Source organism: Mus caroli, unplaced genomic scaffold (genome assembly GCF_978045245.1).
Source record: "Mus caroli unplaced genomic scaffold, Mus_caroli_1 scaffold_4, whole genome shotgun sequence".
NCBI lineage: Eukaryota > Metazoa > Chordata > Mammalia > Rodentia > Muridae > Mus > Mus caroli.
In genome coordinates this window covers 32,990,217-33,120,555 of record NW_028227259.1, presented here as the reverse complement: position 1 = coordinate 33,120,555, position 130,339 = coordinate 32,990,217, and the positions used below count along the sequence as shown (strand labels likewise).

Sequence of the window (130,339 nt, the reverse complement as noted above, 5' to 3'; positions counted from 1 at the left end):
TTGTCTGTGCCTAAGCTTTCCATAGCCACTATGCTTCAAGGACTTCATGTCAAGATCCACCATGGACCAGGCCCAGTTGGCCCCCATCAATCTGTGGGAATCAGGGTCTTGGACAGATGGACATAAAGTTGGCGAGAATGGGGTGACAAACAGACTCTACACAAGGGAGTGTGGATCTGAATGTAATTTGTCTCAAAGTGAGCACACATCTTATATGTGACTTTTACACAAAACAGAGGAATGCCTACAAAGGACTGGCAGGAACCAACTGGGATAAAATTCAATGTTAACAACTGGAATCAAAAGCAGCCCCACCCAAGGTCAGTTTAATCTTAGAAATCAGGGGCAAGGGCTTCGTGCCCTTGCCATAGTTCCTATTCTAGTCTATTGTATAGTCCACCTTTCCCCTAGGCCATTGTAAATTCCTGTGTAAGGGTGTAACTCAGCTATCTATAGTTCTTTTTTTTTTAAACTTTAAATATTTATTTAATGTATATGAGTACACTGTAGTTGTGCAGATGGTTGTGAGCCTTCATGTGGTTGTTGGGAATTGAATTTAGGACCTCTGCTCCTCAGCATGGTGGGCAGAGACAGGAATATCCCTCTGATTTCCAGACCATATAATGAGACCTTATCTCAAAACAGAATAAACATGAAAAAATAAAATAAAGGAAGAAAGAAAAAAAAAAAGAAAAGAAAATCGAAAAGTTTAAAAGTAAATTAGGAATAGCTGAAAAGAAAAAAAAAACTTCAATGCATTAGGAGGTGAGGCAGAAGTCATCTGAAAGCAGTTAGAGGACACAGGGAAAATCCTGAAGATCAGGTGACTGGAGCTGTGGTGGGAGAAGAGACTGGGGAGAGGCAGTGCTGAAGAAATAATGGGTGAGAACTGATGAAAAGATATGTTCATATTCATATTCAAGAAGCCCAATGTATGTCAAGTAAACTAAGAAAAAGAAATCTGCATTTAGACACATCATAATGGCATTGCAGAACACCGGAAACAAGGAAACAGCTTTGAAGAAAAGATAAATCAAGGATATAGTATTAGCTTCTAAGAGTAACAGTTGCGGTGATAGCTCAACAGGGGGAAAACAGAACCCAGAAAACCATGGAGTCAGCCTTCTCACGTCAAGAAAGAAACAAGATTCTGTACAGACTTAAGAAAATCATCCCAAACTCACAGAGATGAGAACCACGGAGGGCAAGGCAGCTACACTTTCCAAACTTAAAAGCAGAGGGACAAGCAGACACTGATTCCAGCCGCTCTGAAGACGTCTGAGGCAAAGCCAAACCAGCACAACAACAGCCTTCGCCAGCCCCACACTGATGTCATCAAATCCTTCTGCAACCGGAGCCCTGGGAGCTGGGCAAGACTGGCTACAGGGTCACTAGCAAGCAATCCAACCCTTACAAGTTCCTCTTACCACTCACTACACAGCTGCCTTTCCCCAGAGCCCCCTTACAGTTATTAGACGGGCCTCTGGATGCAAGGAGGCCAAAGCCAGGCATGGGCATGTTGGAGGTTTGTGCAGGTTTTGCATTTGGGCATCAGTTCTTAAACCCACCTAGGCCTTAGGCCCCCTCTGGGCATGTCTTTATCCTGAGGGGACATGAGGGGCCTCTAAAAATGTTTATCTGAGCATTCTCTAGGAAAGCCCAAACTGGACAAATCCCTGCCACATGCTCATACCTCTTAATTAGCTTTTGTCTCCATCCTCAAGCAAATGAAGTTAGCTACCAAAGGAGATCTTTAAAGAGACTACAACACCTAAAGGGTGTCGAGGGAGTAACTTGGAGCAAAGTTACTACATCGCAAAACAAAATCAGAAAATTACAGATGTAAAGTGTCATTGCACTTCATGACAAGCTACTTGATGATTCTTTTGGCTTGGTCCCTACCCACTCTTCTAACAAAGGAGGCTAGAAGCTGGCCAGGGGCATTCTCAGACTCCCTTGTGGCTGCTTCTGGTTAGGTTCTGGGAAGGAGCTGGAAAGTAAGAGGAGCAGGGAATATCTCTCTCTTTCCTACTTCAGCAGTACTTTTGGGGGGCAGCAGCTGACAGGCATGGCGCTCTGCTCAGTGTGAGGAGACAGCCAGGTCAGCGTTATGGCGGTGGGAACCGTGATTCATTCCTACAGAGTCACCGTGAGGGTGGGTTTGTGGCACCAGAGGCTCCTTGATCTTCTCTTTGTCTTCTCCATCAATACCTCTTTGATTTTAGCAGCGATAGTGGTTTGTTTTACTGAGTTAAGTGTGACTGGCATTTTATGTATTAAAAAAAGAAAGTCAAAAAATAAGAAAAAGGCCTTGGATATTAAAAATGTGAAAACAGAAATAAACTTAATGGGAAGGTTAGGAAAGGATGAGATTTCTAGCAGAGAAAGGCAGAAACCAGGCTGTGAGTGCCCCACCCAATTTGGGCACCTGGGAGGCAGAGGCAGAAACATCACAAGTTCAAGAACAAACTGGTTACATAGCAGGACCCCATCTCAAACAAGCTAATGAACGAGAAGTGGGGTTTATGTTAGCTAACTTAACTCTGTGACCATGTGCTCAGCAGAAGCAGCTGAAGGGAAGGGGTGCTTATGTGGACTCTCGCTTCAGGAGGTAACAAGTGTCACAGTAGGGAAGATGAGGGACAGACGCAGCTAATGACTGCAGCATGGTTATCAACTGGGAAGGAAGGCCAGACTACAGCCCACAAAGTCCTCCGGCTGTGCCATCCAAGCCCAGGTATCTGCAACGCTCTCTGTACGTGTGCAGCGAGGGATATCTCAGACCACACACAAGCTCAACAGTGCTGGGCTGAGGGCTGGCTCGGTTGGTAAAGTGCTCACAAGGACCTGTCTCATGCCCAGGATCCACAGAATAAGCCGGATATGACGGCATCAGGTTGTGTCCCATACTGGGAAGATGGATGTATCCCATACTGGGAGACAGTGGATCCTGGAAACACTGGAGATTGTCCGACTAAGTAAGGAACCTCACGTAAGCTGTTAAAACTTAGGGTAAACCATAACATTACACATGTTACATGCTATTAGTTACCAGTTATTGTCATATAAACACTGCAGTCCTGAGAACACTGGTCCTGCTTGAAAAGAATTCTAAGATCACCACAGATGAGCTGCATTTGACCCTCTGCATGTAAGTGTCTGTAAAGGGTAAGTTTATCGAGCGGTGAGACCTGAGTTCAGTCAGCAGCCATGTCTTCATCAGGAGTCTGTGCTCACTGCGGTCTCACCACAGCACCTCAAGCCAGGAGGTGGCGTGTCCCCCGTTACTGCAAACCTCTTACATTGCTCTTATCGAGAGTACAGAGTACTAGGGGAGGTTTTCTGTGTGTTCCTTTCATGAGTGGGAAATCTGCACATCTCACTTCTCTTGTTTCCGTGATAACTGCTTCAAAGGGTGTAAAATGATGAGCTTAATATTTACTAAAAAAGCATGAACATCTATTACAGTAACTTTACTTCAATTCTTTCATTAAGGAATTATTTTTATTTTTATTTATTTTTTATTATTTCTCCCCAAATAAGCTAAAATTAATCTGTAAAAATACCAAAAACACATTTTAAAATTCCAGACTGGTATGATACGTTTTATATGATTTAGAGCTAAAGATACGATGTCCAATTCTGAGAGAGACTCTCTGGACGTTTTTGATAGGAATTCACTGGTAGGAACCAGAAAGACATCTACTTCAGGCTGTGGATGCAGTTCAACATTATAGTCCATGCATGGCATGTACAAATCTTTGAATTCAAGCCCCAGTCTTGAAGAGAAGAAAGAAAAGATTTTGTATGTAATTCTACTTAGGTTTTAAAGAAGAGCTGCATGTTTGCTGACTGACAGGCAAACACGGATGACAGGATGAGGTCACTCTGGAAGGCAGGCATTTATACAGCGGGACCGCCACAGCTCTCATACAACAGATTCAAGCGCTTTATTCAGGTTTTTCTTCCTTATATTTTAAATAAAAGTACAAACACTAATGGTAAAAGTTGCAAACAGAACAGTAAGAGTGAAATAACCATACCATGGCAGGTATCGGGTGTCTGATACCTTCAGCCATAGGACTGAACAATTCACAAACCAAATTGACCTTTGGTCTGCAAACACTCGTGTCCATGGGAGCGAGTGGGCAGACCTCTGTGCCAGGGGAAGGCCACAGTCTTCTCTTTCACAGACAGTTTTAAGGGCACCGTGTAGCCAGTATTTAAAAACAGCAAAACCCAGCCAGCTCCTCCGACACCACTGTCAAGCTGCAACTCCAAATGCTTCCAGGTAATGTCTGTGAAATTTAGGAATCATATTTACTAACAAGGCATTTAAAAACAAACAAACAAACACCCCGTTCTTCTTAAAATTCGAGGACCTGAAGCTGGGCACAGTGGCACACAACTTTAATCCCAGCACTTGGGAGGCAGGGGGAGGTGATTTTTATGAATCTGAGGCCACCTTGCTCTATACAGTTCCAAGACAGCTAGAATTACATAATAAGACCCTTACTAAAGTGGCGATGGAGGAGTGGGGCAGATGGGGGTGGGGCAGGGGGTCTAGTCTTTGTAAAATGGTAAGAAGTACCATCAGAAATACGGAGCACAACTCATCCATTCACTTGTTTTAAAAAAGATCTCAGTCTATAGTGCTGGCAGGCATCCATTCGGCACGCGTGAGATGTTCACATTGGTCTTGGGCTTCCCGAGTGCTGGCTTACAAGCGTGAAGCACCACTCTTACCTTAACACTGCACAAAGGGACAGGGCTCAGGCTTTCCTTAGGGAACACAGGTGAGAGGGCAAGAGACTAAGGATGGGTGTGGCTGCCACTCCTCCTTCAGAGCAGTCTTTTCCCAGCCACAAGCAGCACTCTGAGGAGCAGGGAGGACTTACGGACACATTCCACTGGCAGCTTAGGGGAGTCCGCCCTCGAAGCCTCGGATCCTCCTGGTCAGCTGAATGTCTTTGGGGAAAAGCGTGACCCGACCAGCATGTAAGGAGAGGAGGTAGGCGTCCTCAAAGAGGTGGACGAGGAAAGCTTCTGCTGCCTGGGTAGAAGAGAACACTGACGGGGGTGAGGGGACAGACAGACTCCAGGAGCCACCCATCAGACCCGCTCCACACCCTCATGTGTTACACGTTGGCTGTTCTTTTCAGGAAGCCAGACACAGCCTGTGGTAGGCCATAAGCTCCTGTGGAGCTCTGGGATGTACTTCCTTTCTGCCTTCACTCATCTCTGCCCCTTCTTACCTCCTGAAGGGCCAACAAGGCATGGGCTTGCCACCATAAGTCCACACCACGGCTGAACTTCCAACATATTTCTCTTACCTGTGGAGGAGTGGGATGGGGATGAGCAGAGAGCCACAGAACAGTGACTGAAAAGTGGATGAGGGACTTTCTCAAGGATCTAATGCATCCATGTCTACCATTATGTCTTGGCCCTTGACCTCAGGGCCTGGCTCAGAGTAGGCACTGACTCCCAGGAGCTTAGGAACTGGCATGGCTTGCGGGTGGTGAGGAAACAAGGCAACCTCAGGGTAGGGAGATAAACCGGGTGAGAGGTTCTATTATAGTCAGGGGTAAGGAGAAGAAATCAGTATCATAAAAACTGAGGGTGTGCAGTGACTCAGAGGGTTGGAGACAACCTCCAGCCACATCAGTGAGACGCACAAGCATCCTGCGCATTTGGGAGAATGACAGAAAAGGTGGCCCAGGACTGAGTAAAGGCCTCTAGAACTTACAACCATGCTGAAAGGCTTCTTCCTGAACAAGAGGTCTGTGTTCTTCTGCAGAGTCTTGATTTCCTTAAGCCACATGAATTTCTGTCTTCTGCGCAGTGTCTGAGAGCCTGAGCAGAAGAGGTAGGTCGTGAAGGCAAAGGCAGTGGAAGTATGTGGCAGCACAGCAGACACAAACCTTCCCACGAAGGCAACAGACTTCAGCATGGAACTACATCCTCAGAGCAAGCTGACAGGGGCTTAAGAAATGCCTGGCAAATGAATTTGCTCTGAGCTATGGGGTTTGTACATTACGTTGCACAAAGGCTTTCCCAGAATGCAGTTCTATCCCTACAGACCCTTTCTGTCAGGGCCCACAGTATTCATGGATCTCATGTCCTTCCCACCAGACTGGAAAGTTAGCAATTTCAGTTTTTAGGTCCTTGTCTTTCTTTTCATTAGCTGGAAGGAATTAGGAGTATCTAGTACAGATCTCTTGTCTTGATTATCCTGGAGCCCTGGGAAGTGGAAACAGTTGGCTAGCATTCACTAGAGACCAAGTTGGGGCCTTGGAAAGGGTGGAACTCAGTGCTGCTGTCTGGAATGTGGATGGTGAAGCCACAGAGTTTGGTAAAAATTCGAATTCTCATTAGAAAACAAAAATACAAAATTAAAACCAAAACCAAACCCCTCTGCTCTGGAGCTGTGGCTCTGCAGTGATGTGCTCGCTAACATGCGCAAAGCCGTGGGTTCAGCTCTGGAGCTGTGGCTCTGCAGTGATGTGCTCGCTAACATGCGCAAAGCCGTGGGTTCAATCCCCCAATGCACAGACAGAAAACACACTTCTAACTCTCTAAAATGTTGAAGAAGAAACTTTTTTTTTTTGCTTTTCGAGACAGGGTTTCTCTGTGTAGCCCTGGCTGTCCTGGAGCTCACTTTGTAGACCAGGCTGGACTCGAACTCAGAAATCCGCCTGCCTCTGCCTCCCGAGTGCTGGGATTAAAGGCGTGCGCCACCACGCCCGGCTGAAGAAGAAACTTAACTGATATTAGACTACTTAAAATGAAAAATATGGGGGCTGGTGAGATGGCTCAGCAGGTAAGAACACTGACTGCTCTTCCAAAGGTCCCGAGTTCAAATCCCAGCAACCACATGGTGGCTCACAACGATCCGTAATGAGATCTGACGTCCTCTTCTGGAATGTCTGAAGACAGCTACAGTGTATTTACATATAAAAAAATAAATCTTAAAAAAAAGGAAAAATATAAAAATTTTCTTCTCAAAACCTGAAAGACACACCCCAAATTCACCAGCAGCAAATGAATAACCTGAAATAGATCTAGCAGAAAACAAGAATGCCAAATGAGTCAAGGTCTGAAGATGGCTCAGTGGTCAGAGCATGTACCATTCTTACAGAGGATCCAAGTTTGGTTCCTAGCACCCGTGGCAGTTGGCTCACACTGCCTATAACCACTTGCCTGTAACTTTAGAGCCAGGATCTGGTGACTGGTCCCCTTGGGCACCTGTATTAATGTGTACATACATATAATTAGAAATAAAAATTGGGCTGGAGAGATGGTTCATTGGATAAGAGTATTGTTGACCTTATAGGTTTGGTGCCCAACATCCATATGGTGGCTAACAACCATCTAACTCCAATTCCAGAGAATCCAACATCCTGACACCTGTGTCTGACTTCTGTACACACACACATTCATATGCTCATATATATATACACACACACACACACACACACACACACATACAGTCACACATATATGCAGGTAAAACACTCACACATATAAGTAATTAAAAAAAATATTTGTGTATAGTAGGTGTTTTGCCTGCATGTATGTCTGTGTCCCATGTGTATGCCTGGTACCTGCAGAAGTTAGAAGAGACAGTCAGCTCCTCTGGCACCGTGTTGATGGTTGTTAGCCACTATGTGGTGCTGGGAATCAAACCCTAGACCTCTGGAAGAACAGTCAGTGCTCCTAACTATCAAGCCAATTTCCAGGTCCCCTAAATAAATCTTTTTGATTTTGTTTTGTTTTTTGGTTTTTCGAGACAAGGTTTCTCTGTATAGCTCTGGCTGTCCTAGAACTCACTCTGTGGATCAGGCTGGCCTCAAAATCCACCTGCCTCTGTCTCCCAAGTGCTTGGATTAAAGGCATGTGCCACCACTGCCCAGCTTATAAAAATAAATCTTAAAAACACAAAGATAGCTGAGTTAAATTCAACTCAAGTGTTAGTTATTGAGATAAACAAGACATTAAATACAGTAGTGATACTGAAAATGAAATAAATAAGTAGTATAATTGTCAATATATATAAGTAATTGACTGATTATGAATATGCCTAAAACAAAACAGAAGCACACACATAGGAACTGGCTGGAGGAACACTTGCCTTGTACATACAAGGCCCTGCACTCAATCCTTAGTCCTGCAAAACAGGAACACGTAGCTTTAGCTAGGTTATTTAAAGTCCAGCCAATTCGATCCCAAGCAGTGAGGAACACTGCAAGGAAAATGGAAGAAGGGAGACGGGACCAGTGCAGGGGCGGCCTGTGCCAGGCAGGAGGTGGAGACTTAACCACCGGTGAGGTCAGGATGATGAAGCAAAGACACAGAGCAGTGTGTAGGAGACTGGAGACCCTGAAGACAGAGAGGCAGAGCAGTGTGTAGGAGACTGGAGACACTGAAGACAGAGAGGCAGAGCAGTGTGTAGGAGACTGGAGACACTGAAGACAGAGAGGGAGGACCCTGCTTGACTTTGGTTGTTGTTGCTGTGATAAACACCACCTCCAAGACCTATCTGGAGAGGGAAGGGTTGATTTGGCTTATATGTCACTCACTGTCCATCAGCAGAAGCCAGGGCAGGAGCTCGAGGCAGGAATCTGGAGGCAGAATCCTTGGAGGAATGCTGCTTACGGCCTGCTCTCCTATCTTTAAATTCAAGCCCACCTACCCAGATAGGAGGTGGTGGGCCACAGTGGACTTGGCCCTCTGACAAAGATAAGCAATTAAAAAAAAATGCTTAACAGACGTGGCCACAGGCCAGCCAGTTTGACAGAAGTAATTGCTCAGTTGAAGTCCCCCCTTCCTGGGTTTGTATCAGGCTGTCAACTGAAGCTAGCTATGATGGGCCATAACTAAAAGATTAACTACAAATAGCTGCTTCCTCCCCACCCCACCATTTGCGAGATCTGGGCTTTTGGGGGGCAGAGGGTGTTGTTAACAGGTACACACTCACAGAAAATATAAAGGCAACACAACTAGAGACCACCAAAGAATGTGACTAACACCAGAAGAAAAAGGAGCCAAAACCAAGAATCAAAATAAACTATACTCAAGGAGTTTGAATAGCGAGAGAACTGAATGCCATGCCGTGTGCCATCCATCGCTGAGAGGCAGAGGTGGGAACCTCCACTGGGCTACATGGAGAGAACTTATTCTCTCCCAGAAAAGAAAGATTTTGAGAAATAGAAGAGGAAGAGAACTCCCAAGACTCATGATACAAAAACAGGTGTTTATGAAACGGAAGTGATCAGAGATGACACGGAAAGAACTGGATTCAAACACACTGAGGCTGGGTCTCAAAGGTCAACCCCGAGAATGTCAAGCAGGACTGACACACTAAAGCTCTCTCCAGCCAGGCCCACAGGCCCTCACCTACAGTTCCAACACCTGGGATACAGAGACAGGGTGTCCTGAGCTCAGGGTTAGCCTGGGACACATGGATGTCACTGCCACACCTAAAATGGTTTCATTTTATTCTATGTGTATGTCTATCTGTTTTGCCGATGTGCCTGTCTGTGTGTGTGCAGTGCCTGCAGAGGCCAGAAGGATTCCCCTGGAACTGGAGTTACAGATGGCCGTGAGCTGTTATGTAGCAAGAACAACACAAAGTCCCTTACAGCACAAAAGGAAGATATGTCTAAGGGCCCATATAAAAGAAGGGTTGGTTGACTTGGGAAAGGAGGGGGACACCTAGCAAGGCCTGAGGCTGAATGGAGAGGAAGGAGGAGGGAACAAAAAGCACCAAATGGCTGGAAAAGCAAGGTTAGCAGACAAGGGCAGTAGGAGAGTCAAGAAGTGGGCGCAGCTGATGTAAAACTTTTCCCTAAGATAAGAGTAATGGAAGGTTGCTTCTATGCTGGAAGTCAACATCGAACATCATATAGAATATAACAGCTCTGGCCGAGAGGTACAACCATGACCACATTATTCCCTTAGAAATAGAATGTGGTGGTGCATGCCTTTAAGCCAAGCACCAGAGAAGCAGAAGCAAGCATGTAAATCTAATTCTAAGTTCTTACCCTCCTTCTGCTCCCAAATAAAGACACAAAGACCTGGTATTTTTAATTAACAAGCTGCTGGCATTAAGCTAGGTAGGTTCTGAGCTATTCTAACCCGGCTAGGCTGCTGGTACCAGGCTATATGACCCATTATTTGCCATCTGATCTTGCCCTGGCTCTCTCTGGTCCATGTGGGTCCTCATGGCTGCTCTCTTATCCAGCCCTCATGAGGAATCCTTCTCCACCCACATGGTCTCTCCATCTCTTCTTCTCACCTGGTCTCTTCAGGACCCTCTGATTGGGAACAGAAGTCCCACTCTGCTTTCTTCTGCCCAGCCAATTGGTTGATCAGCTCATTAACCAATCAGAGGTGATGGAAAACAGTTTTTACATCACATTGAGGCAGTGTCTGGATTGCAACCAGATCTCAGAAATAGTTCCTTAATACACACTGCATACAACCCAACACAGGCAGAGATCTCTGTGAGCTCTAGGCTAGCCTAGTCTACATAGCATGTTTCAGGTCAGCAAGCCAAGGCTACACAGTGATACATACCGAGTTCCCGTCTTAAAAAAAAAAAAAGGGTCGGGGATATAGTTCTGTAGTAGAACCCTTGCCTAACGTACACGGAGTCCTGGGTTCCATCTCTAGTGCTCCAAATAAATAATAAAGAGTAGGAGTTAGAAAGCTGGCTCAGCTGTTAATAGCCCAGGCTGCTCTTCCAGGGGGGCCCGAGTTCTGTTCCTAGCACTCTAAAAGGGCAGCTCACAACTGCCCGTAACTCCAGCACCGGCGTTCCGACGCTCTCTTCTGGCCGTCGCCAGAGCACGAACACAAAATAAATGCAAAATACATGCAAAATAAATAAATGCAAAAAAAATTTTTTTTCAAAAAAGACCCTGTGTCTGTCAGAATGAGTTTGTCTTTGCTCCAACTCCTTGTCTTGTCTGCATCTCGTTTTTCTCCCTGCTGTAAACCGGTCAGGAAAAAAACCATTACCCCTACGCGCGGTTAGCGGCAAGCCGTGACCAGGAACCGTCCCCTCTACTGCCCGGCCCCGCAGCATGAGCGCACCGGCCTCGGAGGTGCAGGGCAGGCTCGCTTACCTACACTGGAGCTCAGTCGTGAGGGTCCGGGCGTCGGGCTAGAGGGTCTCCTCCTTGGGGTCTCCGGTTTGCGACGCGGGCCCATGGCTGGCCTCAAGGGGCCGGGTCCCGCCGCCTTCCCTAAACCTTCCTGGTCCTGCGGCCGAAACCGAACGCGAGGGAGCCCAAGGTGCGCATCAGGATCGCCGGAACTCGGTCGCCAGCAGTTCAAAAATCACCCGCCCCTCCCACCGTATCTTTTAAATCCCAACTTTGTGACTCTCAGTGGCTGGTTCTGGAAAGCCAGCGTGGAGTGACATCCAGATAAACCAATGAGAATAAAGGTCTGAAGCCAATGGGTACTTGAAGACGGGAAGGAAGGCGGGATTTCCCCACCCTTTTCCTGTTGATCTCTTTTTCAGATGCCCTCTGGGCAGGACAGCTCAGTTGTTATGTGGGTGGTGGGTTTGTAGAGCTCACTTCCTCAAACGTTTTATGCTTTCCTATCAAACGTTGAGATGGCTTTAAAAATACGAAACAGATGCCCAAGAATGTGACAGCTCCACACAGCGCCCGTGACACTCCTGAAAACAACCAGCAAATATGATTCAGAAGCCTGGTTAACTGCATGACCTTTTCAGAAGATAGGGTCGTGGGGACAGCCAGAACGGAGGAATCTGAGGACAAGGTCCAGGCAGGGCAGGCGCCAGCACTATTATTGGACCATGCTATCAAACACAATGACAGAATTGCCTGAGGGGGGGGGGGACCAAACGGCTTTTCCTTTTCTCCCAGGAGTAATATGAATTCAGGTCATGGCTCCGTAATTAGAATAAAGAGAATTTCGTCATTTTGCTTTTTTGAGTTTTCTAAATGATCTATCATGAACGTGTACTCTAATCAGGAAAATACTTATATAATCAGTGGTTTCATAGAAGCCTGGTGGAACATTGGGGTGGGTGGTGTAAAATGGCACAGCTGCTATGGAAATGTGTCATGGTTCGAATCTGAAATGTCCTCCAAAAGTTTAGTGTCCTCTGTACAGCAGTGTTCAGAGGTTGGGCCACAGGTGCTCTGACTTCATCTGTGTATTCCTTTAATCCCAGGGCTTTGGAAGTAAAAGCAGATTTGTTATAAAGCATTAGATCTACATAGTGAGTTCCAGGCTAGTCAGAGCTATGAGCAAGATTTTATCTTATTTATTTTATTTTATTTTTGTCTCAAACAAAAGACCAACAACCAACTCGTTCAATCTCCAGTATTTTACCCACAGACACGAAATTTAAACATAGAGTTACTATATGATCCAGAAGTCCATATATATATATATATATGTATGTATATATACATATATATATAGTATATAGTATATATACATATATATATATATGTATATATATGTATATATACTGAAGACATCAAGATCCTCAGCAACTGTTATTAGTCAGAGACAATATTGGTGTATGAAGTCTGCTTTAGACAGACAGCCCTTTAGTAAACTAGAAGTAGAACGCTAGATTGAGGACAGACTCTGGGATTCATAAGGAGCTGATGATACTCCCTATGAAGCCGTAATGGTGTGTGGGTTAAGGCATAAGAGGAGGGTGGTGCTTATTAACGTACACAGTTTTGCATATTTTGGCTTTTGAACCAATTGGACTGTTGTACTGCAAGTGGGGGTGGGGCACCGGAAGGACTCAGGGCAAAATCCGAAATGAAGACCCACAGCCTGTATCTTCCTTCGCCAGGCCGGAAGGGGAAACACTGAAAGTCTGGTCAGATGCTGTGACTCGTGGTTTCTTCTTTGGGTACCTGGCTGTCACTGGTGTACTGCCAGGAGTCAGGAATGGGGGTCCAAAATTTTACCCCCCTCCAATATCTGGGCATGCCAGGTGGAGAGGGCGAGGCAGAGCCCAGGATGAGTGAAACCTGGTCTGACTGGGAGTGAGGGCAGAGTGTGCTGGAAGAACTGGAGGGGAGAAGACCTTACTCAGGAGTCTTAGGCGCAGCTCTTTAGTCGAAGGCCTTCTCCACCTCGTTTCTGAATGAAACAACTTTCTGAGACAATCTTTGCTTGCTCCTATTGCTTTATTTAATGATGGATGTGAATGCATATACTTTATTTGGGGTGAACCAGGGATTATATACCTCTTGTGGGAAGGAATATTCAGGAAGGGGCGCTCATTGGCTGAAGGCTCAGGGCTATCTAGATATCTCATTAGCATGGAGAAGAACTATAGATGTTGTTGTGCTGTGTGACTCAGTGCCCGGGGTCTTCAGTGGGGTATCATGGCTATGTGTTCCAGAGCAGGTAGGCGTGGCTCCACTCCTACCAGCCTGCGATCTCTCAGATTCCTGGGATCTGAGCTCACTCAACCATTCTAGTTCTTATGTCTGTCTGGTAACACGGTCCCACATGCCATATATTGATGTATTTTAAAAATATATCGAATAAAAACATATTGGGCTGAAGAAGTCACGTTGAACACTAGATGTCTCTGAGCTCTAGACGAGTTGACTGGAACAAGAGTTGTAACATGTAGATCATAGAAACCCTCAGCAGCCGGGCGTGGTGGCACATGCCTTTAATCCCAGCACTCGGGAGGCAGAGGCAGGTGGATGATTTCTGAGTTCGAGGCTAGCCTGGTCTACAGAGTGAGTTCCAGGACAGCCAGAGCTACACAGAGAAACCCTGTCTCGAAAAACAAAAAACAAACAAACAAACAAACAAACAAACAAAAAAGAAACCCTCAAAACCAACAGGGAAGTTCGGCATAGGAGAAAGAAAGGGGAGAAATTAGTTGTGCCAGCATGTCAGACAAGAGACTCAGGATTAGGGTTAGACCAGGGTCAGGGTCAGACCCTAACCCTGACCCTGGCCTTGGTCTAACCCTGTTTTTTGTTTTTGTTTTTGTTTTTGTTTTGTCATAGGAATGAGTAGGTGAGTCGGGATTTGAACCCAGTACCTAGCAATGGCCTCTACCCTCTGTCACCACACCATTGCTTCTTGTGGAGCTTTCTTTACTGAAGAGTGAGATGGCGCAAGTGCACACATCTGAGGCCCTGGCTACTCTGGAGTCAGACAGGAAGATCATTCTGGCCTAGGATGTGCTTGGCTGATTTGGTACTAACATGGTGCCCTGGGAGTTGGGAACCACCAGGAGGTTGCTTGTGCTAATCAGAAGAGATACAGTCTGGCTTGAGCAATACAGTGGGAAGTGGGGAGAGAGGGAGGGAGAAGAGAAGTGTTCACCTGACTCAGGGAGCTATGCAATTGAGGGCCCCCACACTCAGCTTGAATTCTCCCCCCCTCCTCTTCCTCTTCTTCCTCCTCCTGTTCCTCCTCCTGTTCCTGCTGTTCTTCTACATTTTCTACATAATTCAATAGAGATCTGGCTTGAGAAATGTCAATCCTGATGGGCATGGTGGTCATGACCTGTCATCTCACCTACTTGGGAGGCTGAGGAAACAGACCTAAAATGTAAGGATTGTCTAAGCTACAAGGCAAGCCCAAGGCTGGTCTGGGCAACTTTGAAAGACCCTGCATCAAAATCAAAAGTAAAAAGAGAGACAGCGATATAGATCACTGGTGGAGGGCTTGCCTAGCAAGCACGAGGCTTCTTGGGTTCAGTTTCCAACATACCCACACAGCCAACTTTAGGGCCACTTTCATGATCAGAACCCACAGTCCTCACCTGGACTCTCATTGGCTCAGGGGCATGGCTTGAGTGTGGGCCTTACACAAGCTTTTCTGTAAGCTTGGATCCTAGCCTCCTGTTTGCTGGCTCTGTGACTTTGGAGACTCTCTTGCCTGCCATAAACGGTAGTTTTGCTCTTGCACAGTCCAGGTAGTGACCCTTTTCCATTACTGGGATAGAGTTCAATGACTCAGAAGTTGCATTTCCTTCTTAAAGACCATCTTGGGCTATGGCTTTCCTTTCTATTAATAAATCCCTGTGGGGACAATGGACTGAGCCAGGGAACTTGGTAAGACAAAGTGAGAGTGAGTCCGAGACCCCCGAAACTCGGGTACACACCTGAGATGGTAGGTGCCTCCAGCTTCCTGCCAGCTTCCTGGCCTGGAACACGTGCCATGTTTCCTCATCTGGCCATCATGTAGCCCAAAACTGAGTTCTCCATGCTAATGAGGTATCTATAGGCCCCAAGGATTTAGCCAATAAGCTTCTCTCCCTGGACATTCCTGCCGGCAAAAGGTTTTTAATCCGTGGTCCACCCTGAGAAGTTGATACACATCTATTTTCCATGATGAACAACTAATAAACAGTTTGGAACCAAGGACTGTATCTACTATAGAAACCGCTGTGGAGGAGCATAGAGAAGGCCTTTGCTTACAGAGCTGCAGGCTAAATCTGCTGTTAAGGTCCATCTGCGCCCCAAGACAACCTATAGCAAGCTGTGCTCAGGGGCCCCAAAGGTCCTGGCCTCATCGCAGGCTTGTGGACCTCAATCCTTTCTTCCTGACTCCTCTGTGAAGCACTCAAGCAGCAACTAGATGTCCAGGGGTATGGGAACCCCAGCTTCGGCTTCCTACATCTCAGACTGCATTTTCCCACCCCTGATGGGTGTCTCAGCGCTTCCCTGAAGCCCAGCACTCAAAAGCAGACATCAGATAGCGTGTTCTACCTCCCCACCAGCCGTGCCCATCGTTTGTGCAGAACTCAGTCCCACACATCCTGTTTACTCTGCTCTAGTACTACTGGTATAAGCTGGGGACAGTATTCCTTAAAGTTGTCTTGTAGCTTCTACATGCATATGCAAAAACATGTACACACACCTGCTTATACACATGTACTTGAACATGCATATGCATACATCCACATACATTTTAAAAGGAGATGAGGTTCACTAAAGATGGTTCTGCCCCTTTCTGCCCATGTGGCTCAAAGTGGAGGTACATTTGGGACCAATATGTTGAAGACAAATACACTCTAAAAACAATGCCTTTCTGCCTCCTACAGCAGCAAGCTGTACTATGGCCCTCAGCCCTTTCTACCCTGACACCCACTGCTCCCTCCTCTATCACTTCTGAAGGGAAACTACTTTAAACTTGATGGCTACATATCTCCCTTGTTGAGATCAGGCTGAAAGGAATATTTGCTTTGGATCCTGGAGTGATTACAGAGGATTCCACTGGCAGTACCGAGAGGACACGCCCACAGGAGGAGGGCAGGGACACTGCAGCCTTTGCTGCAGCTCCTTGGGGGAGCTCAGGCAGAGGAGCTGTGGTGGAACATCTTGGTGATCCTTAGGCTATGGATGAACTCTTAACACCCAGGATGCCCATGAGGCTGAGCATGAGCCTCCCCAGACGAGAGAAGCCCTTCACAAGCCCAGCAGGTGGGTGCATCTGTGGGGAGCAAGGAACACATAAAACTACAAAAGAGCATGTGTCCTCATTTATGGGTTATCAGTTTTATCTTATGGCAAAGAATATGGCACTACATAAATCATAAATAGCAGCAGTACAGAACAGAGCTCAGTGCTCATGCTTGCTCTTGAATTAAGACAGCTTTCAAAAGTGAATTATGAGCCGGGCGTGGTGGCGCACGCCTTTAATCCCAGCACTCGGGAGGCAGAGGCAGGCGGATTTCTGAGTTCGAGGCCAGCCTGGTCTACAAAGTGAGTTCCAGGACAGCCCTATACAGAGAAACCCTGTCTCGAAAAACCAAAAAAAAAAAAAAAAAAAAAAAAAGTGAATTATGATCTTGTATAGGTCACTGCCCCCCAAACCCTGAACACTAAGGATGTTAGTGTTTTATTTATTATTGAGCTGCCACTAAGCCATTCCCATGAACAATGCCAGGATTAAGAGCGGGAGAGCCACAGTGGCATTGCCCCAGAACTCAGTTTTCCCATGTCTAAAAAAGTGTTCAATGTTCAAGCTGGGTGGTGGCAGTGAAAGAAAATTAAAATTCAAGGTCCATGACTCATGCAGCTTGCTAGTTAAGAGGGCTTTTTGGGCCTAGAGCAAAGAACAAAGGCTGTAAAGTCATCCCAGGAAACAACTAGCCATAAAGATAGGGAAGACATACAAGAATGTCCGGACTGGCCCGCTCTGCTGTTACCTCGATCTGCACGTACAGTTTGCTGATGTTTAAACTGTCCAATTGTGTGAAGCAACTCTTCCCCTACCCCCACTCTTTTCCTATATAAACCCCTAACTTTTGAGCCTCATGGTCGACACCTCTGTCTCCTGTATGAGACACGTGTGGGCCCGGAGCTCCATCATTAAACTACCTCATGTGTTTGCATCAAGACAGTCTCTCATGATTCTTTGGGTGTGTGCTACCTCGTGACGCGGGTGGAGGTATCCCCATGGAGGTCTTTCAGTGGCACACCTTTAATCCCAGTACTCTAGAAGCAGAAAGATCTCTGTGACTTGGAGGCTAGCCTGGTCTACACATCAAGTCCTAGGTCCCAGGACAGCCAGGACTGTTACATAGAAAACCCCCATCTCACCCCCGCCTCCCCCCCCACACAAATGTTCAAGAATGGTAACTGGACTTCTAAGATTTCAGAGTCTCCTGCTGATCTTGGGTTTTGAGAGGATGTTGGCAGATGGGCATGGTGATACATGCCTCTTTACCACAAGAAGGACAGCCAATGGCAGGTGAGATTCTGTCTACCAGCTGTGGTCTCTCCATCTGTGGCAGAACTGGATGGGCAAGGAACCAGGGCATCTGGCATTGTAATAGGCTGTGCCCTGGGGGAGCTCTTTCAGGACTTTTTGAATGGTTATTATCATCTGTGTATGCATGTGTGTGAATGTGGGTGCATGCATGTGAAGGTCAGTGGGTGCATGCATGTGAAGGTCACTGGGTGCATGCATGTGTGTGAATGTGGGTGCATGCATGTGAAGGTCAGTGGACAAAGTCAGGACTTAGTTTGCTCCTCCCACTGAGGGTTCAGGCTTAAGAGGCTATAGCCTCCCCCAGCCTTGAGTAGGCTGGCTTTGACCTTGCTGCCTCTGAGAATGAGACCACCTGGGGTGGAGCCTTCTGACTTAGATGGCTCTATTGTTCTGTCACCAGCTGCTGCTGCTCTTCTCCAAGACACTGCTACCTGCTGAGAGGCCCTTGAGATATTCCGGAGACAGCATCCAGCAGATTACCTACAGGCTGGCAACAGGCACCAAGAATGGATTGTCCGCGGAGGGGGGGGGGATGGGCCTCCCCTCTTCCCTACCCACCCCAGACAGGGTTTCTCTTTATAGCCCTGGCTGTCCTGGAACTCACTTTGTAGACCAGGCTGGCCTCGAGCTCAGAAATCTGCCTGCCTCTGCCTCCTGAGTGCTGGGATTAAAGGCGTGCGCCACCACCTCCCGGCAGGCCTCCCCTCTTTATAAGCACAGACTCTTAGTAAACTTGGGGGCCTTGAACAGAAACATGTCTTGGCCTCCGTTATTTCCTCTCGCAGTTTCCTTCCATACAGCTCCAGCCTCCCACTCAGGAACCCAGTTAGCTACACGAGACAGATGCTTTTACCTGCGCTGCATCTCCATGCTCCTGGGCTATAGGGGCTTCACTGGAAGGAGTAAATGACCTTTGTGCTTTTGACACTCAACATTTTTTCTAGTTGATACTCTCAGGCCTGTTTTCTTTCATTTAAAAAATGTCTAATATTGCCAATTTTTCATTTCGTTTAAAAAAATAAACTCCAAAACAACACTGTAGGGCCTCAGTTTTTATTTTTGTACAAGCCAGCTGCCACACTGTCTCTGTCACCTCAAGAGGCACATTTACTTCTCCCTGTGACAGACTGTAGTCCAGAGAAGCTTGGGTCTCGGGGACTCAGAACTAATGGAATTGAAGAGTTCCTTCCTTGACATACCTTTAGAATCTTTTGGAATCAAATTAAACTGAGGGCTTAGCTCATCAAGAGCCCCTTCCCCTCGCAAAGAAGGCTGTTAGTGTTTTACTAGTGAGTGGCCACTCAGCCATTCTCATAGCAATGCTGTGATTAAGGGCTGCCAGGGCCCCAAGGCTCCTTCCGGCTGCATTTCTTCTATTCAGGGTAATAGTGTGTTAGGTCTTTAGCTCAGCCCTAGAAATCCACCCCAAAGGCCCACAGAGATCTGCATAGTAGTGGAATTTGTCACACCTGCTGGGTGGGATACTGGCTGTGTGTGCACTCCTCACCTTCTGGGAGCACCACGGTTTTTCCCTCTGCACTTGCCTCTGCAGACATCATGAGAGGGAGTGAGGGTGAAGCATTTAACCTAATGCTGGGGATGCCAGATTACCCAGTGAGGAAGACACCTGCTAAGTCTGTCATCCTGTGGATGCTATGGGTCCGGATTCCTGGGAGCGGGGCCACACGGGTTCTGTGTTCCTCTAATACAGAATTATGCAGCTGCCTGTATCAGGGGCCTCTCAGGTTTTTGGCCCAAGCTGGCAGTAAGCACAGAGCCCTCTTGTCAAACAAGGCTTCAGTCTCCTTGAGAATGGAAGAAGCTCTGTTGGCGGGTTGGTACCTTCCTATAGTCTCAGTACTTGGGCAGGAAGGCTGAGTTTGAGGCCAGCTCTGGGCCACAGAGGAAGTTGAATGTTGGTACCACACAGTAAGACTTTTGCTTCAAACAAAACAAAGCAAACCAAACAAACCAAACCAAAAACAAACAAGCTCCTGAATCCATTTCCTGGGCTGCCTGGAATCTCCCTTTGTCTTTCCCAGGCAGAGGGGCCTTAGGGTATGAAGAACAAGGAAGTCAAAACTTCAAGGAGGTGTTGGGCGTGGTGATGCACACCTTTAATTCCAGCACTGAGGAAGTAGAAGCTAAATTTGAGGTTAGCCTGGTCTACACCATGAGTTTCAGGACAGTCAGGGACATGTAATGGCAAAAACCAAGCTAAAAACAAAAATACCAAAGAGCGCCCCCCCCCCCCCCCATGGGGAGGAGGGGGACAGGTGTGCTGCTCTTTTCTCAGGCTAGTGACAATCAGAGGCCACAGGATGCTGGGGCTGCAAGGCACCAAAGACACATTATGCACACCCGTGCTGCAGAGCAGTCAGACCTGGTGCACACACCAGCCACGGCTGGGCCGGAAACTAGGTTTTTTGACAGGCTTCAGGAGTATCTTCCACCGCTGCAGAATAGTCTCTTAGTTCTGATTTGAACCTGTTCACCGACTTCTTTGTAGCTTATGGTTCATAGGCTAGATAATCTACCATGACAAGTTAGTGTATAACAGAAATACCAGGGTTGTGAATTCTTGCCATTCAAGCTCATAATTTTGTTCTAGTGCAGCAGAACTGGAGGCTGAGAGTGGTTGCCATCTCTGGGCCTGTGGGGGCTGGGTCCCAATATTTCAGGCCTCAGGATTAAAGCAGGACCTGGTATCCTCCCATCCTCTCTGGCAGTGGCCGCACAGAGGGGTCAGTAGGGATGGGTGGGCACCCACAGCCCACCAGTCTGCATGGCCTCAGCCATCTGGTGGCAGCAGAGATCTCACTGTGGGCTCAGCTGGCTTCATTGATGGGAGTCCGACTGTCGTCACCTAGCAGTCTCTCCTGCTCTCCCTCCTGGGTAGGGAGTCGCCATCGTCTGGACAGGCAGGCTAGCAGTGCTCGGTGCAGCCCATTGTAGAGGGCGGTGCCCATAAGGAGGATGAGGAAACCGAGGATCTGCAATGGATAGAAGATCTCCCAGCCCAGTGCGAGGGTAAAGGCCCAGATGACTATGGTGCGCAGGGTGTCTAGCACCATGCGGGTGGTGGCACTCAGTTCCTTGGTGACGCTGATGCCCGAAAAGTTGAAGAAGGCAATGCTGCTGATGTTGCCCAGCAGAGCCAGGGCAATCAGGGGTTGTCGGCCCACCTGGCAGAAGGCATCCAGTGCGTCTTCCAGCACCCCTCGAGGGTTTCCACTAAAGGAGGCCGTGGGGATGTAGAACATAGGCACAAGCAGCAGCGAGAGGATCACGAAGCCGAAGAAACCTGGGGGAAGCAGACACGTGCATCACATTCTCACCCTGCCTGGCCTCCCAGCATGGCCCACTGGCGCTCTCATCTCTGAACACTGTCTTTGTTAGGTTCCTGTTGTCTACTCTCAGGATCTGTCCCTCTGCCTCGATGTCACTCAAATGACAACTCACTGGTTTCCAAACCCACGGCTAGCAACTCAAGCCACTGTGCCCTGTCAGGATGTCGGGAGCTGTGGCTCCAAGAGACTCAACTGCTCAGCAGTGAGGTTCCGTGTATAACTGGTCCAAGCTCGGGTGCACTGTCTGGCCCCTTCCTGGCTGTCGCTCCCTCTAGAGGAAGTGTATATCTTTCTTGTTTCCTTCTGGCCCATGTCCCTCTGGGGAATACAGGCTTACTCTATCAAGTCCCCAGCCCACTCTGTATCCTGCTTTTATGAGTTTCACAGCACACACTGTCCCAGTAGACCACTCCCTCTACCTACTGCTCCAGGTCCATGCCCACACGCACCCTCGATGCCCACTGCCTGGAGTGGGTGGATGTTGTGTTTGTAGACAAACTTCTCCTCTAGCACCATCTGGATGGCAATGATGATCTGGGCCATGATGATCAACAAGTCACCTGAGGAAAGGAGCTCCAGTCAAGCAGGGCACCCTGGAACCAGGGTTGGGGGTGGTGACAGGAGAGTCCAGAGACAGAACAGCAAGTCAGCTTCCTGGTTTTCCAGGGCTGACCATGAGTCCTGACTTCCTGGCCTTGAGGCTAGGACAGCAAGCAGGCCTGTGCTTCTGGAAGGTCCAGAGACCTGCCTTGGTCTGAGAGCCACACCTATGCTAGGTGGGTCCTTCAGAGAGCAACAGGCTGGAGACAAGACATTCAGGTTTATAAGTGAACCTGAGTGGCTCAGGTGGTCACGTCAGTGTACAGTGGGCTGCAGTGGTTCCTGTTGGGTCTGGGTTACTGTCCTGAGAAATGCTTGGGGCTAGGAGTGTGTCAGTAATTGGTCCTTCTGTTCCACTCCAAACCAGCAGTTTGTGTTTGTGAGTGAGCCACAGGACTAGGCAGCCTCTCATGCTGCTTGTCTGTCTCTCTTCCTTGGTCTAGTCACTTTCTTCTCGTCTCCCTCACACTTCTACCCATCAGGAGCAGGTATATAACCCAACCCAGGACACATGGATGGCAGAGCCTGGGTGAACCTGTGGGATAACTTTCTGTAGGCTTCCAGAGGGGAGGGGACAGGAGGAGCAGCTGCCTTACCTGTGATGACTTCACTGAGCTTGTGTTGGCTGTCATGTTTGCTCAGGAGGTCAGCCAGGCCAACTACCACCAGTCCCGCAATAGTGATCAGGATGCCCAGCCACTGGCTTGGTGCCAGCCTCCGGTCCAGGAAGGCCACTGAGAACAGGCCTGTGAAGATGATCACTGCACCCCGCAGCATCTGAAAGCTTGAGGCACTGGTCATGTTCAGGGCTAGCAAAGAAGAGACCTGATTATTAGCTGTTAAGGGCAAAGGCTGGCTGCCACCGAGATGTCCCTAGGGAGTAGGAACAAGATGAGCTTGCCATTACTGAGTTTTGGAGAAGCACAGCTGAGTTCTGTGGAGAAGCAGTAGGGTGTCTCAGACAATGCTGACTCACGGCACATACTCACAGCACAGTAGTCCCATAAGCATGGCCTCGCTGGCTAGGTTACTTACTTACCCACGTACATGATGCTGGTCCCAGTCATGTCACACAGGGCTGGGGGCAGGAAAAGCAGGGTGTTGAAGGGCTGCTGGGGCTCTACACTGGAGGCTGACTGTCTTCTGCCTTGGCATTTGAGCAGGTAGAAGGCAGCAAGGCAGGAGAACTCTCCCAGGAACATGCCCACTGCCTGCAGGAACAAGGCACAAGGAAACCTCGCTGAAGCTCTTGGGGTCACCCTTAGTGGTACTGTCTTTTGTTTTAATATAACTGCACATTAGACAAGAGCTTACCTAGAACCCCGAAACATCAAATAGGCAATGGCAGAGCAGCTGTGGGAGACCAGCCAGGCCACTAGGCCTGTCACGGGGGGATCCAGAACATCTCCCTGGACACTCTATGGGGTGTGGCACAGCGTAAAATCAACCAATCAGGCAGACCCTTTCCAATCCAGATATAGAAACAGACTCAGACACTTCAAAGGCTCACAGAAGCCGATGGCCACGCTGGGGAATAACCCTGAGTCTTCCACCTCAGTCCAGAAACAGGTTGTCTTTCATTGTCCCCACGCCCGTCAAGTCCTGTGCTCAGGGGAGATGTACAAGGGCACTCTTCTCACTGGAGCTAGTGCTGCCATGTGTCCAGAGGTTACTTGGTGACAGCGGGACCATTCATCAGGACTCATGCAGACCTCCCACAGACTGTGCCCTGCCAAGGGCGCTCTCCAGACTCTGTTCTATTCGGGAGAGCAGAGAGGTGCACAGATTTTGGGGAACCAGGGTAGCTTCATCCCTAGGTCAGGAAGAGACCAGCTGTAGGGGTGCCTGGATAAAGCCTGGGGGATGGGCAAGAAGGCAATGCTGGTACCTGGACGAAGGGATGTTTGAAGCTGTGCTCCTGGCTTCCTCCACAGCCCTCAGCTACGAAGTTGTCGGCCCACCTGCAGCAGACAGAGGGACGGTCAGACTGGCAGCTTGGCGGACTGTTCCACGTGGCTGGACTCGCAGTCAGCCCGATGACACTGCTCTTCAGAGGAGCCTGTCTCCAGGGTGAGGGGTTTTTATTTTTTTAAGATTTATTTATTTATTATTATAAGTACACTGTAGCTGTTTTCAGACACTCCAGAAGAGGGCGTCAGGTCTCATTACAGATGGTTGTGAGCCACCATGTGGTTGCTGGGATTTGAACTCAGGAACTCTGGAAGAGAAGTCAGTGCTCTTAACCACTGAGCCATCTCACCAGCCTGTGAGGGGTTTTAAGATATATTTCATCAACGTATGGACATAGTCACACAGGACCTGTGCTTCCACAACTTGTAGAAACCAGATGTTTTTACATCAGTGTTGTTCATATGAAACAGGTTACATTCAATTATTCCTCAAAATAAAATTAAAGCCACCACGTAAGATTTAGTGTATTAAACACACACATGGTTAAAAAAGAGGTTCCCCCTCCCCCTTTTCTTTTCCCTGAGAAAAGGTCTCAATATGTAGTCTAGGCTTGAATTTGAAATCCTCCTGCCTCAGGTTCCTGAGTGCTGAGATTATAGGCATGTACTAAGACTGGCAGCAAAGTTGCCAAAGTTCTCTAATGTCTAATAATTTTATTGTAACTTGTTTGGCGTCTTTTGAAATCTTTGGATTGTTGAAGGGACCAGTAGACAAAATGTGTCAAGAGTCTTTGGTCATCTGGGCATGAGGTCACACATCTGTGAGCTTAGCATTAAAGAGGCCAAGCCTGATGTGAACTCAAGATCAGTCTGAGCTACATGGTGAGTTTGAGGCTAGCTTGGACTATGTGTAGAGACCTGCCACCAACCAACTAACCAACCAGTCAGCCAGCCAGCCAACCAACTATCCAGCCAACCAACCACCCAAGTCTCTGGTCTAGAGGGGCGCTAGAAGGATCATTGGCTACTTCACAGCCCTAATGCATGTGGTACTTGTTAGGGTGTAACATGCCAATGAGTACCACCATAGACAGAGACCAGTGGGCTGGGCCCCATTCAGCCCAGAACCCTTGGCAGAACACTTCAGGCAGCTATACCCTCATTTTCAATTGTTGCCGCTCAAACACAAAATGGAAGTATTTTCTCATCCTGGTGCTATACCTTTAGATCACAGACTGACATTTAAGAAGACCCTCTAGACCTGGATCTAGCAGTGTGGCCGTTACCCAGACGCACCCTGTGCTGCTTGTGCAGCGGACATCTAATGCTCACTCTGGCCCCACACTCGCTGAGGTCTGAACCAGTTTAGGAGAGGTCCTTCCACACTTTCCACCTGCTGCTCCCTGCACACCCCGATGTTCTGCTGAGTGACTGAGCCTTCCAGATCCTAGCCTGTGAATGTGATAGGTGCTCTGGCCCCAGGCCAGTGTCCGTGAGATTGATTTCCCACAGGTCTGAGGTGGCCCCTGATGATGCAACAGGAATAGTATGGGCTTGTCTTGTGGGGAGTTAGCTGGCTGCCTGCCCACTTGAGACTTTCTCCTTAAGAGTGGTTAGGCTTTCTCTACAAGGTAGGCCTGGTTTGTCTGGACAGGTATTGCTTGGCTGGCTTCCGACTAGAGAAATGGGATCTCTTTGTATCTAAGAACCTATCCAACCAAGGGACCAAGTGTCAACTACCAGCCCAGTGCATGTCTTCAGGCCTGAGAGGAGACAAGAGTAGGGGTCTTGGCATGTTTCACAGACAAGATCCCAAATCCATCCTCAAAGTGTCTGAGGATGACAGCTGTGACCCTTAAAGTCAGATGGCACTTTGATGCCTGGCCCTGCCTCCCCAACAACTCCCTAGCGCAAAAGACTTTTTTTTCCCTTTGAGACAGGGTCTCAGTATGTAGCCCTGGCTGGCTAAAACTCACAATGAGGACCAGGCTGGTCTCGAACTCACACAGAGCTACTTGCCTCTGCTGGAGTTTGTAACAGGCACCTCTTTGAGCACCGTCAGTGCCAGGTCTGTGCAGCGCACACTGCACTGCCACCTGAGACAGAGGAGGTGCTCTCATTAAGCCTTATAAGAACTGCCATTTTCAGAGGGCGTCCCAGGCTCAGGAAGGATGCAGAGAAGTTTGGGTTTTCCCAGTTGACAACGTGCACACCTGTGGTCAAGCCCCGCTGCAGTTTACTATCAGTCACACACATCTGGAACCAGATGGGTTCCAGAGATTCCCAGGCCAATGCTGACAGGTGTCAACAGCAGTCGATAATCCAAGCCCTACACACCAGACCTCTGGGGAGTTCAGGACGCTCACCTGTGACCTTTTCCTTTCCCACTCCCAGGCAGCCAGAACCACCTTCCCCTGGTGGCTCAGTGTGATTTCACTGGGCTTTGGCTTACAAGTTCCTGCAGCAGCTGTTAGCATTCGTTCTAGGCTCCGCCCCAAGTTACCTGGCAATAGCCAGGTAGGCCTGGCTTACTCTAAAATGGGCTCTTTGCCCCCTCCTTGCTCTCTTACTTCCTTATTCTCTGACTCTCTTCTCTCTCTGACCCCTTTCTCCCTCTCTCCTCTCCTCCTCCCTTCCAACTCCCCTCCCCATGTCCTAAATAAACTCTACTTTACACTATACATGTGTCATATGGTTGGTTCCTCAGGGGGAAAGAGATGCCTGGGCATGGCCCAAAGAGGCACCCCTCCCACCTCACCATACCATGCTTCTATCAAGCATATCCTTGGCTCTTAAGTCTTTTTTCTAAAGCACAAAACACACAGTCTCTGGATATCCACTGCTACCTGAGACAGATGAGGGTAAAGGGGTTCTGCGTGGTGTCTCTGAAGTCCCATAGCCATGACATGTGGAACTAAAAGAAACTTGGCTAGCATCCTGCAAAAACCCTTATTTGACAGATGGAGATATCTAAGGTTCAAGATGAGCCACAGGACTGACAATATACAACAGGGCTGGTAGCCAGGGCTGGAACTGGAAATGCTAACGTGCAGTTTCTATGCCCTCACCCTTCAACTTTTCCCAACCTTCTTACTCTAGACTATTCCTCCTGAGGTGAGGAGAGAGCCAGCTGCAAATGGGCCTCCATTTTCTCTAGATACCTTAATGTGAAGCTCTAGGAGGGGACACCCTTAGCTGGCAGAGGCCAGCTTCTCTCAGGGTTCCTGGAATGTCAGCAGGCAGGCTGTGGGGTGACTAACTGTTGGGCAGTGAGTCACTTGTAGGAGGCTTTTCTTGTCCACACTCAAAGCTCAGCATTGTAGAAGTTGTGCACCCGGGAGTGACAGAAACTGAAGAAATGTCTGAAATCTCCTGTCACTTTTTTTTTTTTTTTTAAAGATTTATTTATTTATTTATTATATGTAAGTACACTGTAGCTGTCTTCAGACACTCCAGAAGAGGGCGCCAGATCTCGTTACGGATGGTTGTTAGCCACCATGTGGTTGCTGGGATTTGAACTCTGGACCTTTGGAAGAGCAGTCGGGTGCTCTTACCCACTGAGCCATCTCACCAGCCCCTCCTGTCACTTCTTAATTGGTGCCACTTCCTCCTGCATGCACAGGTTGTCCAACAGTGAGACAGTTTCTCTGTCTCATCCAGAGGTCTTTAGAAGGCCGTGGTTTCCCCAGGAGAGGATACATGGTTGGTGAGCCCTCTCACTGCTGTTGATAAGAAGACCTTCCTGTAGTTTTGTGGGGGAACAGGGCAGAGATTCTCATCACACAGCTTCCAAATCTGATGCTCTCTCCATTCCACTGCACCGACCTCCTGACAGGCTCTCCCAAGCTGGGCCTGTCGCCACACTGAAGCAACAAGGCCAAGCTGTTCATAGAACCCAAAGGGTAGGTGCTGAAGAGACAGAGGGAGCTTCTCTAACAGAGACCTGGTGATGCCACACAGGGTCTCATGGCCACAGGTGGAGGCAAGTCAGGCTCACAAACCCTCCCTGGCTGGTAGGCTCTTCAATGCCTAGGAGCTGGGGGTGGGGCCTCAGGAGCTTAGGAGGGAGCTTGGAGGGTCTGCTTGACTTTGGTTCTTCTCGTGGAGAACCTTAGTTGCATCTGGACAGCGAGGCTCTGAAATGAGACCGGCCATTGGCACTGAATCAGGCAGACATGCTGGCTCAAGGTCAGCAGAAGTGAGGGCATGAGGAAACAGCCACTGAAAGGAGAAGCAGAACTTGCCAGGGAGGGGACCTTAGCCTGCTTGCTTGGTGTAGGATTATTCAAGGCTACAGTGTGGGCTTTTCTCCCTGTGGGCATGTGATAGCTCTCTGTGGTCTTCTAAGGCAGGCTGACTGGGCAGAAGAGAGCTTCCTCATCTGAGGTCGCCAGTCTCCCTGGGGACTCTGGGAAAGGCAGCAATGAGCTCCTTACAAGGGAGATAACTGCCCAGGTCTGCCAGAGACTCTTAAGATGAGCAAGTGGGAAGACAGACAGGATTCCCTGACTTGGGTGAGGCTTGCTGTCTAGTCCCATAAGGGGCGGGGGGTATCCTGAAGGTAGGGGTGGGAGTAGAAGATGCCATTGATAGGACTGTCCACTGTAGACACAGTGGGGAGATAGGAAGGCCACAGAGCCAGGACTTCAGGGCTGTCCTAATGACTAGGATGGGACTGCCATCAAGGCCTGGGTACCAATCCTGACATCAGTAAGCCAAGCCACAAAAAGCAACTTCTTTTGTAAATTGTAGGGATCAGACTGGATGATTTCTGTTCATAACAATAAGGAAATGTCCATGGGCTTAGTAGTGTATGGCTGCAAACCCATTACTTGGGAGGTAAAGGCAGGAAGGTCCACTGTTTAGCTAGGGACTAAACAGTGAAAGAGTGTTTCAAAAGATAAATAGATAACCAACTAGTCTTCCAAAATGAATGGTGTGGTATCCGCCCTAACTGGAGGTTAGGGCATGGATTCTAGGGTTGAACACTTGGACTCAGACGGAAGTCATCACTTGGGAACTGAGCTGCACGTGACTAAACCTTTCTGTGCCTCAGTTTCCCATCTAGAAATGATGAGCCCATCTATCTACTGTCCTCTCCGAGATCACGTGAAAGAATGCCAAGGTAGATGGCCTGTAACTTGGTAGGCCTGGGTGCTGTGCACTGGCTGCCCTGGCTGTACCTAGTGGAAACCACTAGCCAGCAATGCCAATACCATCCTGGTAAAGTTGTTGCTCCCACCAACCTTTTTCCTCCCAGAGTGTCTTTCTCACTGTTTACTTCAGAACAATGTTTACAGTCCAGCTCTGGGCCCCATCTCAGGACTTGGGGCTGAGGCTCCTGAGAGGCCACACAAAAGGTGATGGGCTAAGGACAGGATCAAAGGTTAAGACACTCACGGGGAGTCCTCCTGACTCTCCAGCAGCCTCAAAGGGTGGGGTTTCCTGGGACTGAGGCTTCCTTGGCTTCCTACCTAACCGGTTTGGAGGTTTTCAAAGAAAGGGCTGAGTCAGCATGGTTTATCTAAGCAGTAAATGACCATTTGGATTCTTCCTGGGGACAGCAGCCTGGACAGGCATTAGCAACTCTCAACATTAGGAGCAGTCCTTGTTTAGTGTGAGAATCTCATCACAAGACACCCAGAACTGCAAGACGCCCAAGAACTGCATAGGTCCTATTCTGGGTTGTATAGATTGTGTCCTCCTTTAGGAGAAGGGAGGGAGCACATGTGCACACATGTGTCTCTTCCACAGGGACTTTCTCCCGGCCACTTCTTCTCTCTCACACTGCAGGTACCTTATACTCACCCGGATGAGTGCCCATGTCTCTTCTGGGCACTTCACAGCATTGACAGACTTTGTTGTTAGATCCAAGAATCCCGAGAAGTAAATATGAAATGGCTACACAAGGCTCACAGCCAGCTTCTCAATGCACAGAGGCCCAGGAAAGTCAGAGCACAACCCTGAAGGCCTTTCACTGGGAGCCGCCACACCAACTTTCTTTCCTAGCCAGGCCCAGTAAGAAACTGAGGCTAGACTTGGAGAGAGGCATTGTTCGCTGCTGCCCATGTGCACACTGGACAAAGGACAGATGATGCTAGCACACTGAGGATTTTGGATGCGAATAGATAAAGAAAGGCCTTGCCCTGAGGCAGATAAACTGACAAACAACTGTCAAGTTAAAGTTAGGCCTTTCTGCCAACAATGGAGGAGACCACATTAGCTTTCTCAGCTTTGTGATGCCTGGGCCTTAGCTCCTAACCAGCTGAAGACCTTTACTCCCACACACCAGAGCGCAAATACCCAGCTACCTTTCTGGTTTGGGTTAAGGAGCCTTCTCTCCAGATAGACACTTTCTTTTGATCCTCTGGGTCAGTCAGCCTTGTGGCTTCATTTTGGGACTGGTTTGTATCACCTGCCTCTCTTGATGGCACCTGTTAGGTGTTCTCACTGTAAGCAGAGCCAGAGTGGCTCCCAGCCTCACATAAACCTCTGCGTTTAACACACTGATTTTTTTTTTTTTTTCAGTTCTCCCACGTTCAACGACGTGGTGTGCCCTCTGATTATGGAGGGAAAAAGTCCAGCTGGGCATTTGATGCTGTGAACAAGCAAGCCACTTGGAGCTGGCCTTTCTCTTTCCTGCCTCCAAACCTCTGCCACCCACATAAGAGCCCCAACTAAGCATCAAGATGCTGTCTACTCCCTTTCTTTCCCCATGAACGACCCTATGGCCATCTCCTCCTGGCTTGCCCATCCCTTCAGCTCGGCCACTCCAAGAGCACCGGTGCTTCCCCGGCAGGACCCCAGCCTCCTGCAGGAAGTCTCTCAGTCTCTGACCGCAGCGCCAGAGCGCCGGCCGCCGGGAGAAATTGATCCAACAACCCTTTGGTTCAAAGATGAGGAACTGAGGCTCAGAGATAGAAGTGACCGCGAATCAAAGTGGCCTTCAAATGCCCGCTTTCTCCCGGCCTCTCACCCCTTCGTCCACACCAGCGCGACTGAACTCTCGGTAATGTGGAGGGCTGGTGGGGTTGGAGAGTAGCGGAAGGGTGGGGGACAGGGCGCCGGGTGTCAGCACCCACCGGCCCAGCAGGTCCCTCCCGGCCTGACCCAGACTCACTTTGCCGAAAGCGTGTTGATGGAGCCGGTGACCAGCATAAGCCCGGCCAGGAACAACTGGTACTTAGTCCAGGCCATAGTGGTGGACACGAGAGACCACTTGAACCAGCAGCTCCAACCCGGGTCACCCGGGATGTGGAGTCTCCTACTCAAGAACTTCCGGGCCGGGAGTCACATGACCCCACTGGCCCACGCCCCACGCCCGCTAGCCCCGCCCCGGAGCTGCCAACAGTCTGTGGTAGGCGAGCTGGAGAAGCAGAGTGCAGGGTCCCCGGCCAAGGCTACCAGATTTTCTTTTCTTTTCCTTTGCTCGGCTTCCTTTTCTTTTTGTAGTGCTAGCATCTCATGCGTGCTGAGCGAGCCCTGTACTTCTGCAGCGTACGCTCCCAGCCCCTTGGCCTCCCGGTTTGTAAAATGGGCGCTCGGGGTCATGTAGAGATGCTTAGGCAATCTTAGAGCATTTTGTAAACAATTTTGAGAGGTTGAGACTGGCAGTTGGTAATAGTTACAGCGTGGGAATCTCCTTTCTCCAGGATCTCCAGAGAACTGGAGTCCTGAGAGAGACGTCCCTAGGGATCCCAGCCCGTTGAATTGCTCACATCTTTCAGTAAAGGGAGCATTTGAGTTGAGTTCTAGCTTCCAGTAGGATGTTTAACAGCTAAAACACAAACTGGGTGTGCATTCCTAGCACTTGAAAAATGAAGGCCAGTTTCCACTATATAAGGAGTCTGAGGCTAGCCTGAGTAACTAAGTAAACAAATAATTAAAATAAAACGAAAAATGAAACCACAGAAGCCAAAGATGGAAGGTTATGTTTATGAGTAGCAGTGGGGTGTGTGTGTGTATGTGTGTGTGTGTGTATGAGTGTATTATGAATGTGTGTGGTGGGGGTGTGGACTTGAAGATAAAACACCATGGCTTTTGTATAGTTCCTGCATTAAGCTTCCCCACGTACCCCTCAGGACCCCTAAAATACTGTTTAGAAGCATCCCTACAGAAAGACCAGACCTCGGTTTGTGTGTAGGGGACTTCTAGCATTTAATTAATTAGTTTTTGAGACAGGATCTTGTTATATAAGCCAGACTGTCTTCCAGCTCACTGTGTACTCCAAGATGGACTCCAGTTCATGACTGGCTGTCAGTTTGTTAAAAAATTTTATTTATTTGTGTGTTATTGGAGGGCACTTTCAAGGCATATGTGGTACCTGTGGAGGTCAGGGAACAACCTAGGGGAATGGGTTCTCAGCTGCCAGCTGCCTGTCTTCCTGTTCCATGTGATTGGCAGCTCATGCCCTACCACAGGTAAAAACAAACCCCCCCAAACACGCTTGATGGCCATTTGACCCACCATACATAGTCCCTCTGTTTCTGAAGATCCTATTACTGCAGGTATGAAAAAAAAAAAGGGTGTTTTGACCCCTTCTTCCTGGTTGCCTTGAACTTGTAAACATGTATAGCATACACTCAAGGGACTGTAACATCTGTTTTGGGAGATGAGGTAGAGAATGTGTTATAAGTGGGGTCTTGAACAAAAATATAGGAGGCTATCATACAGACAGGGAGACATCTTTCATGTAAGAAGGGTCATGTGTTGGATAGCTCTTGGACCTGCAGAACATTCCAGAATTTTTCTTCACGAGAGTGTGCTCTTTCCAATGAAACCAGGGATAAAAGATCCAAGAGGTGACTTCTTCTGAGCTATGTGTCCCCCACAGTGCTTTTAGTTTTGTACCATTTCAAAGGAAGTAGTAATTTATCCAAAACCTGTTTCCTGAGACATTGGAGACTAGATGAAACACAACTGTGTCCTAAAGAGACACCATCTGCCAAGCCTCCCCGCCCCCACCCCCCATGAGAGACGGTTCTTATCCACTACAGTAGGACTCTGGGCTATTTTCCCATAGGTTCAGGCCAAAGATATTTGCCTGACATAAACATTACTAATGACATTGGTGTCACTAGCCCGACATGATGTCACTAGCAGAGCAGTCTTTGTCTCTAGAGCCACATTAGAAAGTGCATTTTAATTTATTATATCATGCTGTAAGCATCCATCAAACAGCTGTCTCTGAAGTCTGGTACATAGGAGGATTTACTGACAAAAAGCACTAGAGCCTACCACGTGTAAGGTCCAGAGTCAAATACCCTCCCAGAGTAACCAGACAAGGTCATTGCCTTCAAGGAGTTCAGGATGAGACACTGTTGTATATGCCAGAAAGAGTTTGCTGAAGGGACCCTGGTATAGCTGTCTCGTATGAGGCTATGCCAGAGCCGGGCAAATACAGAAGTGGATGTTCACAGTCATCTATAAGATGGAACACAGGTTCCCCAATGGAGAAGCTAGAGAAAGCACCCAAGGAGCTGAAGGGGTCTACAACCCTACAGGTGGAACAACAATATGAACTAACCAGTACCCCCAGAGCTCGTGTCTCTAGCTGCATACGTAGCAGAAGATGACCTAGTCAGCCATCATTGGGAAGAAAGGCCCCTTGGTATTGCAAACTTTATATGCCCCAGAACAGGGGAACGCCAGGGCCAAGAAGTGGGAGTGGGTGGATAGGGGAGCAGGGCGGGGGGAGGGTATAGGGAACTTTTGGGATAGCACTTGAAATGTAAATAAAGAAAATATCTAATTAATTTTTTAATTAATTAATTAAAAAAGAGAAGTTCAGGATGTGGTGGAAGAGAGAGGTGGACACTGACCATCTGCCATATGAGGACCTGTAAGAGGCAAAGGATGCTGGAGGGAAGGATAGATTTCTCAGGGAGGCAGGAGCCGGGAGATGACAGTGACAACCAGAGCTGTGTTAGATCTAGTGTTCAAGCCTGTGTCCAGAGCTTGACCTCTGCCTCAGCTGTCATAGCACCCTATAAGTGAACTAGCCCAATTCACCAAAAATACCAAACACTAAAAACAATGAGTTTTGTAATAAAGTTTATTGGCAAAGAAGCTAAATGTAGAAGTGGGAAATTACTTTCTCCTCTTCCTCTGCATTCCCTTCCTCTACCTCTCCTCTCTTCTCCTCCTCCTTCCTTGAGATAGGATCTCTTGTAGCCCCGGGCTGGCTTTCCTACACACTCCTGATCCTTCTGTAACCCCAAGTGCTGGGATTGTAAGTGTGTACCACCGTGAATGGGTGTTTGATCTTCTTCTGATGGTTCTTGGGAAAGGCTTCTAAACTCCTATGTATACATACTGACATTTGTCAACTCTTTTATTAGTAATGTTTAACAGATGAATGTGGCCTGTGGCCTCCCTTCCCCCACCTGCTTGAACCTGCTTGCTCAAGGGTGGAGTTTCCTGCTCATTCGTGCTGCCACGCCCACTGCTGGACCCTGTCGGCTTTGCTGCCTGGAGGCACACACCTGTTCGTCCTGCTACTGGATCCCGAGATACTTGGCGGGAAATTGGGTTCCCTCCCCCTTCCTTTATAATTGAATGTTGGAATTAAAAAGGCGGGCTTTGAACATGAAATCGTCTTAGCCCCATTCTTTCTTCCGCCCCGTCTAGATTCCTCTCTCTTCAGCTCGAACTGCCATTCTCAGTTGAACCGTTCGTGTTGTGGACTGCGGGCAGGCTGCAACAGTGGCCCATTGAGCAAAGGCTTTATTTAGGCTGGGATTCAGGAAAGTTTTAAGCAGGGACTTGAAGGGAGAAAAGGATAGCTCCAGGAAGAGAGGAGGTGCCACTTTCTGCAGCAAGACCATGTGGATGTCCTGGAGTGGTTAGACAGTGCTCATTCCAGGGAGTGACTTACCGAGAGTTTCCAGGTCTTCTCCACCAGCTGGAATTGACCTTGGAGATGAAAACTGGAATTAGCATGCCTGCCTACCCTAGGCAGGAAGATGGGTAGATCCTCAGGGCCTCAAGAAGCAAATTGCGAGTGGGTCGGGATGCTTCCCCAGAAGATGCACAAAAGCCACACTGCTTTTCCTTTCTGCAAAGGGAAACAGACAGAAGTGGGCACAAAACAACCAGAGAGGGTTAGTTTGTAAGATCCATCTAGAAGACGCACTAAACCTCAGGCTGGGCCATCAAGAGAGTACATCACACGCCACATAAACTTAAGCCGGTTTTTGGTAGACCAGGAGCATTTTCAACAAATGTGCATGTTACCTTCAAAGGGCCTCTAACTTCCAGTTCCAAATAAATGCTTATTTCAGACCCTGCTTTTGTATCTAACCAATTGCCAGTCTGCCTGTGGCTTGTCTGAGAGCCTAAACATTTACCCCTGACCAATTTAATCACATTCTGGATTAGAAAAGAATTATTTTATCTTGGGAAGGGCATAGATAGGTGTACAGATGGGTAAAGTCAAACTCAACTTTAAAAACATTTTTGCTGCATATGCTGGGGTCATTTCCCCTTCCTACATCCGGTTCCCTGGCTGGACTGTGACCTCCCCTCTGGACAGGCTGGGTGTGTTGCTGGTCCCTCCCTTTAAGGTGGTATTGAGAGGCAGTCATCTGGGGTTGTGCTTAGACAGAAAAGCAAGACACATGAGAGAAAGAAGGTGGGTTATACCTTTGGGGAGAATTTGAGGCAAGGGGCCAGGCCAGATGTGACAAGGCTAGTGTGTGACTTGTTTACTCCATGAGGGAGATGAGTGGACTGTCCACACTAGCAGACAGGTGTGGACACTGGTTCATAGCTCCTTTTGGCTGACTTTACAGCTGGTTTCCATGGTGACCAGAGATAATTGGAAAAAAAGTCACTCGCTCCTTCCAGCTTCAGACCCACACATAGCCACGCGCAAGCATCTTTTTCTTTCTTATCTCTGTTCCTCTACCACCCCCTCTCTTTCTAGCCAATGCTGATCACTTGTTTTGGGGTGAATCATTTTACTTGTTTTGGGGTGAATCACTGGATTCCAGAAGCTAGTGTTTGATTCTTTTCTTGGAGCAGAATCCAGGCAGATTCAGCTGGAGTGCAGTCTCTGTTAAATTTGATTTCAGAGGAGTGACTCATATATCGCAGTCCTTGTCACTTACAGACAGGGACACATTCTGAGATATGTGTCACACATTCTAAGATATGTGTCATTAGGTGTGAATGAGTGAACACTGCAGGCTGTTATCAAATACTAATACAAATACTAAATACACGGTCACAATATCACTAGGTAATATGACCTGGAGTTCATTGTTGACAAAGTTATTACTGGCCTGATACTGCATGGAACAATACTAAACTGGATTAATTATGATTGTGTGTGTGTGTGTGCATGTGCAGAGGCTAGGGGACAATTTCAGGACAAATTCAGGCTCTTTTTTATTTTATTTTTAAATTTTTTTGGTCTCTCTCTCTCTCTCTCTCTCTCCCTGCCCCTCCCCCTCTTTTGACAGAGTATGCCCTGGAAATTGAAATGTAGAACAGACTGGCCTTGAACTCCCAGAGACCCACCTGCCTCTGCCCCGTGACTACTGGGACTAGAGTGCACGACCATACCAAGCTTCAGTTTTCTTTTCTTTTTTTTTTTTTTTTTTGGTTTTTCGAGACAGGGTTTCTCTGTGTAGCCTTGGCTGTCCTGGAACTCACTTTGTAGACCAGGCTGGCCTCGAACTCAGAAATCCGCCTGCCTCTGCCTCCCGAGTGCTGGGATTAAAGGTGTGCGCCACCACGCCCGGCTTTCAGTTTTCTTTTTATGTTTCTCTTTTCTTTCTTTTTCTTTTCTTTTCTTTTTTTTTTTTAAAGATTTATTTATTGATTATATGTAAGTACACTGTAGCTGTCTTCAGACACACCAGAAGAGGGAGTCAGATCTCGTTAAGGATGGTTGTGAGCCACCATGTGGTTGCTGGGATTTGATCTCTGGACCTTTGGAAGAGCAGTCGGGTGCTCTTACCCACTGAGCCATCTCACCAGCCCCTCTTTTTCTTTTCTGATGCTAGGAATAGAACCAGGGTCCTCTGCATGCTAAGTACATACTTTGTTGGCCCTCCTCATCCCTCTTTAAAAGAAAAAAAAATCCCTAACATCTATTTCCCCTAACATCTCTTCTGCTCCACGTGGATATAACTTGTTGGGCTCTCCTGAGGCTTTATAGCTCTCAGAGATGTGGTTGTGGTCAGGAAAGGAGAGTCTTCAAGTTTTGCCTGGAAGACAGAGCTATGGCTGAGTCAAGTGCCCATTTCTTGCCTCCAATAGGGACAAGGGTCATTGTAGGCATTGAAAGGCCCCAAAACTAAAGCCACGGATGTTACTCTAACATGAGTGGGTCTCTACTCCACTCTAATTTGTCAGGAGCACCACCAGGTACCTAAGCTGTGACTCAGTTTCCCTTGGCCATAGTGTTCACATCTTAACTCTCACTTTGTTTCATCTTTCTCCTACTGGCCCGGAAATTACCAAGTAGCCAACCTGGCTGGTCACACTGGTTTGGAAATTAGCAAATAAGCTAGCCTGATTGGCCAGAGAGATACAGGATCTTCCTGTCTCTACCTCCCCAGTGCTGGGATTGCTAGTTTCTTCCTTTCTTGCTAATTGACACCAGCAGGGTTGGATGTCAACCTCATCCTGGGAGCCTCAGACTTCAGCCTTAAACACTTCTCTGACTGGAATGAAGAGGAGAATCCACTCTATTAGTCTGGGGCAAGGCACTGATGGGAGATTTTGAGACCCAGACAGGTAGAGAGCCTTCCCCACTTTTTTATACAGAGTGTTCCCTTATACAAGAAGTACAGCTGTGAGTCTCTGGGAAAACCTCTCATCTGGTTCAACCCCCTCACATTCCAGAGTTAGAAGCTGAGGTCACACCAAGGAAACCCAAACTCACCATGCCAAAGAACAAAGCCACCATCTTCCCTAGCCATAGAAAGGGGGAAACATCTAATGTGGCACTGTAGAGGCATCCACCAGCCCATCACCAAACCACCCAGTATACCCACCAGCCTGTCACCAAACCACCCAGTGTACCCACCAGCCTGTCACCAAACCACCCAGTGTACCCACCAGCCTGTCACCAAACCAGCCAACACACCTATCAACTCATCACCAATGTGGTAACCCAACGCTCTGTCCTGGGACTTCTGCTCAGCCCGTTTGAAACACAATTCCTCCACACCAGCTCTGCCTCTCAAGCTAGCCCTATACTTAGAACCAGCTCTGTACCTGGTCTGTGGCATCTTATCTAGCCACCCGAGTGGTTCTAGGTGCACTGTGTTGGCTCTATGTTATCAGAATCCTGGGCGAGTTAATTAGTTAATCTTGAGACATGGTCTTTCTACACAGCCTTGGCTCTCCTGCAACTTACCAAGCAGATTGGGCTAGCCTTGAACTCACAGAGATCCGCCTGCCTCTGCCTACCAAGTGCTGGGATTAAAGGCTTGTGCCACCATACTTGGGCATCTGGATTGATTGGATAATGATAAATAAACACACTATGCCAATTTTAGTTGACTTTATTTTTTTTAAGATTTGTTTCATTTTTAATTGTGTGTATATATATGTATCTCTGTGTGGGCATATGCTCATGAGTACAGTCCCCACAGAGTCCAGAAGAGGGTACTGAATTCTCGAGAGCTGGAGTTCCAGGCAGCAGTGAGTCACCCAGTGTGGGTGCTGGAACCCAAACTTGGGTTCTCTAACAGAACAGTATGAACCCCAATTTCATAGATTTTAGTACCCAAGGGCTACCTATTTCACTTAACAGCCACGGCATTGGCAGTCATAGGCTGTTTTTAATTTTTTTATTCCAATCTTAATTACTAACTTTTTGATCAATCATACTTTAAATTTCATACACACGTATCACACAATACATGTGACTATATAGTCATACTCTATATATGACAGAATAGTTATGAAAGTGTTAAGAGGGCAGAGGACTCAAAAAGGACTCCTTGAAGGTGTAGTGTAGGTGTGGCTGACACGTTCGTGGAGAATCACCTCCAGTGGCTAGATACACTGCTGGTGCCACAGCCCAGTTACAGAGCCGGTTCTAGCTGGCTTGAGATGTAGAGCTGGTGTGGAGGAACTGTGATTCAAATGGGCTGAGCAGAAGTCCTAAGGCAGAGTTGGGAGCCTGTGGGATGCATTGGATGGTTGGCGGGCTGTGGGCGCCCATAGCTCTTTATACAGTCAGGAAAGAGGGTTGCTTCCCCCGTTGATTTGATAAGTTTGATGAGTTCACGAGCCTGCTTTTTAAATTTTTTATTGTTTTGTATTTTATTTGTATAAACAAGTTACTTCTTAGACTGCATCTTATGGCCTCTGCTGGGTGGACTCTGGTTCTTCACTTACATAAACAAGATGCTGGGCCGTGCTGCGTTAGCATTCAGCATTCAAGACGGAGCAAACTGGTGTTCTGTGAAACAGAGGAACTCAAGGCAAGGCACAGCCAGAAAGACACTGTGCTGGACAATATTTAGTGACTTATAGCAGCTGCAGCCTGGTCTCCACAGAAGTGAACAGGAAGGAACTTTGATCAACACAGCTGTATCAGGAAGACAAGGCAACCAGTGTCTTTAGCCCTGAGATGTTTGGAAGTCACTATCCCACTTTTGAATAATTGACAGGAACCCCTAGATGGACCAGAGCAGGGAGGCAAAGAGCACAGCCTTTTGATCAGTCTTGGTTAAAGTGTGATCTGGCTAATCACTGTATTGGGAATAGTCAGGTAGTACCTTGACCTCTGTAGAAAAGTTGCTGCAGCCAGGGTAGGGTGATTCTTGTCACAAGATATTTACCTAGCAAACCTGCTGTTTCTGGAACTCAAGGGGATTGCTGGAGCAAGAGACAGGTGTAAAATGGAGGCAGAGACATCAAGTTTTCATCTTTTGTGTTTATCTTTATTATTGTATATAAATAAGGGTTTTATTATGACCCTCTCGTAGTGTTTGTTTTCCCTCCCATCCCCACTGCTTCTCTTTCTCATGTCCATCTTCTTCTTTCACTCCTCTCTGTGTGTGACACAGTGAGTTTAATCAGGGTTGTTCACAGGCACACAAGCACCTACACTCCTGAAGAAAATGCCTTTGCTTCCACCAGACTCTTCCAGTTATGGATAAATTATCAGATGGGGTGTAGCTTCTTGAGCCCCTCCCTGTTCCATGTCAGGATGCTAGCAGGTCCAACCACAACAGCTGCTGAGTTCATGCTACACCATGTTTGGACTTCAGTATCCCACACATGACCTCTCTCTCTCTCTCTCTCTCTCTCTCTCTCTCTTCCCTCTCTAAAACATTTTACTTATTGTACGTGTGTGGGCATGGGCCACAGTGAATGTGTGGAGGTCATAGGACAATTGGTGTTTTAGTGATATGAATCCAATACAAACAAGATCAAATGTAAAAGGCAAACAACCTGTGAGTGCAATCCTACGATCAGGACAAGAGGAAGTTTCTCTCGGGACCATGAGCAACTGCTTAGCATCACCTAACCTGAAGAAACGCTAAAGCATAGAGAACACCCTTTTCACCTGTCTAACAGCAATTTCATTGATTTTTAAAGAAGAGCTCCTTTTTGTATTTATTTATTGTGTGTGTGCAAATGAGTGTGCAGTCACTTGTGTGGGTCAGAGGACAACTTGCAGGAGTTGGTTCTCCCCTTCCACCATTAGGCCCTGGGGACTGAACTCAGGTCACCAGGCTGGGCTGCTAGTGCCTTACCTACTGAGCTAGTTCATGGGACTGAGTGGACAAGGTGATAGTTAAGATGCTGGAAACTGATACACTGGTGTCAAGACAGTGCGTGACCTCGGGAGAGGACAATTTGACTATGTCTACAAAAGTCACAAGTGTACACCCCATGCCCAGCATGGGGCTGCCATGTGTCCCTGGGCTATACACTGATAGACACTTTGTTTTTTGGGTTAAGAGCTAAAATGGATCCTAACGGACAACTGCAGCAGACCCATGTCTGTTGTATTCATTATTGGGGTGAATATTGGGAGACCCTTGATGTCCTCCAGAGCACCAGCTATCACCTAAGGTCTATTAGGAAAGGATTAATTAAGTGATGTCAACTCCATGCACCGCACAGTGTCACTTCATAAAAATCAAGATGTTCCCTGTGTGCACAGCAGTGTTGAGAGCACTATGTATGTTTGGTGTTGCATGGAGAGATGCAAGGATCTACAGGTATTTGTAAGTATATAGAAAGTCTGGCTGGACATGTGGTAACTGGTAATTGAGTGATGGTGTCCTAGGGTGAGAGATTCCTTCTTCATAGCCTGCATTTTTGTGCCTCTTGCATTTATGCCATGTATAAACTTACCTATTCATAAAGGTAACAGAATAAAAAATTTACAGGGACAGAAAGTGAGAGCATCCTGCACCTCCTTTAACTCACGTGTACTAGGACTGAAGGCTGCACCCTGCTCCTAGACACTCAGCTTGCAGCAAATTAGGAAAGCATGGCTTGTTGCCTAAGAGTTGCGTCTGGATTCTGTTTTGCTGTGTAGCATAAAGCTAGTCACTTCCTCTCTCCGAGCCCTTCAGCTGGGCCACCAGATTTGGACAGGCTTCTCCCACATCACAGGCTGTTCAGTCTGGCCACGTCAAGGTCTACTATGAGCCACCAGATGGCGTGCTGACCCTGCCACTGGAGGATAGACGTTGCTGTGCCAGCCAGTCTTTAAAGCCGGTTGTGGGTCACCTGAGGCAATTTTGGTACCAGAAGGCAAACCCCCAGCAGAGACATTACCTTGGACATTAGGGGGCGATTTGCTAGGTCTGAGAGGTTCAGAAAAACAAGAAAGAGTACCAAGGTTTCAGTTTCCTCGAGGGTCAGATGGGAGACAACACAGCCAAGCCTCTGTAACCAGAATGGCAGGTGGCACAGCCAAAAGGCTGAGAGAGCCCCGGTTTGAAGGAGGCTTCTGTCTATGCCTTTCACGGTGGAGGCAGAATCCCGGAGAGCCTCATATATGTAATCAGGACTGAGACAGACTGTCGGCCTCTCTGAGACTTAGATTCCTATCTGTAAAATGGGTGTAATATCATAGCTCCCATATGGGGTTACTGTCAAAAAGGTGTGTGCAGTTCTGCAGGTAGCTTGTGCCCTGGACACATTAAAGAAATAGTATATGTGGTGATCACCCTTATAACTCACAGGATGGACCCTCTTCAGAGGGGTTGATGTCCACAGACCTCTGGGAGGCAGAGGGGCTTCTGGGCGGAAGAAGCATAGCCAGGGTAGTGTCTTCCCGTACCGCACTCTGGTCGCTGGATTCTCAAGCAAGTTCCTGGCTGGCAGATACAGACGTTCTTCAGATTTTTCTTTTTATGGGGACATGTGAGGAAAGTAGTGAATGTCTTTGCTTAAAAGCAGCTCTGTTTAAGGGCCATCAAGTGTAAACACCGTGGTCTAAAGAAAAAGGATGGCCTTTTAAAGGAGTCTTTGGTCAAAGCTTCATTTAAAAAATGGCTGGACTGGTAACATTTGATGTTTAGTGACTCAGGGCCAAATGACCTCTTCCCCACAGCAGAGGAAAGATGACAAGTGGGCAAGATGCCACAGAGGGACCCTCAAGCCCGCCCGAGAGAGGTGCTACAGCCCGGGTGGGTGGGGCCTCTGCTCAGATGGGTGGGGCCTCTGCTCAGTTCCTCTCCTGTCCTCTGAGCACAGCTTCCTTCCACTCTGTCGGCCTTGAGGAAAGCTCGCTTGTTTCCCCACACAATTGGCCCGTTGTTCTATGGAGGTAAAGCCTCCTAGAAGGGATCCTCATCCCAAGTCAGGGATTCCCAAAACATTTCTGTTAAAATGGAGCTTCCTAGTGTCCACTGCCCAAGGTTTCTCCAGGGACAGGGTTGGCTAGCTCACTCTGGCAATTGGAGGGGACAGTTTTAGCTGGCTGAGGATCAGCCTTGTGTGAGGGAAACAGGGCAGTGGCTGAGAAGATAGCACTGAAGGACTTTGGGCTGATGAGAATCAGCTGAGCCCCCATGATGGTGTTGGCTGAGTTGGTGAAGCTGGGCCATTCCATCCTGAGACCATTAACAGAGGATAACCCAGGCTAGCGGGTGGCAGGAAGAAAAGAGAGCAGTGCATTCCAGAGGAGTCATTCAGCAGCCTCAAGCTCTCTCACCTGTAAGATGGGTACAATCTTAAAGGTGTGTGGCCTGCAGCAGCACCAGTCAGAACAGTTGTCCTCTCTGTGATAATGACAATTGCACTTGAACCCATAAGCCCCTGCGGCACAGGTTCAGGAAGTCCCCAGTGTTGTGAGTACAGAAAAAGGGGGATGCTAAGTGGGAATCCCGTCTGACAGTGACCACATACTCTTCTCTCGTTTAGACTCTTTTCTTGATGTTCAGAGCATGGAATATGGACTTGTGACGTCATTCTTGCTCCTCGTTAGGTTCTGCTTCCCGACGGAGGGTGAGACAGGTAGGTGGGCAGGTCTCCTCACCTTGGCCAAATACTGCCAAGGCATGAACAGTGAGAGTTCTCCTATATTCCCACCCTGCTGCCCAGTCACTTGCCTGACTTCTAGACAGCTTGGGCCTCCCCAGCTTCATGGGATGCAGTGGTCAGATTCTGACCATAAACTGTCAGGCCAGAAGGGGAGACGTTCTCTCCTTTTCTCTGTTATTGAAATCAGTGTGGGTTTCTGGCTTCAGTCTCTCTCTCTCTCTCTCTCTCTCTCTCTCTCTCTCCCCGGCTTTGGGACACATTGCTTCAGTTTTCTGTACCGAGGATGGATCTTCTTTGGCAAGAGAAGGTTAGGACAAGATGGTCCTATCTTTTTCTTTTTTCAGTAGTGGCAAACTCAGGGAGGCATTGAAAAGGTGGCTCTTCTGCCCTCTGTAAATTCTGCAGATTTCCTCATGCTTCTAAGACCCCCTCCATGCCAACCAGGAAGCTAAGCTCCTTCATCCTAAGCCTTTCAGCTGTGGGATTCTAGACAGCCACGCCCACCTATGTGTAGGACCTTCACTTCTGCAGTGGGCACTGTTTTGCATCCCTGCTGGCTTTATGGGTTTAGGGAAGAGTGAAAGGATCAACTCTAGAGCACTGAGCCACGTGTCAGGTGTGGTAAATAACAAGGCCTGTCTTTCCTCAGATCAGGATGGACTGGGAGAGGTGTGTGTGTGTGTGTGTGTGTGTGTGTGTGTGTGTGTGCGCGCGCTTGCATGGCAAGCATTTTACTAACTGAACTATTGCCCTAGCCCCTCAGCTAACATTTTATATTTATATACCTGTCTGTGTGTTTATCACCTAACTAAGCATCTATCTACCCATACATACATACATCATCTGTCTATCTATCTATCTATCTATCTATCTATCTATCTATCTATCTATCTATCATCTGTCTGTCTAGCACTAGGGATCAAATCTAGGGCCTTATACTTGCCAGGGAAGTATTAAGCTGCACTCCAGCCCTCCAGATACTGCTAAGTTTTGGTCCGTGAGGTGGAAACAGCCTGGCAGTGTCCTGGGAACATCTTCACATGCCTGCCACGCTCACTCCAGAGGAGATGGCATCCTGTGGAGAGAGACTTGGATGTTCTGAACTCTTGGGTGGTGGAAGAAGGAGACCAGAAGAGCTGGCACCCACCCTTCCCCAGCCTTGGCACACTTTTGCACAAGTCTGCTCTTTCTCCCTGTTCAGGAGGCCACAGACAGTCACTGGTCCCTTTTCTGTTCCTTTATGTTTTTTCTTTCTAGAGCATTATATAAGTGGAAACATAGAGTACATGCTCTTTTGAAAAAAAAATTCTGTACGTGCATATGTGTGTTGTGGTGCCTGTACCGTGGCTGTATACAGATCTTCTACCATATGGGTCTTCAGAATCAAACTCCGGTCATCAGGTTTGGCATCAGGCACCTTTCCCTGACAAGTCACCTCTCTGGCCCCAGTGTTTGGCCTCTTAAAGCTTCTGTTGGTCTTATTTGGTGCTGACGGTTGAGCAGGTCTCTTGGGCTTCACTACTGAGCTGCATCCCCAGGCCTGTGCTCCGTCTTTTCAGTCTGATGTCTTTCACTCAGGATGGCAACTTTGATTGGTGCATTTTATCCGGTGCCTTGGTAGCACCATCCTGTGCATGGCTGAGTGGCATTCCTTGACACGGTTTGCTTAGCCTTCTACCCACTGATGGCAGGAGGTTGTTTCAGATGATGCTCTGTAGCAATAGCCAATGAACCCCAATGTTCCAACTCTGTCACTGTTGCTACGTGCCTACCCTTCCCTTCTCGGAGCCTTCCTTGCCTTCTAAAACATGAAACCATAGACTCCAATCCTGTTCCTAAGGGTCCCTCTGGCTACCATTATAATTCTCTCTTGTTACCATACCCCATGCCCCCTTACCCCCACCAGTGCACCAGGCTCTGTGCCATTTAGCCAATGGCACACACTGACAAATTCGGGACTTGAGTGTTCTAGGCTCTTTAGGACCAGCCTCTGAAACCCAAAAGGCACATCTCTGTAGCTTAGGAATTATAGAGGCTTGGGGTCTCTAGTTTGGAGTTAGAAAGGGATTTAGGTCTTATCTGTGTGACAAGCCAAGCTTGCTTAGGCTCCTGGGAAAGGTGTCACTGCCTCATGCCTTACCTTGTTGGTAGTAGGGTGTATGTAGCTGGCTATGCCCATCCCTGCTCCCTTCCATGAGCCCTCACTCCTTCCACCATCCTCTCAGCAACCTCAGCATGCCCCACTTAGGCCCCAGAGAGGAGCTGCCCATCTGTCCACCATGACAGCTGGGGGCACACAACTGCAAGTTCCCATTCCATCTCTGATGCCAGATCAGAGGTCAATCCTGAGTCATACAGGTCTTGGGAACATTGGAGGTTTCCCCCATGGCTGGATGTCACCCTATTAGCCTGTTACTCCATCTTGAGGTCAGGCAGGACTGGGTTCAAGCTCACCTCTTTTTGAGGCTGCAGCCCAGCTTACAGCTGTAAGTGCCTGGGGTATGGGTGGAATAAGCCTGAAAAGGCCAGAAAACCAGGGAGTGGCTCATGTAGAAGGCGCATCAGTGTCCTTGGGGCTTAGGCCAGAGATGTGGCTCCATACTGCTGCCTACAGTAGCTTAAGGAGTTTTTTTTTTTTTTTTTGGTTTGTTTGTTTGTTTTTTTTTTTTTTTTTTTTTTTGGTTTTTCGAGACAGGGTTTCTCTGTATAGCCCTGTCCTGGAACTCACTTTGTAGACCAGGCTGGCCTCGAACTCAGAAATTCGCCTGCCTCTGCCTCCCGAGTGCTGGGGATTAAAGGCGTGCGCCACCACGCCCAGTGCTTAAGGAGTTCTTAAATCACATTTTACTTATTTATTGTGAGAGTACAAGCATGCTTGTGCTGCAGTCTGTGTGTTGAAGTCAGAAGACAATCTTTATAGTTGCTTCTCTCCTTCTTCTGTGCAGGTACAGGGGATGGGACACAGATCTTCAGGCTTAACGGTCAGAAGTTCCTAACCTATGAGCCATCCGTCTGGGCCCTGCTTTATTTATTTATTTATTTATTTATTTATTTATTTATTTATTTACTTACTTACTTACTTATTGACAGGGTTTCTCTTTGTAGCCTTGGCTGTCCTGAAACTCCCTCTGTAAACCAGGCTGGCTTCAAACTCAAGAGATCTGCCTGCCTCTGCCTCCCAAATGCTGGGACTAAAGACGTGTGGCCACCACTGTCCAGTGAAACCAGGATCCTTGACTTTGCCTCAGAAAAAAAATTTCCGGATGAGCCAGTATGCATCAGAGAAAGAATTTATTAAGAAAAGATTTTTAACGGGGATGTAAGCACAGGGGTTCCTCGGAGAATCACCCAGGAGAATGACTGACACTCACAGGCAATAGAGTGGTACCTAGGGGGGTCTTAATAATAGCCATATATATCATTTTGAGAGCTGTCAAGTTACCTCTGGAAGGGCTGTTAAACGCCCCCTCCCTTTTCTGGTGAATGAGATCACGCTGTGGTTCCTCAGGTGCCTAGAATAGGATTACCCTCTGATAAGGTAAAAGTATGGGTCACAAGGGCTGCACAAGGAATCCTTGTGACATTTCCAGGGAATTGCCGGTTTGCTGCTGGGAAGGGAGACAGGCCATACTCAAAGGTTCTATATACCTAGGAGGTAAGCAGGGCTCATGGCTATGTTTTAAAACATTCTCATTTGAAATAGCTCCCTATAAAAAGAACATTGTTTCTGTGTAGGCCACCTTCACAGTAAGTGTTAGTTGTGACGGGATTCTCTTTTAAAATGTTGATTAATTTTTTCTGTATGTGTATGTAAGTGCAGGGGCATGCATGCTACACAGCACACATGTGGAGGTCAGTTTTTGTTTTTTTGTCACCTTGTGGGATGCCAGAATCAAACTCAGGTCATCAGGCCCTCTAAGCTTTCTCACCAGCCCCGGGCCACAACTCTTGACCAGCAGCTGAAGGAGAGGCTTTAATCAGACTTAGAGGTGAGGGGCTCCTTTCCCTACCCGTGTCCTTTTAGTTTCTACTGCCTTTCTATTATGCCTCAGAGCTATACAGCCTTGGGAAGGAGACCTGGTTCTGATATTTACTGGTTAGGTGACCTTGGGGAAGTGAGGTGACCTTGTTCCATCATCCCCTTTGAATATAGCTGGTCATGTTCCCTCCTGAAGGGGAGGAAGGAGGCTTCCTCCCCACCCATGGCCGAGCTTTCACAAGTACTTCCTGAATACAGCTTCCCATACTTCTTAGACCCACAGACATCAAGTTTTCTGGGGTAGTTTCAACCTTGAGTGCTCCAAGAAAGGTCCTTTGACCTTCTACTCAAGGATGGATAAGTTGCCTCTGCGAGCAGCTGAGTCCAGATGGGGTGGGGACTGAGCAGCCCAGCTTATTAATGATGTTCTTTCTCTTCTCCCTTCCTCCCTTCCTCCCTCCCTCCCTCCCTCCCTCTGTCCCTCCGTCCCTCCATCCCTCCCTCTGTCCCTCCCTCCCTCCCCCTCTCTTCCTTCCTTCCTTCCTTCCTTCCTTCCTTCCTTTCTTTCTTTCTTTCTTTCTTTCTTTCTTTCTTTCTTTCTTTCTTTCTTTCTTTCTTTCTTTCTCTCTGAGTCAGGTCTTATGTTGCCTAGGCTGGCCCCAAATTTTCTAGGTTGCTGAGGGTGACTTTGTGATGTTAAACTCCTGGTCATCCTGTCTCTACCCTCCAAGTGCTAGGTTACAGGTGTGTGTCCGTCACACTTGGATTATGGTATGCTGGGGTTTTGTGCATGCTCACTTTACTAATGCCTGCTATTTCAGCCTGCTATTATCAGGAAGTTCAAGTCCCCAGCCCAGGTCGTGACATCCCAGGGTCTAAGGAGTGGCGAACGTCTCTGGAACCCCTGCCACCTTGGCAGCTTCGATTAAACAGACTGTTTTAGAGAATACATAAAAGGAAGAGGTGAGGAGCTGGGGCAGCAACAGCTCACAAAGAACATGCTGGAATAAATGTCATCTGGAATTAAGAGCCTGCTATCTGGTCCTGTCCTCTTTGATATTTTCATCAAAGGCTTGAATAATGGCCCCGAAGGCTAGATTATCAAATCAGGGGAGATGTGGAGCTGGGAGACAGGAGGAATCAATGTGTGGCAGGACCAGACTCTGACCCTGGAACATTACAGAGAGGCAGGGGTGCCAGCATAGTCGAACCGGACCGTCTTAGACTGACATAAAAATGGAGCCATAGCTCAAGCCCAGAAGAGGCCTGCTCCAGAGGATGTGTAGCACACCCCAATACTTTCTCTTACCCTCAAATCTTCCACCAGAACACACTGCCAAGGACAAAAAGGTGCTCTCTGTTTCCCCCAGACCGGATGACTAGCAAGGTGGAAGGTGGAGAGGGAGGGTGCCTGCAGTTGTAGGTAGAAATTTGGGCATGAAACCCAGTCACATGGGGCAGCGGGACTCACTCAAAGACCCCAAAGAAGGAGAGGACATCTCTTGTCTGGGGTTACCCTTGATGAAGGGCTTGCTGCTTTTTTGTTCCTGTGATGGAGGGACAGGACAGGGGCAGAACTGGCAGGGTCTCATGGGGCACTGTCTGGCATGGTCAGCATGCTTGAGTGTCCTGTGTGTTGACTGGATGATGGAAGATAGCAGAGGGCTGGTTTGGGGACAAGAGGAGGCTACAGGACTCTCAAGGGGCAAGCATTGTGGAAAAATCAGCTTGCCTTTCTGTGAAAAGGGCTGGGAGAGGCTCCTGAGAGGACTCTGGACCCCAGTGGGTGCCAGCACCTGCGTCCTGGCCTCAGAGAGGGTTCTACTGTCTCTTTTGTCGTTCTTCCCAGCTGACTGTGGAACAGCCAGAAATAGAAGGAGGGGGCGGAGGAGAACGCATCGCTTCCATGTCTAAGTTCCTTACCCGAGCCTGAGGCTTGGTCTGTCCTGGGAGCAGGGAAAATACCAGTGCTCAGTGGATTTGATGGAAGTTTCCAACTGAGCTAGACTGGATGAGGGACCTCTCCACACCAAAGAAACACACAAGTCTTTGTGACTGGGCCTCTATGTCCTTCAAAAGACAGGAACAAGAGGTACAAACCAGGCTAGCGTTAAGCCCTGAAGGGAAGATGAACAAACCACTCAGCAGCCCTGTTTCTTCCTCCTTGTGGTCCTCCAGGCATAGACTGTGCAGTATCCTATTACAGAAGGGCCATGGGGTTTTCAATAGCCAGTAGCACAATGCATTTGGGTTCATCACCTTCCCTTTCCCATGACAGGAGCTCCTCAAGTTAGGGATCCTGGTATTTCTCAGTAGCCCAGCAAAGCCCTTTGCCTTTTTCTCTCTACCATCGACATTGGATCTACAGTGTTTCCCTAAAGGTCACAAGATGGCTGCCACAGTTCTGAAGGGTACATAGACCTGTCTAGTCAAAGTATAGAGGCATGTTTCTATTCCTCTGATGCCTTCTCATAGGAAAAAGGCCTTTCCCAGTAGTCCCACTGAAGCCATCCCCGAAGAGCCCCAAACTGAGACAGGACCTAATATTGAGGTCACTGGGATCAGCTGAATCCCTGCAGGGGCTAAGGAGGAGTCTCTGAGAGATGTCAGCAGTCTGTCATCAGGCAGAAGGTTGCAGAAATGGCTCTTGCTTTGGTAGTCCACTGAGTCTGCCACAATGACCCTCACTGGTGGGCCGTGAAGTCAGTGGAGGCAGCATCTGAATGTTTGCCTTGTGCTCCTAATGGGAATGGCTTTCAAAGCAGAAGAGGGAATGAGTGTCTGTGTGGCACAGCAAGCTACTGGGTAGGAAAACAAGAAAGCTGTCCTTGAGAAAGGGGTCAGGCTGATGGGGGCATCCAGATGTATACTTACAGGAAAGAAACAACTGGGTATTTGACCCAAGAAAGCCTGGAGGTTCCTGTCCCTGTGGAAAGCCACTTTGACTTGTTTGGATGAAAGCATCTGCTGTCCAGTGACAGCCTCAAAACACAGCTGTTGTCTCAGTGGAAGGAAGACATGATGGTCCTTAGAGTTAACACATAGTGGGAGATGGAGTCACTCAGAGCATGGGGTCCTGTGGGCTGGGCTGTTCAGCAGATTCTTGCTTGGGAAGGGCTAAGCAGCAAGGTTGTGGTTCATGGGAGGGCTGAGCTCAGTCCCAGGTCCTAGAAGGCACATCCTCCTCCATCTTTGAGAAGGACCAGAGGACATCTTTACACAGGGCCCCCCAGCAGGTAAATGCCTAAAGCTTTGTTGTTCCTCAAATTAAGGCAGGGTGGAACTCTTCACTTAAAGAGGGGGTAAAGCCCAGAGAGAGGCCAGAGGGCCTGGCAGACTCTCTACCCTGGGGCAGTTCTGCTCTCCAGGGTTGAATCCTCACAGTCTATTGGCCCAAGGTCTCTCAGCCCTGATGTTGGAGAGCTCAAATCTCAGGACTTCTGGGAGTTCAGTCTGATCCTGGAATGAGATCACAGCATTCCGTGGCTGTGTATGGCCTGTGTACAGGTACCCTATTCCTGGGAGCAAGGACTGTGGTAGATGAAGACGTGTAGAGGTGGCCTGGGTCAGAGGTGTGATTTTTGTTCCCTCCTGCTGAGGGCAGGGATTGTTGGCTGGACATTTCACGGACAGGGTGAAGTACGTGAAGAGTCCCTTACACTCTGTCCCTATTTGCCAATGAATTCTTGGAACCGTGTCCACCTGGATCCTCCTTAAGCTTGGGACCTTGTCCAGCCACCAGAAAGCTGTAAACAGCAGGGCACTGGCTGTCTCAGATCCCTTAGGACCTGACTGCTGTTCTGGCCCAGCACAGCAGCCACTAAGGAGACACTTTAGGCTCTGCCCAGTGCCTCTGATACTGAGTTCTGTGACCTTGGTCACAAGGCAAGACCTTTATCTTTCTGATGAGTGTGTCAATTCTTGTTTAACTTATAGTGTTGTCCTTGTGGTCAAATGCTGTTGATGTGGACTCTCCAGGTGTGTGCATCACTGACTAGAGGGGATCAAAGAGACCAGTGCCATCAGAATCCCATCTATGAGTCCTCTATGCAGCTGGGAGACAAGGGGATGTGAGTCTTCTAGTTTGTCCAGATGTGATGTAAATTTCCAGCATAAAAGTGACTCAACTCCAGGATTAGAACTTTCCTCCAAAGTCAGAAACAGAGGGGCCAGGGTTCTGAGCTTGTGTATGCTCTTGTGTGCATGTGTGCATGTGAGTCTATGTGTCTGAATATGTGTGTGTGAATTACACACTCTTGTGTGTGTGTGTGTATGTGTTCATGAGAGTCTGTGTGTCTGAATATGTGTGTGTGTGTGTGTGAGAATTGGGTGTGTACATGTTGACAAGCCAGGTTCTGTGGCTACTAACCCTGGCTGTGCCAGTATCTTGTTTCATGAGCTTGGATCTATCATTTCTTTTCTGTGAACCCAGTTCCTTTTCTCTGAAAGGTGGGCGCTGGTCCTCTGATCTGGGCACCTGCTTCACACACATCTATTTCTCGATGTCCTTTGGCAAGGGTTGGGGGAGAAGCTGGAGGGCAGTTGCTTCAGCCACAGGGGGACACTGAGTCCACCTAAGGCTGGGCTTGTTAGGCTATGGAGGAGAGGGAGCCTTGGTCTCATACTCTTTAATGGCCAGACCTTTTCTAATGACAGTGACCACTGCCATGAGTGAGGGCACGAGCTTCATCCACCAACCATTAGCCCTGGTTCCATGTTCAGCTTTGCTATCAACTCCCTGCCTGCTGTTAGACCAGTGGGCTGGCTGCTCTGAACCTTTTTTTTTTTTTTTTTTTGGTACATGAGCTTTGCTAGTGTGTATTCATGTTGTTACAGCTGCCAGTTACAGATGACTTACCAATTATTAAAGTTTATATTTACCTGTTTGTTTATTAATTCATTCATTTATTGAGAACTTTGTGTAGCCCAGGATGACCTTGAACTTCTGATCCTTCTACCTTCATCTCCCAAGTGCTGGGATTATAGGCATGTGACGCCTTTAGGCAGTGCTAGAGATCAAGCATTGGCTTTGTGCATGCCAGGCAAGTACTCTACCAACTGAGCTACATCCACAGACCCTAGTTGGGGATAAGAGGGAAGGATAAGACCTACGTCCCTATCAGTGATATTGTGACAGCCGAGGAGGTCCCCAAGTGTGCCCTGGGAAGTCTGGGAAGTATCAGGCCAACAGAGGATCTGGTATGGAATGAGTTTGAGTGTTACTCAAAACGAGCAGTGGTTTCGCTGCAGGTCTTCTAAAAACTTTTACTAAGCTTAGAGTTTTGTGGAGTTCAGACAGTGGTGATGTGTGCAGCCTTCTTCCAAATTCATTAGAGCAAGGACTACCCTTCTCTTCCTTCTTGGTGTTTTGAGACAGGCTATATGCAGGCTGGCCTCAAACTCAGGCCAATCTCCCTGCCTTAGCCTTCTGAATTGGAGATTGCAGGCATGAGTCACCAAGCCCAACTCAGCACCTCCCCTATGAGTGGCCACTGGCATGCTTAGAGAGGAGCTGCCATTGCATCCCTCTTTTCTCTTGGCTCCCAGGAAGCTTATTCCCATTGACGCTCTCCCAAATTCCAGTGCTGGTGGGAACTTAAGACATTTGCTCCCGTTCCCTCTCCTCTGCAGGTTTTCAACGTCCATTTTCCTGTGTCTTTCAGTTCAGGCAGCCTCAGAGGTGAGGAGGTCGGAGGCAGGGGGTGCTGACAGTGTCTGGACACGAAGATCCTGTGTTAGTGCTGAGCTCTGGGTAGCTCTGGGTGGGACTGGGGTGCAGGCCCCCTCTAGGAATCCCTGCAACATCTGTTTGTGATACTTTGTCCAGGGCGATGTTGAAAGTAGGGCAAGAGCCATGTTTGTGTCCTGCAAAGCACTGCTTAGGAAAGTCCAAGTGACCACGTGCTGGACACCACTGACCTCCAGAAGGACTCACCTCTGCTGACACTGTATCTCATTGAGCTGAGCAGCAAACTTTTGGGCTTTGATTAAGACGAAGTAATCTTAGGAGTGGATGAGCCAGGTTTTTACTGTGCCCAGAGGCCAGTAGATTACAAAGAAACATGCCATAGAACCTGCCTGCTGTTACGTCAAGGGATGGCTAGAGATTCATCCCGGGGAGGCTGGTGTGTCCTGGAAAGGGCACAGGTTTTCTTTGAACCCAGAACCTCTCCACAAATATGTCCTATCTCTCTAGTTGGTCTAAGTAGATAGAAGGAAAGATTAGGGAGTGTGTCTCTAGCCCAGGTCCTTGTTTCTCTAGCATGTGTCAATCTGGAGAGAGCAAGCTATCTGTGAGTAAAGGGAATCAACCGAATAGGTCCCAGGTGGCACTTAAAACAAGGAATAGAACGGATATGCACACCCTGAATGTGGTAGGGTGGTTGTGAGTCATGACGTGCAGAGAGATTTTGGTGCCAAAGGTATTACTATGGTTCATGCTTAGGGAAGCCTGGATACCCTTGGCTAGTTGAGTCAGGTGTGGGTACCAACTGGGCACAGTGCATCTGCTTTCTATATGTCTGTCTTGGGGTCTAGGGTCCATCCCCAAGCCTGTGCTACTCTAGACCATGAGTTGCACACCCTAAGAAAAGGTATTTGTGATGTGCCCATCTTTGAAAGTGTGTGTGTGTGTGTGTGTGTTGTGTCCATCAGGCTACTGGGGTCAGGGAGGAGCTGAGGGGAGGCGCTGAGGTCACTCCTGGAGGCTGGGGTATGTTCTGTTTGACTCTGCAGGCCAGCTGAGGAGACAAAGTGGGGAGTCACCAGCTTTGCTTCTTATCCTAGGTTGCCATTCATGGCTGTGTGACTCAGGGCAAGTTACTTGCCCTTGCTGGCCTCGTTTACTTGTGTACAGAGGGAGGAAAGGGCCCAGTCATTTCTAAGGTCCTGTTCTTACAGTTTGTTCCAGGAAGACGTAATCTTCTGAGCTCTGGATCTTTTGAGAAAAATCCTAAGTGAAGCCAGGCTTCACTCCCAGGTTTCTACACAAGAAACCTGCACCCAAAGCAATCTGAGAAGCCCCAGGGGAATCCACTAGGTGAGTGGTGGGACAGGGTGAATGACCAATGACAGAGGAGCGGGAACCAGAGCCTGGTCTCCATGGACAGCATTTATTAGGCGCCATTCTCAGTGTGAAGACAGATGGGCAGGAGCTGCTGAAAAGGGGGCCAGGGCAGCCACAGCCTGGGGACTTAGGGGCTGCCCGGGTGGGTGTGGGGATGTCACCCACACATATTGCATATTCTGTGGCAGTGTGCCCAGGCATAAGGCATTGGGGAAGCAGAAAGGCTGCCTGCATGGGAGGGGGTGAGACAGGAAGTGACAGTGGCCTTCTAGTTCCCTAGGCAAAGACCCTACAGGAGACCAGCAGTCCCCCATGCTTAGACCCTAGGGCCACTCTGCTGCCTTCCCCACCCTCTCTGTAACTTTGGTTGTGGCTCCCTCGGATCTGACGGGACTTGACCCCTCGAGGGCAGGGTCACACACAGGACAGAGGCAGCCAGCACTGCCTCCGGCCCGACATAAACACAGACAGCACCTCTCCAGCTGCTGGGTTCCATTCCCCCTTGACACAGGGGCCAGCTCCTCCACACGGACATAGGATACACACAGGCCAGATTCCTTCCACCTAAGGATTTCCCAGGACCTGGAGGACATGGTGGGGCTCTCTCTCTACCTCCCCAAATGATCATATTGGCCTTACTCAGCAGTATGGAGCTAGGCCTGGGAACAGTGAGCAGAAGGCAGCTCTGTAGGGGAAAGGTTTCTCTTTTCATGGTACTGGGAATAAAACTTGGGGCTATACCCATAGCCCCACACATACCCTTCTGTTGTCCTGGTTTCCGCCTCCAGCTTGTCCCCAGTAGCAAGCCACCCTCCACTGAGTTGCAGGTCGAGGAGGTAGAAGGCATAGCAGGCCCAAGACCTCCTTCCCTCCAGAGGGGTGTTCCTGGCTGCAGTGGGAGTTACTCTAGCAACTTAGGATGCATTTATCCTGGCTTCTAGGCCAGGGAAAACGTCCCAGGATATACCTGTCAGCTGTCTGGGCTGCTCTGCCCAGTCCCTGAACTCTCAAGAGTGCCAGCTCCTGGCTTGTAGTCCATGAGACTCAGTCCTGCTTACCTTGGTCCCAAGGACTTCCCTGCTTGTGAACAGAGACAAGGGTCCATTTAGAACCTCAGTCTCTGGGCTAAAGAGTACCAGAGGCAGAGCCCTGGCAGTGGCTCAGACTGGGGCTTTTGATTCTGGTTTAAACCCCAGCTGCCTACACAAAGCTGGGGTGCTGCCTGCAGGGGCTTTGCTTCTGAGGGCAGGCTGAGCCTGAAGAAAGAGCACTTGGGCTGGGAACGAGCCGGCAGGCTGTTCCCCTTCAAGACACCCCGGGCAAGTAAAAAAAAAATTTTTTTTTTTTTACCTGTTTTCCTCTTCTGAAAAATGGCCATAAGAACTGCCCAGGTGACTTAACCAGAGTGTCATTACACTCAAATGAATACGGAAGTGGCACAGGGTTTCTGGGACAAAAAAAAAAAAAAAAAAAAAAAAAAAAAAAAAAAAAAAAAAAAAAAAAAAAAAATCCTATGGACGAGTGAATGAGCAGTTGCAGCCAGGGACAGCAAAGGGGAGTCCATGTTTCAGATTCCAAGGGCAGTCCTGAAGGCTGGAGTCTCTCAGGAGCCCCTGAGAATGTTCCCAGACTCCAGGTGGCTCACCTACAGATGTCGCCACCCCGCAGAGGTGGAAGCCACAGTTTCTGCACACACTCTGCTCTAACATCTGTGGCCTGCCCTTTTCTTCTTCTTCTTCTTCTTTTTTTTTTTTTCTTTTTTATCTTGCCCTCTGGGGAGTAGCTTTAGGGACTGCTGGGGTTTCCTTTTTTTTTTCTTCCATAACTGCATAGCCATGCAAAAAACAGAAGGGAGTGGACACGTAAGGTAGTGGAAGGCTGGGAGACATGGCTGGGGATGAGAGAGCCAGGTGGGACTGAGTGGGGGTGACCTGGACAAAAACACCTTGGGCTTTGGAGAACCCAGGGGAGGTGTAAGTAGAAGAGAGAGAGAGAGAGAGAGAGAGAGAGAGAGAGAGAGAGAGAGAGAGAGAGAGAGAGAGAGAGAAACCAAACCAAAACAGAAAACAGAAAACAAAAACCGAGAACATTAGTTCCCTCTGGAGGTGAGGGGTCTGGGGCCCCAGTAGGGCCTCTGAGGACTGGGGGCTTCTCAGCAGCTCCCCGTGGCTGCTTCCCGGGCTCCCCACCCCCTAAGTTTCACATTTCTCGGAATTCTTCGGCTCCCATGGGGGCTCCAGGGGTCCTCAGAGCCCCGCCTCCTGCTGGCTGGTGATAGCCCGCACAATTGGAGATTTAGGGGCTGGGGAAGAGTAGAGGTGGTGGTGGTGGTGATGGGCTGAGGACTTCCCATGGGGCCCGAAGGCGTCTTTGGGGGGGCCTTCTGGCCAACTCCTGCGGCTTCTGCAGGCAGGTCCCCCACCCCGCTGGCTCACAGGTGCTCCAGGTCTGGCTGTGGTTCACACCGAGCTCCTGCGCTTCATGAGGCCGCGGAAGGCAGCCAGGCTGTGCAGGCCCGTGGACACCGAGCTGATGGCCGAGCGCTGCGTCCCGCTGCACAGGCAGGGGTGTGAGGGCGTGTCGCTGTAGCGGCCGCCGCCTCCCGGCGACGAGTGGCTGTGCTCCACGCAGGTGTCGGACGTGGAGAGGTCCCGAGGGATGATCATGGGGATGGAGTACTGCAGCTTCTCGCGGCTCTTGTACCAGAGGCACGAGCACATGGACTGGAAGTGCAGCACCTCGGCATAGACGTTGCGGAAGCCGCTGCCACCAACGCCTACGCCCACGCCTCCCGCGGCCGCAGCGCACGTGACTGGGTCGCGGGGACGCACGCCGTCGCCCAGGCTACCACTCAGGCAGCTCAGGCCACCCAGGCCGACAGCCTGGCCGTTGTGCGTGAGCAGCGCGCGGTGCTCCGCATCACGCTTCTCGTCCTCGGCGTTCATGGTCATGAATCGCAGCACCACGAGGTTGAGGAAGGCGCCGATGACCGTGAGGCCCGTGAGGATGTACACGAAACTGAAGGCCACGTACTGCGGCTGCGTCTGCAGCGCCTGGTCCTTCTGCAGCGCCACATAGTCGCCGAAGCCGATGGTGGTGAGGGTGATGAAGCAGTAGTAATAGGCCTGGAAGAAAGTCCAGCGCTCGTAGTAGGAGAAGGCAGCGGCGCCGATGCACAGCGTGCTGATGCACGACACGAAACCGATGAGCACCATGTTGGCCATGGACACCTCGGCGTGCCGCATGCCCAGCCCCCTCTTGGCACGGTGCAGCAGGTACCTCACGAAGGTGTTGATGCGTTCACCCAGGCTCTGGAACATGACTAGTGTGAGCGGGATGCCCAGCAGCGCGTAGAACATGCAGAACACCTTGCCTCCGTCCGTGCTGGGCGCCGCATGGCCATAGCCTGTAGAGATCCGGGGAGAAGAGAGAAAGCACAGGCTGTGGGGCTGGTCTGGCAGGGGTCCCTCCTCCTCTGCCCATCCCCTTCCCTCCCCACCTTGCAGGTTTTGGACTTGGCTTTTCCTCCATTCACCCACTTCTTTCTTTGCTAGGGTTTAGATATGTAGCCATGGCTAGCCTGGATGTCTGAATTTGTAGACTAGACTGGCTTTGAACTCACCACATTGCTCTTTCTGCCTCCACCTTCTAAGTCCTAGGGTAACCGGCTTGCACCACCATGTCTGACGCCTCCGGCCCTGGCTATTGAGTCTGCTTTTCCATACGTGGGCACACCCATGTCCAGCGCTTCGGGCTAACCTTTAGTTTGTAACACGAAGTACTGGGATGATGATTCCAGAAAGCTTAGACTTTTCCAGGTCATATTGCCCGGAAGTTTAGCAATCCGAGTTTGAACTTGAATCTGCTTTCTTGAAAACTCGAGTGTCTCATGCCTCTTGGGAGGAGCTGGTTCCTGGTTCTGCTGGAAGGCTTGTCAGTAGGCAGGAGATAATGTTTGTGTGTGAATGTCAGGTAGTCAGTTGAGAGTTGGTTTCCTGTGTAATACCTGTGGGCTCTGCCATGCTCCCTGTCCTCTGTGGACCTCAGTGCCCGTGACTATGAGGGCAGCTAATTGGATGGAATGGCTTCTGACATGGTGATTCAGTGTGAAGGGACGGAAACTGAGGCACACAAGGCTTCTTGATGGTGTCTCTGCTGCAGCCAAAGCTTATTGGTTGTGGTGCGGTGACCACTGGCAGCTTGCAATTTCCCTGAGCGGTGGGCCTAGCAATGGCCCAACCTTATCTCTACAGCTGAATTAATAAGTACTCAGGGGTTTCCACCTTGTCTAAGACTGGGGTCTTCTTAGGGATTTGGTTCAAAAGTAGACTCTGAGTGTGTGCCTGTGTGCGAATGTCCGTGTGTGTGTGTGTGTGTGTGTGTGTGTGTGTGTACCCATGTGTGCATAAGTGTGTGTGCGCGCGCGCGCGCGTGTATATATGTATGCATGAGGGTGCCCGTGTGCGCGCATGTGTGAGCGTGCCCGTGTGTGTATGTGTGTGCACATACCCATGTGTGTGTGAGCACATGTGCACGTGTGTGACATTATCCTGCTCCTCTTCTGCCTCCATCCTCCACATTTGTGCTTATACTCTTCCCATCTGGGAGCCAAGCAGAGTCAGACCTGCCCCTCTTGCACATCACGTGACTATCAAAGTTTCTGCCCTGAGTTGGGTAGAGTGGCTCATGCCTGTAACCGCAACGTGTGTGGGAGACTGAGGCAGGAGAGAGTGAGAGTTGGAGAGATGGTCTGAGCTACATACCCTTCTCAAAACAGAAACTGCAGCAAAATCTTCCTGGCTCTGTGGGGCGGTGAGGGGTGGTGAGGGGCGGTGGGGGGGTGAGGAGTCAGGAAGGGCCTTGGATGAGAACCAGAAGCTTTGGGCACAAGCTCTGGCCTTATCCCTAGTGGTGTTGTGACCTCGAACAAACGACTCTTTCTCTTTGATCGTGTCTATTTGAAAATGAAATCTGTTCTGGTCACGTGCTTCTCCCATTTAGACCAGTGAGCATAAACACTTCAGTTTTTATTAAGAGAATTATGAGAATGACAGAATGTAGGCAGGATTTCCAAGTATCTTTTCTTTTCTGGGTCTTAGGAAATCTCAACCAAACACCACTTCTTCCAGGTAGTCTTCCTGGATTCCTCCTAGCTGAGAATTATTAGTGCTTTATTTGGGAAGTTCTGAGAGGGCTTATTTATGAACTCCAGGTCCCCCAACTACATAAAGCTAAACATTAACTTGGGGGGAGCCCTGGCAAGCCTGTAATGGCCCCCTCTAACTTCTACCTTCAAAAGGAGTCCTAATGTACACATCATGATTATATTACAGACCAGGATATGGTGAGCATTGCCTGATCTGAGTTCAAATTCTTCCATCTACATGAGACATTTTTGAGCCTTAATTTTCACATCTGTAAAATGGGGCTAATATATCATCTGCAGCAAGGGCTTTGGAGGAATAAATGAAATAATGTATTGATGCACTTAGCCTAGAGCCTGGTATATCTCAAATGCCCCACAATAGCACGCTGATTAATAATGAAGGAGGTGGCAGAACACTCTCACGTTTCCAAGAGATCGCCCAGCTTGGGAGTAACTGCATTCCAGTGGAGCCACCTCTGACAGCCTAGGGCCGGTCCTTAGGATTCTAAAGCTCAGAGAGGCCTGGAAACAGATGTTTGGGGTGGGGGTAAAGGCTTCAAGACTGACCATAAAATGGCTTCCCTGCCCCACTGTGGCATCTATCCAGTGGTTGTGCCCCTTTTGCCAGGGGCTGTGCAGTTGAGCCATGGTGCCTGGCTCGACTGCACCGCAATAGGGTGAGAACAGATTGTGCATACCAGCTGGGCCCCACAGCCATCCACAACTCATCTCGACAGCTGGGCATGCTACCAGCTAGCACAGTGTCTCATCCTGTCCTTTCTTGTCCCCCAGACCAGACCAGCACCACACAGTATATGGACCCCTGACTCCTCTCTGGATATGACACTAGGGGCAGAGCTCTACACAGAGTGCACAGCATGGTTATGGCTCCAGCTGTGTAACCCTGGGCAAATTGCTGTCTGTCTCTGGGCTCCTTTGCCTTGTCTATACTTGGGGTCCAGGCCCGTGACCTAAAGCTGCTATTCCACACCCTAGCGCTTGTCCCGATCTTCCTCAGGAAGTAAAGGAGACAAATGGCTTGGGGAAGCTTTCTGGAATCTTGTGAGAGGCCCTTGGAAAATCATCTGAAAACACAGGTTCCTGTGTGCATGTGCGTGAGTGTGTGGTGTGTGTGTGTGTGTGTGTGTGTGTGTGTGTGTGTAGCCATCTATAGCCACCCCGCAGAGGAAGGAACCCTTCCAAAGCACCTGTCTACCCCTCACCAGCTTGCTCTGGGTTCCATTAAAGAACAGTGCTCTTCAGGAAGACCCAGTGCCCTCCTGCCTGGCTTCCTTTGCCTGGATAGGCTGCCTACAAAACAGCTCTTCTGCTCTGCCCTGCTGGCTGGGCCCTCAGGTGCTGCCCTGGACCCTCACCTGATACCCAGAAGCCGCTTTACCTTCTCCGCAGGGCTTTCCCCCTCCTTCTGCTCCTGCTTCACTCCCACCCCCGAGGGGGGCAGTACTCAGCACCTACATTTAGCCACAAGTACACCCCCAACTTGGTAACTCTCAAATCGAGTGACTCACCCAGACCTGACCAGAGGCCCCTACCAGGGGCAGAGCCAGTGCTTGGCCTTTGTGGGGCAGATGGCCAGACTGGCCCTCATTCCCTACCACAGCCAGGCTCACTAATCAAAACTCTTACCCTTAGAATACACTTTTAACTTTGCCCTTATGAACATCCCCCGGTCACTCTTTGACTTGTGCCTGACTGTTTTGCGGCTGGAGTGGAGACGTCCTTTGAGTTGGCTATGGCCCCCTAGGCATTTCTCACTCTGCATTCATGCCAGGGCCATGTCAGGAGGGGAAACTGAGGCCCAGAGAGAAGCGCGTGCACGTGAAGCCTCAGCTGCAGGCACTATCTTGAGCCAGCTGAGCTATCAGTAGGACAGGGGAGCTGCCCTGGAGACTCTTTTCATCTTGGGGCTGAGGGTGAGCGAGCCTATCCCTTTGTCTTACTGTCACTGGACGAAAGGGCAAAGAAGCCACGAAGACCTGCTGACGTGGGTGCCTAGCTTGGAGGGCTGCCAGCTAGGGTGGAGTCAGTCCCAGGGGACCCGGGACTTCTGGGAAGTCACCGGGAGTTTGGCCAACCCTGTACCCCTGCAGTGGGGCAGCAGCGTGTCTAGTTTGGCTTTGCAAGGGAAAAAGTAAAAAGAATTACCCATTGCTTCCTCTTCAAGTCTCTGGTTGGGGGCGGGGCTCTGCTAGTCCCTCTGGGTACCAGCACAGGCAGGGGTTGCTCTCTGAGGCTGATTCTTTTTGGGTACCCTCTCCTAGTATCTGTTAGGCCAAACAGCCAGAACTCCTATCTTGAGCATAGACTCTGGCGGCTGCCTCCCTGAACACTCACTAGGGCTGTCCCTTTCCATCTCCCATCCTGAATCCACCACAGGAAGACAGAGGTCCAGTCTTGGGGGTTTACAGATAAGTCACAGAGGAGCAGAGAGGCTTGCTCAATGCCTAGAGGTGGTAACAACACGACAAGGTTAAAGCCAAGGATTCTAGGTAATGAAGCCAGCCTCCTGGCTGCTGCCTAACAGTTCAGGTGTGGCCAAAGCTCCACCCACTCATTCAGTCAGAGCTAGCGACTCTTCATAGGAAGTGACTTAGATAGGAGATGGGTCTGGGCACAGAAGCCACCAGGACCAGCAAGATAGCTCACTGGGTAAAGGCATTTGCTGCTTAGCCTGACGGCCTGATTTGACTCCTAGGAGATTCCACAAGTTCCTCTGACCTCCACAATATACCACAGAATATATGTGCAGTCACACAGACATACACACACAGACACAGATCCAGTCACACACACAAACACAGACACACACACACAGACACAGACATAGTCACAGATGCACACAGACACACAGAGACACAGTCACACACACACACACACACACTAACACATACATACTCTCTCTAAATAAATAAATGTAATAAAAATCTCTTTTAAAAATTCAGTGGAGGAAGCTGTGGCTGGACATAAATGTTAATTATCAGCATAAATATTTTAGGATAGCAAGGAGCTAAACAACAGTATTGAAAGCCTCAGGCCTCTATCCTCGTCTCTGCCTGGTGTCAGGAACTCAGCCACTGGTTGTAGCTCTGGCTTTCAGAGATCTGGGGGGCATGGAGAGGGTGTGTCTCCCCCTCCCCCTCTCCCTCCTGGTCTCTTCTCCCAGTGGCCTGGCTCCTACTTGAAGCAGAATTCTAAGCTCTTGATAATAGCCTGGTCTTGGCCACCTGCTCCCCACTGGCCCCGGGAGTGGTTTAGCCTGCCTGCCTGCTCCCTACCCTTGGCCTAACTGGCCCCCAGGTGGACCCATGGCCCCGTCTCAGGTGGAGCTGAGTGTGTGGAGCTGGAGGGGCAGGAGGCTGGGGTTTGGCCTCAGCTTGGCTAGCACTAGCTTTGTGTCGTCCCTTTTCATCCCTGGTTCTTACCCTGACATTTTTCACTGTCCTGAACATCTTTTAGTAGTTTCTCTGTTCAGCCACCCACCCACAGGATCAAAGCTTCCATTTGTGAAGTGTTGATCAAACACAATCTTTTTACTACATGGAACCAGCGCCTAGGTGATGATTCTTAAGACTCTAATTAGTTTATTTCCCCCATCAAAATCAATTAAGAACACACCTGTCGATCAGAAACTTGAGATTAGCATGGGATAATTGATTCTGCAAGACTGAATCAGGCTATCCTTACATGTGAGAAATGCCGCAGATAGGTAGGGCATCTGCAATTCAGTGAGGCAGAAAGTGCACAGGCTCCATAGCCAAACAGCTCTTAACCTTGGCCAGGTTCTGTAACCCTTTGAGCCTCTAGTTTCTCATCTGTGAAATGGGTACAGCAACCTCATGAGAGATTTGGTGAACTAGTAGATTTGAGATGCCAATATGAATATATTTGGGTTCCCAAGGTTGCATAATCATTAACCCCCCCCCCCAATGTTTATTGACGTTAATTTCCTCAGATACCAGCTTAGTGGTATGTTAAGGGTTGGATGAGAAAAGAGTTGTTTGACTCAATTAAATTGGGAAAATAGGGACTAAAAGGAATGTTTTTATCATGTGACTTAAGTGTCACAGGGTCATACCCGTCCGTGTTCCCATGAATAGCTGGAGGAATGTGTCATGTTTCTCATGTATTTGACGGCAGCAGAACATTTTTCTCACAGTGCTTATTGCTAAGCTAGGGTTCCTTTGAGCATGGTTTGGGAAGCCCTCCTCTGTCACACCAAGAACTTATGTGGTCCTTCTTCCAGGTCCTTCTTTGACTCTGGGTCTCTGAGCCCCATCTCTGGGCAGATTAGAACCTTGGCAGTTCCTGGCTGTGCCCTGCCTCCCAGCAGACTTGCTTATCTAGAGTAAATACAGCCCTGGCCAGGGGAAAGATGAATGAGGTGACCTGTGGTCTGAGACACCCAGAGGCTTTGCACACTAGGTCCTTGTTGGAAATGGGGGAGGGGGAGGGTGACCTGAGTGCACTGCCAGAGCTTGCTAAGCAGAAGGAAGGCAGTGTGGGCTCTGGGGAGGGACGATGCCAGCAGGCTGGGAAGGAGAGCAGACGGGAGGGAGCGGTCAGGATTGAGCTGTGGGTGCCTAGAAAAGGTCCTTTGGGGACTGTGCCCCTCAGAGCTGGAGCTCTGGAGACCATAGATAGCAATGTGGAGACAAGATCCAAAACCAGAATGGGCACATTAAAGCATCGGAGGTGGAAGGCATTGGTACCCAGGCTCTGCTCTGAGGGGAAGGGTGGCTGGCCTAGCAGACATTGCAGAGTTCAGGTGCTCTCCCAATCTCTGGAAGATCCAGTCAGGCAGCAGGCTGTCTAAGGAGCTTCGAGGGCTTCCTCCATGTGGAGGAAGGGCCTCCTTGCTCACAGCTTCATCTCTGTGCTCTCTTTCCACACAGGAGTCTGCAGGCTCTGGCCCCTCGGACTCTGTGTGCACCCTTTGTGTCACGCACAGGACTGGGGTAGGTCATTATCAATTGCTGTTCTACCTGGAAAACCAAAGATCTAGAAGGTAAGGCTCTGTGCAGTGATGGTGACTCCCGAATTCTTGCTCCCCTTCCCAAATTCCTAATTGCAAAGAGAGGAGGTCATCTCAGGATTTTTTGTTGACTCTCAGCCCTGGCCCTTGCTTGTATATACCCTTTCCGCCTTCAAAATAAGCCCAACTCTAGGCCCCAAAATAAGCCCCCGGCTGTAGGTCTGGCTCAGCCCAAAACTAGATCTGCAAAGGCACCAGGACTCCAGGGAGTTGGGTGGGGGCGGGAATGAACATGCAGAACTGGGTCTGGGGTTTGTCACCCTCCTGGGCCAGAACTCCTGAAAGGACAGTTCTAAAACAAGGCGCCCATCTCTTCTCTCTCCCTGCCCCTTCCCAGGGCCTCTTTGTTCCATCTTGGTGGCTCCATTTTCAGCCCCTGCCCTCTACTCTACAGCACCAGCTCCCACACTTCCCATTCCTGACTTCTTGACTTTCCCCTCTCTCTTGAGCTGACTTGCACCCCACAGGTGTCCCTGTTACTGCCTGAGGATTTCTTATGCAGAAGAGCTTTGGTGCCCCACCCCCAGCCTCCCAGGCCCATGCAGAATGGGTGAGTTGAGAGGGAGGGTGCTGGTGTCATGGAAAATCCCTGCAGCAGCCAAGGTCAGTGTTTGCAGACACAGTCTGGCCTGCAGCCAGGCCTGCTTCAGGGCTCAGCTCCTTGCCCCCGCCCCCCCCCCCCCCCCCAGGCTAGCTCTGTGCAGGGGCCTCATAGGTCTAGAGCAGAGGCTTTAAGCAGGAGGCCTTAGAAGGGGTATGTGCTGCAGTGTGGGCCATTGCGTGGTTCAACATGCCCATTTTACAAAGGAGTAAACTAAGTCCTAGAGGGAAGCAGAGGACCAGAGCCACACCCATAAGTGTCTGGCAGAGTGAGGACTAGAATATTCTACCCTATCCTCTCGGTCTCCCCCAATGCTGTAGAGGGAGCAGCTTTGTTCATTCCACCAGGGCAAGGAACAGTAAATGCAGAACTAACAGTGTTCTTCAACTCAAGGGTAGCTTGCAGTTGGGCTACATTCAAGGTTGGGGAATGTGGCCAGGAGAAGTAGACTAGATGACCAAACCGAAGTCCTTGATGTCAAGATAACTTCCATATGGAAGTAAATCAGATGAAACCATTTGGTGGAGCGCTTTAAAGGTTCAGTGTTTTCCCCGAAGCAAAGGTAATTACAACACTCACTATTGAGAGATATGACAGAGTTGGCCAGCTTGGGGACTGACTGGGGTGGGGGCAGAATGCGGGATGCAAGTGAAGAGCCCTAGCTTGGGTATCAAGGAGGATTTCAGGGAGGTGGTATTTGTCCTGACCTCTGAAGGGAAGAAGGAAGAGACAGGGTTCCCACAGGTGGCTGTTGAAGCTAAGATGTATAGGAAGAAACACTCGAGGCCAAGAAAATGGCCCTGGCGATACTGTTGTCAGTGAGTGGGGACCAGTGGATCCTCCCAGAAAAGCATTTCCATATACAACAGCAAGATCCTTAGAAATGCATCGACCGGGACCCTGTGGTACCACTTCCAGGAATCTCTGCTGAGAAAATAACCAGAGATCAGAGCAAAGATTTATGAACACGGATGTTCATAGCAGCATTTTCATTGTGAAAAATTGTAAACACTCCAAATGGTCGCCAATAGGCTTTAGTTAAACATATTAAGGTATATTTATGGGGTGGAATATTGTGCAGCCATTAAAGTTCCTCAGGAGTCTCCTAATCACATAGAAAACCACTGTATTATGTCCAAAACAGTAAGCACAATGCTTTCTATAGGGAGGGATCATATCCTAAATCTATAAAGACAAAAAATACATATGCATAAACACGGGGGAAGAGCTATAGAGGTGTAGCAGAAAGCTTACAGAGTTTATCCATGAATAATGAGCTTATTATCGATTTTAATTTTCTTTTCGTATGGTTTTACATGTTCTACAGAAACAATCCATATTATTATTATTATTATTATTATTATTATTATTATTATTAATAGTACTGAGGATTGATCCAAGGACTGTGCATATGCTCTACCCCTGAGCTCTGTCCCCCAACCCTCTATTACTTTTATACGTAGAAACACATTAATAATAACAACAATAGTAAGTATATTATTATTAGGCAGGGTCTTACCACATTGCTCAAACTGGCCTGGGTCACCTAGGCTCATGGGATCCTTCTGCCCCAGCCTCCTGAGTGCTGGGACTCCTAGCATGCACCACTGTGTGGGCCTAGTCAAAATGACAAGAATAATAACATCTAACAACAATGAAATCTTCCTGGTGTTCTTGCAGCAGGAGGTTTGATTGAAAGGTGAGAGTTGTTCTGGTGGGCAAGGGTTAAGACATACAGGGATCAGGAACAAGAATCTGACCTGGAAGGCAATGGGGAGCCCTCGGTAGCTCCAGGTAGGAAAGGCACAAACGCCTAAGGAGATATCACTGTGAGTTTCCTCAAATCCCTGGGGGGATGGAGTGGGCATGGCACTGGGAGATTGAGAGCAGGAGGCTTCCTTCATTAGGGGTCCTCAGCATAGCCTGGTTGACATGCTACGGCCTGAGCTAGTGGGGAACAGAGAACTCAAGGACTTGGGCTAGGATGGGGGAAGGGAAAGGAGGAAGGGAGGAGGGAGGAGAAGGGATGGATTCAGGGTGTGGGATGCCTTTGCATTCAGGGCTAAACCTTAAGCTCCCCAAGGGCAGGGGCCTTTGATTCTTTTGTCCTTATGCCTGCCTCACCCCTGGGAGGCAACTTGGGACAAAGCTCCCTCTGAGTGGATCTCTGAGGTTGAATCAGGTCGAAGACAGGGAGGCTGGATGTAGTGTAGGATGAGGCTCTGGAAACCACTGCTCAGATACTCTGGGGATCCTGGGGAGGCCAACTGACCTTAGGTCCATGCATCCATCCATCTTAGGCCAGCCAGGCCTCTGATCTATCTGTGTCTTTATGGCCAGATGGACAGCTGTACTGGATGGTCACAGGCAAAAGACCCTGCTCCTCCCTGGGCCCCGAGAGTGCTTTTATGGGACATGAAGAGGCCTGAGGAGATGCTGTTCTTAGGCCTCTTAGCACCTTGGGTTCTGGACTTTTGGAGGAGCCACAACTTCTAGCCTTGAACCAAAGAGAGAGCAGGGTCTCAGCAGCAGTCAGCTAAGGGTCAAGGAGATTCTTGGCCAAAGCAATGACTGGGCCTCTGGCTGCACCTTAGGCTACAGTCAGTGTTGTTCAAATGCACAGGAGAGATGAGAGTCTGAAGGAGCCTGCCTGCCTAAGCTTGGGGTGGGGAGGGTGAAGGGAAGGTGAAAGGGCTAGGGGTGGGGTGGGGGTGGGGGTTAGTGGGAGGGGCGGTCAGAGGCCCAAGTCCCAAATTCCAGCTCTCTGTGCCACCCCTAGACAGCCTCCCTCCACAGCAGAGTCAGGGGGAGGCAGCTGCCAAGACAGACTAGAGCATTTGAGAAATCCTGACAGTCCCAAGTCTGTTACTGCTTTCCAAACCCCAAGGCACCCACATTTCCATTACTACTCCTTCTAGTCTTGTAGACTTGTCTTCAGGGCCCCAGAATCTCTCCTCCTCCTGTTCCCTTACCTCCAGATACTTCCTAGTCCTGTCTTTTTTGGGGGCTCTAGAGGGCCTTGCACTTTCTCAGTGACTCAGCCCTGGTAATAGTGGTGGGCCCAGCCTACATTTATTTATTTATTAAGAGTTTCTGTTTCAGGGCTACACACACACACACACACACACACACACACACACACACACACACACACATACACACACAGTCCTGTGCACACACATTCATTTCAGCAATCTTGTGAGCTATGGATTATCTCCATTTCACAGATGAGAAGACAGAGGCATGGAAAATTTCCATAACACCTACACCCACCCCAAACACACACACCCACACACCCACACACCCACCCACACACACACACACACACACAGAGCTAGTGAACGGCAGTCAAGGGACACAGTCAGGCCTGGCACCATGGCCAGCCAAGCTGATGCTAGCTAGGGTCATGGACTGTGAGTTCTGGAAGGCAGTTGATCAGGCTTTCCAGGGAATCAGACTAAGCTGAAGGGCTGGATAATCTGTCAAGGTCATCCAGGTTCAGCAGCAGAGCAGGTCTTCCTGGGCCACACACCGTTCTGTTTCTCAGATCAGTGACCTCCTGCTCTTTTGGGATCAAGGATCAGGTTCATGGGACATCTGGATGGGACCTTCATGAACTCTCCTCTTCTAGTTTCTGGGGGAAGTAGCACCAAGCACAATTAGCAGGTGTTAATAACTATGTCTACAACAACTCCTCCTTCCTCTCCAGCTCTTCCCACCTGCAGTGGGCCCAGGTTGCTCCACCAGCCTGAGCCAGCGAGCAGGAGGTGGTAGGTTGATATTGTTGGGGATCTCAGTGTCTGTCCTGGAAGAAGACACTGACCTCTGGCAGAGGAAGCCTGGCACCTGGGGAGGCTGGACAGGAAGCAGGCACCCCAGAAGGCCATGACACTTTGCCAATCTCAAGAACGTCAGGTGGAAAATTGAGATGACAAGCATGGCTTCGTCCCCTTAGCCCGCTCTAATTGATTAGCTGAGCTGACATTCCTTTAGCTCTTATGACTTTGTACCAGGCACTTGACTAAGCACTGAGGAGGGATGCAGAGATGGGATAGCCAAGTTGTGCTTTCTGAGAACAGACTGGCTAGTGTGTCGGCGGGAGCAAAGCAAAACAGAGAGCTGCCCTGGGAAGCTCCGAGTGGGTGCCAGGGATGGGGACCCATTCTCTGAAGGTGGGACGAGGAGAACAGGGCAGGGAGTTAGAAGGCACAGCCCCTTTGCCAACTTCTAGTTGCTGGGAATACAGTTTCTATGCTCCCAGAGTCTCTGGAAGTGGCCCTGGACACCTGTAAGCAGTACCCAGGGCCAGGGTGAATGAACATCTGGCCCATGTGTATAGCGGCCTGAGTCTTGAGTTGTCACTTTACATTGGCTGCAGATCAATGTCCGAGGCCACACTCTGCCTCTTCTTCCTTTCTTGTTACTTTGGTTTATTTTGCTACTTACCGTTAAAAAATAAATTTAACTGTAGAGCAGTTTTGGGTGGACAGAATGTCCATGAAGACCACTTTCTAGCTTTGACCTCACTCAACAGCTCTCTGGTGTTTGTGTGGTGCTGGTTGTGGTGCATCCTACAGTCTCAGCGTCGCCTTCCTCCTGCTCTCAGCCTCTGAGGACTGCCCGGCCCCTCCTGGCTTCCAGGCATTCTGCCTTTCTTAGTGACAGTGGCTGGCATGGTCACCCCTCACTGCAAGCAATGGCCCTAGGAGTAAAGCTGCTCTTACTTACTTCACACTGCCAGTCTCATGGGAGGCATGTGGGCTGCTAGCATAGTGTAGCCCTCAACACCCAAGGCCTTGGAGAGGTGGTTAGGGTCTAGGCATGGCATGGCCTGGATTCTGCTTCCTGCCCTGCTGTCTGTGTGGCTGATTCTGGAATTGCAGCTGGGATGCAGAGGGTGGGATGTAAGAAGGAGATGAAGGAAGCCTACTGGCCAGAGCATGGCTCATTTTGACTGTCAACATGACATACTCTAGAATCATCTGAGAAGAGAGTCTACCTGAAGGGTTGTCTAGATCAGGCTGCCTTTTGGGTATGCCATTGGGAGGAGGGGGTGGGGTGGGGTGAGGCAATTGTCTTGATTCCTTTGACTGAGGTAGGAAGATTCACCCACTGTGGATGGCACCATTCCCTAGGCCTGGGACCCAGACTGTATAAATGTAGAGAATGGGCTGAGCTCAAGCAAGCAAACATGTATACATTCATTTTTCTCTGCTCGTGACTGTGGGTGTGGTGTGGCCAGCTGCTCCAAGTCCCTGCAGAGATGGACCGTAACGTGAAACCGTGTGCTAAAATAAATACTTTGTCCCTTAAGTCCATGCTTTTTCCAGGGCAACAGAAATGAAGCTAAACTCCAGGGTTTTCTGCTCTCCGCGCCCAGGAAGCAGGTACCCTTCGTCAGCTCCTCTGCTCCTCCCCATGACTCTGGCTAGTACCTGTTCTGTTCTGGTAAGGAAACTATGGACGGCTCAGAGAGGTGAACTACTTAGGAAGTCATCATGTAAAGGGGACAAGATTAGGATTCACCCTTAGCCTTCGGTGTCTTCAGAGTTCAGGGACTTTCAGGTGTCTGACCACCCAGGGCCCTTTATCTTGTCAGTAGACTGTGGCTATCCTGTTCAGCAGACCTTTGACTGTAAGCCCTTCACAGCAGAGCTCAGTAATTGAAATACTTGATCTGAGAGCCCTAGTACCCTGTTTATAGTCGGTGCTCAAATCACATGATGCTGGAAGAGACGGTCCTGTTCTCTCCTGAGTGTAGTCCCTGCTCTCCACCTCTGAGGAACCCACAACTGGGAGGCCACCAGGGCCTTCCTTCCAGAGAGCAGCCCCTGGACGTTCTCTATGGAAACCCTGAGAGGTTTCAGTATGGCCCTGAGGCAGATAGAGCTGGAGGTGAGGGCAGGAGGTGGAGGGCAGGTACCAGGAGGGCCAGAAGAGGCCATCTGTGGAGGACTCAGTGGGGCTTCTGTCCTTTCCTACCTCTTTGGAATGGTCCTCTCCTGCAACAAGCTCACTTTAGGGAGAGTCTAGGCAAGCTCTCCTTTTAATGTCATCTGGCTTAGGCCACAGTGAATTGGAGAAGGGTGGGGCACCAAATCCTAGAGGACATATACTATCTATATATTAAGGCACGGACTCATTCAAGAACTGCATTGTGGGGCTGGATAAGCTTTGGGTGAGCTGAGTTGCAGGGTGATGAAGAAGATTTGTGTCCCAGCTGAGGCCACAGTGAGGCAAAAGCATAAGTCAGTCAGAATTGTGAGTAGAGAAACCAGAGGTGGCTGAGACAGGGGTAGCCCAGGCTGGACACTGGAGGGAGGCCTGGCTCTGGCTGCTGGCTGCTGGCCTTTGATCCTGGATAAAAGCTAACTCTTCTTTGTGGAAGTTCTCCTGCTTGCCCTGCTCCAACGAGGCACTGGCTAAGTTGCAGGCCCTACAGATGGAAGGCCCAGCCCTACAGTCTACCTCCTGGGTGTCCTGCATGTTGAGCACATCAGAGAGGGCCTGGGCAGACTTCTGGAGACCCACATAGGCTGTATGTCGCACTGTACAGTGGGAATCTCTCAGTTCCACTGTTGTGTAGCCCCGTGAAGCCCCTGGGCTGGGACAGTGTCCATCCTACATCTGGGACAGGAGCCCTCGAAAGGGCAGCTCTTCCTGACACATATACTGCATCTTTAGTCCAATCTTACTAGGCAACTGAGTGACCCTAGTGTGTGGAAAGTATCTAGTTCAAGGCCTGGCATGTGTGTGTTGGAGAATCTTAAGACACAGAAGATGTTATTAATATGTCTGTTACCCTTTTTTTTTTCCAGCACAGCTCTGAGTTGCCACTCCCCACTCAGAAATCTTCCTCATCCCTTGAATTTACACAATACAGTGAAAGGGTCCAGGTCCAGTACACAGGCTGTAAATCTCAGATCCAACACACTTCTCTCTGGACCTTCCGTTTCCTGAATGCCATAAAACCCCAAGCTAGTCTACACCCCGCGTCTCTGTTTCCTGCCAGCTTTGCCTTGGAGGCAGCTCTTCCCTGAGCACTTGCTCACGGCGTGGTTACAGCCTGGAGTTCCCTCCTGGATCGCCTCTGTCCTCCCAGATTAGATATGGAGCTGCTTCTGGCACACCTTTCCCTGTCCCTTAGCAGATAGAAGGGCACCTTCTGTCTTCCCCGCGCTCTGCCAGGCATCGCAGTGTGGGTGGAAGCAGGTCCTTCTCATGCTGGTCCACTGCACGGTCCATGGCAGAATCCCAGCAGATGCATGGAGGCCAGTCTTGATGGATGGCCTGGGGACGGGGAGAGGCCTTGGGGCATCCTTTCTCTATCACCTGCTCTCTACTTTCCTTCCTGGTCATGGCTAGTGGCCCAGACAGCACTGGGCTGGCAGGGAATTTGGGAGCAAATGCCAGGAGCTGTGAAGGGAGGCTTTTCTTAGGCTCAGCACCCTCCCCAGGGCTCAGGAGCTCAGATGGTAGAGGCTGGCGTGGCGCCTGGGAGAAGAGGGACTCTAGGCAACAGGGACTTGGGCCTGCAGCAGCTGCTGGAACCTTCTTTCCCCTGAGCCAGTCTGCAGATGTGGGAGCCTCACCCTCAATATTCACTCGTGCACGTACACACACATACATACACACACACACACACACACACACACACACACAAAAGAATGTGCATTTACACACCGCAGCACATTGCCTGCCTCCACGTGACCTCTGTCCACCATTCAGGTCAGAGTGCAAGAGCCAGATGAGCTACAGGGTGACCATTCTCAGGGAAGCAGAAGACAGGCAACAGTAAGGGAGAGGGGGTCCACTTTAGAACCACTGCTCTTCCCTCCCTTAGCACCTCTAATTGAAGGCCATGAGTGGCTGGGGCTTCTTCCTCCTCTAAGTCCCCTCCTCCAGCCCAAGGGAGCACAGGCTCTTCTGAGAGTCTCCACTCTATAGAAATACACCTGACTGACCCTCCGCCCCCTTGCAAATACTCCTATGAGGAAGGGGATGGCAGGGCTCTGGCTTCTCCCTCTCAGTCCCTGTGTGGCCCAGAGGCAGGTGCTCATCCGCAGTCCTACTCACCAGGCTCACACTCTCTCTCTGACCCCTGCTCTTCTGGCCTTCCCAGTGACTGCCACTAGCCATCCATCCTCCTGGATACCCATTGGCACCTGTTCACAGCCCAGAACAGATGACTTGGGCGTAGCCAGCATCTAACAGGAGTGACTTCCTGGCTCCCACGGACTATTCACACAGCCTAGTTACACCCGTGGGTCCCAAGCTTGCTTTTTATGGTGCCAAGAACACCAACCTGGGCAGCCTCCCTAGGATCAGGCAGCCTTGCCCAGGGCCAAGCCCTCCCCAGCTGTGGCTTACAGTGCTCTCTGGCTCCTTCCTTCCCTCTCCCAAGTCCCAGGGCAGAATCCAGGCAACTTTATTCAAATGATTAAATGCTCCTGTCATCGTTCCTCCTCCCCAGTTCAAAACAATACGAGCTAACATTTATACAGCGCTTACTACGTGCCAGGCACCGCTCTGAGAAAGCTGATCTATGTACCTCATTTAATCTTCCAGCAATCCTAGTCAGTAGGGACTATTATTATCCCCATTTAAAGATGTAGCAACTAAGCCACAGAGAGGTCAAGTACCCGCTCAAGGTCACACAGCAAGTAGATGGTGGAGCTGTGCTCTCTCTTCTACTGTCTCCAAGAGTCTGGCAATGGGAAATGAGAAGAAAGGTCTCTGAGCAGGTGGGTGACAGGGGTGAGTGACCAGGAGCACACTCCTGAGAGGGCTCTAGTGGGAGAGTGACTTGGGAATTAGTCACTGCATCCCCTGCCTGCTTGTGGCTCACTCTTGAGTGTTGTGACAACGAGCAAGGCATGTGTCACTATCGCTCGTTCTACTGAGAGCTGAGGAGGCTGGGCTCTGATGGCGATGTGGCTTGGTCAAGGTCACACTGTGCCTGGCATGGAGACTTCCCAGGGTCTGCCCTGGGCTAGAGTCTAGATTTTAGTATAACAGAAACCATTCAGCGAGGGGTCAGGTAACCCTAGCTCTCAGTGGGAGACTCTAGGGGAAGGGTCTCATCTTGCCTGGCTCCATTCCTGGCCCAAATTGGCACAGGCACCTGGGAAGGGCAGCCGGCCAGCCACGTGCCAATGTTACTTTAAAAATAAACCCGGGAAGAACGAGGCTTAAAAATAACCCTGGGGATGTGTGAGCAGCTAATTACTACTGCAGCCCCCTGTCAGGGCTGCAGGGAGTGAGCTGGGCCTCTGTGGTGTCTGGATGCTGGGTCCTCTCTGCTCATGTCTTTTGGTTTGTGAACCAGGGAGCAGCCTGGGCTAGAACACAGACACACAGAGACACACATAGACACACAGACATAGACAGACACACACAGACACAGACACACATAGACACAGACACAGACACACACACACACACATACACACATACACACACACACATACACACATAGACACACACACACACACACACATACACACACACACAGACACACACACACACATACACACATAGACACACACACACACACACACACACACACACATACACACACACACAGACACACACACAGACACACACACACACACACACACACTCCTGGAGGGTTAAGTCCCTTTCAGGAGACTGTGGATAATGTCCCTTATTTCAGAGGTCAGATCAGCAGTGAGGATGTGCCCAAACCTGGCACCCGGGGTTAGGGCAGTGAGGACACACAGTCCTAGCTGTGGCCAGGATGTCTCTCTTGATTCCACACTGTCTTTGAGCAACCCCGGTGACTTTCAGCTGGAAAGAGCTCTGATGTGCTGATCCACTCCTTTCTCTGAGGTGGGCATGGTAGTGACAGACATGGTAGTGACAAACATGGTAGAGCGGCTGGCCTTACCAGTGACTCTCTAATCAGGATTTCTGATAACCACCTTATATCTGCTTCATTTTCCCTGCTCAAGGAAGGGTAGAGGATCCTTCCGGTTGCCCATTCCTGATTTACCCACAGAGATACCCTTGGATGCCCAGTGCCAGGCTGGAGTTAGACTAAATCCCAGGCTTTCTCTGTCTCAGTTAGGCAAGGAAGGCAGGCCCATACTCCTGCCCCACAGACTGATATCCCCTAAGGCTCTTGGGTATTCTTCCAGCCCCGGCCCCACCCCTGACAATTTGTGGCATAGGGTAGAGGGCCATCCTACACTGACTGTGGGGGAAAGATATGGGGCCCAGTTGAAGATGCATCTGACCAGAGATGACATGCATGCAGGGATCAAAGAGAGAGAAAACCCTGGCTTTCTCAGAAGGGGAGGCAGAGGTCTAGACTGCTGGGAGCTGACAGGAGGGGTCGAAGGAGGGGGAGGATGTCAGGGAGGTGGGAGGGCTAAGACCAGGCAGGTTGTAAAGGAAGGAGCTATGTAGGAAAAGCTGAGCTGCTCACCATGGCTGGGTGTCCCAACCCATAAACTTGTTGGGCTTTGGCATCATTTGCATAATGAACCGTAATGAACCTAATGATCACTACCCCTGGGCCTCTGCAGGAGCTTTGCAAAGCTTTGGCCTGCAAACAGGAAGGGCTGCCATGCTGCTCTCCCCTACCTGACTCCTGCCTCTCCAAATATGACCCCGTGTTCCAATTCAGGACCTGCAAGTACAGAATAGCACCCACCCCCAAGCCCATCCTTTCCTTTGTGCCTAGTAGGAGCTGTGGAACATGACACTTCATATGTCCCTTTGACCACCATGATGACATGTCCCCTGGCTGTCCCTTTGTGGTCTCCTGATTTGACCTCCCAGCAGCTGTGGGCAAGATTGACTGCTCTCTCTCTCTCTCTCTCTCTCTCTCTCTCTCTCTCTCTCTCTCTCTCTCTCTCTCGATCTCTCTCTCTCTCTCTCTGCTCCTCCCACTTTTGGGAAACCATTGTTCTGAAATCCATCTCTCCTTCCTTTCTAAGTCTCAGCCAGGGCCTTGTCCACGCTGGGCAAGCTCTTTAGCACTGAGCCATAACCCAGCCTGTGAGGCTCCAAGATAATGATTCTCTATGGACTCCAGGTTTCAATCCTTCTGCCTCCACCTCCCACTGCTGGAAGATTCCAGGCATGTGTAGCAGCTCACCCTGTGCTCTCTGGCCTTTCCTGCTCCATCTCCCATTGTCACAGGAAGGCTGGGCACTGTGCTGTTCCCAGCTGGTCTTGCACGGCACCTAGCTCTCAATATTATGTCTTTTCCCCGAGTCTCTGTCTTAGCTTTGATTTCTCCTGTAGTGGCAGTCTCACCTTCACAAGATTGTCTCATAGTTAGTCAGGATGTCCCCAACAGCAGCCTTGAAGCTTTCTCACAAAACCTGCTCCTCTACAGTGTCATTTTGCATCCGGTAAGTGCTTAGCCTCCATTGGTCACCGAAGTCAAAGGCCCAGGACCAGACACACTTCTTCCATTTCCTCCAACTCCCAGAGCCTGCTCCCTTTCCCCCACACAGGCATCTTTCCCATCTCCTCTGCTTTCCAAACAGCCTCAATCGGCTTCTGACCATCGCCTCCTATGGCATCATCTGGTCCAAGCACAGCTTTCCTTGTGGGTTATGAACTGTAGCTGGTACAAGCACAGCTCTCCTTGTGGGTTATGGACTGTAGTTGATGTGTAGCAGGTGTGTAGCAGGTGTGTAGTGGGTGTGTAGTGGGTGTGTAACAGGTGTGTAACAGGTGTGTAGCTGGTGAAACCTGCCTTCCCTCTTGGACAGAATGGTTTTGTAGAGTTTTTATATCTTTAAAAAAACTTTATTTACTTTTCACACACATACATGTAATATGTGTATGTGTATATGTGACCACACATGCATGTGTTCACAGACATGCATATCATGATTTAAGTGTAGAGGTTCGAAGGACAACTTGTAGGAGTTGATTCACTCCTTCTAGCATGTAGGTGAGGTGGGTCATCAGGCTCTGTGGCAATCACCCTTCCCCTCTGAGCCATCTTTCCAGGGCAAGATTACACTTCTTTATCTCAACGCGACTTAGTTTCTACGATTCCCCTAAAAAGCAGATACCAGGAGAGCAGGGGCTACTTTTCCCTGGATGGGTCTCTGGGGTCCAGGACAGTTCCTGATGCGTGGAAGATGCTTGCAACCACCAGATGGTTGGAGAAATGAGTGTGTGGAGTGTGGGCTGAGTGGGAAGAGTCAGGGTGCCTGGCTCTGTGCACCCCATCTCCTCCTGTTCCTCATCTGCAGGAGGGAAAGGTGTGTTATCACATCTCAAGGAGTTTCAAGGACCCGGGAGAGTTCTAGAATGCTGTATCTCATGCCCATCTGAGTCTTTCTTCCTCAGTAAAGTCCGAGTCAGTCACTCCCATCTCTCCCTTGCACACGATGGAGTGAGCATTAGAGTCAGCTCCACAGGTCCCCACGTGCCTCACAAGCATTCTGACATTGCAAACCATGGGGAGGGCTCAAGGGGCTGGGCTCTCTGGGTGGGTTGTGAAGGATGGCCTGTCACACACACAGTGTTAGTTCCCAGGGCCTTAGAAACCTCAGAGTCATCCCAGGGTCTAAATGGCAGAACTGGCTATCGGTGTACACCCTGGATTATCGGTGGCTGAGAAGACTCTATCTGCAGCTTTCTTCCTGGCTACCTGCTCAGAAGGCACTGACTGCGGTCAGCAGGCACCTGGCACTCTACTGTCTCCTGAGCTCAGTGTCAAGGCTTCCATAGGAGATGACAGCCTGGGGCTTCCGCCTGCATTCCAGTGGTCCCACAGGCTGGGGCAGTGACCTCTCTGTGCTGACAAGCTGGACATTGGCCACAGTTAGAATCAGTCTCTTTCCAGAAGGGGTAACTTGGAGGTCCTATGTAGAACTCTTGGAACTGGCTACAGAGGAAGTCCTCCCAGGGCCTGGGCACCATGAGGTGAAGTAAGGACAAGATCTTAATCCTGGGCTGTGTTCTTCCCTGGAGGATGCTGGGAAGGGAGGCCAGGTAGGTCCAGCAGAGACTGACTGAACTCTTAAAACTCTTGAACGTCTCCCAGCCTTAGACTTCACAGGCAAAGCTAGGGTCACATGGGCCTTGCTCCAAGTATTACAGCCAGCAAGAAGCAGAGACACAGTGGAGGGGACCACTGTCACTCTCAAAGTCCCTTCTGTCATTTGAGATGATCTTATCATCCCATGGGTCCCTTCTTTCTTCTTTTCTTCTTCTTCTTCTTCTTTTCTTCTTCTTCTTCTTCTTCTTCTTCTTCTTCTTCTTCTTCTTCTTCTTCTTCTTCTTCTTCTTCTTCTTCTTCTTCTTCTTCTTCTTCTCCTTCTCCTTCTCCTTCTCCTTCTCCTTCTCCTTCTCCTTCTCCTTCTCCTTCTCCTTCTCCTTCTCCTTCTCCTTCTCCTCCTCCTCCTCCTCCTCCTCCTCTTCCTCCTCCTCCTCCTCCTCTTCCTCCTCCTCCTCCTCTTCCTCTTCCTCCTCCTCTTCCTCCTCCTCCTCCTCCTCCTCTTCCTCCTCCTCCTCCTCTTCCTCCTCCTCCTTCTTATTCGCTCAGCTGCCCTAAGCTAAAGTCTTCCCCACAGTTCACAGAGGAGACACGCCTGCCTGCGTGCCCACTGAGTAACCCTACAGGGACAAGAAGACAGCAGGGACACGATTGCTTGGGACTCTGAGGACACTGAGATGAGGGAAGGAGGCTTGCACTCGAGTTCTGGATACCTTCTCTCTGGCCTGGCCTGAAGGAGGATCATAGAGGGGCTCCTGCTCCAGACTCTGGGCTTCTGCTGAGCCTTACGGTGGGAAGTCCATTGACTCAGAGGGCCAGCCATCTGTTCTCTGCTGATTGGGCCTATGCTGTGCTGAATCCCCTCCCTGAGCTTGTTCTAGACCAGGCTAAGAGTGATCGATAACCATGAAGGGGTAGACACAGGCTGCCCCTGGAGGGGGCTCCTCTGAGGCCCCCTTACTGCCTCTTATCCTCTGGGGAAGGTTCAGCATGACTTTCTCCATCCACCAACATCTGCCTCCCGCCTCACCCCAGAGGCACTGCCTTTGAGCTCACGGGGTTTCCTCCTCAGCCCCTTCAGAGTTTCTGAGATGCCAAGGAAACCGAGAAAGCAAAGTAACTCCTGTGACTGGCGGGGCTGCCTTGCTGCCCCGAGAAAGAATGCTGATCTATGAAGCTCTCTACTCTTCCCATTACCTGGGAGTCTTAAAGCAAAGGCCCCACCTAGCCAGACCTGTGCGTCCTGGGTACTTAGGGACATGAGGCAAGAGGGTCTTCTTGTCTTCAAAGTCTGACTGAGCTTCAGAGTGAGTTCAAGGCTAGCCTGGGCAATCTAGTGAAACCCTGTCTGAAAATCAAAATCAAAACACAGGTTGAGGGTAAAGCAGAAAGAAGGCTTACAATATGGTTCAATGGTGGACTATTTGCCTAGCTCACACTGGTTCTAGATTCAACCCACAGTGTGACCAAAATCATGATGAAACCTCATGAACAAAATGTGAATGAAGTCCCAGGTTAGGGGCTAACACCATGGCTCTGGCTCCAAGAACTAGGGTAGCTCCTGGGGAAGGGGTCAGATTAAAAGGTCTGGTCTTGGTGCTGGCCACACTATCACTCACTACAGAGTCAAGACCGGTCCCACTGCTGTTGAAGTAGGAGGAATGATGCCCACAACTGGGGCTGATGGGAGGCTTGGAAGAGATACAGTGCGACCAAGTCCTGTGCATGCAGAACATGGCCACTTGCCAAACAAGGACACTTGGGGTGCGTTCCCTGAACCCTTCCTCCCCAGACCTCAGGAGCCTCATCTGTAAAATAAAGTTTAGACAGCACCTCCTCCTGGGGCAACCATAAGGTCTAGATGAGGTGGCATATACAAAGAACCCAATTCATGGTAATTGCCCAAGGAGCAGCCCTGTGTATAACTGTGGAGACCGAGGCAGGCTCTGGGAGAAAGATTGCTGCCTGTCAGTTCTTAGATCTCTATTGAATACCCAAGAGCAGAAGTATATGTTGCAGCTGATAGGGGGCCGGCTCTTGCCTGAAACTCTCTGCCTCTTGTCACTACCTATAGCCAAGAGAGCCTCTCTGAAGGGGAAAAGGGACTAGGCTTTGTCCTGAAGGAGGAGGCTGACCCATCTGGGAACTGATGTCTCTCTTTAGGCTGTCCCATGAGACTTGACAGTTCAGAACCCTGATGAAAGCGCCCCAGGTGATCCTGTGACCCACAGGCTGAAATGTGACTTTACAGATGGGTCTGAGATGGCCATTTCAGATTGGAGTCATGGCCAGGAGAGAACCTGAATATTCATGAAAAGCAGCACTGAGTCCATGCCAAGCTTAAGTCAAGCAGGGAGTGCATGGGGTCCAGAAGTGTGGCTGAGGGAAGGGGGGTCCCATGGTCCCAGGTCTCAGAGCAGGGACCTGGGACCATGGATGACATCCTGTGGCTCTGGTGCATTCTCATGGGCTCCAGCATGCCTAGGCGACCCTGAGTCTGGCTTGACCTCCTCAGTGGACTTTTGGTTGTGAAGGAGGACGGGGCACAAGTGGTTTCCAGAGACTGGCTGAGTGCTGCTTGGCTAACCAGGTGAAGGGTTTGAATTCTCACCCACAGGGTTAGCTGGGGTCAATAGACACCCACCGGTCAGGACCCAGGCAAGAGACACAAGCTAACCATCCGTCACCTGTACTTTTTGTCAAATCAAACCCACGCACCGGCCTCTCCAGTAGTGGTTCTCAACCTGTGGGTTGTGACCCCTGTGGGAGCAGGGTCAAGCAACCCTTTCACAGGGGTCACCTAAGACCATTGAAAGAACACAGATATTTACATTAGGATGCATAACAGTAGCAAAATTACAGTTACGAAGTAGCAACAAAAGTAATTTTATGGTTGAGGGTCACCACAACATGAGGGACTGTATTACAGGGTCACAGCATTAGGAGGGTTGAGAACCTCTGCTCCAGAGCCTTGTGTGTTCTGTTCCTGGTCTCTCCACCTTGCTCTCTGAAGGTCACACTGCCAGTCTTCATCCCTGAAGCCCCACTTAACATTTAGCATCCTGCCACTGCAGAAAACCTCTGACCTGTCTGAAGTGGGTTTTGTTTGAGGTTAGCATACATACCAGTCAGTCAACTTGGACTTCCCAGAACCCTACTGGACCCCAGCTCCTTGAAGAAAGATCTGGTTTCTAGCTGTCTGATCTTGTGGTATCTCATCTGTAGCTTGGCATACAGACTACCTCAGGAGATTTTAATGGCTTTTGATAGACCAAAGAGGGAAAGGCGAAGCCAGTGAGCCTGTTCTATTCGGAAGGGCTCTGTAATTCCACTCTGGGTGCCCAAACTCCCCAGGCTGCCCCGGTGAAAACCAAGGACTCAAAGCACCTCTGGGTAGGGATGAAGCTTAAAAGCTGTGAGCTACTAATCTAACACAGTGCGATGGTCCTATAATAGCCAAAGCCCCTAGTTTTTCAAATGCCAATCTAGGGAACACTAGGAAGGTATTTTGTAAATGTGATTATAGTCTATAACTAGTTGACTGAGTAAAGGAGAGGTGGCTAGCCCTAGGTTACGGTGCAGGACAATCTATTCTTCCAGATAGACTGCCCAGGTTTGACACAATCACCTGAAAGACCTTATGGATTAGCTGAAGAAGGAGTTTGCCTCTGTTGATGAAATTCTACCTATTGACAAGAGCACTAACACAAACTGGGGACCGTTCTAGTTTGCCTTTCTGGATGGCCTGCCCTAGATTAGGCTAAGCCCATCCTTCCACACTGTGAGCTAGTCCCGTGTAGTCTGCCTCTTCGTCCTTCCTATGCATCTTCTGTCGGTGTGCTTGTCTGGCTGAAGTCTGATGGATGCATGGTGGTGGTAGTGGTGACCGCAGGGGTAGGGGGTGGGGGGTGGGGGGTGAGTCGGAGGGCATTTTACCATAAGCAGCTTATGTGCTCCCTGAGATGGGGAGCTAACCACCTCTTGAGGCAGTACAAGCTATCTTTGGCCAACTTTAAGAAGACCCGACTTACTCTGGACAGAATTTTTTTTTTTTTTATGGTCTCTTCCTGCTGGTGTGTGTGGCTAACTCCATGGATCTACTCAGAACAAGTCTGGCCCTGTAGCCTGGCAGGGACGTGAAGGGGATTTCTTTTCTCCACGACTGCCTGTCCTGGAGGAGTTATTTGGCCAACTTGACACAAGCTATTGCTATCTCAGAACAGAGACCTTAGTTAAAATGTCTCCGGTCAGATTGCCCATAATCATGTCTGCAGGGCATTTTCTCGATTAATGATTGATGTGGGCAGGCCTAGCACACAAGGGGTGGTGCCACTCCTCAGCAGGTGGTCCTGGGGTGGGAGACTCATGCCAGTGAGCAGCACTTCTCCATGGCTTCTGCTTCAGGTCCTGCCTCCTGGTCCTTGCCTTGGGTTCCTGCCTCTGGCGATAGACTGTAACCTGTAAGCCAAACAAACCCTTTCCTCACCAAATGGCTGTGGATCGTGCTGCGCACCACAGACGCGGAAGTGCTTTTTCCTCTGACTGACTTCAGTGTCCCTCTAAAGTCTGCAAACACAGGTGACCTGCTGGGCTGAGGAGAGAAGAGACTTCACACTGCCACCTGTATTCCATACCGCATTGGTGCAAGGAGGCTGAGTGTCTTGAGCTATGGGACCAGACTTTTCCTCAGGCCTTTCCCGCCTGGGCCCAGCCCGTGGGAGGCAGGGCTCCTTCTTGACTGAGGAGCTGATTACCCAGCTGTGGCTTCTAAGAGGAGATGATTGTTATACTGTCCTTGGCGACACTGGACAGTGCTACAGACTCCCAAAGCTACAAGTTCAAACTCACTTCCCAGAGTGTGGATGTCTGGAGGAGGAGCTTTGGGAAACGAGGATGGAGTTCTTCTCAGTGGGATCAGTGGCCTTGTAAAAGCCAGGCCTGTGATTTCAGTTACTCTGACAGCGTAGGGTTATAGGCTTGCGGTCTCCCTGGGCTGCAGAGTGAATTCAAGGCTATTCTGGGTAATTTGGTCACCCTGTTTCAAAAACAAATATAGGGCCCGGGATGTAGTGCCTCAGCAGCGCACTCGCCTTGCATTCATGAGGCCCTACATGCAATCTCTGGGTTGAGCAGGCATCGGGAGGTCAACAAAAAACCAGGAAGCAGGAAGCCGGCTGTTTCTTACCAAATGACCAGTCTTTGGGTATCTTGGTCTGGGATTTCTCTGACACCAAAACTGTGAGAAATAAAAGTGTTGGGCAGCCACACTGGTCTGCGCCATTTTTGTCTGACAAGTCTGGCACAGATCAAGACAGGCAGAGGCCAGGTGGGAGGAGCCACCTTCTCACTGGCATTTAGTTCTCCAGAGATCTCAGGAGTTTGTGCACGTGTGTGTGTGTGTGTGTGTGTGCGTGATGTGTGTGTGTGTGCGTGATGTGTGTGTGTGTGGTATGTGTGTGAGTGTGGGGGGTGAGTGTGTGTGCATGCATGTGTATAGAGCATAGGTAGGGGACGTTCAACAAACAAGGGCTAGCAGACTCTTGGGTCCACTATCCCCACAGGGTAGGCCACTCATTACTTTTCTGTCTTCCTCCTCTGTGCTCCCCATTTTCCCACCCCCCAATACAACTACTGCATGTGGTGCCTAGGCTCCATATTGGTGCCAGTGGAGTAAGACCTGGAGAAGGGTGCTCAGCCTTCAGGTCCCAGCCTATCTACTTTTCAGCCAAAGTAATTAGGACCACAGTGCCCACTGTGTGGGTGTTTCTGAGTTTGGTCTTTCAGATTCTTTAGGTCTTTGCTTCCCCAGCTGTGGGTGCTGCCCGCAACAGGAGAACTGTAAACTTGCAGACCCCCAGGTTCCCAGATGTAAGCCTGTAGACCCCCCAGGTCCCCAGATGTAAGCCTGTAGACCCCCCAGGTTCCCAGATGTAAGCCTGCAGACCCCCAGGTCCCCGGCTGTAAGCCTGCAGATCTCTAGGTCTCCAGATGTAAGCCTGTTGACCCCCCAGGTCCCCGGCTGTAAGCCTGCAGACCTCTAGGTCTCCAGATGTAAGGCTATAGACCCCCAGGTCCCCGGCTGTAAGCCTGCAGACCTCTAGGTCTCCAGATGTAAGCCTGTAGACCCCCAGGTCCCGAGATGTAAGCCTGTAGACCCCCCAGGTCCCTGGCTGTAAGCATGCAGACGCACAGGTCCCCAGATGTAAGCCTGCAGACCCCCAGGTCCCCAGATGTAAGGCTATAGACCCCCAGGTCCCCGGCTGTAAGCCTGCAGACCTCTAGGTCTCCAGATGTAAGGCTATAGACCCCCCAGGTCCCCAGCTGTAAGCCTGCAGATCTCTAGGTCTCCAGATGTAAGCCTGTAGACCCCCAGGTCCCCAGCTGTAAGCCTGTAGACCCCCAGGTCCCCGGCTGTAAGCCTGCAGACGCACAGGTCCCCAGATATAAGCCTGCAGACCCCCAGGTCCCCAGATGTAAGCCTGCAGACCCCCAGGTCCCCAGCTACTGTTCAGCCATTGTCTCTCTGCTAGCTTTCCTATAGAAAAGGTGGGGGATAATTTCTGTTGTCTTTTTTTTAATCCTTGGTGCTGGGGATCAAGCCCAGGGCCTTGGGCATGCAAGGCAAGTGCTTTACCACTGAGCTCCATCTCTGGTCTTTTCTTTATGAAAATGCCAGCTGGCATGCACATTTGGCTTTGGGAGAGGAGGGCAGAGGGCTGGCCGGCTGGCCCTTTCCTGCAGAGTGGAGGCTGCCCCTGGAGCAGACCTTCCTGTTTGAACTCATGAGCGGATTCAGTTGTAAGCAGCCCCCCACCCCCATCCCTTTACAAGTTTCGTTCCCTCTTGTGGCTCTTTCTCCAAGACAAAATGCCTTTTGGAAAGGAGGAGATCTGACCCTGATGCGGGACTCTGATGACCTTTGTCATGATTTCAGAAATGTGTTGTATTCCAAACCATGAGGCCGAAGGGTGCCTCTCCACGCCTGTGTCTATTTCTGGAATCTTTGTATTACTTACAATTAACTGAACTTTAAGCAGTGTGGCTCGTAGATCTCTAGCATGGGTTCCCGTGAGACTTGTTACAAATGCAGACTCTCAGGCTGTGTTTTAGAAGAAAGCTGCCCATTCAGAATTTGCACTTAAATCAGGGCACCCAGGGCAGGCCCATCCCAGGAGAAGCCCTGGGTGATGCCTGACTCCATGGAGATAGGAAGCCAGACACTCACTAACTCCCTAGGGAGAGGTCTGCCTCTGTGGGCAGGAAGAGTGTGGGGAGGAAGAGATAGTCTCACACACACATGCAGAGACCAAGAGACAGAGTCAGAGACCTCTAGTGCTAGGCACCAAGGCCATGTTCCTACTTTCCAGTCCCTTTTAAGGGGACTTTACTGTGTCACTGGATGAAGCAGAAGTGAGTAAAGGGGTGGTAAGGCACCCCTTGCTTGAAGTAGTGACACATACCTTTAATCCCAGCACTTGGCCTGTACTCTGCGCTACACAGTGAGTTCCAGGCAGAGCTATATAGTGAGACCCTGTCTCAACAAACAGACAGGCAGGTAGGCAGGCAGGCAAGCAATATCTTTTGTGAAAAGTGAGGGTAGAAAACCAGCTTTGGCCTGGCCCTGCTCCATGACTAAGACACACTAGCAAACGAGGAAGTGAAGAATTGACTGGTGGCAGTTGCCACAGCCTGGGCAACTCCAGGTGAGGGGCAGGTCCCTGGAGACCCCTGGCAGCTGTTCAAGCACCAGCAGTTTCTGAACAGCAAGAGAGCATGCGTGGCCTGGGAGGTGGTGGCGGCAGCAGCTGGGTGCTCGACTGCTCTCTGTGCTGCCACGACAGGCATTTGTCACGTGGCTCACTGAGAACCAGAGGCTATCAGAGGGGTCAGGAAACAGGGCTCCAAGCCCAGCTCTGATGCTAACTGTGCGACCTTTAGCAAGACCCTTCTCAAGTCCCGTGAGCACAAAAGAGGTTCGAGCTAATTCCTCTTTGGGCAAACTGCCCTGCATTTACCCTGGCACCCCATCTATATCTTACAGAGATTCACATAGAAGAAATCACAGAGACTCCACAGAAAGAATGGCTTTCGGAAAAAGATGCCCAAACACTTACAGGCCTGGCTGGGGGTGGGGTAAGTCCCGGGGCTGACATTTATTTCTGTAGTGTCTTAGGCAAATTTCCAAACCTCTCTTAGCAAGGGCAGTGTGGGAACACTGGCAGTGAACAGCAGGCCTACTGCAGACACATGTCAGTTTCCTGAGCCCAAGGCCAGGATGCAGGGTGGGAGGGGAGCTGTCCGCCCTGGGTCCTCTGTGGAGGGTTGCCTAGACCAGCAGGATCATGGCCTCTGTTAAGAGATTGCTCTCTCCCCTGGTTGCTGGCTGGCCACAGGGAAATCATTTTCAGTTTTTAAACATTATTATAAAATCGACGCACAGACCCATGGCTTCTGCTGCCAGCTAAAGCTGTTTAGAGTGGTGATCCACATTACATTCATCTGTGCTTGTTTATGTTTTCCTTTGAAACTACTTATTGTGTTTGTCCTGTCCCCGCGGTGGCCAGGCGTGGGCCTGCTATTTCTGTCCGATCCTCGCCTCCGCTCCCTCCAACACCTCCAGGTCCCCACCAGAATGCGTGGGAACTGGACAGGCGAGCAAGCAAGAGGACCTCTGGCAAAATATACCCACTTTTAGAAGGGGGAAACTGAGGGTCATAGAGACCAGTAACTGAGCTGGGTGGAACTAGATTTTTTTTTTCTGTCTCCCTCCAATTTGTAACAGGTTCTCCTATTAGCATAGGACCTTCACTCTTTCTCGCTAATTTTCTGATGGTCTGCCTGCTCAGGAGAGGTGGCAGAGCCTTTGAACCTGCATGTCAGGCAGGCTCCAGGCATGGGGAAGAAAAAGGGGATCTTGGGAGACTAAGACAAAAAATGAAGTAGCTACCCTGAACCACTCACCCCTGCCTCACTGACCCTATTTGTTAAGAAGGTAGCTTTGCCATGGTAATCCTAAAGAGAAAAAACCGTCCCCCCCACCCCCCGTGGGAGACTCCGTGGGGGAAGGCATACTCCTTAAGCAGTAACATTAATGATAGTAAACATTACAGATAGTATTAAATATCGACTCTACCAGGCATGTCCTTTGCATGAAAGTATTGCTTCCCGCTGATAATTTCATTCTTGTTTTATAACTGACAAGATGAGATCTGAAGGATTTAATAGCTCGGGCAAGGCAGGGTAGGGGATAGAAGGTGGGTTCAGATGAAACCACAGCCCTGGTGCCAAGGTGAGGTTTGTGGAGTGAAGATGGAGGGGCTAGCCTGTGGGCATTGAGCCAGGCAATGCTGAGAGATGCACGGTGTGAAGAGAGCAGGCTGGCTATGGGTTTCATCAAGTGCTCAACTTGCTTGGTAACCTTGGGCAAGTTACTGAGCTCTTTGAGTGGCTGGCTCTGTGATTTGGGAAGTGGCCGGCCACTTCTGACATAAAAGGCACTGTTGCCCTCTTGGGCCACCTGCTTGAATTCAGTCCCAGGGTCACCATGCTGCACACTCAACGGGGGTTGGGCTAGCAGCCAGAAAGCAACAGCACAGGCTTCCTGCCGGAGCTCCATCAGCAGATCAATAACCTGGTCTCTCCCAGGCCTGCTGTGGGAGAACCAGCACCTGTGAGCCCCACATCTCCTCGAGATGCCCAGGTGTCAGGCACAGATCTGCCTCTGGGGTCATTAGGTGGTGGGAGAGCAGCAGGCTGTCACAAGAGGCCCCTTCTCCTGGGATGCCTGGCTAGGGATGCACCAGCTTGGATATCTTGGTGCCTCCTGACCCAAGGGTCTGGGTTGGGTTTAAGATGGATAAAGAAATTGTCGAGAGAGAGAGAGAGAGAGAGAGAGAGAGAGAGAGAGAGAGAGAGAGAGAGAGAGAGAGTCAAATAGGCCCATTGAGTCTGCACAGGTGCTTTACTGTCAAGCTCTGAGGCCATGGGTGAGTGGCTGACTTAGAGTCTTCCATTGCTTAGCCGAAAGTGGGGGTAATAAGGTCAGTCTTGAAGGACTGGCAGAACTTAACAAGGGAATACAAATGAAGTGCCCGGATAGAGCCTGCCAGAGCGTAGATAATAAAGGAAGGCTGCCATTACTATGGTGGCTACCGTGGTGATAAAAATAGCACCAAGGAGCTCAGTGGTAGAGCACTTGCCTAGCACACAGGAGGTCCTGAGTCCATCCTCAGCAGCACAAAATATGTAAATAGAATTAAACAAATAATAACAGGTAAAGAGGCTCGAGGCTGGGGCGGGGGTGGGGATGCTGGAAGTCAGATTTTGAACCCTTCTGTGTGACACTTATCCTCCCCCCTCCCCCACCCCGCCCCATGCCTTCTCTGTAGGAAGAAGCCACGGCACCAGCTGATCCCCAGGCCCCTTCCTGCTCTGACAGCTTTGGGCTATGAATAGAGGGGGTAGGGGCCTGGAGGAGTCTGATGACTCAACAGCTAGGGAGGGCGAGGTTTCCCAAGGAAAGAGTTTCCATTTGTGTCTGGTGAACTTGGGGAGCAGGGAAGGAAGGGTTCCCTTAGCTGTGAGGCCAGGAATGAGGGGGTGGGAGTGGAGGATGTGACTAACCAGGTGAGTGACTAAGTTGGACCCTGCTGACCTTCAACCAATCAGGGCTGCTTGTGAGTATCCTGCAAGCTGGCATCACTAGGCACTTGGTAGTTCTGCCAGGCCTGGCTGGGCCTGGGCTTCATAACATATGGAGGCAAAGGAAGCGGCCAAGAGCCCAGCAGGGACACAGCCCTGGGTGTGGAGTCAGAAGTCCCAGCTTCCCGTTCTGAGCCCGCTGCCCATCAGCATGGTGGCTCTGGGCAGGAGATCTCTTCCCTTCCCTTCCCTGACCCATGCCCACTGCTCTGACTAACCCAGCTAACAATCTGGTAACCCTAATCTGGTAACCACGCTGAGTTGTGAAGGCTGAGATCCAACCAAGCACTAACACCGCTGTGGCCACTAGAGGCTGACTGAGTGAGAGGCTCTCTCACTTATCCAGTCTTATCGTGAGGGATTGGCCACAAGATGGTCCCGAGGAGGCAGATGGGTCAAGAAGAAGCTGGTAACATTCTCACATAGAGCCCCTTTCCAGGCACTCTAACCACTACCTCAAGCACAGCTTCCACCTAGGTGGCAGAACCAAATTGAGAGGTGACAAAACGCCATGGGTGATTGGATGGGGCAGGGAGCAGGCAATTGAGGCTGCATCTTTTCCTTGACCAGCACTGTCTACATGAATACCAATAGAAGGATGTTCTGCTGCTAGCCCCAGCTTCTAGTGTCTCTCTAGGTAAGAACCATGGGCAATTTGGAAAGTAACGGCAGGGTTGGAGGAGAAGGGTAATGCCTGCCATTTCTGTACACATTAAACCATCAGTAGTATTCACCACTGCTCATGGCTGATGGACACCATGCTGGCTCTCAGAAGTGCAGAGATGGGCTTTGCCTACATGGATGTTAGCATGACAGCATGGGGAAAAAGCAAAACAAAGCACACCCCTTAAGACATAAATAAAAGAGGCCAGCAAATCCTGCTGCAGCCTTCAAGGGCAGTGGACCTGCGAGGCTTAGTGAGGGGGGTGGGCTTAAACTGGATCCAGGGGGCTAGCTTGGATAGCAAAGGGGAGTCAGAAGAAAAGATGTGTTGGATATAAACACGTAAAAGTGCTCTCTGAGAGGTGATTTGGAGGCTGTAGAAGGAGGTCAACCAAGTAAGTAAATAAAGTCAGGCATGGAGGTGGAGTCAGGGTGAGGAGCATGGGGCAGTGGGGAGCTGTGCCGGCTTTGGTGAAGGGGGCTGGGGCAGCTCGGCTTTGTTTTTTTTTTTTCTTTTCTGGGAGTATTGTCCAGGAGATGTTGCTTGCTGTGGCGATAAGGCTGAAGCAAGGAGGTCAGCTGGGAGGTTACTGAGAAGCTGGGGACTGGGGGACTTAGAAGAGAGTTGTACTAATTGGGGAATTGGTGTGGGCAGAGGGAGAGAGGCGTACAGAGGCCCCCACTCTGATTTACAGAGTGCTAACCTGCTGTTAAACCCAGGCAAGTGTCAGTGGGATGTGAAGGAAGGGGCCCAGACCAAATCTGTCCTTTAGGTGGTATCTGGGAGTCCTCTCCCCACTGCTGGAGAGCAACAGAACATCAGAGCAGCACTCTGCAGTGGATAGGCAGTGTCCAGCTCTGTCTTTTGCCCACTTCCTCTCCTGTTGACTCCCAGGAAAACACTGCCATCTTGTTATGGGTTTTGCCAAATGGCAATGAGTCCCTGGGAGTTGGGCCAAGGCAAGGGGGTGGGGGTCAGGATGAGAAGGGATGGGGAAGAGGGAGGAATCAGCTCCCGGAGGCATCCCAATGGCTTTGGGGCAAGGTGGGTTCCCAATCTCAGAGTCCAAGCACGTCAGGGCTGGGAAGAGCCCTTGACATCATTTTGGCCAACCTCTACATGTTGGGACATGAGCCCAAGATCCAGACAGCAGAAGGAACTTGACCAAGGTCGGTCATGCAGAGGGTTAGTGGTGGAGCTGGGCTGCAAATCACAGGGTCCTGGGAATGGTTACACTGTGTAATCCTGGTTGGACACTTCAGCAACACGGCAAAGGGCCTGGCTTGAGGTGCTTTTCCTGGCAGACATCTATTTGTGCTCTCTCTCTCTCTCTGTTTGTGTGTGTGTGTACCTGTGTGCCATGTTCTCAGAGGAGCTGGGTGTGCGTGTGGCCTCCTACAGCATGATCTGCACTGGTTTTGGAAAAGAAGTGGAGCCATTCCTGTGAGGTGACTGTTTTACTGGGACACTGGGGAAGAAGGCTAACAGGACAGAATCTGGATTCCAGCCCCTGATCTGCTGCTCTCAGAGAATTACAGGCCCTGTCTGGTGCAGCCCAAACTCATGGAGGTGGACACACACTCACACTCACACACCCACACGGACACACGCAACCCACCCCCCTCCCTAGCAGCACTCAGTCGCAGTTAGAGAGTGGCCCCGTGTGTCGCGGAGTGCAGCTTTCCGGCATCTACGTGCCTCCCCAACACCCAGCAGGTGTGGACACCCGGGTGCCCAAGCCCAGCGTCAGGGACACGGAGGAGTGGCGCTCTCTCGGGCCGCTTACTCTGGATGCCCAGCCCCAGGGCCTAGCCCGGCCACACCCCTCCTCCCGAGCCTCGGCCGGCCGCTCCTGTCCCTCTCACACACTTAAGTCCCCTGGGGTCCTCGCACAGCCCGGCAAGGCCAACTTAGGGCTGGCCGGACTGGAGACAGGTTAAAGTCAGGGGTCCCCACAGAGTAGACACACCGGGCTGAGCCCCGGCCACTGGGAGCGCGCGGGTTCGGCGACCCGCCCCGCTCCGCAGGGACCCCTCAGCCGGGGCGGCTCCCCAGCATCCCAGGTCCCCGCCCCCGTCCCCCGCCAGCGCGGCGAGTGTAGTTACCGATGGTGGTGATGACGGTGATGGCGAAGTAGAAGGAGCCGGCGAAGCGCCACTGCACGCCGGCCTTGTGCGGCTTGAGGCGCAGCACGACGCGCTCCAGCTCCTCGTAGCCGCCCTCGCTGAGGTTGTAGCGCGCCCGCAGCTCCAGCTGCCGCAGCTCCAGCCGCTGCCGCTCGATCATCTCCGGCTCCGACTCCAGTGCGTCGAACACCGCGGCGCCCACCAGCAGGTAGGTGAAGGTGCACACGATGAGAGCCAACGTGCGCACATTCTGCCGCTTCATCGTCCCTCCCGGGTCCTCGCCGGCCCTCCGGCGTCTCCGGCCCGCGCCCCGGCCCCGGCCGCCGCCGCCGCTGCTGCCCCGGAGGCGGCCTGGGGCATGGCTGCGCTCGCGGATCTCCACGCCGGGCACCAGCTCCGCACCCCGGGGCCACCGCCGCCGCCGCCACCGCCGCCGCCGCTGCCGGCCGCCGCGGAGCTGTCCCTTCAGCACCACCCACCACCCTCCTCCGCCCGCCCCCGCGCCCGCCCCCCGGCCGCGGGCCGCCACCTCCCGCCTGCCCTCCCGCCCAGCCAAATAAGGACTGGGGAGCCGTGCCGAGGGCGGGGGGGGGAAGGGGGAGCAAGCGGGAGAACCCGGGCAGGACAGAGGCGGGAGAGAGAGAGCGAGAGAGAGGGAGAGCGAGAGCTGGGGGGGGGGGTGAGCAAGATGGGAGAGGGAGGGAGGGAGGGAGAGAGAGAGAGAGAGAGAGAGAGAGAGAGAGAGAGAGAGAGAGAGAGAGAGAGAGAGAGAGAGAGAGAGAGAGAGAGAGAGAGAGAGAGAGAGAGAGAGAGAGAGAGAGAGAGAGGACAGAGACAGAGACACAGAGAGACAGAGAAAGAGACAGAGAGAGAGAGAGACAGAGACAGAGACAGAGAGAGACAGAGAGACAGAGATCCAGCCCTCCAGCCCCAGAGAAAACTGGGCAGGAAAACAGATAACTACAGGGAAGGGAGAGGACCCAGGGTAGGGGCCTCTGTGTGTGTGTGTGTGTGTGATGGAGGAGACTAACCACACAGACCCAGGAAAAGAGGGATCTGTCAGGAAAAAGAGGTGCAAACGATGCAAAGAGAGGGACAGACTGAGACGGGGCAACTTGTGAGTGCTGGAGTACAAATGTCCTGAAAAGGGGCGGAAAGGGCAAGACGCCCAGCCCCCAAAAGCAATCCCTTTTCTCTACCCTTGCCCCAGTCATAGTGCTGAGGCTGGAGGGGACCTTGGGTCCCACTGGCTCAATCCTTAGCCCATGGATAAGGAACCTGAGGCATAGGAGGTGAGCTGACACATAGGACACACTTAGAGAGTTGGGGAAAAGACCAGGGCTCAGTCCTCCCCACTCAGGTCACATGACCCTTCTTGTGCTCCAGCGTTTGGCTTATCTTAGAAACTGGCAGGAATCTGCTGTGGCTCAGGACACACAGGAGCCAATACCCAAGGGAGAGCTTTCTCTCCGGACACTGAGTCCCTCCCAGGTTAGCACCAGGCACTGGGGACTGGCTGAGAAAGCCTAGGCTGGTGGCTGTGGCCACTTACCCCATCTTGATATTGATGGCCCTTGCCCTACACCAGCACAACAGGCTTGATTTGGGCGTTGCAACATAGAAAACATAGGATGCCACCTTGTAGCACAGAACAGGATTGGGGATCCAGCTAAAACTGGGGGTGGGGTAAGGGCATCCAGATCTGGTAACTCTCTGACGGACTGAAGGAACTGGCATAGGGGTCCCTCTGCCTTAGTTTCTTCATCTGTCAACCTGGTGTCTGTGGCACTGAAGAGGAAACTGGCCAGGTAGTGGGAACTCAAAGCGTCCCTGCACCTCTTGGAGCCTCCTGTCCTTATCTCTGCCATGAGTTGTCATGGCAGATGATCCCTGGGGCCTTACTCAGCTCCAAACAGCACTGGACATGGATGGGCTGAGAGAGCAGAATGATCGGAATGCAAATCCCAGTGCCAAGAAGGGTCAAACAGCCCTTCACAGGACCCTGGCATAGGCCGCGCAGAGAGTTGTGGAATAGACCCAAAACCCATGGCTCAGGAGGTAGCCAGCAGAGGGTGGGGGGGGGGCACCATCTGCCACATTCTGGGCTGGGATGTCATTGCCAGATACCACTTTGTATCCAAAAGCACCCCAGAAGAGCTACCTGCCCATTCAGTCCACAAGGATGCAACCTTGTATCTTTCGGAGTATGCTATACCTGTGACCTTAATCTTTTCCTTGGTCCTCAAAGGTAGGTTTACTTCTAATTACGACTGTTTTGTAGATGAAGAAACTGAGGCTAACAGCAATACAATCACCCAGGGTCACTGAGTTGGGAAGAGACTTCTTGTCTGTTTCTCGAGCTCACATTCTTCTCCTTGACAGTCTTCTCCTTGAGTCCTTGAGCCTTTCTTTCCCCACCTGTAAAATGGGTTTGATCATTATGTATTAATCTCCTGAGCAGTTGGCTGTGAGGAATCAAAGGAAGTCACATGTTTGCAAGGAAAATAGGTGAGGTTCTCTAGTGACCTTTACTTTTTTTTAAGACTCAGGTGTCTAGACCAGCACACCTTGATGAGGGGACCTGTGCCTCCTCTCCCCACAAAGGAAGGTCTTTCCTTGGCCTTGTGGGCCTGTTGGGGATCTTTGTCCCTGGCATCCTTTGGCTTCAGGAAGAAGAGCCATGCCATTCCCAGAATCCCATGCGCTTCTGATGTGCTGGTTCACAGTCGGGATCCTCCCAGGAACCATTTACTCCCAAGATCTGTCTGTCTGTGCAAGTGACTTCCTTAGGGGTGGGCTTTAGCGGGGATGCTGTCATGTTTTTCCCACTTCCGGCTGCCAACCCCAGACTGCTATACAAATGAAAGGCAGTATTATTAAGTAAAAGAGATTTAGGGAAGGGGAAAGCTGTCTTTGGGACAAAATATTTATTATTAATTTAATTGTTCTTGTAGTTCTTGAGAACTAAAGGATTCTCAGATGTCCTCTCGCTCAGCTTTCTCATGTTACAGATAAGGAAACTGAGGCCTGGACAGTACTGAGAAAGGTAGTGAGGGTCCTACAGAAGGAAGCAATGCTTACAGGCTTCTGTTATATCCAGGATCAGAATACCTGTATTGCATGTCCTGAGTCCTGGAGGGCAGCTTGCGTTCCCCTGTCCAGCCTGTCTCTTGCAGAGGGAGGGTTGGGACAGAGGAGCACAGTCAAGGTTTCTGATCAACCTCTGGGACAGCAGGCACGATTTCAGCCATCCTCTTCCTGGTGAGCTGGGTTGGATTGCATCAAAGACCCAAGAGCATACCTCAGTACCTTCTGCACGGGACCCTCGGACCTGCCCACACCTGCTCAAAGTCAACCTGTTTCTGCCTGTGTTTGCAGCAGCACTGGAGGTCAGCTGTCCCCTTGCCACATCCCTAAGTGGTGGATTCAGACCAGAAAATATCAGCATGCCTTCCACTTATAACATCCCATGCCCTTCCTAGCCTGATTACATCTGTTTGATCCATCCTCTTGAGAATTAGGCAAAATGGTGATAAACAGCCACTTCTTTGAAGACTAGTTTGTGAGGAAAACAACTGCCACAAGGTTAGAGTAAATTGTTTGGAATTTACCATTAGCTACCATGCCCCACTGTATACTAAACATTACACACAGTCATTTCCAGCTTAGCATGCCTCTCTGTCCATCTGTAAGCTCCCAATACATCTGTGTTCTCCCATGTTCCCTGAGACTCCCAGGTCTCCAGGGTTCCCATAAGTTGAAAAACTGGTACTTCACCTCTTTCTTCTGCCAACCATATATTCATTCAGGCTTCAAGACCCAGCTCTAAGGCTCCATGAAGCCCTTCCCCCTCCTGTCCCCCTCCCCCACATCTGAACTACCTGCTCCTTTGTACCTTTGTGGACGTCTGAGTCTCTTGCTAAGTAGCTTATTTGCTCTCATGACTCCCTCACTGGCTTGATATCTTTTCCTGGGTAGAGACAATACTATTCTTTTAGAATACAATTCTTCCCATAATGCTTTGTACATCAAAGCTGCACTACACATTTCGACACAGGCCCAGCCTGGAACAGTCCTGCCTCTGCTGCTTGGGTGTTAAAGTGACTCAGACAGTTGAGTCTGGGACAGAAAAACTTCAGCAATCCTGCTTCCTACAGACAAGATTCTTCTCAAGCTGGGGCAAGTCCTACCAGGGAGGAGAACGGCAAAGACAGAGGCAAGCTTCTGCAGGGCTAAGGAAGCAGGCTATGTGGCATGAGGGGAAGTGAACTGACAGCCCCGAGTCTTGGGCTTGGGAATTAATGCTGCTGGCTGAATCGGGGAAGCAGAGTGGCTTTTCTCTGCCTCGGTTCCTATTTTTTTTATTAGATATTTTCTTTATTTACATTTCAAATGTTATCCCGAAAGTTCCCTATACCCTTTGGTTCCTATTTTTGACACGTTCTGACGATGCCCTTGTCCATTTTACAATGATGGAAGGTGTGGGCTTCAGGGATGGAGGCACAGAGACACTCCATCCCACTACTTCTGATCCCTGCTGTGTGGACTGCTTGGTTGGAGAGTGGGGCAAGGCCAGTGAGAGATGGAGTGGAGAAGCTGACCTGGAGTCAGACAAACCTGGTTTAAGGCCTGACCCATCAGTTCAGAGCTAGCCCAGAGCCTCTGGTCTATCCTGTCTAGAGCAGACCATAGGTCCCCACCAGCCTTTCCTACCTCACTCATAGGAGTGAGCTTTTGCACAACAGCCAGCACAGAGAAGGTACTTTACAAACTTTTCTTGAGCCCTTCCTGCCGGCTCTAGTCACCTAGGAGGGTCAGTGAGAGCCAGGGCTTCAGAGAAGCAAGGGGAAGGGGAGGGACTCCAGAGCCACCTCAATATGAGCCAGGGGAAGGCTGGAGTACTAAGAGAACCAGGACTCAGGAGCAAAGGCAGAGAAACACAGTTGGCTGCCATGGGATGCCGCACCAGCCATAGCCCCGGACAGTAGGTGTTGGGTGCGGCTGAGAGGTTTCTTGGTGTATCTCCGGAGGTAGTGAAGTTGGGGATTAGCTTGGCTTTTAGAGCATAACTGGTCCCACAGCAATGGCTTGCGTTTGTCAAGAGCCACTGTTTGTTTAACATCTCAAGCCCAAGTCAAACACAAAAGGCAACTTTTAGCAAAGCAGGGACTCTGTGGGCGATGAGGAGAGGACTGGGCTGGAAAGCTAGACACCTGGCCCTCTTAGCCTTGCTTTAGCTGGCCGAGGGAAACAGCTGTCTCAATCTGAGAGCTCAAAGGGTGCAAAATCCTGGCGTCTAATAAGACGGAGGACCAGTTATTCTCAGAAACACTGCTGGGGGGGGGTGTTCAGGTTTGCTCCTGGTCAGCATTTGCATAAAGATTAAGTCCTGAGTCTAGGCTGCCCGGCCCCTCCTCCCTCACACGAGACAGCCCTCCTTTCTCCTGGCTGCAGTCTACCTGCCGTGAGCATCCCCATCCATGGGTGCTTGAGAATGTGCTGGGAGGTGCAGCTAGGACCCATACCCAGAAGTGGCCACAGTGTATCCGCCCCCTGTGTGTTACTAAATCCTGCTGCTTGTCCTCAGCTGGCTATCTTGGTTTTTATTCTCTCTGGCAGTGTGGGAGCTTGCCCACTTCCTCCTCAGCGCTGCCTGTTACTCACTTTCTGATTTCCATGTAGTTTCCAGGCCTCCCTATTTTCTCTGAAGACTCCTCCTTCTCTCCCTTTCCCTTTCTTCTTTAGAACTTCTGCAGTCTCACCCTTGAAGCAGGGACACTGGAGGGACTCAGCCATTACTGAGATCACAGGCAGGCCAACGGGTAAGACTCCTCTTCAGTCTGCTGTATGTGGGCATGGGCATGTGTGCACGTGTGCCCGTGTGTGCAGGTGTTGTGAGCTTTACTGTTTCAGTCTCTGTCCTGGTCTCTTCCCCATCCTTGAATTTCTAAGCCTTTACATTTTCCACTCTACCCATTCACTTTTCTTTCGTTAAACTACACAATTAAAGCCAGAGAAATCCTTAGACCTCTAGTACTCTGAAGAAACCAAGGCCTGACAAGGGGCACAGATACCTCCAGGCCTTGAAGCACACAGGGCCAGAGCTGGGACTCATGCCCAGCTCCGCCGCTGGCTGCCCTATCTATAGCCACAAGATAAGTCCCTGTTCTTGCAACTTGCATAGCAAGACCCCCCAGATGGTCTTCTGGAGAGATTCTAGAGTGGCCATGGCCCATCTTTCCGGATAAACACAGAGTTGCTGAAGAAAAGGGAGGCCAGAGATGTCATCAACAGCTCACAAATCTTGAAATCCTTCTTTGCAGGTTTATGGCTTCTGAGAAGCAGAGGCAGCCCGTTCTCAGCACCAAACACAATAATTATAATAGCACTCGCAATGATTAATCAGCCAGTGAGTATTGAGTGGTGCTGGGCAGGCAGGCACAGCAGGGCGAGCATGTGTGTGTGTGTGTGTGTGTGTGTGTGTGTGTGTGTGTGTGTGTGTGTTGGGACAGGGGAACAGGAAAAGTGGTGACTCTGCTCCCACAAGCAGGCTGTGAATGTGTTCTCCTTAATGGAAGGGGGCAAAATGCCACCGTAGCCCTTCCTGGAGTTGGCATGCTTAAGGGGGACCTGGGGCTGTCCAAGACTGCAGTTGTTCTGGCTCAGGCAGGACCCTGAGCTGGACATGGAGCCCCAGACTGCATTGGAAGCCACGAATTGACAAACAAGAGCAGGATCCAGGCCTGTCAGCCAGATTAATGAGGGACCTTGCCAAGTTGGTGTTCATAGCACGGGCAAGAGGACTTGGGATGTTCAGCCTGGAGAAGGAGACAGGGGGCATGTGAGCTGTCACACAGGACGGATTAGCTTTGTCCTGTGGGGCCAAGAGGGGACCAGTGACCTTTGGGATGATGCACCAACAATCAGCACAGCATAAGATGGAGTGCCCTCTATGTCTCCCAGGAAGGCACAAACTGCCGGGGTGGCAATGACCTCATGGTCAAGAGAGCATGCAAGCATAGTCTAATTGCTCTGTTTTAGAAAGATTCTTGGAGCTAGTACCAGGCCCAGCACATAGTATGTCTACAAGAAATGAGTGTATTGGGTTCAGGGGTTAGACGAGATAGATGCCCTTTGTGATTCAAGTGGGTTCACTCTTAACATTGCTGGAGCAGTCTGTCTATGCTCCAGTCTGGAATGCTGTAAGTCCCTGGCTCTCAGCCTCCAGAAGGGCTGTTCTGGAGTTCTTGCTGCTCAATCTCCCCAATGCTGTCTTCTCTTGATTACCCTCAAACCAATCCCAGCGCCCACCCACATCCACCCTACTCGCCGCCACCTGCAGAGGTCCAACATGCAACATGCCCAGTAGCCCTGGGGCTTCAGCAAAGGAAATGGGCCTGTGGCAGGCTAATTACTGGAAGCTGATTCTATTAAGTAGATAGCTCGCTCCCAGCAAAGCAATTACACCTAATCAGCCCCTTGCAGCAGCCCAATGGGACAGCCGTGTGAGCCAGACACACGTGTGAGCAGGGACATCAAAGCCGCCTGGGAACAGGCCTGGCGGGCTCTTCTAAGGCCAAGGATGCTTCCAAAGTGGTCTCAGGCTGCCTCGGGGACCCTAGCAATGTGGAAACCACACTGGGGTGGGGGGTGGGAGTGGGAGGCTCAAAACCCTGAGCCAAGACTGAGCTCTGCCACGGAAGAGCTGAACTTCATTGAAGAGAATACTTGTCGAACTTGTACCTTAGCTTCCAAGTACTCAAGCGAACATGTCAGACTAGAGAGGATCCATTCCAAGCTTGAAACCCTAGTCACTGTAGAGTCTCATCTAGGTTAAAGTTATTCATAAGAAACCTGTTTGATAGGCTAGAGAGACAGTCAGTCAGTAAGCCTCTTGCTTTGCAGGCACAGGGAGCTGAGTTCTAGCCCCACAATCTACATTAACAACAACCAGGCTGGATAGTGCATGTTTGTGATCCCAGTGTGGGGGAGGTGGAGATAAACAGATCCTTGGACTCCACTGGCCAACCAGCTTTGCCTACTCTATGAGTTACAAGCCAGTGGGAGACCCTGTCTTAAAACAAAAACAATAAAAACAAGATGGACAGTAAAGGTTGTCCTTCAGCTTCCACATGCATTTGCACACACACACATACTTATACACACACATACATATACAGACACAAACACACACATACATATACACACACAAACACACACATACATATACACAATCACACACATACATATACACACAAACATACATAACACACACCACATACAAACATATATATATATATATACCACACACATACACATACACCACACACAAACACACATACACACACAAACACACAAACCTACACACACACATATACAAACCCTCACATACACAAACACACATACATAACACACACACATACATATGCACAACACACACATATACTCTCTCTCTCTCTCCCTCCCCCCCCTCATGTGTATGTGTCCTCCCTCACCTGTTTAAAATATCCCAAAATATCCAAACTTGGGAACATGTATTCCAGGATCAAGTTCTTTTGGCTTTATTGATTTTTATTTTATGTGTATGAGCATGTGTCTACACTTAAGTATGTGCACCACGTGTGCTTATCCCTAATGTAGAAGAAAGGGTTAGGTCCCCTAGGCTGGGATTTAAATACTAATGAGCTTCCATGTAGGTGCTGGGAGCCGAACCTGGGCATTCTGCAAGAGTAGCATCTGCTTTGAACCAATGAGACATTTCTTCACCCCCATCAGACCATGTTTTTAAAAATAACTGGAGTAATTATATATTATTTGTATTTGTATTTTTATCTAGGAATTTTATGAAATGAGTTTTTCCAAAGCATCCATGACTTTTTTATGAAAAGGAACACTTTAGTGGCATCTAGGTCCCAGGTTTATCAAGGAAGTAGGATCATGTGTAAGTATAAAGAAGAGAGGGGAGAGGGTTCTGGAAATTAAGGGTGAGCAAGGCGGGGCCAGGAGAGATGCTAGCCATCCAGTGGCTACCTGTCCACTGGTCCACACAACACTTCCTTTCCCTAGGGCAGAATCCCCTTTGAGAGCATTTAGATGTTATAAGGATGATGAGAAGGGAGTTTCTGGCACCGAAGCCCTGGGACTCTGAGCTGGTACCAAGTCATTGGTGTGACCCAAACTCAACAGGCTGGCCGGCAGAGGCTGGAGATGGAGCGCAACCATTTCTCTGGTGATTCTATGAAGATGCCGTTAGCAGTGGGGACTGGAGCTGCTCTGCTGCACAGCCATCTCCTCTGTGCTGATGGTCATAGTCATGGCTTTTGGAGCAGGGTGGTTTTGCAGGGTGGCACCTGACTTCCTGCTTCTTCTGACCTTGGTGATCTCAGATGACTGGTGCCCACGCAATTAGACAAGGCCCTTGGTCTGTCCTCTGAGAGGAACTCTGTTCTCTCTTATCAGCAGCCAGTCCTTGTGAGGCCGCAAATGGCCCTTGAGCATCCACAGTGGGGACCGTGGAGAAAAACAACCTTGACCGGGGAGTGGGTCAGAGGAAAGATGCTTCTCCTGGGAGGGACCGAGGGGAGAAGAGGGAGAAGGTGGCAGGCTGATTCAGGTTTGGGCTTCCTGCTCCTCAGCAACTGCTCACCACTTTCCAAGAGAGTGGCTGTGAGGAGGACCCCACTTTGTTCCCATCTGCTGCTACTGGTGACAGACAAGAAGGCCAGCCTGGGAGGCGGGGCAACCTCAAGCTCAGCTCAAGAGACCTTGACTGCTACCCGGAGGCTGGGGGGGACACGGAAAAAGTAGTATTTAGGGTGTCTGGCTGTAGTGTCACAAGTGAGATCATGGCCTTCTTGGCTCTTCCTCGCCCCCAGAATGATCTCGTGCCCTGCCCTAGTCACCTTACCCCTTTAAGGCTCCTTCAAGGCTGTTCTCTCTGCCATTCATATCCTTTGCCATTCTGCCAAATGTACGGGTCTTGTTCTTGTCTTTAAACCAGAAACAGAAATAGGCATATGCTGGTGCTCCTGACAGCAGAGGGATGGGGCCACCCGGCCCTGCAGAGGCGGCCACGGACAACTATTGGAGTGACTGTCAGAGTTCTCAGTGAAGCAGGATTCAATCCGTGATCAGTCTGGCTCCAGCCTGTGCTTCTCCCTCTCCGCCACGCTCCCTCACTAGAAAATGACTGAGGGCAGAGCCAGGCAACAACAGGGGAATCAGAACAGAAGGTGCTGTTAACGCTGGGCTGGCACACAGCTAGAGCTCAGAAAAATGCAGTCACATGAATGAATGAGGAGCTCTGAACGGAAGGCGCCGGGCAGGTCCAAGAATCAGTACCAGCGTTTCCCATGGCTGGACAGATGCTCAGCTTCAGGTGGGAAGCAGGTCCTAGATGTGAGCAAGACCTGGTGACTCTAGCTCACACAGCTGCTCAGGGACAAAACCATCAGGGAACAGCTCTGGACCCACTGAAGGTGGAGATGAGGAAGGGAGGCAGAGCTGTCTTGGCACAGAGCTCGGGCACCCAGCCCAGGCAGGGACTCAGAAGGTCTCCGTGTCTGTGCAGAGCCAAAGGATATTGTTGGGGCTTTGAGCTGGTGCCTGAAGAAGAATGGCTATCCAGGGGCCCTCAGAGACCTGAAGGGGATGGGGTCATCCTACCCATATGGACCAGGGTTGCCACTGGGAGGGGCCCAAGGTGGGGGTGGGATATCCAGGCCATGAGAGCATAGATCTCTGCTCATCCAGAGATGATACGTGTGGTCCAGTGAACCATAGAAACCACGGCATGTCAGGGAGATGGAGGTCAGCTGGGAGGCAGCGCTCAGGCAGAAGGGCACAGCCATCAGGGACATGGAAAAAGTGATGTCGTTAAGGAACAATGTGAGCCAAAGGAATGAGCTGTAACTGGCTGGACCTGAAAGGACAAGTGGGAAAGCGGCTGCCAGACGCCCATGGGTGTCTGATGATGGCCTGCCACTACCCTGGGGAAGGGACTGAGCCTCAGCCCCGAGGCTTAGAAGAAAGTTACCCAGCAGGCCTCATGGCCCTTCTCTGCCTTTATTACTATGCCCTTCACCCCTTGGTTTGTTAATCAATGAGTGATAAATCGAGTCCCGAAAGACCTCCTGTCCAGACTGCACTGCCCTGATTTTCCAGAGAAGATCCAAGAAGGCAGCAGGAGGATGAAGACTGAGTTCTTGGTCATGCAAGATGGCCTAAGTCTCTCCCCTACCCCAGCTTCCAAGAGGGGAGTCATGGCCTCTTCTCCCCAAGAAAATGGGACAAGGAGGACACTGACTCAGGCTTCTCTTTCCTCCTTTGGGAAGAGCTGGGAAAAGCCAGTCCAGCCCTGTAGCCCCAAAAGAAAGCCAGCTTGAGGCTGAGGAGGCCTGGCTGGGAGAGAGACTCCTTGGGCCTCTCCTGGAATGGTGAGCTGTGGAAAGCCCAAGCAGGGGTCTCAGCAGCGCTGAGAAGTCTAGGACCTGTCAGGAGGGGATGCTGTGTGGTGAGGACCGAGCTGATCCAGAGTCTCTAACAGATGATGAAGCAGGCCTAACTAGGGCCAGGGCCAGGCTGACGTGACCCCAGCGTGTGGATTTCCTTGCGCTCCACCCCCATGCTGTTTCCCACCGAGAAAAATGTTGTTTGTTGGCATCAAAATCCCTGGGACCATGTTTAGGGTGGATGGGGACCCCCATCTATTCTTTTGCTACTCTGTGAGGTGCAACATCTTCATAAGGGGGTTCTCACCTGGTATTTGGGGGTAAAGGACCTTGTAGGACTGAAGGAGTAGGGCTGTAAAGGGTAGCTGATTCCCAGTGGCTTGGTTGGGGCAGACAAATGGCTACATCAAGGCCTCCATCCAATTGCCAATGAGATTGCCAGATATGTGCAGACATGTGCTTCCCAAGCTCGGGTGTTTTCTTTATCATATCTGTCCATATGTGGTTATGCGGTCTTCCCCACTCCTCCACAGATGACAGATAGCTTTGGGGCTTCCTCAGACAGTAGATGGGCGTGGCAGTACCCACACAATCCCTACAACACACTGTGGTCTCTCTCCTCTCTGTAGACACCAGAGTCCTTACAAAATGTTGTGGTTGTCCCTCCACTGTCAGACAGGTCCCCTCACGGCTCCCATTAGCAATCCTGTCTTACCTCTGATGTCTGAGCCCTTTGTCTCTTCAGGCCAGCTATCTTTCCAACAGCTGGGGGAAGGACAGAAAGGGACACTTCTGGACAGAGGCTGAGACAGAGCAGGGAACTGTGGCATGGAGCTGGCCTGAGCCTAGGTCAGGTTCTAAGCATCCCTGTCCTCAGGTCCAGCAAGTGAGCTCTAGGGCTGCAGGGGTAGGGCAGCAGGCTGAGAATCACTGTTCTGTTTTCTTAAGCTCCCAGCTGGGACTAGGAACACCAAATCCTCTTTGAATAAAACAGAAAAGGGATTTAAAAAAATCAAGACATTAACCTTGTGAAACCAGACCGCCCCTCTCACTCCCCCCCCCCGCCACCCCCTGCCACATAGAGATTAACTTCTTCCCCCAGGCTTTTTCTTTTTTTTTTTTTTTTCAGTTTTCATTTCTATAAACATCTTAATTCATGGCAACATCACAGCCAGCCTGGATTACAGATGGATATAGAGGTGAATGAAATAGTCACACACACGCACACGCACACTCACACACACACACCTGGAACAGGGGGAAAGAACAGTGAATGAGATTCTAAGGAACCAGGATTTTTTGCTGGAGTTCACTTTCCTCACCTGTAAAGGGAGAAGTTAGCCCTTCTGCCTCTGCCCCTCTGTGAACTCTGTCTTGTCTGCTGGTCCCTTCCATCAGTGTCCTCTATGCTGCCAGAGAGCCAGCTCCCCCTGCCACACACACACCCATGGTGACACACCACACCAACTAGAAGTTTCCCTTCATCCCCAGCACTGGATGCTACTCTCCTTTCTATATCACAGGTTCCAGCAGGGCAGGGACAAGTTGCTACTGTCCTCTGCACCTGTGTAATGACAGGTGCTCTACAGGCCTTTGTGAGTAAATGAGTGGGTAACTCTGGAAGCTGCTCTTTAGGTACACCTGGGATGGGGCTTGGCATCTTGTATGAAATCCGAACCCAAATCTTGAAATAGGGTCACTCTCCTCTTGGGGTGAGGAGCACCTGGCGTTTCTGGAAAATTCTTTCCATTTCCCTCCTGACTCCTGAGAATGTCTCAAAGTCTCATTTCTTTGAAGCCTTCTTCCGATTTGCCAGCAGCATTACCCCAATCAAGCAACAGATTTTTCGATGCACGTTTTCTGTTCTTCCTCCCACCTTCGTCTGACAAGACGGATCATTTCCATCCCTTAATTATGTTTTGGTTTGAGGCTGCAGCCAGCTGCAGTGATTCTCAACTCTGGGTGGCAGTGGGGAGGAGGGTCATTATGGGAGCCTTGTCTCAGTGGAGACCAGGAGACAGGTGCTGGGTTCCTCCATGGCTTTGAGGCTGGGGTAAAGGTGGGACTTCTCCAGGGTTCTGTCTCTGGTTGGGTCAAAGGTTCAGGGGAATCCCACTTGGCTCTCATTTTGGTCAGCATTCCTCAAAGTATGCTCAGAGACCAGGGTCCCTCGAGGTGTTCTGCAGAAGAAGCCCCAGCCGACTCAGATACATTTGGGGGAACTCAGCTGCACTCAGCCTTTGATTACAAGCTGCAAAAGTCAACTCGGCTAATTTAAGCTCAGAAAGGATTTATCCCAGAAGACCTTGGGAGAGTTCAGAGAACCTCCTGTAGGAGCAGAGAGTCAAGGTCAGAAGGGAAGCAGCCAGCGGCAACACTCAGTGTCACATGTTAGGAATGATCCCAGGAAGGCCCCACTGCTGAGTAGACACAGAGCTTAGGCCACAGCTCTGCCAGCACAGCTACCACTCACACTTCCGTGCAACACGTTCTACGGAGTCCTTCCGTTTCTACACTCGATTCTTCTGGGAGAATGCATCTCATTGGTAGAGTGGAATCATGGACCTGCCTCCTAGATGCCAGAAAAGCTGGGACAATGACGGGTTGATCTATTCAGCTCCTTCCTGTATCTGAAGGCAACCTCTGTCTCATCATACATGGGCATGGTGGGTTGAGTGAGAATGGCCTACATAGGCTCTTCTGTTTGAACACTTGCTCCTCAGTTGATTGAACTGTTTGGGAAGGATCAGGAGGTCGTACCTTGTTGGAAGAGATGTGTCACTGGGGGTGGGTTTCAAAGACCGTGTGCTATTCCAGCTGAGCTCTCTGCTTCCTGCTTGTGGACTGAGATGATCTCTCAGAGGTTGCTCCAGCTGCTTGCTGCCTCTGTTCTTCTGTCATGGACTCTAACCCTCTGGAACCATAAGCCCAAAAATAAACCCCTCCTCCCATAAGCCTCCTTGGTCATGGTGTTCTATCATAGCAATAGAAAAGTAACCGAGACAATGAGCAAGCTGAGCAGGTTCTGGCTGACCTGCAAGGATGAGCAAAAGGACTGGGGGAGATGGCCTGGGGCAAAGGATTTGCCTTGGAAGCCTCTGGCCCTGACTTCAATCCCCAGTTCCATGTGAAGCATGGGAGTACATGTTTGTAACCCCACTCCTGGGGAGATGGAGATAGGTGGATCCTTGAGGCTCACAAGACAGCCTGTTTATAGAACTTGAGGTCAATAAGAAGAGATCCTGTGTATTAAAGAAGAATGAGATCTGAGGTCGTTCCCTGGCCTTCACACACACACACACACACACACACACACACACACACACACACACACACACACATACACACACACTCATGCACACACAAAGATTAATACTCACTGCACCTGGACCTTGGACATCTTTAGGAACTTACATGCTGTGGGACGAGGCTTTCTGATCTCAACACTGTTGGTGCTCTAGGCTGGGTATTTCTTGGCTGTAGGCTGCCCTACACATTGTGAGGTTGGCAGCTTCCAGCTTGCAGGCCTCTACTAGCTAGGTACCAGGATCATAGCATCCTGCCTGTTGTGACAGCTAAACATGTCTGAGAACATCAACAAATCTCTTACAGGGGACAGATTCCCCTCCCAGCCAAGGACTGCCATTCATGAGCTCTTCTGGGACCTTGCAATACATTTGAGGAGTCAGGATTGGCTTCCCCTGATTTTCCTGCACCTTTTTTCTCTGACACTCTGACTTTGTTCCATACCTTAGGGAAAGCTGGCTGGCAGCTGGGGCCCTGGCGCTAGTTTTTGTGGGAGTGGGAGGTTGCACACACCAAATGGCACCCCATGTCTTCTCGTCACCACCTTCCCCACCTACCCTCTCCCTGCATAGCTTAGAGTCTCCTGGGGGAGTCCAGCTTTGTGAACACCAAAGCTCCAGGGAGTTGGTTATGACTGGGAAGCATACCCAGGGTCTGCAGGAGGAGATATAGAATACCATTCAGCCCGCAGGCTATTCTTTTCCTTATGGTTGTGTACTTACCCTGCAGGCACACATATTGCCCTGACTACCAAGAATATGACCTTGGAAACAAGCTGCCTGCCATGGCTGTCCCCTGTGGGCCTACCCCTATTTTTTGACAAAAATCCCCACAAGGCTCACACTTCAGCACACTGGTCCCCAGTATGAAGGCCTGGGCTCCTTGTCTGTATTTTACACTGGGTCAAAGCTCTTAGTACTACCCAAGAAGTACTCTAGTTACAGAGACAAGCACATAAGTCCCAGCATAGAAAGCACCCCTTCCACTGTGGGATGCAGGCCTCAGAGGGCGGGACACCTCCCACAGGCGTTGATTTGGAGGTAGACCTTTTAGAGTTGCCACTTCTAAGCCCGGCATGGCATGAAGTAGGTGTCTCTGAATGTTCAGCTGGTCGCTATGGAGATTTTTGTGACCTGGGATTTTCCTTACATGGGTGGCTCAGCCCTTGGTTGCAACTTCATCTTCGGATATCTTTCACGTGGCTTACGGTTGTCTCTCAGGGACCTTGGTTCTTACCCTGGGGAAATGGGTTCACTGCAAATAGAATTGCATCAGGGTTAGACAAAGCAGCATTTGATCTATTTTGGATATTGTCATATTTCTCTCTGAACTTCACTTTCATTGCCCTTGTAGATTTTTTTTTTAAAGTGCTTCTTCCCTTCTCCACCCAGGATTCTGTATTTAAGGTTATGATAGGTGGTTCCTGGGTGGCAGACAGTGGGGGCCCTTGAGGTCTCCCCGAGGGTGGAAGGTCCTTGTGTTCTGGGCCCCAGGGTGTATACTCATGCGGCAGGATAGACAACTGGAGTGAAAAGGAAGAGTGGGTGGGGGTAGTCTGAAAATGCCTTGGATCCCTACCAGCTAGAGGATGCGCCAATGGAAAATTCCTGCTGTGTGTCAGAGGCCCACCTGGCCCGGGTGACAGCCAGCCAGACACACAGGCCTCACGACATGTTTAGATAGCACTTTCCTGCCCTAGCCAGAGCTCTTCTGATCCTCACCAATGAATGCTTCTCTTGGAAAACTAGGCTGGCCTAGGTTGGAGTGCTTGCCTCCGCTCAGGGAAGGGATCTACCGCTCAGGTTCTAGGGCTCTATCACGGGAGAGAGAACTTTGATAGAAAGAGAAGTCTCAGGTCACTCCCAGGTCTGCACTGAGCACTTTCTGTGATCAATAAAAGGCTATATACAGAGTCCTTACCAACCCAGTGTCCTACTGGAGTGAAGCTACAGTCTCTAGGGGATTTCTCGCTGGTGTGGGGAGAAGCCAGGGTCTGAGAAGTAGCAGGTATTGAGGGCAGTTAGTTTCCAGTTGAGATTCTCTGGGTTCAACAGGACCCTTGACTCTCAAAGTATGGTACTTACCTAATACCACCCCTAAACTCCATATCTTTGGGTCTATGAGTGCTCCAGGACCACACTGTGTTCTATGATGTAGATTGAGCAAATCACTGAGCCTGACAGTGGCCATGGTGGAGAAGTCCTTAGATTTTATACTCCTGGCTTTTTCTGTCTGGGGTCCAGAGCTAAACAGAGGCAGCCTAGGGGCAGGATGGAATTATAAGACATTATTAGCCTGGATAAATCAATAAGCTAAAGATTCACCGAGAGATCCCGTCTCCAAAAAAATAACGTGGAAGGTGATAGAAAAAAGATATCTTCTGGCCTCTATATGCACATGTTCACATATTCATGTGTGTATATATACTACACACACACACACACACACACACACACACACACACACACACACACACAATCTGCATTGGGGTTAAACACAGGTCAAGATGGGCCTGTGCACACACATCTCTTGTAACTTTGACTGACCTGAGATTCTGACAAGGCCCAATTTGGATAATAGTCAATCCCCTATGGTTATGCACGTGAGAAGTCTCTTGACTAACCTGGGTATCCAACTAAACTTTCACCCGAGCCCGCTGATTACCTGATTCCACAGGTGTCTCTCAGAGACAATTAACATCCAATGTAACACCAAGAAGGCAAATCCCTCAGGTCACCCAGCTCCTAAACCCTGCCACCTCAGGGGCTATTTCCTCTTGTCTTTAGATTGTTCAGATTGCTTCCAGGGAATGAATATATTTAAGGAAAGCTCTGGACTTTATCACATACGGGCCAGGGTAAAGACAAACTCTGGCCCCAGGGTTGATGGACCTTGTGCAAGCCATTTCGTTGGAATTTCCAGGCCCCCTCTTGGCCCCCCCCTCACCTTCCTCCTTCTATGGTCAGAGACCTTTCTCATGTTCTCCCAATCATTTTGAAGGAATGGTCCCTGTCAAATCCCAGATCTGTACTTCCTAGCTCTAGGTCAAACACACTCTGGAGAGCCCCAGCTGCCCAGTGAATAAACTCCAGGGAAACTTGTCTCCTGAGGCCAGCACTCAATATCTCTTCTCTTTAGCTTCTAGCCTGTTCTTTTTCCAGTTCCCTATGATTGCAGGATCCCCTGGGAGTCAGGACACCTTGACAGCTTTCTTACCTCTTCTGAAAAAACAGAGTCCATGTCACACCATGTATCTTTGAGATCCCAGGGTACCCCAGAATGAAAAAGGCAGAAGTAAGGACACAATTGTGAGATTTTGTGTTTGTCTGTATGTGATAGATAGATGATAGGTAAGTAGATAGACAAATGATAGATAGATAGATAGATAGATAGATAGATAGATAGATAGATAGATAGATGGTAGATTGTGTGATTTAGGTGCAGACCCATCCTCCTAGGAAAGCTTGGTGTCTCTGTGATGCTTCATATTTATCATCCACTTGACATTTGGAGTCACCTGGGAGACACTCTTTTGGTTCTACCTGTGAGAATGTTTCCATGGAGGCAGAGGCAGAGGCAGAGGCAGAGGCAGAGGCAGAGGCAGAGGCAGAGGCAGAGGCAGAGGCAGAGGCAGAGGCAGAGGCAGAGGCAGAGGCAGAGGCAGAGGCAGAGGCAGAGGCAGAGGCAGAGGCAGAGGCAGAGGCAGAGGCAGAGGCAGAGGCAGAGGCAGAGGCAGAGGCAGAGGCAGAGGCAGAGGCAGAGGCAGAGGCAGAGGCAGAGGCAGAGGCAGAGGCAGAGGCAGAGGCAGAGGCAGAGGCAGAGGCAGAGGCAGAGGCAGAGGCAGAGGCAGAGGCAGAGGCAGAGGCAGAGGCAGAGGCAGAGGCAGAGGCAGAGGCAGAGGCAGAGGCAGAGGCAGAGGCAGAGGCAGAGGCAGAGGCAGAGGCAGAGGCAGAGGCAGAGGCAGAGGCAGAGGCAGAGGCAGAGGCAGAGGCAGAGGCAGAGGCAGAGGCAGAGGCAGAGGCAGAGGCAGAGGACCCACCCTAAGCATGATGGCATCATCCCACTGGCTGGGTTTACACTGAAGAGGGAGACAAGTAAGGAGCCAGCCAAGCACCGGCATTCATTTCTTTCTACTTCTTGACTGTGGATGCCATGTGACCACAGGTCTTCCCATAGCACCTTCCCCTAGGTGTACTATACACTCAGACCTTAAGCCAAAAGAAAACCTCCCTTCCTTATGCTGTCTCGGTCACAGCACTAAGAAGTGACTAATATGGTTTTCTTCTTGCAGATATCCTTAAAAATCCCCTGCCATCTGGCAAAGCTACCCAGACTGAGTGGATGGGGGTCCCGAGTCATGTCAGAGCATGGGAAGTGGCTTCCAGAACTCTGGGCTATGTGGTATGACCCTTCTCCCCCGTGCTGCTAGAATATCAACAAAGGGGTGTTGATAATCCCAGTACTTGGGCAATCCCAGCACTTGAGCAGTAGAAGCAGAAGGATCAGACATTCAAACCCAGCCTTGGCTACATAGCAAGTTTGAGACCAGCCTGGGCTACATGAAACCAGGTCTCCCAAAAGCACTAAAGCAGCAGTTCACAATCTGTGGCTCGCAATGCCTTTGGGGACTGAATGCCCCTTTCACAGGGGTCCCATGTCACATATCCTGCATATTGGATATTTACATTATGATTCATAACAGCAGCAAAATCACGGTTATGAAGTAGCAACCAGTTAATTGTATGGCTGGGGGAGGGGAGCACTGCAACATGAGGAATTGTATTAAAGGGCCGCAGCATTAGCAAGGTTGAGAACCACTGTCTCCAAGGATGGAGAAATGAAAGGGGACTGAGCCCTGGGTGTCTTTGCTGAAGGCAGAGTTGGAAGGGAGCTTACTCTCACAGATGGGTCTGGGCTTGGTGAAATGACATTTAAAAACAACCATCTAACCACTGACTTTTCCAGGGTTCCTTTGGTCTCACAGCTCAGGACATACCCTGATTTATAGGGCCCACGACTCCAGCAGCTTTGAGAAGGGTTCTGGTTTTTGGTAGCGCTGGAACTTATGGGAAAAGGCAGAAGCAAGAGACTGTACTGGAATGTTGGGAGTCAGGGGGTGAGAGGGGGGAGGAGGGAGAGAGAGAGGGAGAGGGAGAGGATGCTTCCATCTATCTTTGGCTACAGATCCTTGGTGGGTGGGATGGGAGTCCTGGTTTTTGTCACAAAGTTCAGCCATATCTGTCAGAGTCAGAGAGAGAGACACACACACACACACAACACACACACAACACACACATGTACATGTGCTGGTCACTCATACTCTCTCATTGAACAGACAAATGGTACACACCAAGGTACACCCATGGGTCTTAGAGCTAGAAAGGGTGAAATCAGGCTTAAGACCCATTTCTTCTAGACAAACTTTTGTCTCCCCAGGACACGGGCAGCACTGTGTGTTTCAAGGGAGGAAGGCACGGAACCCAGATGTAGGCAGGCTCTGTTCCAGGTCCTGCCACTGCTGATGTTAACTGGGTGAATCTCAGTGTTCTCATAAATAGAATGGACACGGTCAGTGACATTCTGGGGCTGACTGTTCTGGCTTCTAACATCCAACTCTTCAGTCACAGGAGGTGGCTAGCTCCGAAAGGGCTGTGGCAGAGAGACAGACCTTGGAAATGGGCAAACTCTACAGACAGGACTTTGCTTCCCATCAGGCCAGCTGCTAGGTGTTTGCCAGTATAACCCTAGGTGTGGCTCTGCTCCCCAGGACTGAGTACTAAGGCAAAATGCATAAAGGTCTCACCACATGGCTAGACTGGAGCAGAGGTTCTCCCGTGATTACCATGAAGTCTTATCATGTGACATCTCTTTATTCGCTCAGGTAAATTACTCTGGTTAGACATGCTTTCTTCGATCCCAAGGATGAAAATGTCCAGGTCCCGAGGGGCTGTAGGACTGAGCATGGAGATGGTCAGTAGGAGTCAGAATCTGCACCCTCTTTATAGACTCTGTCCACTATGTTGGAGTCTCAGGAGTCTGAGGAACCAAGGAGAACCTTAGAGACCACCTGGAAGCCATTTGAGCCATTCCATCTCAGCTGAGAAAACTGTGACAGGGCGAAGGAACATTCATGACCAAGGTCACTCAACCAGTAATGGCCAAGCTAGACTCAGATTTCTGATATCTGTGTTCCACATGGGCATCTGTCTCCAATGGTCCAGACTGCCTTTTAGCTCTCAAACTGGGGTAAGGTGTCCAATCCTTGCATGGCCCCTGCCCAGGGTGTAGGGGAGGGAATGTCTATGAGAGAGATCATGTGTGTTTTTCAGGAGAAAGCATATGAAGTAATGCGACCCCCATGCCTACATCACCAAGTTCATGAGACTATCTTTGTCTACACTGAAGCCACACTTGTGTAAAACATTCAAGACGCTGGCATCTTGTCAGTGAGTAGACACTGAGGAGCCCACTGTCCCCAGGCAGATCTTTGGGCCTCTGTGGGTAACAGAGTAGTGAGGCTAATGGCAGGGGCTAGACCCAGGTTCATAACGGCTGCTATGGTCTCATCTTTCCTTTTCTCCTTTCCTTTCTTTTCCCTCTCTGTACTTTTCCAGGCTTCTCCTTGAAATACCTGGGCATTTCTGCCTGTGGGACTTTGGACACATGGGGGCGTATAGAAAGCTAGACCATCTGCAGTGTCCTGCAGGACTCTATGACTTTATGTAAGGGCCTTACTTAAGCCTGCTTTCCAGGCCCCCCTCCATGGCTTCCGGGGAGCACTTCCCTTATAGATCCTCATTTCTGGGACTACTCCTTTGGAGCTGTTTATCAGCCTGTTACCATTACTAAAATGGTAGTAGCCATGTCTCTTTTTGCTGTGTGCTTCCACTAGGGTACAAACTCACAAAGCAGGACTTTTATCTGTTTTACTTGACTCTGCTCTCCCATGTCCCGTGCCAGGGATCTGCCGCCTAGTAGGTACTCTAAAGGTATTTGGTTGAAGGGACTTCCTCAATTTGCCCTCACGATCATGCTGCAAAGGAAAATGATCACCCCTACTTTACATACAAGGATGGTTAATATCAACTGTCAACTTGGTGAGATTTAGACTCACCTGGGAACAGGCCTCTGGGATGCCTGTGGAGGGTTATCATGACAGGTGGGAAAGCCCATCCACTGTGTGTGCCTGTGGAGGGTTATCATGACAGGTGGGAAAGCCCATCCACTGTGTATGTCTGTGGAGGGTTATCATGACTGAGGTGGGAAGACCCATCCACTGTGTGTGCCTGTGGAGGGTTATCATGACTGAGGTGGGAAGGCCCATCCACTGTGTGTGTCTGTGGAGGGTTATCATGACTGAGGTGGGAAGATCCATCCACTGTGTATGTCTGTGGAGGGTTATCATGACTGAGGTGGGAAGGCCCATCCACTGTGTGTGTCTGTGGAGGGTTATCATGACAGGTGGGAAGGCCCATCCACTGTGTGTGCCTGTGGAGGGTTATCATGACTGAGGTGGGAAGGCCCATCCACTGTGTGTGCCTGTGGAGGGTTATCATGACTGACGTGGGAAGACCCATCCACTGTGTGTGCCATCACAATGGGTGTGTAGGCTGAGGACAGGCATTCTTTGCTTACTTCCTCCTGACTGCAGATGCAGTGTGTCCAGCTACCTTGAACTCCCACTGACGTCGCCACCATGGCAGATTGTACCTTCCACTCTGAGCCAAAATAAATCCCTCATGCCTAACGTTGCTTTGTCAGAGGAGGTAGTCTCAGCAACGGAAAATATTTATGGCAGAAACATTTTTCAAAGGAATTTAACAACAGGCCCAGGGTGACACATACTGCATTTACCAACATCCCTGTGTCTGCAAACCAGGCTTTACAACCCAATTCCATGTTTGCAATTCCCAGAACATTCCACCTCCACCCCCAGTCCCTCAGTGCTGCCTTCGAAGTGGCTTCCTTTGCGATGGAAATCTACCATCCTGTCACCTGGAGCTGAGTACCACAGTACCCTTTAGTTCTACTTAGCTTCTTGGTGAGTCTTTTTCGACATTTTGTTGCTGTTGTTTGTTTGTTTGTTTGTTTTGCTTTGCTTCTCTTCCTTGCCACCCTTCAGAGATGGAATATTCTTGGTATCTTTGTTTCCCTAGCACCTAGGTTGGGCCTCTAAGAAGCGAAACATTGAAAAATATTGGTTGAATCAAGATAGGGAGGAGAGGAAGGTGGAGAAGGGGAAGAAAAGGAAGAGAAGAGAGAAGACATTCTGTACTGGGGGCAGAGGGGATGAACCCCTGTGTGCAGGGGAAGTGTGGGAGGGGAGGGATGTGACTGAAGGCAGCAGGGGTTGTCCTGCTGTCACACTCTGGTACTGGGGCAGCTCTGAGCAAGTGGTCGCCCCTTTAGCTCTGGGCCGTGTTCTTGGTCAAGAGCAAGACGTGCCTTGGCACCTTAGCAGCCAACCTGGTACCTAGCCAGGTCTTGGTGGATTAGTATATTTGTGTGATTTTTTTTTTTTGATTAGGATGTTGTAAAGATTGAATAAGCTAGTGTAGTCTTTAGACTAGTCAAATGAATTCCTTTCTAGTCAAATCTATTACCATTTCTGCACTGCTCTGCCCCACTCCTGGCATGCCTGTTCTCTCCTGCCTGGGTACCCTTGTCCACACTGCCCCTTTAGAGAAGATATTCCTCTCACTGTTTTCTCTGAAAACCTTCTAATCATTCTTCAAGTCTCTTCTCGGTGCTGAGTCATCGTCTCTGAGGGCTGGGCTCCTCCCAGCATGTCTTGGGAGCCCTCTCCCAAAACCCCTGTATTGGTTATAGGGGCGATGCTCACACTGCTGGAGTTGCCTGCCCATGGGTCTGCATGACTCCAAGCTTCAGGCTTGCTCCCAAGTCATTTAGCTAACTCCCAACACAAATGGGCCCTGGTAAAGATCCAATACTTTAGAGACATAAATTTTTCCAAAATTTATCTATAAATTCAATAAAAACCGCAATAAAAAACTTAACAAGAGTTCTAAAAATGTAATTTTATAAGCTAATACTAAAAGTCATCTAGAGGAGAAAAAAATGGGCAAGAATATCCAAGCAATGTTTGACACAGAACAATAAGGATGAAATGGCTCTTTTAAAACATTTACTATAAAGCAATTAATATAGATTGGTCTTTGTTTATGGACAGCTGATCTACTCAATGGGACCAAGAGAGAGACAGATCCAGAGAAATCCAGTGTATGCTGAAGGGACATTTTTATTTTATCTTGTTGTTTTTGAGGCAGCCCAAATCAACCTTGATCTAGTGAGGATCTTCCTGCCTCTGGAACTCTGAGATTATACACATGTATAGGCATCTCGCCTAAATCAGTGGGAAAATGCTGTTCAAGAAACATTTGGGAGCAATAGATTTCCAACTCAGGGAAAAATCAGGTTACAATATGGGTGGTGTCTTTATCTTCTAAAAAAGAGAATTCATCCCAGCTATTTCAACCAGCAAACAGTCTGTGGAAAGGATGTGCTGTGGTTTGAATATTGTTTGTCCATTCTGAAAGTCATATTGAAATATTACTGCCATTGTGGCAGAGGTTGGAGGTGAAGTTTTTGAAAGCTGATGAGGTCTTTAGGAGAGATGAATGTCTTCCTCAGGGGAGTGAGTTCTGTGTGATTTCCCTCCTCCACATGTACCTGCTTCCCTTTTTGAATTCTACTATAGAATGAAGCATCGTGAGGCCCCCTGTAGGTGCTGGTACCATGATCTAGGGCTTCCAGGCTCCAGAAACACAAGCTAAAGAAACCTCTTCTTTCTGTATAAACTATCACTTCAGGTATTCTGCTACCACAGGAAACGAAGATACACTCAAGAATTCTAGAGAGCATTGAATAGAAAGTGTTTAGGTTGAACGTACAGAACAATTTCCATAGCCACAGTATAGAGCCAAGCCTCTGCAGAAGACAATGTCTCTGCTGTGGTCTGGAAACTACCAGAAAGTAGCAAGTTTTTGTCATGGATGCCTCTGTGAGCATCCAATCTAGGCAAATGAGTGTGCTGCTGATTCTATCTGTACATAACTCAAAACCTCATGTGATGCATCTGAGAGCTGAAGGAAGCAGAAAGAGGAGAGAGAGAGAGAGCCAGAAGGGCCAATCAAGAGGGCAAATGGTTTTCCGAGGAAATAGTGGGGGAACAAGTTCTGACTCTGCAGAAAGGAAAAGGAGGAGAAGCTGCCAGAATAAAGCCCCAGGATGGCTCTGTTGTGGGAAGAGTCTAGGCCATTGCAAAGGTTGCTCAAGAGTGGCCAAGCTTTAGCCCCCTCTGCATGCTCAGTCACTGGTCTCAAACCATTCCAAAGCTATGTCATTTCTAGAAGAGAATCTAGGTGATCCTGGGTTTGACAATGACATTTTAGACACAACACTTAAAAAGCAAGGAAACAAACAAACAAAAAACCCATGATCCAGAAAAGGGAAAGTGGCTGAGATGGACTTCATCAAAATCAAAAATGTCTTCTACCCTGTGAAGGACACTGTTGTAAAAATGAAAACATAGGGTGTGGGGAGGAGAGAGGTGGAACCCATGCCCAATTTTAGAAATAAAACCCTTCCATCCAAAATACACACCTGAGCCATCTGAGCAAACATGACACCCAGGTGGTAAGTGCATGTGTGGAAAGATACGCAACGGCATGGCATATTCAGGGACGAGTCACAGATCAGAGGAGTTCCGGGACACCACACATGCTAACACAGCTGGAACCCTAAGCACTGACATCATCCAAGGCTGATGAGAAGGTGGAGCACGAGCTCCCATCCATATCGGGTGGGAATGTAAATGGTACAGCCTCTTTTTAAGGCAGTTTGGCACTTTCTTACAAAACCTAAACACAGTCCCACCATATGCTCCAACAATTACGCTCTTAGGTATTTGCCAAAATGAGCTGAAAACTTTGTCCACACAAAAACCTGTATGCAAATGTTTATAGCAGCTTTGTTCGTAATTGCTAGCAACTAGAAGCAGCCCAGACATTCTTCAGTAGGTGAGCGGCAAGCTGCACTATGTAAGAACAACGGGATACTGTTCATCAGTGAAAGGAAAGAACTAGAGAACTTCAAGAAGCCATGTTGGGAATTCACCTATAGATTGTTCAGAGAAGGAAGCCAGTCTGAATGTCTATGTTCTGAGTGTATGACACTGAGGAAAGGGCAAAATTACAGATATGATAAAAAATAATTGGTGGGTGCTAGGGTATCGGGGGAAAGTGGGGGAGGGGAATAAACACATAAGGGCATTTTGAAGGTGACAAAATGATTCTTCCTGATATTACAAGTGGTGGATAAAAAGCACTATATGTTTGTGGACAGGTATGAAATAGTACAATTCAGAGACAAAACCCTCATGTAAGGTATGGATTTCATTAATAATGATGTTTCAATTGACTGGTTGGTCAATTGTAATAAATGTATCATACTAACACAAAATATTAATGTAAGAGAGAAACTAGGTGTGCAGGGCTGGGGGCTCAGAGAATACAGGGAAACTGTGCTTTCTTCTGCAACTTTTCATACACCATGTATTCTAATCTTTGATTTAAGATCAAAGTGCTTGTTTGTTTTTAGACAAGATTTCTCTGTGTATCACTGGCTGTATTGGAACTCACTATGTAGACCAGGTTCAAACTCACAGAGAGTTGCCTGTTTCTGTCTCCAAAGTGCTGGGATTGAAGGTGTGTGTTGCCAGGCCTGGCTGCCTCATGGCATTTAAAGTAATTAATATAGTTGAAGAAAGATTGGAAGCAAATATCACGGGCAGTAGTGGTGTGACTTTACAGATTTCTCTGAGTACTTTTGGATTGCGCTTATTTTCCCAGTGTTCCGGTGACTATCATCTGTCACTCTCAAAAGTGTAAGAGATAGGTAAGGACATACACAGCCACCATAGACAAAAGGCTGTTAAAAGTCATATCTGGAAAGCGGTGTGAGCAGATAATCCAGAAGAACAAGGCCATTTATAGAAACAAGGTGTGCTTTTAGACTATTCATAACTATATTTAAAGTGGATTTCTTGTAGGAAGTGTTTAGTTGGACCATGGTTTCAAGAAAAAGAGATCCATCTTGACCATCCTTGCCTTTTAACTGGGGTGTTTAAATCATCCATGTTTAATTTCAATTATACTATTGTGAATGGCTCTATTAACATTGTGTAAAGCAGATTTCAAGCAAGGAGTATTTCTATGAATAAAGAAATTCATTTCCCAGAATCAGTTCATCAAGAGGATGGGGTGGCACCCAAGGCATATGTGTCTAAGGAGGCTTCCAATTATGTGAGACACAAAGAGAACTAGACAAACTGGTGGTAAGAGTTAAGACTTCAAATCATCTTGTCCTGTTCTATTCCTATTATGTGGGATTTTCATTAGCTTCTCTAAGTGCTTAATGAAGCAAAGTTCCTAGTTTGTAGTCTAGTTTGTAGTCTCCAGTTTCTCTGATGTGAGCTAGGATGTCTGCCTTGATGGATTTTCCCATTGCCCATGAGCTCATCAGCAGCACAGCCGTTTCTCCATGGGAGCCAGGAAGTGTCCTGCACTATCCAGGCCTCTTTAGGTCATTTCACTGCTGCCTGCTTTGACTGTTTGGAGGAATTGGATTTCTGACCTTCTACGTGTACCACGTTTGCTTCATTTTTGCTACCTAGAAATTTTCTATTCCTTGCTTTTGAGCTTGTATTATATAACACTTGCCTTTTTGGAACAGTCTGAGAAATTCCCATGTCTGGTTTGATTTGGGTTTTGATTAGACATCTTAATAGGTCTCCCACAACAAAACCTTGACGTCAGCCTTCACCCTTTCTCCCTGCCTGTTGTCCTGGAGTTATAACGTTATAATAAGTTGTTCTTTATTTAACTGGGAGGAGAAATGGCACTGCCCTCCTGGTGGAGACTGAAATTTGCTTGCAGAAGATACTCTTTGTCTCGGAATTCACCGCTTGACCCTTGAGTTCTATCAATAGGAAACAAGCTTCCACTCCACCCGGGTGCCAGTCTTGGTGGGTATGGGAAAGCACCAAGGGAGCCTTAAAGAGATTTCTGACTCTGAGATGTGAATACCCTTTAGCAAAAGACATTTGGAGTTACTTAAAATTATGCCTCTGGGGACTGTTTACTTAGAGCACCACCATGTCCTAATTTGGAGTCACACTATCCTATGCCTGAGGTTGGTGTGCTCTTGCAAAGTTACAGATAATATTCTGGGACCAGTTGTTTGCACAAGATTGGGGGCTGGGGTAGTGAAGAGTGTGGGAAGAAATGTTCACTTTTTTGGATGAAGTGGATGTTGCTCAGGGCCACATGTCCTAGACCTAGGATTGGGGGTGTCACCTGACTTGCCACTGCCAGCTGACTGCCAAGTTTCAGAGGAATCAATCACCTGTGGGTGTCTTTTTTGATATTTCTATTATGGGTAATGCAGGGAAGAGGCCAATTATGGGGCAGGTCTTGAGTCTGAGAGGGGAAAACAGTTTCTGAGGCTGTTGTGAGAGTGGAATCACTTGGTCCCTGAGCTCTGTCTAAGGACAGGAGGCTGGGCTGGGCCCAGAGGTGGGAGGCAGGGTAGAGCTTGGGCAGGACTTCAAAGTCAGTGACACAGCAGCCACCTCTGGGAGAGGCGATTAGCTGTGCTGGGTGGGTATTTCCTCTGTTCCCGAGGGCCTTCAGGGAGCTGTGTTGTTTCTGGCCACATTGCTGAGGATTAGAGGAAAACCTGGAAGGAGGGAGTGGGGACTGACCAGCGCTGGTGGAAAGGACCTAGGAGAGAATGAAGGAGCAGAAATGGGTGGTGAAGTCGAGCAGGGAGCAGACCAGAGCACAGAGTTTGTGGTAGGGCATTATGTGGACTGAACCCTTGTCTCCTGGGCCATGAGCAGCTGTGGAGAGCTAGCAGGAAAGAGGGAGGTTGGTTAAACTTGCAGTGTCCAGAAGAAAAGAGCAGATTCTCTCAGGATCTGTTGATAGCTGTGGGGGCTTCTGTAGGTTTTGTCTGCCTGGCACCACTTCTGCCCTCCCTGAATTGATATAACCTTCTAGAAGCATCTATTTAATGTGCTTTAGGTGGATCTGACTGCAGTATTCTGCACACTAGGAAGTGTGCTCATGTCCAGCCCAGGCCAAGGATAGGACTGGGTTTAAAGTTCGAGTCAACCGGTTGGGCCTAAAACTCTTCCCACAGACTGGGTAGGGGAGACCATCTTTTCCTGATGGGGTCTCTAAATAGAATATGACTAAGAAGGCTTCCTGCCACATGAGGAGAAAATATTTGAGAGATGGTATGAGTCAGAGCCCTGAGGGTGTAGTTTGGGGTACAGCTATGGATCACATAAGTAGAGACAGGCCACTGGAGAAAAGAACTGCAAAGATGTTGGTAAAATACTAGATCCAGCCATTCTTGAGGCTAATTCAAGCCTCCATTTAACACAGGCCACTAACATTTTTCTTTCCTAATCCACTTTGTTCCTTTCCCCTCCTGTGTAAGTGAAAGTCCTTACTAGCAATTGTGGGCTCAGCATCCTCTTTCCTTCTCCAGACTTGATATCCCTGATTCTTCTTACATGTAAAATGAGTGTCTTCATCCAGGACATCCTCCTCGGCTGGAGATGCCCCTCACGAGCCTCCTGGGGGAAATATTCCTCAACATGCAGTACAATGAAGCACACAGTGCAGAAGACTGATGACCGGGCAGTCCTTCTAACACTGGTAAGTCCTGCTGAAGGACCGCCATCATGGTATGAGTTAAAGTATTCACACTTCCGGAAAGAAGAAAGCACTTTGATATGGCTGCAGGGAGTACTAAGATCAGCACTTGGTCCAATCTCAGCTTCTAGGCTGGAGAGAAAGGAAGGGGTCCTCCTTTATAGGCAAAGAGATCTCAGGACTTCCCTGAACTACAGATAAAGCCACTCTGTCATCTTAACAGGCAGTTAATGAGCCAATTCATAATTTAAAAGACGTTTTAAGAAAGATCAAGAGGAAATGGGAAGTGCTTGTGTGTGTGTGAGTGTGTTTGTCTGTGTGTGAGTGTATGTCTCTGTGTGTGTGTGTGTGTGTGTGTGTGTGTGTGTGCATGTGTATGTGTGCCTAACAAAGAATGGCAAGCCCACTTCACTCTGTCCTACAAAGGTTCCGATCGTCATCTTGGGTAACGCGACAGGAGCAGAAGTTTTCCTAACAAACCTGGATTTAGATCCCTAAGGGCTGAACCTCCTCAAGGGTCCATGATGCCTGCAATGGACTTGGAGAGTCCTGCTTTGTCTGTCTTCTCAGCCAGGCAGTGAGTTACACACATGTTAAAGCCTGAATGCATAGTGGGGCCACCATGCCTTTCTGTGTTTGAGAGAAGTAGATTAAGCCTGAACTCAAAGGCAATCTAGAACTGCCTTCAGTACCTCTGGGGTTTAATTCCAATCCCATCTTCCCTGATATGATGTTTCCTGCTCCCTCCCTCCCTCCCTCCCTCCCTCCCTCCCTCCCTTTTTCCCTCCCTCCTTTTTCCTTTTTCCTTTCCTTTCCCTTCCTTTCCCTTCCTTTCCCTTCCTTTCCCTTCCTTTCCTTTCCTTTCCTTTTTCCTTTCCTTTCCTTTCCTTTCCTTTCCTTTCCTTTCCTTTCCTTTCCTTTCCTTTCCTTTCCTTTCCTTTCCTTTCCTTTTTTCCTTTTTCCTTTTTCCTTTTTCCTTTTTCCTTTTTCCTTTTTCCTTTTTTTTTTTTTCCTTTTTCCTTTTTCCTTTTTCCTTTTTCCTTTTTCCTTTTTCCTTTTTCCTTTTTCCTTTTTCCTTTTTCCTTTTTCCTTTTTCCTTTTTCCTTTTTCCTTTTTCCTTTTTTTTCCTTTTTCCTTTTTCCTTTTTCCTTTCCTTTCCTTTCCTTTCCTTTCCTTTCCTTTCCTTTCCTTTCCTTTCCTTTCCTTTCCTTCTTTTCCTTTCTCCTCCTTTGCCCCCTCTCTCCTGGGACTCTCTCTCTCTCTCTCTCTCTCTCTCTCTCTCTCTCTCTCTTTCTCTCTCTCGCCCTCTCCCTCCCTTTCCCTCTCCTTCTCCTTCTCTCCCTCCCTCCCTCCCTCCCTCCCTCCCTCCCTCCCTCCCTCCCTTTCTTCTTTCTTTCTTTCTTTCTTTCTTTCTTTCTTTCTTTCTTTCTTTCTTTCTTTCTCTCTCTTTCTTTCTCTCTTCCTTTCTTCTTTCTCTTCTTCTTTCTCATTTTCTTCTTCTTTCTCTTCCTCTTCTCCTCCTCCTTCTTTTTGAATTAAGAAAGATATAAAGCATTTCTCTGATTGATTTCTTTCAACATAGTAGTAGAAGGCAAATTTATACCAAAGAGACAACCAACCTCTACATTCCTCCAGAGACTGGTATGGGAGGAGTTGGGACTAATCATGATGACTGCTTTAAAGGAAAGTCATTTCAAAGCTGCTCCTATGGGTGTCTGAGCATGGCCCAGAGGTAGGCTGGGGCTGAAGTATCTGTGGGGAACTCAGAGAGAGGTGAGGGACTGGGGGAGACAGAAGCTGGGAGACAGGGGTGGGGTTCAAAGAGATGAGACAGCTAAGGAGGAGATGGGGATGTGTTTTGCATGTGAGAGATCTCAAGCATTTAGTGATTTTCAGCTAAGACACAACACAATTTCCCCAGGTATATGTGAAGAAAATAAGTTCTATATGCCTTCTACTCTAGAAGCAGCTGCTTTCCTCCCTCCTCCAGATCTCAGAGCCCTTGGCTCACCTGGGTCAGTCTCTCAGACTACTCTATGTGGCTGAGGGTCTCACACTTAGCAATTCAGAGCCATGGTCATTATCCTTAGCAGGTCTCCAACATCTAATAGAACACCAAACTATTGGGCCAGTCTGGAGAAATACTTACCTGGTTTACCCAGAGCTCTGCTATGTCTAGAGAAGGAGTCAGACTGCAGTGTGGACTGCAGTGGTGTAGAGATGGGAGACTTGGTTCCTCTGCTTCTTACACAGGTCCCTGGCCAATGCCCAAGGGACCAGGAGCCCATTTTAAGTGATGGGCAACCCTTTCTCAACGTAAGCCTCTGTCCCTTACTTGAAAAACAAGACACTGAACTAAATGAGGCCCAGAGCTAATCCTGGTCCCAGAAAGGAGACGATCTGATTCCTGATCCAGGAATTTCCAAGGTGCCCGGAGCCAGGTATCCTATGAGGACAGAGGCTGTTCTGAGCCTCCTTCCCTCCCTAGCCTTATATCATGTAGAGACCTGTTGTTGTCTCAGGAGCTTCAGATGCAGGAGTGTGAGGAACTGGAGAGACCATTGAAGGCAGGGTGCAGTGAGTGGGAACGGATCACTCAGGCTGAGGCTGAAGAGATGTGGGGAGACCCCTCAAAGACCATGCTGAGGTGTCAGTATTTATTCTAAGTACTGTGGAAATCATGGGAGACTTTCGTGGCTGAGAAAAGCCTCTCATTCATCCACCAATACAGTTTCAAGAACCTTTAGAAATGTCTCCCACTCACCTCTGCAGCTCAAACTCCCAGAGGCCTTTGGGCCAACTACCTACTTCCAGGCTCTCCTGGCCAGCTCTGGCAGATAATGGACACCTCTTCAGCTAGGTTTGCCTGGCTAATGGCTGGTGTTCTTTGGGAACCGAGACAGAGATGGGATCATGAGAGACAGAGAAAGCAACGAGAGACAGAGAGTAGCAAGAAAGAGCTTGGTGCAAGGGGCTTGAGGGGACATTTGCTAAATGAAATGTAAATCCTTGCTCTGGTGGCTGCCAAGAAGAGAGAGGTAGCTGATGAAAACCATATGTCCCCGAGTAAGTGACAAAAAGCGTGCTTGGTTGAAGACATTACTGTTGCTCTCCCATGCAATGGAAAATCTCCTATTTTAAAGAATACTGTGTTAAGAGGCACTCCGAGACAAACCACATTTCGCAATTAAAGTAGTTTACAAGGTCAGACAAGGAAGGAGAAAATAAACCAGCTGAAAGGTCTTGCTCAAGAAGAAAAAAAATTGTTTAAAAGTTCAATGTTATGGTCTCAAACTGTAACATGGGCTCTTTGTATGGTTTGGCTTAAAACAACAACACAAACCCCCAACAACAAGCTTTTGTGGGGATGCAGACACAGCTGGAGGTGACTGGTGAGAGGGCTAAAGAGATGCCACAATGGTCAAGGCTTGCTGCTTTAGCAGAGGAACCAAGTTTGGGTCCCAGAAGAACAAAACAATGCAAAACAAAACAAAACAAAACAAACAAACAAAAACAGCCACCTGTTAGTTCCAGCGTCTGGGGCCCCAGTGATCCTCCATAGACACATTCATTGACGTCTGTGTGTGTGTGCATGCGTGCACGTGGGCGCACTCACACATGCATGCACACACACACTTAAAGGAGCAAAAATAAATCCTAAAACCCTTTCTAAAAAAGAAAGTGACTGATGATCTTGAACGACTGCCACACCTCCTATTATTTTAAAACAGTTTTGATTTTATTTTTAAAAGCAAAAACTATCATTTTAAAAACTTGTTTGAATTGACCTTGAAGCAAACTAAAACCAAAAAGACAAACATCTCTACCATCGACTCTCAGTCTGAGGAATAAATTTCCAATTTCTTCATCTGACATCCAAGTTCCAGCATGGGAGGGAATCTGCCTAAAGTTTTCCATACAGGATACAGGATCCTGTAGCAGGACCTGCCTTCCTACCTGTCCTGTTGGCAGGTTGGACCCATAGGGCCTCATAACTACTTACTTTGCCTCTGAGTGCCCTCTCTCCTAACTATAGAGAAAAACTGTTAGCTTTGTGGAAGGAGATCGGGTGCTCAGTATCGAACCCAGGGCCTCACACATGCTAGGCAAATCCTCTGCTGTGGAGCTACACCCTCAGCCCTTGTTAGCCATTTTTAAGAGACACCCATTTGCAAACTCTATGTATTATATCAGCACTTCCACCTGCTCCTTTTGATCTTGGTTTCCTGTGAAATTCTGCACCCCATCATCTATTTTCTTAACCGTATTAATCACAGCTATTTTAAAGTCTGGATCAGAAAAGCCCAAGGTCTGGCTCCCCTGTGGGGCGTTTCTATTATGGAGATGCTCTGGGCTGACTGATGTGTCTCTCATCTCAGAGGATTTATTTTTGCCTTCCTGAAGGCAGTCAGGAAAGCGGAAGGTCACCCTAATCCAGCCTGGGATTGGGCCGCTATGATGCTGGCGGTCAGACTGTGGGGGCTGTTCTATTTCTGGCTCACCCTTCCTCCTGCTGCCTAACTTCTCTGGGGTTGTAGGTGCAAGCCTGCCTGTTTGCTAAGCCTCTTCCTTTTTGGTGGGCTATCAAGTTCAAGATTGTCTTCCAAGCCTCACGATGCTGCTACCCATTCTGGGCTCCCCGGCTGGCCCTCAGTCCCTCATGCACTGGGAGGCTGCTCTGAGAGCTCACTTTGGGCTTCGCTTTCCCCCAGAGACCCTGACCCTCAGACCTTCCGTGCCTAGTATTTTAATCTTCTCACTTATTTCCTTCCCTAATTTAGGGGGATGGAAGAACCCTCTCGCCTGCCCCCACTTTCTCCTGGATCTGTAGCTGCTCAACAATGAGCAGGACTGAGTGTCACATCAGAATGCTTCCCCTTTGGGCACTGACCCCTCCAGCTCACCTTTGAGTAGGTGGCTTTGGGTATCACTTCCAGCGAGAAGGCTGGCCTCTGATGACTGCTCTGCCATTCCAAGGAGCGGGGCACTTGACCTGCTCCCTTAAAACTACTGTTGAGCAGGAACCCTGTCTTTTCCTCCCTGGGATTCCTCACCCATCTCACCTACAGCTTTCAATGCTACACCAATGCCCAGACATTCCCTAATGTCTGTCTATAGCCTGGAGCTCTGTGGTGACCTAAATCCCAATATCTCTTGTCATTGCCACTTGTCTGCCACATAGACATCTCAAACAACACATTTAAAATCTTCCCTTTCCACCCAGCTCTCCAGCATTCCCTCCTTGCTGCTGTCATGGTCGGTGTGTCCCAAGGGTCACACTCAGTTCATGCTCCCTCCCCCCCCCCCCATAGTCCAGAGAGACGCCATATGATGTCATTAAGTTCTCTCAGACATCGACAACCTTGTCCTGGCCATCCTATGACTTACTCCGTAGTCTCCTCACACGTGTCCCCAGCCTCGTGGCCTTCTTCCAGCACATTCGCCAGCCACTCTCCGAGGAAGGGAGCCCTTGAAAACAGACATCAGATTATGTCATTTCTCAGAATGATGCTCTACAATGACTTCACATTGCTTTTCACAGAAAGCACTGATCTGCCCCAAGATCTACCCCAAGCCATCTTCCACCCCCATCTCCTGGGTCTTGCCCGTGGGCATCTCTGTTCTCCAGCAGCCTGAGTTTCTTTCGTGGGAGCCTCTCCACAAGCTCCTGCATTACCAGGAAGCACTTTTCCTCATGGCCACCTCTGCTACTGTTCTCTCAGGTCTAGTTCAGTGTCCCCTCCTCAGAGGAGTCTCCCTGAGCCTTGGATGAGACCCCTGTCCTATCACCAACACTCTGCTATTTGGCCACACACAGGTGTGGCTCCAGAGGCAACTGAATGACCATCGACTCAGTGTTTTCTCACAAGAGTAGAATTTCTCAAGGCTAACTAACAACAGAGTCTCTTTTGGTCACCACTCTCCCTCTAACACCTGGGACACCTTAAAAGGGTCAACAAGAACCTTACAAATAAATGAGTCTTAGGCAAGGACAAGTAACCTCTACCCCCATGGCCTGGCCACCTAGCAGAAGCAGGGTGACCAGCACTCAGTAGAAAGGGTGACTGTGGGAGTGGATTTAAGCTAAGGAGTATCAGAGATTGCAGAGCACACCAGGGAGCTAGCTCGATTGGTATGATGGTTTGTATATGCTCGGTCCAGGGAGTGGCACTATTAGAAGGTATGGCCCTGTTGGAGTAGGTGTGCCACTGTGGGTGTGGGCTTTAAGACCCTCACCTTAGCTGCCTGGAAGCCAGTATTCTGCTAGCAGCTTTCAGATGAAGATGTAGAACTCTCAGATCCTCCTGCACCATACCTGCCTGGATGCTGCCATGCTCCCACCTTGATGATAATGGACTGAATCTCTGAACCTGTAAGCCAGCCCTAATTTAATGTTGTCTTATAAGAGTCCCGTTGGTCATGGTGTCTGTTCACAGCAATAAAACCCTAACTAAGACACTTGGTAAGGTGCTTACCTTATTATAAGGTATGGACCTAGAATGTAGAAGAAGCCAGGCATGGCAGCAGGGCTTCAGTTCCAGTGCTGGTATGACAGAGACTCACAGCTCTCCAGGGCTGGCCAGCCAGCTTAGCCTCCTCGGCAATCTTCAGGCCAGTGAGAAATGCTGACCTGTGTGGTACCTGAGGAAAGATTTCTGAGGTTGTCCTCTGGCTTACACAGATTCACACACAGGGATGGGGAGTGGAGAGGAGGAGGAAGAGAGGCAAGGAATTCTCTAGCTAAGCCAGGCCTGTTGTTGAGTGTGAAGCATGGGACAGGGGTCCTCAACTGAGTCTAACCCCAGGCTTGGTCCATATTACAACAAGCCTCATTTTATCATGCTGAGTGGTTTGAGATTCAATATTACCACAGATAGGAGCTCATGAGATTAATTCCGTGACGTCCAGCAAGCTGCTTTTCTAGGTCTATGGAAATGGAGACAGTGACTTCCAGGACCTGTTAGGTTGTTTCCCCCTGTGTCTTAGGCAAGTCAAACCTTGGACCTCAGCCCCATGCTTTGTAAAGCACGGTTCTCAAAGGCTGACTGCTAAGGTCTCTCTATGACATTTCCAAATTCAAAGTTCAAAAACTGTTCCAACGAGAGAGCAAGTTTCTGGAGCCCTTTTCTGGTCAAAGAGCTGCTCCCCCATTTCTCAGGCCCCTCAGGCGTGCTGTCAGTGGTAGCAAACCCTGATATAGGCCTTTTTTGTAGGTCTTTTGAGAGCTGATCCCAGGGCTGGGAGACATGCAGGAGAGACAACACCACTGTGTGACTATCTAGGTATTTCCTGTGCCCCCCACCCTGTCCTCAAGAGCTTAGATCCCTACCTAGACTTGCTGAAGCCATAGGTCTGTCTCCTGAAGCACTTCGAGCTCCTACCTCCACTTGGTTGAAGGTCACCCAGGATCATCACACTGAACTTAGCTGTTGTCTACACACAGATCAAGAAGATTTGTTAACTAATTAATTATATGAGTGGTTTGCCTGCATGTAAATCTGTGTGTATGCGGTGGTGTCCGACCGATCCCCTGGAGTTACAGACAGCTGTGGGCCACCATGTGGGTTCCAGGAGCAGAATCTGGGTCCTTTGCAAGAACAGCTAATGCTGTTAACAGCTGAGCCATCTCTCTAGTTCCTTAAGATTTCTTTTTTAATAGAAGATTCCAGGGCAGAAATTGAAGGTGACGAGTTTGTGAGGCAATGCCAAGTCCCTGGGAGATGGCTTAATTTCACGTGGACCTGTTCATGTGACAGTGCCTGAAACCGGGGTGTGACGTGGGGCATGGGGCATCTGATGCAAGTTGGAAAAGGGCAAGGTCACCCTTGTCCAGGGCCCAAGCACATTTCCTCTGTCCTCTGTCCCCAGCCTTTCATGTTCTTTGAATGCCAAGGATACTTATTTTTTTTCTGAGGATGTTTTTGGCTTCCAGGGCCATTGAAAAGAGGGGTGTCTGTTATCCAGGGTAAGAAAAGCATGGGGAGGCAAACAGCTGTGGTTCTCTGTGCTGTCCCTGAGTGACAGCGGGCTGGACACTAGAGTGAAGTGCCCTGTACCAGCAAGGCAGGGTAAGCTTCTATGTGGGACCCTTGCCAGCCCTTTGGGGGCATGTCGAACTCTTCTGTCTTCATGTATGCATCACATGAGGAGGGGCTAGAGATTAAGGGATCTCTTCCTCTTCTGCTACGATACTTTTTTCCTTTAGAGTCAGGGGTACCCCACTGTGTCCAATACTTAGGGGTTGGATTAACGAGAATGTCTGACAAGCAGCTCAGAAGGAAATTGTGTCTTCATTTATGACCCTCCACACAGCCACCTGCTCAGGACTGTGCCTGGCCTTTAAAAGACATGGGCTGAGCACCTGCGCTCTGCACTGTGCTGGACCAGTGCTTAAGCTGATGTTAGTGCGAGAGTATAAATGGCTCTGCTGTAGGAAAGCAGGGGCTCCAGGTTCCAGATTTCCAGGGCTCTGGGGATGTTTCCAAGCACCCTGATCTCCATCTTTGGGTACATTTGTCCCAAGATTGGCCCTCCTCCAAGGCAACCCTGCCACCCTCATTCTTACTTGGGATTGCCTTAGAGAAACCAGGATGGGTTTCTGCAGGCCTGCTACTTGCCATGAGGAAATCACTAACTCCTGCTGGCACAGTGTAGCCTGGCTGACTGCTGGAGGCATACAGATCTCGGATTGGAGCCAGCTAGCCCAGTAGGGAGGGGTGGCTGTGGGTGGAGCCACTTGCTTAGGTTAGCCAGAGGGAGCTAGGGAGCATAGACATGAATTCTCTCATTTACACGTTCTTTAATAATATTTACGGTGCTTAGCAAGCACTGAGTTAGCACTTAAACATATCTTGTCATTTTTAAAATAACAGCTTTAAGGTATAATTGACGCACCATACAATTCACTCCTACAAAGTATGTAACTTCAAGGTTTTTAAGCTATTCAGAGTTGTACCACCATTTAATTTTACAACACATTCATTTACCCATACGGAGGCTTGGTTCTCATTTGCAGTCACCCACTCTCGGTTTCCTGCCCCTTAGCCCCTGAAAACTACCAACCTATTTTTTATCCACATGGCTTTGCCCACTCCAGACATCTTAAGCAGGGGGGTCCTACACTGCATGGCCTTTGTGACTTTTTTCAAGGCATGCTGCTTTGTGGGACCAAACTTCACCTGTCGTAGTGGCAAGTACTATTTTGCTTCCACTTCCAGCGATTATGGATAATGCCGCTGTGAGCACACTTATTCTCTTTTTAAAGCAGCCATCCTGGTGGGTATGAAGAGGCATCTTAGTGTGGCTTTGGTTTGCATCAGCTCCCTGATGGCTAATGGTGTTGAGATGCTTTTCATGGGCTCTTAAGACATTCCCTTATCTTCTTGGAGACATGCCTATTCATATCTGTCTTGGTT

At 49.6% G+C, this 130,339-nt stretch overlaps 3 protein-coding genes and 1 long non-coding RNA gene across 6 annotated transcripts; 1 reads left to right on the top strand and 3 right to left on the bottom strand.

Moving 5' to 3' along the window:
* Window positions 1-3,539: 3,539 nt before the first annotated feature.
* Window positions 3,540-11,348, bottom strand: Cenpa (centromere protein A). 2 transcript variants are annotated; one of them, XM_021163278.3, is made up of 5 exons: window positions 11,130-11,348; window positions 5,747-5,853; window positions 5,256-5,333; window positions 4,899-5,053; window positions 3,540-4,298 (listed from the first exon to the last, which is right to left on the bottom strand). In XM_021163278.3, the coding sequence occupies exons 1-4, from the start codon at window positions 11,212-11,214 to the stop codon at window positions 4,919-4,921; spliced, it is 405 nt and encodes a 134-aa protein (XP_021018937.1). In that variant the 5' UTR covers window positions 11,215-11,348; the 3' UTR covers window positions 3,540-4,298; window positions 4,899-4,918. The 2 variants fall into 2 exon arrangements, with proteins under 2 accessions (XP_021018937.1, XP_021018938.1); XM_021163279.3 differs by lacking the exon at window positions 4,899-5,053.
* An 8,500-nt stretch (window positions 11,349-19,848) lies between these two features.
* Slc35f6 (solute carrier family 35 member F6) lies at window positions 19,849-30,896 on the bottom strand. 2 transcript variants are annotated; one of them, XM_021163684.3, is made up of 6 exons: window positions 30,741-30,896; window positions 23,599-23,671; window positions 22,750-22,921; window positions 22,307-22,519; window positions 21,560-21,670; window positions 19,849-21,064 (listed from the first exon to the last, which is right to left on the bottom strand). In XM_021163684.3, the coding sequence occupies exons 1-6, from the start codon at window positions 30,815-30,817 to the stop codon at window positions 20,589-20,591; spliced, it is 1,122 nt and encodes a 373-aa protein (XP_021019343.1). In that variant the 5' UTR covers window positions 30,818-30,896; the 3' UTR covers window positions 19,849-20,588. The 2 variants fall into 2 exon arrangements, with proteins under 2 accessions (XP_021019343.1, XP_029333707.1); XM_029477847.2 differs by lacking the exon at window positions 30,741-30,896 and adding an exon at window positions 23,025-23,128.
* A 24,967-nt stretch (window positions 30,897-55,863) lies between these two features.
* On the bottom strand, window positions 55,864-91,852 carry Kcnk3 (potassium two pore domain channel subfamily K member 3). Its single transcript, XM_021162848.3, has 2 exons — window positions 91,403-91,852; window positions 55,864-57,547 (listed from the first exon to the last, which is right to left on the bottom strand). The coding sequence occupies exons 1-2, from the start codon at window positions 91,683-91,685 to the stop codon at window positions 56,601-56,603; spliced, it is 1,230 nt and encodes a 409-aa protein (XP_021018507.1). The 5' UTR covers window positions 91,686-91,852; the 3' UTR covers window positions 55,864-56,600.
* On the top strand, window positions 91,550-103,967 carry LOC110294546 (uncharacterized). The gene is made up of 3 exons (XR_003836716.2): window positions 91,550-91,631; window positions 97,169-97,245; window positions 101,424-103,967. It is a non-coding gene; the product is annotated as an uncharacterized LOC110294546 (long non-coding RNA).
* The last annotated feature ends 26,372 nt before the right edge of the window (window positions 103,968-130,339 follow it).

Bases quoted from the DNA above. Each gene is read 5' to 3' on its own strand.
- Cenpa (XM_021163278.3), bottom strand. From the start codon at position 11,214: ATGGGCCCGCGTCGCAAACCGGAGACCCCAAGGAGGAGACCCTCTAGC. The intron at 5,854-11,129 runs GTAAGCGAGCCT...TCTTCTGCTCAG, and splicing joins ACGACTGAGCTCCAGTGTAG to GCTCTCAGACACTGCGCAGA. The intron at 5,334-5,746 runs GTAAGTTCTAGA...ACTCCTCCACAG, and splicing joins AGAAGCCTTTCAGCATGGTT to GTAAGAGAAATATGTTGGAA.
- Kcnk3 (XM_021162848.3), bottom strand. From the start codon at position 91,685: ATGAAGCGGCAGAATGTGCGCACGTTGGCTCTCATCGTGTGCACCTTC. The intron at 57,548-91,402 runs GTAACTACACTC...GGATCTCTACAG, and splicing joins CACCGTCATCACCACCATCG to GCTATGGCCATGCGGCGCCC.
- Slc35f6 (XM_021163684.3), bottom strand. From the start codon at position 30,817: ATGGCCTGGACTAAGTACCAGTTGTTCCTGGCCGGGCTTATGCTGGTC. The intron at 22,922-23,598 runs GTACCAGCATTG...TTGTTCCTGCAG, and splicing joins TCAAACATCCCTTCGTCCAG to GCAGTGGGCATGTTCCTGGG. The intron at 22,520-22,749 runs GTAAGTAAGTAA...CTTCTTTGCTAG, and splicing joins GACCAGCATCATGTACGTGG to CCCTGAACATGACCAGTGCC.